The 144,179-nt window shown below is 43.7% G+C and overlaps 2 protein-coding genes across 5 annotated transcripts in view; one reads left to right on the top strand and one right to left on the bottom strand.

The window, feature by feature from the left end:
- The window catches only part of LOC139268084 (AP-1 complex subunit mu-1-like), a 65,431-nt gene extending 21,485 nt beyond the window's left edge, over positions 1-43,946 (top strand). The window contains exons 5-12 of the mRNA XM_070886098.1: positions 2,358-2,505; positions 11,027-11,153; positions 12,550-12,692; positions 22,716-22,787; positions 27,069-27,227; positions 32,186-32,311; positions 38,156-38,231; positions 43,927-43,946. Of these exons, the coding sequence (XP_070742199.1) occupies positions 2,358-2,505; positions 11,027-11,153; positions 12,550-12,692; positions 22,716-22,787; positions 27,069-27,227; positions 32,186-32,311; positions 38,156-38,231; positions 43,927-43,946 (871 nt within the window). The remainder of the gene's footprint in view (positions 1-2,357; positions 2,506-11,026; positions 11,154-12,549; positions 12,693-22,715; positions 22,788-27,068; positions 27,228-32,185; positions 32,312-38,155; positions 38,232-43,926) is intronic.
- An 11,239-nt stretch (positions 43,947-55,185) lies between these two features.
- LOC139268083 (fizzy-related protein homolog) lies at positions 55,186-125,121 on the bottom strand. Of its 4 annotated transcripts, none has more exons than XM_070886095.1 (15): positions 124,973-125,121; positions 122,673-122,761; positions 113,902-114,127; positions 97,220-97,342; positions 94,359-94,422; positions 82,199-82,326; positions 80,436-80,518; positions 77,877-78,060; positions 74,939-75,004; positions 73,304-73,406; positions 70,857-71,041; positions 69,773-70,006; positions 64,803-64,907; positions 61,941-62,033; positions 55,186-55,817 (listed from the first exon to the last, which is right to left on the bottom strand). In XM_070886095.1, exons 3-15 carry the CDS (start codon positions 113,974-113,976, stop codon positions 55,776-55,778), a joined length of 1,485 nt encoding a protein of 494 aa, XP_070742196.1. In that variant the 5' UTR covers positions 113,977-114,127; positions 122,673-122,761; positions 124,973-125,121; the 3' UTR covers positions 55,186-55,775. The 4 variants fall into 4 exon arrangements, with proteins under 4 accessions (XP_070742196.1, XP_070742197.1, XP_070742195.1 ...); XM_070886096.1 differs by lacking the exon at positions 124,973-125,121 and adding an exon at positions 124,090-124,134; XM_070886094.1 differs by lacking the exon at positions 122,673-122,761.
- Positions 125,122-144,179: the final 19,058 nt, after the last annotated feature.

Genomic DNA, 144,179 nt, shown 5'->3' with positions numbered 1-144,179 from the left:
GCATAGAATCATAGAAAAATTACGACACAGAAGGAGGCCATTCGGCCCATCACGTCCGTGCCGGTTGAAAAAGAGCTACCGAGCCTAATCTCACCTTCCAGCACTAGGTCCGTAGCCCTGTCGGTTACGGCTCTTTAAGTGTACATCCAAATACTTTTTAAATGTGTTGAGAGTTTCTGCCTCTACCACCCTTTCAAGCAGTGAGTTCCAGAATCCCCCCCACCCTCTGGGTCAAGAAATGTTTCCTCATCTCCCCTCTAATCCTTCGACCAACTACTTTAAATCTATGCCCGCTGGTTATTGACCCCTCTGCTAAAGGAAATAGGTCCTTCCTATCCACTCTATCTAGGCCCCTCATAATTTTATACATCTCAATAAGGTCTCCCCTCAACCTCCTCTGTTCTAAGGAGAACAACCCCAGCCTATCCAATCTTTCCTCATCGCTAAAGTTTTCCAGTCCTGGCAACATCCCCGTAAATCTCCTCTGCACCCTCTCTTGTGCAATCACATCTTTCCTGTAATGTGGTGACCAGAACTGCACGCAATACTCCAGCTGTGTTCTAACTAGCATTGTGTACAGTTGTAGCATAATTTCCCGGCTCTTGCATTCTATGCCTCGACTAATAAAGGAAAGCATTCTGAATGCCTTTTTAACCACCTTATCGACCTGTCTCGCTACCTTTAAGGATCTGTGGACATATACTCCAAGGTCCTTCTGTTCCTCCACACCTCTCAGTATCCTCCCATTTAATGTGTGTTCCCTTGCCTTGTTGCCCCTCCCCAAATGCATTAGCTCACACTTTTCCGGATTGAGTTCCATTTGCCACTTTTCTGCCCAACTGACCAATTGATCGATATCTTCCCGCAGTCTAGAACTTTCCTCCTCACTATCAACCACAGGGCCAATTTGTATGTCATCTGAAAATGTCTTCTTGCCCCTTACATTTAAGTCTAAATCATTAATATATACTACAAAAAGTAAGGGACCGAGTACTGAGTCCTGTGGAACCCCACGCAAAACAGCCTTCCAGTCACACAAACTCCCCTCAACCATTACCCTTTGCTTCCTGCCACTGAGCCAATTTTGGATCCAATTTTCCACTCTCCTTTGGATCCCTTGGGTTTTTATTTTTTGGATCAACCTACCTTGTGTGACCTTGTCAAAAACCTTGCAAAAATCCATGTAAACTACATCAAACGCACTACCCTCGTCGTCCCTCCTTGTTACCTCCTCAACGAACTCAATCAAGTTAGTCAGACACAACCTTCCCTTAACAAATCCATGCTGACTGTCCTTGATTAATCTGTGTCTTTCTAACTAAATGAAGGTTTATACTGTCCCTCAGAATTGATTCCAGTAATTCCCCTTCACCCCCCCCCACCCCCCCCCCCCCCGCTCCCTTTTGCTTCACAGAGCTTTCTGCTTCCTCGGTCCTAATCCCTGGAACTTCCTAACTAAGTATCTCTGTCTCTCCTCTTTTCACTCCACCCTTAAAAACCTTGTCGAACCCCATCTTTTCTATCGAGCTTTCACCCTAACCATCCTAATATGTCCATCTATGACTCAGCGTCATTTCATTTATCTAATCCTTTTTTCTTCCTTTCCCGCCCTCCTTATGTAAAGTGTCTTGAGGCATTTTTACATTAAGGGGTAGACTTTTGCTTCATTTTCGGCAGTTTTCTCGGAGGTACAGCTGTTTTTTGACGAGAAACCGTCCGGTTAAAGACTTCCGCCCACATTTCGAAAAGTCTGCCAGGGAGCAAACCGCCCACGTGCATCTGCGCACACTGCCGAGAAGACCACCACGATCTAAGTTTGGCCTCAACGGGGGCCCATACATACCGCCGAGGAAACTGCCTACGAGAAGCTGCCTGACACAGGCCGGTAGGTGAGTACTGTGCAAAGAAAGGTAAGTTAAAGCTTTTTTATTATTATTTTTAAAATTCTAAAACAGCAATTACCTTAAAAACTGTATTGAGAATGTTTTATAAATTTTTTTAAGTGAAAAAATATTTTTTGAGTTTTCCCCCCTTCCTAAGCCCAACCATAGCCTCGGACTAAATTTTAAATACTTACCGTCCTTTCCGGTAAGAACTGCTCGTTTTCCCTAGTTTCAGTTTTAACTGCCGAGAATCTTGGTGCAAGATCCATTTTCTTGTCGGGCGGTATTTCTTAGGTTTATTATAGAAATTTTCGCCAGCGACAGTTGCAGAACCTTAGCGGTGTTTCTGGGCGGCAATCGAGCGGTGAGGGGCTTTACGGAAAGCTTAGCCCTAAAAGTCTTATAAATGCAAGTGTTTGTTTGAAAATTTACAAAACATTCCGTCTTTTCAACCTTTTACATAATATGACACAGATACATTACACAGGAAGGCTACAAATTGAAGCAGGGAGCACCAAGACCTCCAGCTGCTGTAACCAACGCTGTATCCTGGAGATCTGAAGGAATCAAGTATCGGAAGAATGAACTTTTCATGGACATCATTGAGTCTATTAACTTCCTGGTTAGTGCACACTTTAGAAGGTACTCTTAGGTGTACAAGTAAATTAGTTGAATTATATGTACTGAACATCATCAGGTTAAAAACTGTTTGCTGGATTTCAATACTACGCAACAAAGCAAATTGTATGTGCAGAAAAGCTAAAGCCATAATTAGTGCATCCCAATCTTGGTCATGGGCAGTTTTAAACCCTTTCTCCCATCTATGATCTGAAAGATTGAGTAGTTGCACAAGAAGAGGCTGAAATCAATTGGCATTTTCACTTCGAGGGAAATTATTTATATTTCATATTCACTTCCAACCAGTGTGGCTGATTTGTAGTTTTGATCCAATATGTAAGTATTGCTAGTATTTGAAATTTGTGACGTGATCTGAAACAGCCCAGAAGAACATTCTCCTCTTCTAATCAGATGAAAGTATGTTTAAGATGAATGGTTACAAAGTATTTATATAAGAACATAAGAAATAGGAGCAGGAGTAGGCCATATGGTCGCTCGAGCCTGGTCCGCCATTCAACACGATCATGGCTGATCAGATCATGGACTCAGCTCCACTTCCCTGCCCGCTCTCCTTAACCCCTTATTCATTATCGTTTAAGAAACTGTCTATTTCTGTCTTAAAATTATTCAATGTCCCAGCTTCCACAGCTCTCTGAGGCAGCGAATTCCACAGATCCACAATCCTCAGAGAAGAAATTTCTCCTCATCTCAGTTTTAAATGGACGGCCCCTTATTCTAAGATCATGCCCTCTAGTTCTAGTCTCTCCTATCAGCGGAAACATCCTCTCTGTATCCACCTTGTCAAGTCCCCTCATAATCTTATACGTTTCGATAAGATCACCTCTCATTCTTCTGAATTCCAATGAGTGGAGGCCCAACCTACTCAACCTTTCCTCATAAGTCAACCCCCTCATCTCCGGAATCAACCTTGTGAACGTTCTCTGAACTGCCTCCAAAGCAAGTATCTCCTTTCTTAAATATGGAAACCAAAACGTCATACAGTAATCCAGGTGTAGCCTCACCAATACCCTGTATAACTGTAGCAAGACTTCTCTGCTTTTATATTTCATCCTCTTTGCAATAAAGGCCAAGATAACCTTGGCCTTCCTGATCACTTGCTGTACCTGCATACTAACCTTTTGTGTTTCATGCACCAGGACCCCCAGGTCTCGCTGTACTGCAGCACTTTGCAATCTTTCTCCATTTAAATAATAACTTGCTCTTTGATTTTTTTTCTGCCAAAGTGCATGACCTCACACTTTCCAACATTATACTCCATCTGCCAAATTTTTGCCCACTCACTTAGCCTGTCTATGTCCTTTTGCAAATATTTTGTGCCTTCCTCACACATTGTTTTTCCTCCCATCTTTGTATCGTCAACAAACTTGGTTACGTTACACTCAGTCCCTTCTTCCAAGTCGTTAATATAGATTGTAAATAGTTGGGGTCCCAGCACAGAAACAGGCCATTCTGCCTAACAGGTCCATTCTGGTGTTTATGCTTCACATGAGTCTTCCCCCACCCTCTTTCATCTAACCCTATCAACATAACATAGAATCATAGAAATTTACAGCATGGAAGGAGGCCATTTCAGTTCATTGTGTCCGCTCCAGCCAACCAAGAACTATCCAGCCTAATCCCACATTCCAGCTCGTGGTCCATAGCCCTGTAGGTTACAGCACTTTAAGTGCACATCCAAGTATCTTTTAAATGTGGTGAGGGTTTCTGCCGTGTGTTTCAGGCAATGAATTCCAGACCCCCACCACCCTCTGGATGAAGACATTTCCCCTCATCTCCTCTAACCCTCCCCCCCGATTACTTCAAATCTATGCCCCCTGGGCATTGACCCCCCTGCAGGTCAGGAAACAGGTCTTTCCTATCCACTCTATCCAGGCCCCTCGTAATTTTGTACACCTCAATCAGGTCTCCCCTCAGTCTCCTCTGTTCCAAAGAAAACAGACCCAGCATCTCTAATCTTTCCTCATAGCCAAAATTCTCCAGTCTAGGCAACATTCTAGTAAATCTCCTCTACACCCTTTCCAGTGCACTCACATTTTTCCAGTAATGTGGTGACCAGAACTGCACACAGTACTCCAGCTGTGGCCTTACCAGTGTTTTATACAGTTCAGGCATAACCTCTTTGCTCTCATATTCCATGCCTCGACTAATAAAGGCAAGTATTCCAAATGCTGCCTTAACCACCTTATCTACCTGGCTGCTACCTTCAGGGATCTGTGGACCTGTACTCTAAGGTCCACTGCACTTTTCAGTATCGTACCTTTTAATGTATATTCCCGTGCCTTGTTAGACCTCCCCAAATGCATTATCTTACACTTATCTGGATTAAATTCCATTTGCCACTGTTCTGCCCACCTGAACAGTATATTAATATCTTCCTGCAGTCCGCAGCTTTATTCTTCATTATCAACCACACCTATTTTAGTTTCATCTGCAAACTTCTTAATCATACCCCCAACATTCAAATCCAAGTCATTGATATATACCACAAAAAGCAAGGGACCCAGTACTGAGCCCTGCGGAACCCCACGGGATACAGCCTTCCAGTCACAAAAACACCCATCAACTATTACCCTTTGCTTCCTGCCTCTGAGCCAATTTTGGATCCAACTTGCCACTTTGCCCTGGATCCCCTGGGCTTTTACTTTCGTGACCAGTCTGCCATGTGGAATCTTATCAAAAGCTTTGCTAACATCCATAAACACTACAATATATGCACTGCCCTCATCGACATTCCTGCTTATCTCCTTGAAAAATTCAATCAAGTTAGTCAGACACGACCTTCCCTTGACAAATCCATGCTGACTGTCCTTAATTAATCCATGTCTTTCCAAATGAAGATTTATCCTGTCCCTCAGGATTTTTTCCAATAATTTTCCCACCACTGAGGTTAGGCTGACTGGCCTGTAATTACTCTGTCTATCCCTTTCTCCCTTTTTAAACAAAGGTAGAACATTAGCAGTCCTCCAGTCCTCTGGCACAGCACCTGCAGCCAGAGAGGACTGGAAAATGATAGTCAGAGCCTTTGCTATTTCCTCTTTTGCTTCTCTTAACAGCCTGGGATACATTTCATCTGGGCCTGGGGATTTATCCACTTTCAAAGCTGCCAAACCTTTTAACACTTCCTCTCTCACTCTGTTAATCTCGTCTAATATTTCACACACCTCCTCCCTCATTGCAAAGTCTATCCTTCTATTCCTTTCTCTCTCATATGCCGATCTAGCCTCTCCTGAAATACGTCTATGCTAGTCGTCTTGACTACTCATTGCGGTAGCGAGTTCCACAACCTCACCACTCTCTGGGTAAAGAGGTTTCTCCTGAATTCCTTATTGGATTTATTAGTGACTATCTTTATATTTATGGCCCCTAGTTCTGGTCTCGCAAGTGTAAACATCTTCTCTATGTCTACCCTATAAAAACCCTTTCATAATCTTAAAGACCTCTATCAGGTCACCCCTCAGTCTTCTCTTTTCTAGAGTAACGAGCCCTAGACTGTTCAATCTTTCCTGATAGGTATAACCTCTCAGTTCTAGTATCATTCTAGTAAACCTTTTTTGCACCTTCTCCAATGCCTCTATATCCTTTTTATAATATGGAGTTCAGAACTGTTCACAGAACTCCAAGTGTGGTCCTATACAAGTTTAACATAACTTCCCAGCTTTTCAGTTCTATCCCTCTAGAAATGGACCCCATTTTGCATTTTTATGGCCTTATTAACTTGTGTTGCTACTTTTAGTGATTTATGTATCTGTACCCCCAGATCTCTCTCTTCCTCTACCCCATTTAGACACTTAGGCGATGAAATTCCCTACCTTATCGCCAGCCGTTAGCGTGGCGTAATATGGAGAAAGTGATAGCTGCCGCTCTTCCGCCAGCTGGTGGTGTAGCCCTTAATGTCACCACGGCAAACTTTGACCCTAGCACTGAACGTTGGCATAAAACTAATGTGCAAGCAGGCTGACAGTGCTGCTGTCAGCACCTTTGTCAGTTACCACAATTTTAAAAAGACACACACATCTTTCAGGTAAGTTTGCATTTAAGCTTTTGGACTTTTAAAAACATTTTATTGACGTAGTGGCTTTCTGCAATACTTGTTAAAAGTTTTTTAAGTGTGTAGGGAGTGCTGCTGGATGCCTGCAAGGCCTTTGATGATAAAGGAAAGCCTCTGAGAAGACAGAAAATGCTGCAAATACTCAGCAGGTCAGGCAACATCCGTGGAGAGAAGAGCAGAGTTCATGTCTCGGGTCGAGATGTAGTCTGATGATCTGAGTATTTCTAGCATTTTATGCTGTCATTTCAGATTTACAGCATTCACTCGCAGAGGGAGGAAGAAAACACAGAAGAGGAAGATGCGGAAGAGGAGGAAGCCAAAGAGGAGGAAGCAGAAGGAAGGATGCAACCCAGACAGCCCCTTTCTGGCCAGAATGGAATCATTCGCCTGCGGTACAAGTGACCACAACCCCAATTCCCCTTTCATTATTAGCCCCATACCTTGCCTTCCCTCTGTTACTGACCATCACAGCGTCCTCTTTGTCACGATGCTGAAAAGAAAGCCACCACAAAGCAAACTTTCCAATCCAACTTTAACCATATATGCATCCAATATGACAGTAAGAAATCAAATCACCACCCTTTACATTCCCTTAGTGACTGCCTTTGTGCATCCTACTGATGTCACACAGTGCTACCCCAGTGGTTGCAGCATGGCCGGTGGAAGGCTGCTGACTTTCAGGGGGGCACACTGCAAATGGCCTTGCTGGTCGACCTTGAGGAGCTAGTGGCTGGGAGTGTCAAATCGAGTGAAGGTGTTTCTTCTTCATTTTCTTCTTCACTTTCCTCTCCCTCTTCTTGGCCAACCACTGGGTGGGAACGCTGCATTTCTCGGCTATGTGAAATGAGGAAGGCACAAGGGTGGAATTGTGGTGAGGAGAGGCCGGGAAAGCAAGAGGTGCACGCCAGAAGGAGGATAACGTATGAGGATACTGGCATCTTGTATGCTTTCTGCCCTACTGCTAGCCAAGGGGTTAGCTATCTCCCTGCCAAGAATGGCCTGCACTGTCTTCTCCAAGGAGGTGAGATGAGGTAGGAATGGGAGATGTGCCTCGTGATTGGTATAGATTGTTGGTAGGTGAGTGATTTGGGGTGAGGAGTTGTGCATTGAGCAGTGTCTGAGGCTAGTGATTCAGTTGGTAGGAGAAGGCTTTTGAAGATGCATTGACTGATCTTGACCAGTGGTCTGAGGTCATGAAGCTTCTTTGGGCACTGGAGCCAGGTGGTGGGATGACATTGCTGGCAGTGACGGCCTTGGTGATATGGTCCCACGTCGTTCTTTCTGGAGGGCCGCTCTTGCAGTGTTGACTACCTGCATAAAGTGCTGCATGGGGGACTCTTGGTGCTCCTTCCCTGCCTTGCTGAGCCATCTAGGTTACTGCTGAAGCACTTTTCCCATTTTTTAGGGTTTGGAAGGGAATTCAGCTTTAGGTGCTGAAGAATCCTATTGAGGACTTTTTAAAGTTGATGTTTTTTTTGAAAGGCACTAAGGGCTGAAAAATGCATTTTTTTTTCACTTGATTTTAACTTTTATTAGCTCTGAACGCATTGTCCCTTTAAATCATAGCCTTTTTAATTGCCCATAATTCATTGCGAACTCCACAGCCTTGTTCCCAAAATCTATAAGAAGCTGCCATTCTGCTCCTGGACGAGAACTTCGGGTCGGAAGCCTCTACTAACACCACCAAGTGGGCGTCACACTGCAAGTTAGTGCTGTGCTAAAAATCTTTAGCACCCAATGCGAATTTTTGCCTGGTAGCACTGCAGCTATTTTCAGTGGCTGTAAACCCGAGGCTGTGGTGACATCGGCAGGTTTCTGTCGTTGTCCAATTTCTTTTTTCCAAAGAGTATGTGGCCTCCTTATTCTTCCTACCAAAATGTACTACATTACACTTATCTATATTGAAGTTCATTTGCCAATAACACGCCTATTAATGTCTCAATGCATTTTGTCGCAGTGCTCCTCTGTATTAACTATACCCCCAATTTGGTGTCATCCGCAAATTTTGAAATTATATTTCCAATTCCCAAGTCCAAATTGTTTATGTAAATGGTGAACAATGGTGGTCCCAGCACTGATCCTTGTGGAACACCACTTTCTACCTTTTGCCAATCTGAGTAACTACCTTTAACTCCTCCTCTCTGCTTTCTATTTTGTAGCTAGCTTGCTATCATTCTGATACTTGTCCTCTGACTTCACATGTTCTAACCTTAGTCATGAGTCTACCTTAGCGAAGGCTTTTTGAAATCCAAATATATTACATTGATTACATTTTCTTATCTACGCTTTCTGTTACTTCTTCAAAGAATTCAGTAGGGTTGATCAAGCATGACCTCGCCTTTTGGAATACATACTCTTTATTATATTTTCAGTTTCTAGATGTTTTTCTATTACATCTTTGAGTACTCAATTATCTTTCCTACCCACCGATATTACGCTAATTGGTCTATAGTTCCCTGGACTTGTTCTAGCACCCTTTTTATATAGTAGAATCACATTAACTGTCCACCAATGCTCTAGTTGATTGCTATAATTTAAGATTAGGTTTATCAAAAGAACCATTTATAGCCAGGAAGGGACAACGATCAGCAGTTCCTGCAGGCTATAGGAGCTTCCAACAGCAAATGCTAACTTGGACAAATATATCTGTAGGAAATGTCTTCAACTGAGATTAACTAAACTCAAGATCTCAAAGTTGGACACAATCCAACACATCATGAAGAAAGAAAGATTTCTGGAGCAAGAGTTTCAGAGGGTAGTCTACAAAGAGATAACGAACTGTCAGCGATAGAAGAAGGAGTAGTAACTATTCACAGGTTAGGGAAACAAGAAAGGACAGGCTAAAGCAAGAACTTCCAGAGCAGTTAAGTTAGGAATGCAGTAGTAACAGGAAACTTGATAGAGGAATGGACACTATATTTTGCAATCCCAACAAAGAGTCCCAGATGCTTTGTTGCCTCCCAGGAGCTCCAGTAAAGAACATTTTTGGAAGACTGGAAAAGATTATGGAAGGGAAGAGAGAACATCCAAGATTTTGTGGTCCACGCGGAAGCCAATATAAGAAACGGAAAGCCGCAAGTCCCACAAAAGGTGTTTAGGAGATTAGGAAGCAGGTTTAGGGTCAGGAACTCGAGGGTGATTGTCTCTGAATTATTATTTAGCTACATGCTCGAATATGGAATGATAGGGAGATTATGGACCTCAATGTGTAGTTAAAGGGGTGATGTCAGGAAGACTGTTGCCATTTTGTGGGACATTAGCATCTGTTCTGGGGAAGATAGGAGCTATTCCACAAGGATGGGCTAAATCTGCACAGGCAAGGAGCCAATTAACTGGCAAAATGGATAACTAGGGAAGTGATGAGTCATTTAAACTAGGCAAGAAGGAGGAGCGGAAAATAAATGCAACCTGAAAGAACAAGTAGAGAAGGTAAAGCTAGATGAGATAAATATACAAATTAGAAGAATTTAGCAAAATGAATAGTATGCCAAAGGGAATAAGGGGGGTAGAAGAATCAAATCAAATCAACCCCAGTTATAAGCAGGGAAAAGATTGAGATAAAGGAACAAGGTGTTAACTATGACAAAAAAATTAAAGTTAAAGAAATTTGTATAAATACAAAAAATATGCATGTATTGCAATAAGAAAAATAAACTGGGGGAATGTTTTTTTGTTCATGGGACGTGGGCGTCGTTGGCAAGGCCAGCGTTTATTGCCCATCCCTGAGAAGCAATTATATCACTTGAAAACGTGACCTCAAACTGGGCAGATTGAAAATAAACATACCTGGTTATAATATTTTGGGAGGGACAGAATAGTTAAAAAAGGAGTGGCAATATTGGTGAAGGACGGGATACATGTTGACTGACGTACACAAAAATGGTTAGAGATCAAAGATTAAAAATGTATTTTTACGCTAGTGGAATTTTATTATAAACCCACTGATTGTGGGAGGAAAACAGAAGAGGAAATCTGTACACAAGGTATCACACATGAGAATATTGGAGAAGATTAAAGGGTATAGAATTAGGGGGAGGGTATCAAGTTAGATTTAAAACTAGCTAGAGGGGTGAAACAGAGAGTAGGAGTTAACTGGTAATTTCTCAGACTGGTTGTCCCACAGAGTTCTGTCCTGGGATCATTTTCTGTTCACAGTGTGTATCTATGATTTGGATTTAGAGCTCGAGGGGTTGATATTCAAATTTGCAGATGGTACTAAAATAGGAGGCATAATAAATAATTCCAAATGGTCTGTTTCTGTGTTAGAACTTCCATGTAATTCTACATAATGAACTAGTAAAGATTTGTGCCTTCCTGACATATTCTACAGCATAGTTGGAGCTATAGAAACAGTTTCATCTTGCGTGACGGCAAAATCCGAGCTATAAATTAAATAGTAAGATTGATGAACATGCTAAAGAACTCCAGGATGTCTCAAAGGTGTGAATTTTTGTAGGTAAATGCTCGTGGCTCTGTGGTTCACAGTGAGATTCTGGGGCAGATTCTGATGAACAGCTACCTGAGTGGGATGCCTGAAATCAGTTTGTGTTTCAACGACAATGCTCTTTTCAACCAGAATCAAAGTAAGTAAACAATCTTTGAATGAAGGAAAATGGTCAGCTAGAAAGCTGAGAGTGTCCTATGGAGCAGCCTTATTTCTTATGACCTGATTTACATTATCTTGATTTCTTTGTTGACAAGTAGAAAAAGTCACTTTAACAATGTGTTGTCACTATAAATACAAGCATTTATTGCCAACCAATCTAAACATTGAATCATACAGCACAGTTGGACCATCCTACCTGTGCCGGTTTCTTGAAAGAGCAATCCAATTAGTCCTATTGTCCCACCCTTTTCCCCACAGCCCTGCAATTTTGTCCTTTTCAAGTATATATTTAATTAGCTTTTGAAAGTTCCTATTGAATCTGCTTCATCCACCCTTTCAGGTAGTGCAGACCAGATTGTAACAAATCTGGTCAGATGAGGACGAGCACTAGAGGAAGTCGTTTGAGTAAAGTACCTTTTTAAAAATGCATAAGCCGAGAAATTACTGTTGACTGTGTTGGTAAATGAACACTTACCGTGTTCGAAGGACATTACTTTGCATACTACTTCAACAGATCCATTATTTTATTTAAAATAAATGGGTTAACATTGGAGTTGAAAGCAATGGATGAAGAATATCATACAAATATTTTAAGCATTCAGCTGCTAATATCACCAGCATTAATTTCTACATTATAGTTTTTAAATATCTTTTATTTGTGAAGAGAAATGTACAGCTTAAGTCCAGTTTCATGGAGACCTGACATTTTAAAATAGATCATGATTTATGGTTTTGATGGAAAATTGATGAAATCTGATCCCCACATGTTAAATACACAATGTAATATTCAGCCATTATAAATCATGGTCGTGACACTATTTATATCTCAGCTGACAACATTGAGTTGGGTCAGTAAGTGGCTGCGTTGAACGTGGAGTGATTGACATTCTTTTTCTTCTTAGATGATGATGCAGAGGAGAGATGTGTTCACTAACCCAATTCTCGCCAATCATTCTCTGCTCTGGATCAGCAGCTGGGAATAAACACGATGGTGACCTCCTGGTTTTTCAGAGCAGCTCCTTGCCAACAACAACCCCACCTTAAGCAAAATGTCAGTTCCATAGGAGTATAGTATCAGACCCAAATTAAAATTTTCTCTTATAGCCAGATTTTATTTTTTTTAATCTATAAATGTTGAAGTCAATAGACTGAGGTGCTGTGCTTCAAAGCACTTCCTGCCCCAGTACTTGAACCCAGATAAATATATACTGAGGATCAAAGTCAAAGAAGACATTTCTGCCAGAAAACTTGAATATCTTGTCATACAAATTTGTTTTATTAAAAAAAATTAAACTAACTTACAACATTCAATTTATAGATAAAATGAGTCGAGAGTGTCAGTCCTCATTAATAATAACTTTCTTGTCCCAAAGCAGAAAATATTAATGTAGTGGATTTTGAAGACATCAAATTCCATTCATGCGTCCGGCTGTCTCGTTTTGAAAATGAACGTGTCATCTCCTTCATCCCACCAGACAAGGACTTTGAACTGATGTCCTATCGCGTCACCAGTCGAGTGAGATATTAATGTATTATCCTGTATTGTAATATCACAACACTTGATGAAAGAGTTCTCAAGGAGACGCAGCTGAGAGAGGAAGTAGGCATGTGACGGATCACTTGAGTGAACTCATGGTGTACCATGTTGCTGCATGTTAAATCACCTTTATTTTAACAAGACAAGTACACACATATCTGACATAATTCAAAACAGTGGGCCATTGCAGATAAAGAAAAAACATGTATTTAATTATAGTACTACAACAAAGTCAAAACATTATTTTGAATCACAGCAACAGAACCTGGCTTTCATGCTACTGTCAATTGACTAGCACATCCCTTGACACCTCCAAGGTCATCATTTTGAAATCCAGGGGGGAGTTTTAACCCTAAAAACAGGTGGGTTGGGGTCAGGTGGTAAATTATAGTGTTAAAAATCCGAATCCCAACTAGAACCTGCCTCCAACCCGCACTTCTGATTTTAACAGAGGCAGGACGGGGCGGGCAGCCAAACCCGCTCCCCGGAGGTTGATCGCTCATTTAAATATTATAATGAGGCTGGTAGGCCTCAGATTTAGCCACCATTTTAAATTTAACAGTGGCTGGTCAGGTTTTCGCAGGTCTCGTGAATCTCGCCAGCTAATGGAAGATGAGGACTGCTGGACCAGGAAGGCCCTAGATCCAAGGGACAATCCCTAGTGTGTGTTGAGTTAGCTGATTGCAGCCAGGAATAAAAGTATTAATAGGGGCACCTCACTTGATTTAATGCCTGAGTTAGGAAGACAAAAATCAGTCAGGGTTCCAATCCTGATCGCTATTATCAACCTCTGCTGGAAGTGTGGATTTTCAAGTGAGGACAGGATCTGGCTTGACTGTGATGCTCTTCATAATTGAATAGCTCACCAGTACTCACTGTTCAGATAGGTAGCCAGATTGCAGAGCTGTTAAAGGAACATCAACTTCATGCACCAGTCTCTATTTTTTGTGTTTGGGATTTCCTGGACAACTTTTCTTCCTCAATTAGCACCACCAGCAACACTTCACTGGTCACTTACATCATTTTCTGTTTGTGGAAACTCACTTATTAAACTTGTTCTACCATCTTTGCCTACATAATAGCGAAAGTGCTTTAAAAACAATTCACTGGCTGTAAAGCATCCTGTGAACATTATATAAACACAAGTTGCTTCCTTTTGTCATGATAATGTGACACGGTGACTCTGATATGTTACAGCAGCTTATTTCAATATGACACTACGTATTTGGAGGTCTTTAAATTAATGTGGGTGTTTTGGGCTGTTGAGAACATTCAGGACTGATGTGGATTGTGTGCTTATATACCTTGTTCTAAATTCATAATGGTGGGACTTACCACTGGATTGGTCTATTGAGAATTTATAACAAAATGGTGAGGAGCCATTCAGCTCCCTACCCTGCCAACTATTTTCTTTACTGTTACTCTGCAAGCAGTGTTGAGGACTGTCTGTGTTTCCCCTGGGAATGCATGGAGCTGAGCAGGGACTGTGATGGAGCATCTGAAGTTTATAGATACATATACATGTAAACGCTTGTTTCAACCTAGTGGTGAGGCACTCAGAAGGCTGTTAACCTGTGGGACACACCTTCCATTGTTTTGACAATCTATGTTTCTAGGTCTTAGTCTGGTGATAGTTAAAGGTAATCCAGAAACAACATTGACTGTTGACTGAGAAGCTGTTTTGAGCCCAAAACTGCAGAGCCTTAGGTCTAGAAATTGGATAAAGTCTATTATAATGATTGGCTTAGCACTGAACAGGAGCACCAATATCGAGTGCAGTCTACTGGCCAATAAAGTTTGGCCTAGGCTCTTTGCACTACTTAAAGGGAAAGTGCTTTGTTTCAGAAGAACCTCATAGAAACATAGAAACATAGAAAATAGGTGCAGGAGCAGGCCATTCAGCCCTTCTAGCCTGGAACGCCATTCAACGAGTTCATGGCTGAACATGAAACTTCAGTACCCACTTCCTGATATCACGCCATACCCCTTGATCCCCCGAGTACTAAGGACTTCATCTAACTCCCTTTTGAATATATTTAGTGAATTGGCCTCAACTACTTCCTGTGGTAGAGAATTCCACAGGTTCACCACTCTCTGGGTGAAGAAGTTTCTCCTTATCTCGGTCCTAAATGGCTTACCCCTTATCCTTAGACTGTGACCCCTGGTTCTGGAATTCCCCAACATTGGGAACATTCTTCCTGCATCCATTGTGGATAAAGCCATGACCCAACAGCTAAGAGAGAGGGCGAGGAGATTTTCTGATGTGTCACTGGAGGTCTTGTCTTGGAGGTTCAAAGATGCCATTAGGTCCTCTACCCGCAGGGAGGCAAGAAACCTTCAAGGCAGAACAGCAGAAGGCTGTGGGAGGAGATCGCTGAAGCCGTCAATGCGACGAGTGTTGTCCCCTGGACCCGGAACCAGTGCCACAAAAAGTTTAATGACCTAACACGAGTGGTCAAGGTGAGTGAATGCATCTTCAAATACCATATCCCAATATCTGCACCACAAGCCTCACACATTGCTCAATGCACCACACCCCCATCACTCACCTACCAACAATCTCTAGCAATCCTCAGAATCATAGCTTCACTTCACCCTCACACACTTACCACTGCTGCAAGACTCACACTCATGTATCCCATCTTGAGCACACTTCCAACTATTCAACCGTGGCAGGCACATCACATTGCGCCACACTCACTGACACACTTCCCTTTCTCTTGCAGTCAAAGGTGGCTCATAATCACTGGGAACAGCAGCAGATGGGTGGAGGGGAAGCCAGGGCCCTTGCTGCTGCCTGTCATTCAGTCAGCCCAGACTGCTGCTGCCCATGTAGAGGTGGTGCAGTCTACAGCTGGGCCTTCTAGGCCCAGAGCTACTCGAGGTCGTCCTGCAAGGCCATCTGCAGTCTCTGCCAACAAAAGTCAGCAGTCTTCCACAAGCCATGCTATAGCCACTGGGGGAGCACTTCATAGGAGCACTAGAGTAGGAAAAGGAACATGAAAGGCAGACACTAAGGGAATGCACAAGCCTGATTATTGGACTAATGTTAATTTGGATTTGATATATTTATAAATTATGTTTGGCATGTGTGTTTTGTGGTAGCTCTCAATTCAGCTGTGTGCCCAGGAGCAGGCTGTGGTGTCTGTGACAGAGGGATGGTAAGATAGGGAAGTGGTGAGCAACGGGGATCTGGGATTTCATTCATTGGAGAGTCGCTCAGGGACAGCCCATCCGGAATGGGGACCTGCTGCCTGCTTCCTTCCTTCCTCCTCGCCCTCCTCCTCCTTCTGAGGTGGTCCCAGAATTCGTGGTGGCAAGGGCTATGCCCTCATGATGGCCAAGTGCTGAAAGATGCAGCAGACCACCAGGAAATGGGACACCGCCCCGGCGAGTACCGGAGGGCTCCTCACGAGTGGTCAAGCCAGTGGAACCGATGTTTGAGTACCCCAATCAAGAAAGAAATTGTTATGTATGTAAACTTTACTAGTGTGCAAGACTTGCCACCAGGGGGTGCACCTTTGGCGACTCATGGGTCACCTTGCACACCCTGGGCAAACAGGTATAAAAGACAGTCTACCATGCTGCTTCCTCACTCTGGAGTTACATTAAAGGTCACAACAGTTTCAGCTTACAGTATACAGTCTTGTGGAGTTATTCTGAACAGAACAGTTGGCGACGAGTAACAGATCACGAACTTTCACGCCATTATAGCTGCCGTTGGTATTATTGACAGATTTGTTGAGGGTTATGATTGGGAAGCCTTCGTTGAGCGTCTTGACCAGTACTTCGTGGCCAACGAGCTGGATGCGGAAGAGACCGTGGTCAAGCGCAGGGCGATTCTCCTCACCGTTTGTGGCTCCACAATATATGGCCTCATCAAAAATCTGCTAGCACCGACAAAACCAATGGAGAAGAGTTGTGCACGCTGGTTCGGGAACACCTCAAGCCGAAGGAGAGCATCTTAATGGTCAGGTATCGCTTTTACATGCACCATCGCTCCGAGGGCCAGGGCGAGCTATGTCGCCTTGCGGGACCGTGTGTATTTGCTGGATTTTTGAGGGAAATGTTGCGGGACATTTTCGTGCTTGGAATCGACCACGTGGTCATTCTTTGCAAACTGTTGTCTACCGAATCCCTAGATCTGAGCAAGGCCATCACGATAGCATAGGCCTTCATGTCCACGAACGATAACACTAAACAGATATCTTTGAAGCATCGGAATTCACCGGCATGTACTGTGCATAAAATAACGCCTTCAGCAGGCAGAACTGTACATGGCTGGGCCTACATGCCTGCAGAGGCCAGACCTAGGATGACTCAGAGTCTGCTGTGGGGCGTGAATGCGAATCCATTAACACCATGTTGGCACTGTGGGGGTAATCATCGGGCCCATCAATGTCGATTCAAGCACTACGTGTGCAAGGGAGTGGAACAATGGGGCACCTCCAGCGAGTGTGCAAATGTACTGCGACTCACCACGTGGCAGAGTCGGCAGAAGATGATCGATCTGGAGCGGATTACGCTGAATGAGTAAGAGAGGCAACTCAACCCAAGGCTGAAGCGGAAGTGTATGGGGTACACACCTTCACCACCAAAAGCCCTCCGATAATGTTGAAAGTCAAATTAAATGGCATTCCAGTTTCTATGGAATTGGACACGGGGGCGATGTCAATTATGAATCAAAGGATTTTGAGAAATTGTGGGGCAACAAGGCACAAAGGCCAAAACTAAGCCCGATTCACACCAAGCTGCGCACTTACACCAAAGAGCTCATACCAGTCATTGGCAGTGCGGCAGTGAAGGTATCATACGATGGAACGGTGCATGATTTATCACTGGATTGTACCAGGCGATGGCCCAACACTGTTCGGCAGAAGCTGGCTAGGAAAGATCCGATGGAACTGGGACGACATCAAAGCACTGTCTTCGATGAATGACATCTCGTGCACCCAAGTGCTAAACAAATTCCCGTCGTTATTTGAGCCAGGCATCGGCAACTTCACAGGCGGCAAAGTGCAGATCCATCTAGTCCCTGATGCATGGCCCGTTCATCACAAGACCCGAGCGGTTCCATATATGATGCGAGAGAAAGTCGAGATCGAGCTGGACAGACTTCAACGAGAGGGGATCATATCGCCAATCAAGTTCAACGAGTGGTCCAGTCCAATTTTTCAGGTGTTGAAAAGCGATGGGACGGTCAGAATCTGCGGGGACTACAAGGTAGCGATCAACCGAGTCTCGTTACAGGACCAATACCTATTACCCAAAGCGGATGACCTGTTCGCAACGCTAGCAGGGGGGGAAGTCGTTCACCAAGCTGGACCTAACCTCTGCTTACATGACACACGAGCTGAACCTTCGAAAAAATTGACGTGTATCAACACGCACAAAGGACTGTTCATATACCACAGATGCCCTTTTGGGATTCGCTCGGCTGCGGCCATCTTCCAGAGGAACGTGGAGAGTCTGCTGAAATTGGTTCCGCGCAACGTGGTGTTTCAAGTCGACATCCTGATCACTGGTCGCAACACCACCGAACACTTGCACAACCTGGAAGAGGTTCTAAAGCAACTGGACAGAGTGGGACTCAGGCTGAAACGCTCCGTGTGTTTTCCTGGCGCCAGAGGTCGAATTTCTGGCAGATGGCATCAGACCCACTGACTCCAAGACCGAGGCCATCAAGAATACACCCAGACCACAGAATGTGACGTAGCTGCGTTCGTTCCTGGGACTCCTCAACTATTTTGGTAACTTTCTACCGGGGTTGAGCACTTTGCTGGAACTATTGCATTTATTGCTACGCAAGGGTGATGACTGGGTTTGGGGTAAATCTCGAGACAACCTTTAATAAGGCCAGAAACCTGCTACTTGTATTGTATGACCCGTGTAAACGTTTAGTACTAGCTTGTGATGCATCTTCGTACGGGGTCGGTTGTGTGTTACAGCAAGCCAATGTGTCAGGCAAACTGCAACCGGTTACATATGCTTCCAGAAGCTTATCTAAGGCTGAAAGAGCCTACAGTATGGTTGAGAAAGAAGCATTAACATGCGTATGCGGGCTTAAGAAAATGCATCAATACATATTTGGACTCCGGTTCAAGCTCGAAACCGACTACAATCCGCTCATTTCGCTGTTTTCAGAAAGCAAAGGTATTAACACCAATGCTTCGTTCCGCATCCAAAGATGGGCACTAACATTATCTGTGTATGACTACGTAATCCGCCACAGACCAGGCACTGAGAACTGTGCTGATGCCCTCAGTTGGCTACTATTGCCCACCACCGGGGTGGAAATGGCGCAGCCCGCAGACTTGCTTCTTGTAATGGATGCTTTTGAGAGCGAGGGGTCACCCGTCACGGCTCACCAGATCAGGATCTGGACTAGCCAGGACCCTGTGCTATTACTAGTAAAAAGCTGTGTCCTTAATGGGAGCTGGTCGGCTGTTCCCGGGGAAATCCAAGACGAAATTAAGCCGTTTTACCGACGCAAGGATGAAATGTCCATCCATTCAGATTGTCTCCTATGGGGGAATCACGTAGTTTTGCCAAAAAAAGGCAGGGAAACGTTTATATGTAACCTACACAGTACCTACCCAGGAATAGTCATGATGAAGGCTATCGCCAGGTGGCACGGCATTGACTCGGAATTGGAGTCAGGCGTACACCAATGTAACACTTGCTCACAGTTGAGCAATGCACTAAGGGAGGCCCCACTGAGTCTGTGGTTCCTAGAAGCAGTGGACGCTTACTCTAAATGGACTGAATGTGTAATAATGTCATCATGTACGTCCACTGACACCATTGAAAGCTTCCAGGCCATGTTCGCCACTCATGGTTTGCCTGACGTCCTTGTTAGTGACAATGGACCATGTTTTACCAGCTCGGAATTCAACGAGTTCATGACCCGCAATGGCATTAAAATGTCAGGTCTGCCCCGTTTAAGCCCACATCCAATGGTCAAGCAGAACGGGTAGTCCAAACTATCAAGCAGAGCTTGAAATGCGTGACGGACGGTTCCCTGCAGACCCGGTTATCTCGGGTTCTGCTCAGCTACCGGATGTGACCCCACTCGCTTACTGGTGTTCCCCCTGCAGAATTGTTAATTAAGAGAGCACTCAAAACCAGGCTCTCCTTAGTCCACCCAGATCTCAATGATTATGCAGGAACCAGGCGCCACCGGCATAACGTGTACCACGATCGCGCAGCTGTATCGCGTGACATTGAGGTTAATGATCCTATGTTTGTTCTTAATTACGGTCATGGTCCCACATGGGTTACTGGCACTGTTTTAGCCAAGGAGGGGAATACAGTATTTGTTGTCAAACTTTTGAATGGACAAACGTGCAGAAAGCATTTGGATCAGACCAAACAGCGATTCACTGACAACCAAGAACAGTTTGAAGAGGACATTACCATCATTGATCCACCAACACACAATCGACCAGCAATTGACCTTGCAGTCAACCACGAGGATGAACCCACCATGCCTGACAGCCCGATCAGACCAGCCGCGTTGCAGTGCAGCAATGATCTGACCAACTCACCCTTGCCAGAACTTCAACTCAGGCGATCAACCCGGGAACGTAAAGTCCCGGATCGCCTCAACTTGTAAATAACTTGTATCTAAGACTTTGCAGGGGGAGTGATGTTATGTATGTAAACTTTACTATTGTGTAAGACTTGCCACCAGGAGGCGCACCTGTTGGAGACCCTAGGGTCACCTGCACACCCCGGGCAAGCAGGTATAAAAGGCTGTTTACCATGCTGCTTCCTCACTCTAGAGTTACATTAAAGAGACCAAGGTCACAACAGTTTGAGCTTACAGTATACAGTCTTGTGGAGTTATTCTGAACGTAACAGAAATAAAGACTGGCATTTATATAGCCCCTTTCATGACCACTGGATATCCCAAAGCGCTTTACAGCCAATGAAGTACTTTTTGAAGTGTAGTCACTGTTGTTATGTAGGAAATGCGGCAGCCAATTTGCACACAGCAAGCTCCCAGAAACAACAATGTGAAAATGACCAGATAATCTGTGTTAGTGATGTTGATTGAGATATGAGCATTCGCCAGGATGCCGGGGATAACTCCCCTACTTTTCAAAATAGTGCCACGGGATCTTTTACGTCCACCTGGTTTAATGTCTCATCTGAAAGATGACATCTCCGACAGTGCAGCACTCCCTCAGTACTGCACTGCAATGTCAGCCTCGATTTTTGTGCTCAAGTCTCTGGAGTGGGACTTGAACCCAGAACCTTTTAACTAAGGGGTGAGGCGCTTCCAACTGAGCCACGGCTGGCACATTCTCGATGGCCTGCTTGATGAAGTTCCACGTGGCCGCATGGCTGTCATTATATGATTGCTGGCCACGAGTGGTGGAGTTGCAAAAGGGAGTAATCAGTCAGGTGCAGAGCAGATATCTCTTGTCTCTGAGCAGCCACCCTCTGGTTTGATATGGTGGCTGGAAGATTGACAACACATTAGACTGGTGCAGGATTAACAGCATCATGACTGCTGCCAGGACAGTGGGCATTCACCATCATCATGTGTTGGGCATGGTCGCACAACTGCACATTAAGTGAGTGGTAGCCTTTGCAGTTAGAGAACATCTCGGGATTGGTGTGCAGCTCCCACAAAGCACCATAGGGAAGCCCAATGTCCTGCTAAAGCCACATACACACTCCTCCTGCCTCTCTTTGTTCAGAGAGAACACAACATAATCCCTTCTCCTGGTGTAGAGAGCCTCTGTGACCAGATGCAGCGATGGCGGCAAACTGGGAGATGTTAGCTATGTCTCCTGCTGCAGCCTGGAAGGATCCAATGGCAGAAAACTGAAGGCCATGGTGACCTTGAGAGTCACTGGCAGTGCCATTTTCACCCTGCTCTGAAGCTGCAGGTCTGGTTGTAGGAGATGGCAGAGCTCTGACCACCTCCTTGGTGAAGCGGAGCCTGGCTTAAGTGCAGGAAGAATAAGTGCTCCCTGAAAACGCTAGATGGGTAAGGCCTCCTGCTGACAACCCTCCCGCCCCTCCTCCTCCCTCTGTGAGCATCTTATCCTCTTCTTCGTTGCCTCTGGTTCATCTCCCTGTCATTCTCGAGTGTGAGGGGGACTGCAAGTAGAGCCTCCATGACTGGGAGCAAGTGATGTGAGTAGAACCCTTTAATTGAGAAGCAAGTCGTTCTCCACCTGCAGCAACACTCCCTGTAACCTCAGCAACTTTAAATAACTGTAGAAAGCTTCAAACAGTTGCACAAACTTACTCCGAGCCAGTAGAAATGAAAAAGCGAGTCTGTTGCAAGTGGTTGATTCTTTAAGAAGCGCTGGTGGGGTGTCCTCTCTGCATGTGTTCAGCTGGGCGTAATTTGGAGAGGGTGTTAAAAGGAGCGACGAGGTCCAAAATGGCAAGTCGTGCATCAAATCGGCATTGCATGCTAATTGACATCACGATTGTGATATATTCTTAAGACAGCACACACACTCACACAAGATGGCTCATAAACAGAAACTTGTCATCATGTGACCTTGCCACGTGATCCTTTACTATTTACATCAGTAGTCACATTACCACAGTAGTCCACTAGGTGGTGCGCTATTACAACGATCTGCCTCATCTAAATATCTGCAGCAGCGAGCGCAGGCAACGGCAGCGTTGCCAGCCTGCCCAGAAGGCAGCTGCCGCGGTCCTTGTCATAAGTGGGCGGAAGCGAAGTGGCTGCCATTTTTTCTTCCAAACCGGCCTTAAAGTCAGCGCAAACGAGTCCAATTTCTCAACCTTAGTCTTTCAGTAAATTACAGGGGTTATTATAAGAGCATTTACTTTGTTGATGCAAAGTTGAATTGGAAGGAATGAAAACTTTGTGTATATAATAAATGTTGTAGATCTTAGTATACATAATGAAGGAATAAGTGATTGAAGAGATTTATTTCTCTGAATAAACTGCTTAAGTTGTAAAAGAATTGTTGTACGAATGATCCTGTGGTACATATGTCTGTTCAGGTCAAACCATTTCTAATGGTTGAAGCAGCTGTGCAGAGATACACGCACAGCAGAATGGAGATCACAGCAAAGGTAAGGAAAGGAATAGGAAGACTAGGAATGCTTTGTGTATGAAATACACCAGATGCTTTAGTTGGTCTTTTTTGCAGTGTATAAGAACAATGTGAGAGACCCTGCTTTTATAAGATACCTCATCATCAAACATCCTTTCGACAATTTTTCAAAAATATTTCTGTTCCCCTTTCTTCTCTCCTTAACCTCCTCTCCATTATTCTTTGGATAAGTGAGTTGACACGTGACCTACTTTCAGTTCTCTGCGAACCTCATTCATGGACCAGGACAATGGGAAGGGTATGGAATTTGTGCTCTATCCATTTGCTATATTTCACAAGATATGATTAGGTTTCCTTACTGTTACTGCATCCTGCAGTGTTAGTTTCAGTGAGGTATTCACCAATAACCCAGATCTTTCAGCTGGTATTGTGCCCTATAATGAAGAGCCATTTAACTAATTTCTCATTGTTTATATTGCTCCTCCCTAGGCCCTCTACCCTTCATTTGACCATTTAAATGCTGTAGCAAAACTTCCCTGCTTTTATACTCCATCCCCTTTGCAATAAAGGCCAAGAGTCCATTGGCCTTCCTGATCACTTGCTGTACCTGCATACTAACCTTTTGTGTTTCATGCACAAGTACCCTCAGGTCCCGCTGTACTGCAGCACTTTGCAATTTTTCTCCATTTAAATAATAACTTGCTCTTTGATTTTTTTTCTGCCAAAGTGCATGACCTCACACTTTCCAACATTATACTCCATCTGCCAAATTTTTGCCCACTCTCTTAGTCTGTTTATGTCGTTTTGCAGATTTTTTGTGTCCGCCTCACACATTTCTTTTCTTCCCATCTTTGTATTGTCAGCAAACTTGGCTACGTTACACTCAGTCCCTTCCTCCAAGTCATTAATATAGATTGTAATTAGTTGGGGTCCCAGCATTGATCCCTGCAGCAGCCCACTAGTTACTGATTGCCAACTCGAGAATGAACCATTTATCCCGACTCTCTGATCTCTGTTAGTTAGCCAATCCTCTATCCATGCTAATATATTACCCAACCCCGTGAACTTTTATCTTGTGCAGTAACCTTTTATGTGGCACCTTATCGAATGCCTTCTGGAAGTCCAAATACACCACATCCACTGGTTCCCCTTTATCCACCCTGTTGTTACATCCTCAGAGTTCCAGCAAATTTGTCAAACGTGATTTCCCTTCATAAATCCATGCTGACTCTGCCTGACTGAATTATGCTTTTCCAAATGTCCTGCTACTGCTTCTTTAATAATGGACTCCAACATTTTCCCAACCACAGATGTTAGGTTAACTGGTCTATAGTTTCCTGCTTTTTGTCTGCCTCCTTTTTTAAATAGTGGCGTTACATTTGCAGTTTTCCAATCTGCTGGGACCTCCCCAGAATCCAGGGAATTTTAGTAAATTACAACCAATGCATCCACCATCCCTGCCGCTACTTCTCTTAAGACCCAAGGATGCAAGTCAACAGGTCCAGGGGATTTAGACGCCTTTAGTCCCATTATCTTACTGAGTACCACCTCCTTAGTGATTGTAATTGTGTTAAATTCTTCCCCCCACCCCTGACTCCATAGCCGCTTGACTATCCACTGTTGGGATATTTTTAGTGTCCTCTACGGTAAAGACTTATACAAAATATTTGTTCAGAGTTTCTGCCATCTCCATGTTCCCCATCACTAATTCCCCGGTCTTGTCCTCTAAGGGACCAACATTTACTTTAGCAAGTCTTTTCCTTTTTATATACCTGTAGAAACTCTTGCTATCTGTTTTTATATTTCGTGCTAGTTTACTTTCATTGTCTATCTTCCCTTTCTTAATCATTTTTTTAGTCATTCTTTGCTGGCTTTTAAAAGCTTCCCAATCTTCTGTCCTCCCACTAGTTTTGGCCACTTTGTATGTCCTTGTTTTTAATTGGATACCATCCTTTATTTCTTTAGTTTCTCTTACACCCTTTCCTCCTCACTGGAATATATTTTTCTTGAGTGTTATGAAATATCTCCTTAAATATATGCCACTGTTCATCAACTGTCCTACACTTTAATCTATTTTCCCAGTCCACTTTAACCAACACTGCCCTCATACTTTTGTAGTCTCCTTTATTTAAGCTTAGTACGCTGGTTTGAGATCCAACTTTCTCGCCCTCCATCTGAATTTGAAATCCAACCATGCTATGATCACTCGTTCCAAAGGGATCCTTTACTAGGAGATTGTTTATTAATCCTGTCTCATTGCACAGGACCAGATCTAAGATAGCCTGGCCACTGGTTGGTTCCGTTACATATTGCTCAAGGAACCCATCCCTTATGTACTCTATGAACTCTTCCTCTAGGCTACCCTGACCAACTTGATTTGTCCAATCAATCTGGAGGTTAAAATCACCCATGATTATTGCTGTTCCCTTTTTACAAGCCTCCACTATTTCTTAGTAGCAACTCTGTTGGTCGGAGTATAAACAGTTAGGGGGCCTGTAGACTACACCTACCAGTGACTTTTTTCCCTTATTATTCCTAATCTTTACCCAAACTGTTTCAACATCCTGATCATTTGAACCAATATTGTTTCTCACTATTGCAGTGATTTCATCCTTTATCAACAGAGCTACCCCACCTCCTTTTCCTTTCTGTCTGTCCTTCCAAATTGACAAGTACCCCTGAATGTACCCACAAGATAAAAGTTCACTGGGTTGGGGGTAATATATTAGCATGGATAGAGGATTGGCTAACTAACAGAGTCGGAATAAATGGTTCATTCTTTGGTTGGCAACCAGTAACTAATGGTGTGCCACAGGGATCAGTGCTGGGACCCCAACTATTTACAATCTATAACGACTTGGAAGAAAGGACCGAGTGTAACGTAGCCAAGTTTGCTGACGATACAAAGATGGGAGGAAAAGCAACGTGTGAGGAGGACACAAAATCTGCCAAGGGACATAGACAGGCTGAGTGAGTGGGCAAAAATTTGGCAGATGGAGTATAATGTTGGAAAGTGTGAGGTCATGCACTTTGGCAGAAAAAAATCAAAGAGCAAGTTATTATTTAAATTGTAATTTTTCTCTAAGTGCCGCAGTACAGCGGAACCTGGGGGTACTTGTGCATGAAACGCAAAAGGATAGTATGCAGGTACAGCAAGTGATCAGGAAGGCCAATGGTATCTTGGCCTTTATTGCAAAGGGGATGCAGTATAAAAGCAGGGAAGTCTTGCTGCAGCTATACAAGGTATTGGTGAGGCCACACCTGGAATACTGCATGCAGTTTTGGTTTCCATATTTACGAAAGGATATACTTGCTTTGGAGGCAGTTCAGAGAAGATTCACTAGGTTGATTCCGGGGATGAGGGGGTTGACTTATGAGGAAAGGTTGAGTAGGTGGGCCTCTACTCATTGGAATTCAGAAGAATGAGAGGCGATCTTATCGAAATGTATTAAGCTTATGAGAGGGCTTGACAAGCTAGATGCAGAGAGGATGTTTCCACTTATGGGGGAGACTAGAACTAGAGGGCATGATCTTACAATAAGGGGCCGCCCATTTAAAACAGAGATGAGGAGAAATTTCCTCTCAGAGGGTTGTAGATCTGTGAAATTCACTGCCTTAGAGAGCTGTGGAAGCTGGGACATTGAATAAATTTAAGACAGAAATAGACAGTTTCTTAAACGATAAGGGGAGAAGGGGTTATGGGGTACGGGCGGGGAAGTGGACCTTAAGTCCATGATCAGATCAGCCATGATCTGATTGAATGGCGGAGCAGGCTTGAGGGGCCATATGGCCTACTCCTGTTCCTATTTCTTATATTCTTATGTTCTTATGTTTAGTTCCCAGTCTTGGTCACCTTGCAACCACGTCTCTGTTACGGCTATCAGTTCATACCCATCTGTAACTATTTGTGCCGACAGCTCATCTAATTTGTTACAAATGCTGCGTGCATTCAGTTAAAAGCTTTTAAATGTGTTATCTTACTATTTTCTCCTGCTATGACCGCAGTTTCTGATACACTCATGTTTATAAATTCTGTCCCTACCTGTCATGCTCTGGTTTTCGTGTCCCCCAATGCTACCCTGCTCTATTGCCTTCACCTTGTTCTTTGAGCTTTTAGATTTCTGCTCACCTGGATTACACATGCAGTCCAGCAATTAACTCCATACAGACCAGGGCTTCTGGATTGTGTGGGTCAGGATCATGTCCACTGAGCCATCAAAGCCGGTCCACATGTAAATGTAACAGTTAGAATCCAGATAAGAAAGATCCTCTCAAGTTGACTATGTCTGTGATGTTGCAGGTTAAAGGACAGTTCAAAGAGCGCCTGACTGCTACAGATGTTGCCATCATCATCCCTGTCCCCAGCGATGCTTCATCTCCCAAATTCAGCACAGCTAAAGGTTGTGTAGAATGGGCGCCTGAGGATAGTGCTATTATCTGGTTTATAAATTCAATGAAAGTAAGTCCAGGTAAACATATTATCTATCAGTTATGTGTATATATTGGGGGCAATTGGATAGCTGGCGACAGATGGTTGCCATTACAGCAGGAAAGTTTTACACTAATATGTGTGTGCTTCTATTTCTCAGAATTCTGGCAGAATTCAAGTATTAAAGAAATCCAAAATTATTGAGTTTGGTTCACTTCAGACCTTAACTCCTGGTGAAAGAGTGCAATAGGATTATATGTGAAGAATTTATACAGAATTGCCTAACACACCACTCCGTCAGTGGCAGATGGGAGATCTGTGAGAATAGTCTGAGCTGAATCTTCCTTCGATTTCCTTTCTCTTTTGGGGAAGCATGTGGTCTCTGTTCTGCACCTCCCCCTGATGGCAAAGCTGAGATTGAGACCTTAGCATGCGAGGACTGATGGGCGTAAGCTCTTGCCTTACAACTCCCACACACTATCCTGCCCCACTATCCTTAATCTGCATTTTTTTTTTAGTATTAGGGATCTAATTTTAAATTTGAATATGTTGACATTTGTAAGCCAACTAAATATTGATTCACAGTATTCAATACTCCAAAAACTTCCAAACAACTTTCAGTTGTGCTGCCACTTTTGTAGTACAGACTCTGCTTCTTGCTATGAAACATTGCTCGGCTGGAGTTTTGCATCCAGAAAATCTTTATACTGCCATTTCCCTGTTGGTCCCTACTGGCCGGTGAGAAATGTATAAGCTAGAATAAACCATGACCGAAGTACTTCCTTAGCCATTGACTTTCACCACAAATACTTGGTTTCGTTAACTGACGTTGCTGAGTCGAAAGAAAAAAAGTCACAGCCTTATTATAAAAAATGTTTCTTTAACAATTATAGCTGATTATTTGAAATAGGACCAATATGCTTCTGAGTGCATTTAATGAAAAATTCCTCACCATTTCTACAGCAGTCAATGGTGTGTGTTCGTGGAATCAGTCATTCCCTGTTATCTGTGCTTTACTATGTACATGAAACAATAAACCAACAGACACCATAAAACATCTGTTTAGTGTATATTTCCCCAACATTTTCTGAGGACACGAAGTCCTTCTATTTTCTTCATTGTACCCGGTATCACTGGACTATACCAAATAGCACAGACAGTAGATCAGATCTCCACCAATGTCTGGCACTCTGCGTTGGCTATTAATAGTTCACAAAATCAGAGAATTATTTCCTCTTTTCCTGCAACCAATGGGGAAGCCCACAGCATCACATTTTAGATTGGAAACCCAGTAACACTGCAGGGGGAAGGGGCGAATCTGCATCCTTACTACACCTGTATGCCAATGTACTGCGCCACCACACAGCCTCCATCATTAAAGCTAGTTTGAGGATTTAATATCTATAATTGGGAACATCGAAGCCATCGTCTTTGGTCCTCACCACAAACTCTCTTCCCTGATCACCGTTTCCATCCCTGCCAAATGTCTGAAGCTGAGCCAGACCATTCGCAACCTTGGTGTTGTGTATGACCCCAAGATGAGCTTCCGACCATACATCCGCTCCATCACCGAGGCTGCCTACTTTTATCTCTGTAACATCACTGATTCTGACCCCTGCCTCAGCTCATCTGCTGCTGAAACCTTCAACCACGCCATTGTTACCTCTAGACTTGACTATTACAATGCTCTCCTTGCCGGCCTCCTATCTTCCGCCCTACATATACTTCTGCTCATCCAAAACTCTGCTGTCCATATCTTAACTCGCGCCAAGTCCCATTCATCCATCACCCCAAATCCCGTTCACTCATCATCTCTGTGCTTGCTGATGTACACTGGCCCCCGGTCCAACAACACCTCAATTTTAAAATCTTCATCCTTGTTTTCAAATCTCTCCATGGCCTCGTCCCTCCCTATTTCGGTGACCACCACCAGCCCTGCAAGCCATCGAGATCTCTGCACTCTTCCATTTCTGGCCTCTTGCACATCTCCGGTTTTAGACGCTCCACCATTGGCAGCTATGCTTTGCTGCATTGGCCCTGAAATGGAATTCCCTCCCGAAACCTCTCCGCCTCTCTACCTGTCTCTCCTCCTTTAAGAGGCTCCTTAAAACCTCTCTCTTTGACTAAGCTTTTGGTCATATGTCCTGATATCTCCTCCTGTGGGTTGGTGTCAATTTTTTTTTATTGATAACGAAGGGCGGCAAGAGAAGTGATAACCAGCCGTGGATAACCAAGGAAATAAAGGAGAGTATCAAATTAAAAACCAATGCGTATAAGGTGGCCAAGGTTAGTGGGAAACTAGAAGATTGGGAAAATTTTAAACGACAGCAAAGAATGACTAAGAAAGCAATAAAGAAAGGAAAGATAGATTACGAAAGTAAACTGGCGCAAAACATAAAAACAGATAGTAAAAGCTTTTACCGATATATAAAACGGAAGAGAGTGACTAAAGTAAATGTTGGTCCCTTAGAAGATGAGAAGGGAGATTTAATAATGGGAAATGTGGAAATGGCTGAGACCTTAAACAATTATTTTGCTTCCGTCTTCACAGTGGAAGACACAAAAACAATGCCAAAATTTGCAGGCCACAGGAATGTGGGAAGGGAGGACCTTGAGACAATCACTATCACTAGGGGAGTAGTGCTGGACAGGCTAATGGGACTGAAGGTAGACAAGTCCCCTGGTCCTGATGAAATACATCCCAGGGTATTAAAAGAGATGGCTGAAGTTATAGCAGATGCATTCGTTATAATCTACCAAAATTCTCTGGACTCTGGGGAGGTACCAGCGGATTGGAGAGCAGCTAATGTAACGCCTCTGTTTAAAAAAGGGGGCAGGCAAAAGGCAGGTAACTATAGGCCGGTTAGTTTAACATCTGTAGTGGGGAAAATGCTTGAAACTATCATTAAGGAAGAAATAGCGGGACATCTGGATAGGAATAGTGCAATCAAGCAGACGCAGCATGGATTCATGAAAGGGAAATCATGTTTAACTAATTTACTGGAATTCTTTGAGGATATAACGAGCATGGTGGATAGAGGTGTACCGATGGATGGTGGTGTATTTAGATTTCCAAAAGGCATTCGATAAGGTGCCACACAAAAGGTTACTACAGAAGATAAAGGTACGCGGAGTCAGAGGAAATGTATTAGCATGGATAGAGAATTGGCTGGCGAACAGAAAGCAGAGAGTCGGGATAAATGGGTCCTTTTCCGGTTGGAAATCAGTGGTTAGTGGTGTGCCACAGGGATCAGTGCTGGGACCACAACTGTTTGCAATATACATAAATGACCTAGAAGAGGGGACAGAGTGTAGTGCAACAATATTTGCAGATGACACTAAGATTAGTGGAAAAGCGGGTTGTGTAGAGGACTCAGAGAGACTGCAAGAAGATTTGGATAGGTTAAGCGAATGGGCTAAGGTTTGGCAGATGGAATACAATGTCGGAAAGTGTGAGGTCATCCACCTTGGGGAAAAAAACAGTAAAAGGGAATATTATTTGAATAGGGAGAAATTACAACATGCTGTGGTGCAAAGGGACCTGGGGGTCCTTGTGCATGAATCCCAAAAGGTTAGTTTGCAGGTGCAGCAGGTAATCAGGAAGGCAAATGGAATATTGGCCTTCATTGCGAAAGGGATGGAGTACAAAAGCAAGGAGGTCTTGCTGCAACTGTATAAGGTATTGGTAAGGCCGCACCTGGAGTACTGCGTGCAGTTTTGGTCACCTTACTTAAGGAAGGATATACTAGCTTTGGAAGGGGTACAGAGACGATTCACTCGGCTGATTCCAGAAATGAGGGGGTTACCTTATGATGATAGATTGAGTCGACTAGGTCTTTACTCCTTGGAGTTCAGAAGGATGAGGGGTGATCTTATAGAAACATTTAAAATCATGAAAGGGATAGACAAGATAGAGGCAGAGAGGTTGTTTCCATTGGTGGGGGAGACTAGAACTAGGGGGCACAGCCTCAAAATACGGAGGAGCCAATTTAAAACCGAGTTGAGAAAACATTTCTTCTCCCAGAGGGTTGTGAATCTGTGGAATTCTCTGCCCAAGGAAGCAGTTGAGGCTAGCTCATTGAATGTTTTCAAGTCAAAGATAGATAAATTTTTAAGCAATAAGGGAATTAAGGGTTACGGGGAGAGGGCGGGTAAGTGGAGCTGAGTCCACGACCAGATCAGCCATGGTCTTATTGAATGGCGGGGCAGGCTCGAGGGGCTAGATGGCCTACTCCTGTTCCTAATTCTTATGTTCTTATGTTCTTATAACACTCTTGTGAAGCGCCTTGGAATGTTTTGCATTAAAGGCGCTATATAAATGCCAGTGGTTGTTAATTTTCCACTAATGAAAGCAGCAATTACAGCTTTGGAGAGATCATCCAGCAAAAGTTATTTATTATCTTATGGTGGGTGGCCTGCAGCTTGCTTGAAACACTGGAAAATATAAACAAGGGACAGATTTTTTTATTACTAAATTTTATAATGTTAGGTTTTTATTAATGATTAAACAGAATAGCTTTGTCTTTGTCAATAATTATCCTGGACACTAATTAACATGAACTCAACACAGAGATTGGTCCCAGATCTCCATGTACTGCAAATAGGTCACACTAAAGTCAAACCACACTGAGTGGAAAAGCATTTTTGTATCGTTGCATAAGTCATAACCGCAGGTTTGTAGCTGATTTTTTAAAAATCTACATGTGCATTGGATATCAGCTAAACAGCAAGCAGTGTGACACCATAAGGTCTTATGACAGGCAGCTGGAGATCTCTCCATGGGTGGGGTCAATAGCTGCCCTCACTGAGTGAAAAGCACACACTGCTTTTTCCTCTATATAAGAAACAATAAGTAGGAATTATTGTGGGGGAATAGCTGTCCAATTTAAAAAATACCTTTGGATTCTGGAGTTTCTCTTTAATGAAAAACCTTTCTAGAATTTAGTGGTCAGTAATGCATTAACATTAACATTGCACAATTGCTTAAGGGAGGGAAAGAATTTACAATGAAGGCCCATCTGGGACTGCCAAGTGTGGAGGCGGAGGAACCTGAAGGAAAACCTCCAATCAGAGTGAAGTTCAAAATCCAATACATTGCAGCATCGGGATTGCAGGTACAATTTGTTCTTTCCTAACCTCAGACAAGACCGAGATTTTTGAATTCCACCTCTCCCCCCGCCCCCCCCCCCCACACAGTGTATTGAATAGGTGGCATAGATTTACTTAATTACTTTAAAAAAGAGCTTGATGAATATCTGGGTACAAATGGTACGATGAAATTTACAGATAGAGATGATCAAATGTTGTGTGGAAAGTAATGAGTCCTAGGCTGATGGGACCAGGAAAATACTACAAGAAGAAAGCACACTAACCTGGGATATATAATGCAAGATGTAACATTAGTAAAGTGGTCTGGAATCCTGAATAATTTATCTTCTGGGGGGCAGGGAGGGGGCAAGATGTTGCAGAACCTTTCCATAATTTTGTTGGGTAGTGTCCATGATAGAGCAATTTAGGACATTGGAAGGTGAAAGCTTGATGGACTGAGTAACCTCGCCCCCTCACCTGCCCCACCGCCCCCCCCCCATTTTCTTAGGTTTTACAACAATAACAGAAACTTGAAATAATACATATATTTTATATATATTATTTATATATATAATCACCTCAGTAATCTATATGTGAGGTTTGGCAGGATTTGAAAATGTGACTGAGGATCTTAAAGTTGAGCATCTGAGGTGCTAGAGCACAGAGAGCCAGTGGATCTGCATAGGGATGAGGGTAGTGGGTATGTGAGACGATGAGCATTAGAGGACTCAGTAGAGAGCTGCAGAGCAATGGATTAGTTGGCAACCGTGTAGGGTAGAGATGAAAAGGCCGGCAAAAAATTGATCCTTGAGGTAATGAAACTGTGGATGAGGTTTTATGCAATGAAGGGGAAGAGGGGTGATGATGGACCAGATAAGGAATAGAAAGCTTATCTTACAGAGCACACCTGCCTTTCTGTTACATTTTATACTCTTATAGGTATGGAGAGACCATTGTCTTATTTCAGATTGTGTGAAATATTCTGTAGGGTCTCTGGCTCTCAATGTTTGAAGCCAAATTATTTCAGGTTTCTCATGAACTGAACACTGGCTTCAAAAAGATGACCCAAAAATGATAAAACTTGAAGTTTGTCTTAAAATTCAGACCACCTGCATCCTTTTTAAAGTCAATGTAGGCAGTCAAAGGTTAATCTAAATTCTGTGTTGAATCCATTGTTCTTTTAGCTTTGGGATCTGGGTTGGAATCCAGTCCAGATCAATAAGATGAAAACATTCTTTCACTTACTTTTTTTTTTTCTCTTTCACTCTTTTTCTTTTTCTGTTTTTTTGCGCTCTCTTTCTGTTATGTATTGATGCTTGGGGGTCACCAGACACCAGAAGGCGCTGCGGTCGGAGGTCATCGGGCTGTACGAATATGGCATGTGTGCTTGGCCACCTGTATATAAGCTGGGTGTCTTTGTCACGCAGGCAGCCTTGGGCTGGAATAAAGATGGATCAGGTTGCACCTGAGTGAGTTTACAGTAACCAGACTCTTGAGTCATTGAGGCACGGTTGGAATCCTGGAGAGATTTGTGGAGGGCGAAGATTGGGCAGTTTGTCAACTGCCTGGATCTGTACTTTGTGACCAACAGTATGGAGGCAGAGGCCGCGCAGTTAAGCGCAGGGCAGTTCTCCTCATTGTTTGAGGTCCGAAAATTTACGGCCTCATGAAGAATCTTCTCTCGCCTGTAGGTCCGGCGGAAAAAGGTACGAGATGCTGCGTGATGTCTTCGTGATAGGCATCAGCCATGATGCGATCCTCAGGAAGCTATTGGCTGCAGAGACGCTGGATTTGAAAAAGACCATCACGACTGCCCAGGCATGTATAACAACGGATGATAATTTGAGGCAGATATCATCGACAAGTCGGAGTTCCACGGCAAGTACTGTAAACAAGATGGTGTCGTTTTCGGGCAGAGCTGCTTACGCGAAACCTGCCACTGCTCAGAGCCCGCCAACTGGTTCGAACTAGATTTCACCCTGTTGGCGTTGTGGGGGCAATCATCGGTCTCATCAGTGTTGGTTTAGACAATACTCATGCAATGGATATTCGAAAGTAGAGCATCTTCACAGGATGTGTCCACAACGGAGTAAGCCTGGTGTGGCTCGCCATGTGGTTGATGAGGATCAGTTCAGTGCTGGCCCGGATACGCAACCCAAGGAGGAAGTGAATGGACTGTATTCGTTCCTGAGCAAGAGCCAGCCGATAGTCATTAATGTGAAGCTGAATGGCGTGTCTGTATCAATGGAGCTGGACACGGTTGCGAGCCAGTCAATAATGAGCCAAAGGACATTCGACAAGCTGTGGGACACTAAGGCTGCGAAACTGAAGCTGTCTAGTCAATGCCAGGTTGCTTACTTACACTAAGGAACTCATACCGGTGCTCGGCAGTGCAGCAATCGAGGTGTCATATGACGGTGTGGTTCACGAGCTACCATTACAGATCATCTCAGGTAATGGTCCAATGCTCTTCGGCAGGAATTGGCTCGCGAAAATCAAGCTGACCTGGAATGATGTCAAGATGTTGTCCTCGGTGGATGATACTTCATGTGCTCAAGTATTGAAAAAGTTTCCTTTTTTGTTTGAACCGGGCATTAGTAATTTTACGGGAGCTAAGGTGCAGATTCACCTGGACTCCAATGCAAGGCCTGTCTATCACAAAGCGTACATGCACATCCGCACATGATGAGGGAGAAGGTTGAAATTGAGCTTGACAGACTCCAGCGTGAAGGGATCATATCAACGGTCGAGTTTAACAAGTGGGCTAGTCCCATTTTTCCATGTTGAAGAGTGATGGCACTGTCAGAATTTGGGGAGACTACAAGGTTATGATTAACAGATTTTTGAAACAGGATCAGTATCCGTTACAGAGGGCTGATGACCTGTTCACCATGCTAGCTGGTGGAAAGTCGTTCACGAAACTAGATCTGATGTCGGCCTATATGACCCAGGAGCTTGTCGACACTTTGAAGAAACTCACCTGCATTAACACCCATAAAGGACTTTTCGTCTACAACAGGTGTCCTTTTGGGATTCATTCGGCTGCAGCCATATTTTAGAGCAATATGGAGAGTTTACTGAAGTTGGTTCCTAGAACTGTCGTGTTTCAAGATGACATTTTGGTCACAGGTTGCTGAACATCTGAACAATCTTTAAGAATTCCTACAGCGTCTGGACAAAGGGGACTCAGGCTGAAATGCTCGAAGTGTGTATTTATGGCACCTGACGTTGAATTCCTCGGGAGGAAGATTGCTGCTGATGGCATCAGGCCAACTGATTCGAAAACCAAGGTCATCAAAAATGCACCCAGGCCTTAGAATGTGATGGAGCTGCATTCATTCCTTGGGCTACTCAACTACTTTGGCAATTTCTTACCCAGATTGAACACTTTACTCGAGCCACTGCATGTGTTACTAAGAAAAGGCGACAACTGGGTCTGGGATGCGTCTCAAGATAGAGCCTTTGAGAAAGCCAAGAATCTGTTCTGTTCAAACAAGTTGCTTGTTCATTATGATCCGTGTAAGCATCTTGTATTGGCCTGTGATTCTTCATCATATAGGGTTGGCTGTCTACTCCAACAAGCAAATGAATCGGGCAAGCTACAACCTGTTGTGTATGCTTCGAGAAGTCTGTCTAAAGCGGAAAGAGCTTACAGTATGGTAGAGAAAGAAGCTTTGCCTTGTGTGTATGGGGTAAAAAAATGCACCAGTACCTGTTTGGTCTTCGTTTTGAACTAGAAACGGATCACAAACCACTCATTTCATTGTTTGCGGAAAACAAAGATATTAATACCAATGCATCATCCCGCATTCAAAGGTGGGCGCTGATATTGTCTGCCTATGATTACATCATCCATCATACAGCTGGTACTGAGAATTGTACCGATGCACTGAGTCATCTTCCCTTAACCACAACTGAGATGGAGACACCTCAACCTGCAGATCTACTGTTAGTAATGGATGCTTTTGAGAGTGAAGGAACCCCTGTCACTGTTCAACAAGTTAGGATCTGGATCAGCCATGACCCTATTTTATCGGTTGTAAAACGGTGTGTACTCAGTGGTGATTGGTCTGCCATACCTGTGGAGGTGCGTGAGGAGACCAAACCTTACAACCATCACAAGGTTGAGCTGTCCATTTAGTCAGACTGTTTACTGTGGGGTAATCATGTAATCATGCCTAAGAAAGGTCGAGAAAAAATTGTATGTGACCTTCATAGCACTCATCCTGGTATTGTCATGATGAAGTCCATTGCTAGGTCTCATGTATGGTGGCCTGGAATTGACTCTGATCTGGAATCATGCGTGTATCAGTGCAATACTTGCATGGCAGCTAAGTAAAGTATCTCCGCTGAGTCTTTGGTCATGGCCATCCAAACTATGGTCGAGGATCCACATTGATTTTGTGGGTCTGTTCCTAGGAAAGATGTTTTTTTTTCATTGTAGATGCATACTCTAAGTGGATAGAGTGTGTTATTGTGTCATCCAGCACGTTCACAGCTACCATTGAGAGCCTTCGTATCATGTTTGCTACTCATGGTTTGCCTGACTTTGTTGTGAGTGACAACAGATCTTGCTTCACAAGTCTTGAGTTCCAAGAGTTCATGAAACTCAATGGCATCAGACGCAAGATCAGCTCCATTCAAGCCTGTTTCTAATGGTCAAGCAGAGCGTGCTATTCAAACGATCAAGAAAAGTATGAAACGTGTAACTCAGGGCTTACTGCAGAGAATGTTGTCATGTATATTGCTCAGTTACAGCTCAAGACCTCATACGCTTACTGGGGTTCCTCCTGCTGAACTACAGATGAAGAGAAATCTCAAGACCAGGCTTTCTCTTGTTTGTGATTTGAATGATTGTGTTGAAAACAGACATCAAAGTCAGCAATGGTGTCATGATTGTGTTGCCGTGTCACGTGACATCTCGGTCAACAATCCAGTTTATGTACTGAACTATGGTCAAGGTCCAAAATGGATCGTTGGCACTATTACAACCAAGGAGGGTAACAGAGTGTTTATTGTCATGCTCAAGAATGGGCAAACATGCAGGAAACACCTTGACCAGATTAAACTGCGGCACACAGATGAACTGGAACCAAATGAGGAAGATGCAGTCAGTGACCAACCAACCATTGTTCACTCATCAGAGGACTCTGCTGACATTACTGACTCTGAACCTTCAGTCTCTGATGTGGTCATGACCACTCCCATCAGATCGGCTACTCAGCCCTCAGTCTCAACGGACTCAGAACGCTCGCCCAGAGCCAAAGTTGAACTGAGACGATCAGCTCGTGAGAGGAAAGCCACAGACCGTCTTAATTTGTAAAAAGTCTGTTGTTAAGATTTTAAAAGGGGGATGTTGTTATGTATTAATGCTTGGGGGTCACCAGACACCAGAGGGCGCTGCGGTCAGAGGTCATCAGGCTGTACGCCTGTGGCATGTGTGCTTGGTTACCTGTATATAAGCTGGGTGTCTTTGTCTCGCAGGCACTCTTGGCCTGGAATAAAGATGGATCAGGTTGCACCTGAGTGAGTTTACAGTAACCAGTCTTTTGAGTCATTGCACTTTCCAGCTCTCTTTCTTTCTCTTCCTCCCTCTTGACTATAAGGATCCTAAGTGAGTCTCACCCCAGCAGAACAAATGTATCCATGAATTAACAATCTCCCCTAGTAGGTCATAAGAATGGTTGATGTAAGGGGTGTAGTTTGAAAGTTGTGACTGTTTTTTATTGGATTTATATTATAGGAAACTGTTTATATAACCAGGTGATTATTCTTTATAGCTACTGCCCAACACTGAAGAGAATTTTAACATCTGTCAAATATTACATATACCAAACGCAGGCCCAAATAACACATTTTCATTTTTATAGATCAAATACGTACGAGTAATTGAAAAATGCGTCTATGAGGCAACATCCTGGGTTAGATGCCTAACAAAAAGTGGAGGTAATACTTTATTAAAAAATTGCAAGTATGATCTTTTCAAAGGGTTTTGTGGCAAGGTTGGAGCTCGATGCTGCATGACTTGCAATGATGGATACAAATTTGATGGACGTGGTGAATTCCCATTTATAATTGTGCCACTGTAGGGGACACCAAGTTAAGACCACATATCCCCACAGGAAGGGTGGATAAATCAAAGGCAAGAGATCTTGACTCACTCTTACCTCGTCAAGTAGATGGCTATACAGACTGTATGATCTTTCACTGTATTGGTCCCCAACCCATCCTCTCAGTCAAATGAGATACATAGGGACTGAAATTGATGGTCCTACCGCTGGATGCCGCCGAGTTTTCTCAGCGGTTTCCCCATTTTTTTTGGCACTCTCCCCTCTGTGGGAGATTGGTGAGGCCCTCACGCCGACGGTTTGGAAGGACCGCTGGGAAGCGTGTGCCAGCGCACGCTCCCACCCGAGATTCATCCGAGCGGTCCTCCGCTCCTGCTGGAGAAAAGACCGCCCCGTGGAAGCAGGTCTTACCTGGACAGTGGGTATGAAGATCTGCAAGAAAAGATGAGATTTTTTAAAAACTTTTTTTGCAGCGATTTTGTGTTAAAGGGTCCTCTGAAGGCTTTGTGATTTTTTGTTTTTTATTTTTTGAACATTTCTTATCAATCTCCCGACTTGGTCCTTATTAGAACAAAGAATCTTGTTTCATGCTTCGCTCAAGGAACAACTCCAACCTCGGCGTAACTTTCTCCAGGATTCCATTTGTCGCCCAGAGTCCCACCTATCGCCCTCTACCTCCCAGAATCGGCGTGTAACGCCAATTTTTGCTGCCGGGTGCTTTTTTTCCTCCTTTTTTGACCAAAGTTCCGCCCAAAGTACCGTCAGGATCTTAGCGGTCTTTTGAGGATCTTAGCGGTCTTTTCAATGGTAAATGGGCGGAACTTGCCTTTGATCAATTTCGACCCCATAGTCTATTAGGCATGTGGACAGAAACTGCAACAGAGATAACAGATGAGTTGAAAGTTGCTGCTCCGAATAATTCAAGACATGGGCCCGTAATTTGTGGTCAGCAGCGAAGCAAAGGCGCTCGCCACTGGCCCCGAAGAAAGCTGCCCACAGAGATCTCACGATCAGAAAATTGTGTGTGTGTGTTTTTTTGGCAGAAGAGCCTCTTAAACCTCACACTATTATCATAGAATCATAGAATGATACAGCACAGAAGGTAGCCAGTTGGCCCATCATGCCTACATGGTATCATAATATGGTAGAATTCTTTATTAAGATGGAGAGTGACATAGTTAATTCTGAGACTAGGGTCCTGAACTTAAGGAAAGGTAACTTCAATAGTATGAGACGTGAATTGGCTCAGTTCCTATGGACTGGAGGGTAGCTAAGGTAACACCACTTTTTAAAAAGGGAGGGAGAGAGAAAGCGGGTAATTATAGCTAGCCTGACATCAGTTGTGGGGAAAATGTTGGAATCAATGATTAAAGATGAAATAGCAGCGCATTTGGGAAGCAGTGACAGGATCGGTCCACGTCAACATGGATTTATGAAAGGGAAATCATGCTTGTCAAATCTAGAATTTTTTGAGGATGTAACTAGTAGAGTGGACAAGGGAGAACCAGTGGATGTGGTGTATTTGGACTTTCAAAAAGCTTTTGACAAGAGATTGTGAAAATTAAAATTGGGGGTAATGTATTGACATGAATAGAGAACTGGTTGGCAGACAGGAAACAGAGAGTCGGGATAAACGGGTCCTTTTCAGAATGGCAGGCAGTGACTCGTGGGGTACCGCTATACATCAATGATTTAGATGAAGGAATTAAGCATAATATCTCCAAGTTTGCAGATGACACCAAGCTGGGTGGCGGTATGAGCTGTGAGGAGGATGCTAAGAGGCTGCAGGGTGACTTGGACAGGTTAGGAGAGTGGGCAAATGTATGGCAGATGCAGTATAGTATGGATAAATGTGAGGTTATCCACTTTGGGGGCAAAAACGTGAAGGCAGAATATTATCTGAATGGCGGCAGGTTAGGAAAAGGGGAGGTGCAAGGAGACCTGGTGCCATGGTACTCAGTCATTGAAAGTTGGCATGCAGGTACAGCATGCGGTGAAGAAGGCAAATGGCATGTTGGCCTTCATAGCTAGGGGATTTGAGTATAGGAGCAGGGAGGTCTTACTGCAGTTGTACAGGGCCTTGGTGAGGCCTCACCTGGAATATTTTGTTCAGTTTTGGTCTCCTAATCTGAGGAAGGACGTTCTTGCTATTGAGGGAGTGCAGCGAAGGTTCACCAGACTGATTCCCGGGATAGCAGGACTGACATATGAGGAGCGACTGGATCGACTGGGCCTGTATTCACTGGAGTTTAGAAGAATGAGAGGGGATCTCATAGAAACACACACAATTCTGAAGGGACTGGATAGGTTAGATGCAGGAAGAATGTTCCCAATGTTGGGAAAATCCAGAACCAGGGGTCATAGTCTAAGGATAAGGGGTAAGCCACTTGGGACCAAGATGAGGAGAAACTTCTTCACTCAGAGTTGTGAACCTGTGGAATTCTCTACTGCAGAGAGTTGTTGATGCCAGTTTGTTAGATATATTCAAGAAGGAGTTAGATATGTCCCTTATGGCTAAAGGGATCAATGGGTATGGAGAGAAAGCAGGAAAGGGGTACTGAGGTGAATGATCAACCATGATCTTATTGAATGGTGGTGCAGGCTTGTAGGGCCGAATGGCCTACTCCTGCACCTATTTTCTATGTTTCTATGTCTCTATGCCTGTGATAGCTCTTTGGTAGAGTTATCCAATTAATCTCACTCTCCTGCTCTTCCCCATTGTACTGCAAAAACACTTCCCATCAAGTATTTATCCAATTCTGTTTTGAATGTTACAATTGAATTTTTCCTGCTCCACCCTTTCAGGCAGTGCATTCCAGATCACAACAATTCGCTTTGTAAAAAATGAAGCAAATTGAATGAAAAAAAAAACAAATATGTTAAGAGTTTTTTGATGTTGTAACTAGCAGAATAGCAAAATAGATAAGGCGGAACCAGTAGATGTGGTGTAATTGGATTTTCAGAAGGCATTCGATAAGGTTCCACACGAGGTTATTAAAAAAAAATTAGGGCTCATGACATTGGGTGGGAATATACTAGCATAGATTGAGGATTGGTTAACGGACAGAAAACAGAGAGTAGGAATAAATGGGACATTTTCAGGTTGGCAGACTGTAACTAGTGGGGTACCACAAGGATCAGTGCTTGGGCCTCAGCTATTTATAATATATATCAATGATTTGGATGAGGGGACCAAATGTAATATATCCAAGTTTGCTGCTGATACATTCTCACCTAGCCTTGTAAGTTGTGAAAAGGATGCAAAGAGGCTTCAAGGGAATATAGGCAGGCTAAGTGAGTGGGCAAGAACATGACAAATGAAATATAATGTGGAGAAATGTGAAGTTATCCACTTTAGTAGGAAAAATAGAAAAGCAGAGTACTTTTTGAATAGAGTTTGGCAAATGTTGGTGTTTAGAGGGACCTAAGTGTTCTTGTACATGAATCACTGAAAATTAACATGCAGGTACAACAAGCAATTAAGAAAGGAAATGGTATGTTGCCCTTTATTACAAGAAGATTTGAATATAAGAGTAAAGATGTCTTACTGCAATTATATAGGGCCCTGGTGAGACTGCACCTGGAGTATTGTGCACAGTTTTGGTCTCCTTACCGAAGAAAGGATATACTTACCGTAGATGGAGTGCAACAAAGGTTACCAGACTGATTCCTGGGATGGGGGATTGTCCTATGAGGAGAAATTGAGTAGACTAGGCCTATATTCTCTAGAGTTTAGAAGAATGAGAGGTGATCTCATTGAAACATCCAAAACTCTTACATGGCTTGACAGGATAGATGCAGGGAGGATGCTTCCTCTGGCTGGGGAGTCTAGAACTAAAGGTCACTGTCTCAGAATAAGGGGTCGGCCATTTAGGACTGAGATGAGGAGACATTTCTTCACTCAGAGGGTGGTGAATCTTTGGAATTCTTTACCCCAGAGGGCTATGGATGCTCAGTCGCTGAATATATTAAAGACAGAGATCGATAGATTTTTGGATGTTAAGGGAATCAAGGGATTATGGGGATAGTGCAGGAGTTGAGGTTGAAGATCAGCCATGATCTCATTGAATGGAGGAGCAGGCTCGAGGGGCTGAATAGCCTACTTCTGCTCCTATTTTTTATGTTGTTATGATATAGGTAAAACTTCAAGTAAGATAGCAAGCTACCTTTTATTGGTAATTTTTTAAATATTGGATTCAGTTGGGGTGCAGTGGGCTAGGGTAAAGATATTAGTGCATTTTAGATATTTCTGTGCAAGAATGCATTTTATTTATTTAAACAATTGACTATCGATTAAGGTGTTATTTTTTGATGGAGATTGAAAAGTGGGAGAATAATTTCCCCTGATTAGCAGCTGTGACTTTTGCGTTTGGTGTTTTACAATAATATTAAAAGACGTAATTAGATAGTTAATTATATGACGGTTTCTTCCCAGGCAGTAAAGTGCATTAGAATTATACACAAGTCTGAATATAAAAATGTTAGCACTCAGTGACTGTTATCTGATGCAAACATCAAATTTGCATTCATGTTTCAAATGGATGAATTAGTGTTAAATACAGGTTGTAAGATTGAGTCAGTCACCTCAGATTTTATATGTTTGTTGCCATATGATGGATTTTAATATAATTTCTTAAGAAAGCCAGAAACGATCATTTTGTTCAGAAGGTTGTGATTTCAAGCCTCCATTCCAGGACTTGAGCACATAATCTGAACTGATACTTCATGCCGTACCAAGGAGGATGACATGCTAAACTGAGGCCCCGGCCTCTACCTGTTCAGATACACATGAAAGATTTCATAGCACTATTTGAAGAAGAGCAGAGGAGTTCTCCAATGACCAGGACAACATTTATACCAACCAATGCCAGCACAACAGATTAACTGGTCATTTATCTCATTGTTATTTGTGGGCCATAAAAGGAGCGGCGAGCAGCGGCCATGGGCAGTGTGGAGGCATGCCACTACAGGGTACAGCACGAGCTGGTGCAGGAGGGCAACGGCAGCGAAGAGTGACATCAGCAAGGTCCAGGTCAGTGATTGGAGCGTGGGCTGATGCAACAGGAGCTGTGAGAGACTGTGGACGGATGTGATCAGGGCCCAGGAGAGGCGTGAGTTCTGGGCCAGGGGCCCAGGGGCAGCACGGGTCAGCCCACACTGCGATATGTGTGCGCACTAGGTCCGTGCAGCAGAGCAGGTCTCCAGTTGTCTTGGGTAATCCTTGCCATTGGACCAAGACCTAGCTCTGTCAAGCCCGTGTGGTGGCTGGTGTGCAACGGCCACCACACGTTAAAAAAATCCAAGCACAGGCATCTTCCGCCCTCGAGGATGTAGTTCGGGTTCTTCATTTGAAACACCTATGAACTCATCCCTTTTTTGGCGTGGAAGCAAGTCATCCTCGCTTCGAGGGACCGCCTATGATGATGATAATTTGTGGGACCTTGCTGTGTGCAAATTGATTATGTTTGCCTAATAACAGTGACTGCACTTCAAAAGTTGGTTGTGAAGCACTTTGGGACAACCTGCGGATGTGAATGGAGCTATACAAATACAAATTTGTTCTTTCTCCCTAGATTTCCAAATTCGGATTTGAAGTGCATTATTGCCAAGTTCCACTTTATGCAGAAGATTGAGAGGATTTTAACTCTCTGAACATCAGTCACCAGAATGCAGTGAAAAATGAAATCGGCTGTTGTCTCAAACTGTGTGAAATGAAACGTAGAGACCTCAGTATATGGTTCACTCAGGACTCAAGTGCGCAGTGTGTTCAGAGTTTCAACTGAACATGTTTTTGAATTGTAGGCTAAAACTGTAAGGATAGTCATTTATTTAAAAAGTCAGAATTGTTAACTTGAATCCAATTTTGTTTATTTCTTGTGATTTTGTTTAGAGTGAGGAATGTGGAGAATAATTAAAATTAGCCAGTTGATGCAACTAGTTCTAAAATCAGATGCTGTTCTCCTCTGTACAGTGTTTAACCCTTTAAGCCACCAGGTACATTATTACATGGTTCAACATTGAGCCTCAGAGAAATGTTATTCTAGCAGATTGTTCATTAAACACACACATCCTACACGGTGGTCTTTTTGGTGTTGGCTGCTTTGGCGCTCTACCATTTTTCTGTATTTCTAATTGTTCCATTAGTCTATGTGGTATGCTGACTTGGCAAGTGTCCCCCACCCACCCCCCAGGCAGCACTGGGCAAAGAAGCAGGGCCCTCCTGTTTTGAGGAGGGCTTTGTCGAGGTCTTACTGCAGTAAGTGCAGCACAGGAGAACAGTTTTATTTCCCTAACACAATGTCTTCGAAAGTGTGGGCAAACCACTTGGCAGGAGGCAGATGCTGCCAATGCCAGCAGACCTGCACAGAGGCTGTAGGTGGGTGCATTGTCCCCTCTTTTTACTCTGCTCCAAATAGTATTGCCAACTCCTGACAATTCAAAGCTGTTGCCTCACTAAAAAGTTTGAATTACCAGAAAACTAGAATTAAGAGGAGACTGTGTAAGCATGATATCTCAATCTTCCATCACTTTCTCCCCCATGGATGTTCATGACCCTCTATTGTGCACTCCTTGCCCAGCCTCAGGTCCACCTGCACAAAGATGCCTGGGATAACATGCTGACAACCCTTCCATGGTCTGCCGCTGCATCTTTCAGAAGGAATTGTCGAAGCCATGGCCTCAGCTCAGAGATAGAATATTCATTGGTGTACTATCACACTCCATATATAGGAACAGGAGTAGCCCAGTCATCCCCTCCAATCTGTTCTGCCATTCAATTAGATCATGGCTGATCTGTACTTCAGCTCCATTTACCCGCCTTTGATCCATACCCCTTGATCCCCTCACTTAATAAATATCTGTTCAAATCAGTGTTGAAAATTTTGCTTAGTGAGATACATATTTCCACTATCCTTTGTGTGACCTGTGTCATGCTCTTCCTGTGCTATGTGGGAAGTCAGGGACGCTCCCAGTGTCCCTGACTGCTATGTGTACAGGAAGTGCATCCAGCTGCAGCTCCTAACAGATCGCATTGCGGCTCTGGAGCTGCGCATGGATTCACTCTGGAGCATCTGCGATGCTGAGGATGTCGTGAATAGCATGTGTAGTGAGTTGGTCACACCGCAGGTAAAGGTTACTCAGGCAGATAGGGAATGGGTGACCATCAGGCAGAGCAGCGGAAGGAAGGTAGTGCAGGGGACCCCTGTGGTAATCCCCCTCCAAAACAGATATACCACCTTGGGTACTGTTGGGGGGGGGATGACTCATCAGGGGAGGGCAGCAACAGCCAAGTTCATGGCATCATGGGTGGTTCTGCTGCACAGGAGGGCAGGAAAAAGAGTGGGAGAGCTATAGTGGTAGGGGATTCTATTGTAAGGGGAACAGATAGGCGTTTCTGCGGTCGCAATTGAGACTCCAGGATAGTATGTTGCATCCCTTGTGCAAGGGTCAAGGATGTCTCGGAGCGGCTGCAGGGCATTTTGGAGGGGGAGGGTGAACAGCCAGTTGTCGTGGTGCATATAGGTACCAACGATATAGGTAAAAAAATGGGATGAGTTCCTACAAGCTGAATTTAGGGAACTAGGAGTTAAATTAGAAAGTAGGATCTCAAAGGTAGTAATCTCAGGATTGCTACCAGTGCCACGAGCTAGTCAGAGTAGAAATAGCAGGATAGTTAAGATGAATACGTGGCTTGAGGAATGGTGCAAGAGGGAGGGATTTCAATTCCTGGGACATTGGAACCGGTTCTGGGAAAGATGGAACCAGTACAAACTGGAACGTCTGCACCTGGGCAGGACCAGAACCAATGTCCTGGAGGGAATGTTTGCTCGTGCTGTTGGGGAGGGTTTAAACTAATACGGGAATCTATGCAGTGAGACAGATGGAAGTAAAATGGGGGCAGAAGCAAAAGGTAGAAAGGAGATAAGGAAAGGTGGAAAGCAGAGAAATCAAAGGCAAAAATCAAAAAGGGCCACATTACATCATAATACTATAAAGACAAAGAATGTTAAAAAAACAAGCCTGAAGGTTCTGTGTCTCAATGCGAGGAGCATTCGTAATAAGGTGAATGAATTAACTGCGCAGATAGCTGTTAACGGATATGATGTAATTGGGATTACAGAGACATGGCTCCAGGGTGACCAAGGCTGGGAACTAAACATCCAGGGGTATTCAATATTCAGGAAGGATAAACAGAAAGGAAAAGGAGGTGGGGTAGCGTTGTTGGTTAAAGGGGGGATTAACGCAATAGTAAGGAAGGACATTAGCTTGGATGATGTGGAATCAGTATGGGTGGAGCTGTGGAATACCAAAGGGCAGAAAACGCTAGTGGGAGTTGCGTACAGACCATCAAACAGTAGTAGTGAGGTTGGGGACAGCATCAAACAAGAAATAAGGGATGTGTGCAATAAAGGTACAGCAGTTATCATGGGCGACTTTCATTTACATATAGATTGGGCTAACCAAACTGGTAGCAATACGATGGAGGAGGATTTCCTGGAGTGTATAAGGGATGGTTTTCTAGACCAATATATCGAGGAACCAACTAGAGAGCAGGCCATCCTAGACTGGGTCTTGTGTAATGAGAGAGGATTAATTGGCAATCTTGTTGTGTGAGGCCACTTGGGGAAGAGTGACCATAATATGGTAGAATTCATTAAGATGGAGAGTGACGCAGTTAATTCAGAGACTAGGGTCCTGAACTTAAGGAAAGGTAACTTCATTGGTATGAGACGTAAATTGGCTAGAATAGACTGGCAAATTATACTAAAAGGGTTGATAGTGGATAGGCAATGGTAGACATTTAAGGATCACATGGATGAACTTCAACAATTGTACATCCCTGTCTGGCGTAAAAATAAAATGGGGAAGATGGCTCAACCGTGGCTAACAAGGGAAATTAGGGATAGTGTTAAATCCAAGGAAGATGCATATAAATTGGCCAGAAAAAGCAACAAACCTGAGGACTGGGAGAAATTTAGAATTCAGCAGAGGAGGCCAATGGGTTTAATTAAGGGGGAAAATAGAGTATGAGAGGAAGCTTGCAGGGAACATAAAAACTGACTGCAAAAGCTTCTATAGGTACGTGAAGAGAAAACGATTAGTGAAGACAAATGTAGGTCCCTTGCAGTCAGAATCAGGCAAATTCATAATGGGGAACAAGGAAATGGCAGACCAATTGAACAAATATTTTGGTTCTGTCTTCACTGAGGAAGACACAAATAACCTTCCGGAAATACTAGGGGACGGAGGATCTAGCGAGAAGGAGGAACTGAAAGAAATCCTTATTAGTCGGGAAATTGATGGGATTGAAGGCTGATAAATCCCCAGGGCCTGATAATCTGCATCCCAAAGTACTTAAGGAAGTGGCCCAAGAAATAGTGGATGCATTGGTGATCATTTTCCAACAGTCTATCGACTCTGGATCAGTTCCTATGGATTGGAGGGTAGCTAATGTAACCCCACTTTTTAAAAAAGGGAGAGAGAAAACACGGAATTATAGACCGGTTAGCCTGACGTCGGTAGTGGGGAAAATGTTGGAATCAATTATTAAAGACGTAATAGCAGCGCATTTGGAAAGCAGTGACCGGATCGGTCCAAGTCAGCATGGATTTATGAAGGGGAAATCATGCTTGACAAATCTTCTAGAATTTTTTGAGGATGTAACGAGTAGAGTGGACAAGGGAGATCCAGTGGATGTGGTGTATTTGGACTTTCAAAAGGCTTTTGACAAGGTCCCACACAAGAGATTAGTGTGCAAAATTAAAGCACATGGTATTGGGGGTAATGTATTGACGTGGATAGAGAACCGGTTGGCAGCCAGGAAGCAATGAGTAGGAATAAACGGGTCCTTTTCAGAATGACAGGCAGTGACTAGTGGGGTACCGCAAGGTTCAGTGCTGGGCCCCAGCTATTTACAATGTACATTAATGATTTAGACGAACGAATTGAATGTAATATCTCCAAGTTTGCAGATGACAGTAAACTGGGTGGCAGTGTGAGCTGTGAGGAGGATGCTAAGAGGCTGTTAGGTGATTGGGCAATTGCATGGCAGATGCAGTATAATGTAGATAAATGAGAGGTTATCCATTTTGGTGGCAAAAACAGGGAGGTAGAATATTATCTGAATGGTGATAGATTAGGAAAAGGGGAGGTGCAACGAGACCTGGGTGTCATAGTACATCAGTCATTGAAAGTTGGCATGCAGGTACAGCAGGCAGTGAAAAAGGCAAATGGCATGTTGGCTTTCATAGCGAGAGGAATTGAGTATCGGAGCAGGGAGGTCTTACTGCAGTTATACAGAGCCTTGGTGAGGCCACACCTTGAATATTGTGTACAGTTTTGGTCCCCTAATCTGAGGAACGACATTCTTGCTATTGAGGGAATGCAGCGAACGTTCACCAGACTGATTCCCAGGATGGCAGGACTGACATATGAAGAAAGATTAGATCGACTAGGCTTATATTCACTGGAATTTAGAAGAATGAGAGGGGATCTCATAGAAACGTATAAAATTCTGACAGGATTGGACAGGTTAAATGCAGGAAGAATGTTCCCGTTGTTGGGGAAGTCCAGAACTAGGGGTCACAGTCTATGTAAAGGGGTAAGCCATTTCGGACCGAGATGAGGAGAAACTTCTTCACTCAGAATTGTGAACCTGTGGAATTCACTACCACAGAAAGTTGTTGAGGCCAGTTCATTATATATATTCAAAAGGGAGTTAGATGTAGTCCTTACTACTAGGGGGATCAAAGGATATGGAGAGAAAGCAGGAATGGGGTACTGAAGTTGCATGATCAGCCATGATCATATTGAATGGCGGTGCAGGCTCGAAGGGCCGAATGGCCTATTCCTGCACCTATTTTCTATGTTTCTATGTAAAGTACTTCCAGATTTCACTCCTCAATAGCTCTAATTTTAAGATTGTGCCTCGTTTTGGATTTTCCTACCAGAGATAATTTCTCTCTATCTACCCAATCATTTTGAACACCTCAATTAGATCACCCCTCAAACTTCTAAACTCTAGGGAATACAAACTAAGTTTATGGAACCTGTTCCTATAATGTAGCTCTTTAAGCCCGACATCATCCTACTGAATGAGCTCTATATCCCCTCCAAGCGCAATAGATCTTTATTGAGGTGTGATGCCCAAGACTGAACGGTACTCCAGATGGAGTCTAGCTAAGGCTTTGTACACCTGAAGCATCACTTCCTCACTTTTGTATTCCAACCCCCTTAAGATAAAGAGCCAACATTCCACAAGCTTTTTTATACCTGTGCACTAGCTTTTAGTAATTTGTGCCGAAACACCCAAATCCCTTTGCTCCTGCAAAGTTCCTAGTCTTTATCATCCTAAATACTTCCACAAGCACTCACACACAAGTGGCCACATATCAACAGCAAGTCCAGCTACTGCTCAAAGGTAGCTCTCCAAAAAGTTGGAAAATTCTCTAAGTTTCCTTTCTATTTCTGAAGAGCTATTGCCAGGCTAACACAGCCGAAACAACCCGGCACTTTGTAATTTCATCTTACTCTGGCAACCAGCAAATCTATCCATCATGAGAGATTTAGATAATGGGAGAGAGCAGATCTTGGGCTACAATCATAGCTCTCCATTGGGCAAGATAGCTGATGAGCTGTGCCTAAAAGGGTGAGAGATGGGTACGGATTTCCACAATGTCATTAGGTCAATAGGGTCTGCTGTCTCTCAGATCAGTGGGCACGCTGACATGGAGCAAGGGCTGCTTGGTGCTGGTAATGAATTCTTTCCTGATAGCAACACATCCACACACCAGTCTCTCTTCTTGGGCAGTCCCTCGGAGTCAAGGATGACTTACTTCCACACTAATAAGAGTTCTCGGGTGACGAGACCAATGCAGGATCTACAGTTTCTGTCACAGGTGAGGCAAGTGGTGGTTGAAGGGACAGGTGGGTGGGGTGTTTGGGTTGTCATGCGTTCCTTCCGCTGTTTGCACTTGGCTTCCACGTGTTCCCGGCGAATAGACTTGAGGTGTTCGGCGTCTTTCTGGATGCTTCTCCTCCACTTTGAGCGGTCTTGGGCCAGGGATTCCCAGATGTCTGTGGGGTGTTGCACTTTTTCAAGGAGGCTTTGAGGGTGTCCTTGAAGCATTTCCCTCTGCCCACCTGGGACTTGTTTGCCGTGTTGGAGCTTGGAGTACAGTGCTTGTTTCAGGAGTTATTATCGGGCATGTGGACGATATGGCCCATCCATTAGAGTTGATCCCAGTGTGGTCAATGCCTCGATGCTGGGGATATTGGCCTGTGGGAGAACACTGACATTGGTGTGCCTATCCTGCCAATGGATTTGCAGGATCTTGTGGAGGCAGCATTGGTGATACTTCTCCAGTGCTTTGAGTTGCCTGCTGTACAGAGTACATGTCTCTGAAGCATATAGGAGGCAGGTATCACTACTGCCTTGAGCTTGCTGCTGGGTTTGAGATCCTGGTCTTCAAACACACTCTTCCTTAGGCAACTGAAGGCTGCACTGGCACACTGAAGGCAGCATTGGACTTCGTCATCATCATCATCATCATCATCTGCCCTTGTTGACAGTAGTCTTCTCAGGTATGGAAAGTGGTGCACATTGTCCAAGGCCTCGTCATGGATCTTGATAATCGGGTGGTTGGGGGGGTGGGTGCAGTACTGTGTGATGGGGGCAGGTTGGTAGAAAACCTTTGTCTAACGGATGTTTAATGTAATGCTCATTCTCTCGCATGCTGCGGTAAAGGTGTTGACTGGTTTGGCGTACGACCTCCGAGTGTGTGCAAACCAAGCATCGTCTGCATACTGTAATTCGATGACCTTGGATCTGGACTGGAGGCAATGGAGTTTGAACAATTTCCTGTTTGTTCTGTACATTAGCTCCACTCCAGCAGGGAGCTTATTGAGGGCGAGATGGAGCATTGCAGCAAGGAAAACAGAATAGAGCGTTGGTGCAATAAGCCTTGCTTGACCCCTTGTATTGGGTCTGTGGTGGATCCATTGGTCAGGATCACGGCTTGTATGTCATCGTGAAGCAGGCAGAGGATGGTGACAAACTTTTAGAGGGCAACCGAATTTGAGAAGGACACTCTGACACTGTCAACCATGAGTGTTTATAAAGGCCTTTGTGAGGTCAAAGAAGGCAATGTACAGACCTCGTGCCGCTCCTTCCACCTGCAAAGACTTCACAGGAGCCAGATAGCAGGGAGGGCCAAATTGGCCCCATCACATCAGAACTGGAACAGCCTGAAACAGGTTCCTATAGAGTGTCATGCAGACTGAGAGCCAATCCAATCCCAGGGGTCTCTCCCACCCACTGCCAGGTTCCAGTCACAGGCATTGTTGCACTGTGAAGAATCACTTGAATAGCTGGTCCAGCACAGCACAGCACAACCCAACTGATGGCAAGAGTAAGCACCATGGTAGCCAGAATGAGATACGGTCACTTGACACGCTGGAAATGAAATGATTTTGTGCACAGCTGTTATGGTATGTGGACAGTTACATTGGATGGGGTCAGAAAACTGCAGCAAAGAATGGTGATTCTGGGAGAAAAGTAGGAATACTTTGATTCATGATAATTGACTTTTACTGAAGGGGAAGATGTAAGGAGTGGTGAGCGTTCTTGGTTTGTTCATGTAAAAGGTATTTTGAATCAAGATCTGTATTTGTCTGCCAGCTGCTATGGGGCCTTGCTCCATCCCTAGAACCCTCTAAGAACTCAGCATTCCTCCTACCTACCTGCTCCATAGTGCATCAGCCAGTGGCTCAGTTGTAGCACTCTTGTCTCTTGAATCAGAATCAAAATCTAGGCTGACACTCCAGTGCTGTACTGAGAATACTGCACTATCGGAGGTGTCAGCTTTCGGATGAAACGTTAAACCAAGGCCCTGTGTACTCTCTCAGGTGGACATAAAAGATCACATAGCACTATTTTGAAGACGAGCAAAGGAGTTATCCCTCAATCAACATAACAAAAACAGATTATCTGTTCGTTATCACATCACTGTTTCTGGGAGCTTGCTGGGTACAAATTGGCTGCCGTGTTTCCTACATTACAACATTGATTACACTTCAAAAAGTACTTCATTGGCTGTAAAGCACTTTGGGCTATCCGGTGGTCGTGAAAGACGCCTACATAAATGCAAGTCTTTCTTTCAAACAGTTCCTCTCTAGCTGTAGCTCCTCTTTCAATGGCTATATTGTGCAATATGCAGCAAACGACAACAATTTGCACAACTTTGGCCCCCTTCTGCTGGGGGCCATTCCCTGTACTGTCGAGATACTGGAAGTGCTGTTGGAGGTATGATTTTAATTATATCTCCACCCTTGTTTGGATGGTACAGAGGCATAATCAGCTAAAGCAGCAGTTGGTAGCTTTGATCCCCAAGGAGCCAACCCTTCACTCATGTGTGCTACCAGTTGGATTAGTAGCCCTGCTGATTCAGGTCAGGTCATCCTGCCATCAGCATGTAGGGCTACATGTATCCCACATTGAGGAGTCCTGCCATCCAAAAGAAGCCTAGTGCTTAGGACTGTAGTTCCCTGGGGAAACTTGATGTAGGTAATCACTCTCCTGACCAAGGTATCTATCATTTGGTGAATAAAGCAATGCATAGTAGACTGAAAATGTTGTAGATACTATCATTGGCCCCCTGGCTTGACCCTGAAGGGGAAATGCTTAAGCAGTTACCTTAACTGTGATGGGGACCAAGTGCTGTACTTACCTGGAGTGCAGCTAAATATCTTCTTGCAACAGAATGCAAAACGGTCAGACAACCTCCCTCCTGAACTTCAAAGGCACTACCTTTCGCTATGGTTGATAGATGTCCTACAGGGGCAATAAGTAATATGGGGTGGGGCTCTCTTGCAGGCAGCAGTGCTTGTAGGTTGTTGTCTTATTTATCCAGTGGAAATGGTGGTGTCCAACAGATCTCTTGCTCTCTTTGAAAATTGAGCCACCCATTAAGCACTTACTGCAAACAGCAAAGTTCAAAAATTCCAGATACAAGTGTACAAACGTGCAACTAGTTACTGGAGGTCAGTGCAGCAACAGCATACTGGATTCATGGAGACTGCGCTTACCACAGCCAGAGGCAATGGAGGAAAGCTAGTTGCAGCCAATAATGACATAATTTGGCATCTTTCAATATTTAACTAGGAACACCTCTGAGGCACTAAGAAATACTTGAGCTCAAAGAGGAGATTGCCGCTCAGGACAGCTACCTGGTTGTAACACATGGAGTGGTTGAGGCGAACAGCATAGATGCATTTAAAGGGAAGCTTGATAAGTGCATAAGGGAGAAAGGAATGGGATATGTTGATAGGATTAGATGAAGTAAATAGAGGGGTAGGAGGCTTGTGTGGAGAATTTACAGCATCGAAATCGACCAATGTAAAGTGTAGAGGGACGGTAGCCCCAGATCCCAGTGTGGATATATTAAGTTTTCACTATGTTGATATTTGTTCAAGTGATTTAAAAAAAAAAAAATAGGACACTTTCCCCAAAGGACGAATGAGGCCTTACATGAGCTGTATTACAGGGCAAACAGAATGCTGCTAAGAGCTTGAGGAAGGATCAGTAACGAGCTGCAACACTAAAACTTGTATTCTCCCCATCAACCGTAATTGACTGAGTTTAACATTTCCAGTTTATTGCTGTAGGATCTTATCCGTGTTAACTGAAGTAAGCACTAACTATACTTTTTTTTCCCCCCTATTCAATGGCATTTTATCAGTTGCTTGTCAAAAGTTGGAACCCCCAATAATAATGCATTTATTTTGCAGCTACATCTCTGAAAGATTTTTTTTAAACATGATTTGGCTTTTCTTTAATGATTAGGAATGTTTGGTTAGTCAACTTGGTCCAATGAAAAGGGAAAGGACAAGATTTGTATCTGCGTCAATTTATAGCAGGATAAGTTAAGCAAGGATCATCACCCAGAATGCGCACGTGGGTTAGAGTGGCATTTTTTAATACGACACATTAACCTAACTACCTAAGCATTATATGCAAGTTTAGTCCTGGAGCCCAAAAGAACCAGTCCCATATGATGAGGATTGCAGTGAACTTCACTAGTAACAGAGAGTGGGTGATGCTATATATATATATATAAATATATATAGAGTTTGCACACAGCTGAGTCGCTGGACAAATACCACCAGCGGTGTCTCCGCAAGATCCTGCAAATCCCCTGGGAGGACAGATGCACAAACATTAACGTCCTCGTCCAGGCCAACATTCCCAGCATTGAAGCACTGACCACACTTGATCAGCTCCGGTGGGCAGGCCACACTGTCCGCACGCCAGACAGGAGACTCCCAAAGCAAGTGCTCTACTCGGAACTCGTCCACAGCAAACAAGCCAAAGACGGGCAGAGGAAACATTACAAGGACATCCTCAAAGCCTCCCTGATAAAGTGCGACATCCCCACTGACACCTGGGAATCCTTGGCCATAGACCGCCTTAAGTGGAGGAAGTGCATTCGGGAGGGCGCTGAACTCGAGTATCGTCGCCAATAGTATGCAGAAATCAAGCGCAGGCAGCGGAAGGAGCGTACGGCAAACCAGGCTCCCTGCCCACCCTTTCCCTCAACGACTATCTGTCCCAACTGTGACAGAGACTGTGGTTCTCGTATTGGACTGTACAGCCACCTAAGAACTTATTGTAAGAGTGGAAGCAAGTCTTCCTCGATTCCAAGGGACTGCCTATGATGATGATCACAGAGTGTGAGTTGGTCTTAATTGAGGCCAAATATAAATTTCAGATTGTACTCAGCAAAGAATCATCAGTGGGCATTTTATGAATTAACAAAATTAAACTTCCATGTTAAATATTTTTAATTATGGATCCCATTTGTAATGACTTTACTTCAACTGAACAAGTTTCATAAGTGCAATGTAAATGACAGAAAATTAAATTCCTCAGCTCTAGAAATAGATACTGCTAAATGATTACATAGAATGGGGGTGGTTAACTTAAAAAAAAAATGTACCTTCCTTTTCAGATCTCCAAGACACACTATATGTAAATATTTTTCATGTTTTTTTTATACAAAAGATTAGAAGGCATCCTGGATCCAGTCCCACACTCCCGTTTCCATGCAATAATTAAGACAGCATCAAAGTGTCATCCTCAGTCCAATAAATAGCTTCTGTACACATTGTACAATAGATACATATAAAGTGAACTCTCTCCCTTAACTCCATATTCCTTTCACATTTCTTTCATCCATCTTGGTGCTGAGATGAGTTAATAAAGGTCCCAACATTCTCCTGTCCAATCAGCCTCAAAACTTAGTGCGTTGACCACAAACAAAAACAGTGAAGAGGAGGTTATGTTAGCTCTGATGAACTTTACTGCTGTTTGTGTTTGGGTTGAGGGAAATCCGTTTTAAAGGAGTGCCGGTTCTTCAGGACAGTTTTATCGTATCCTTGTAAAAAGATTAAGGACAGATTTGGATTCCTAAAAATTAGAAATTAAACAATTTAGTAACAATGGTATCAAGAGGCACTGCAAATATATAAATTACAGACAAGCATGTTAGATTTATAACATGTTGAAACATTTTATATTATATAAATGTGTTAGTTATAAAGGCAGCAATTCAAATAAGCAATTCTGAGGAAATCAAACTGTATAAAAAGTTATTTTATTCCATTGTTTTAACTTTACTTATTAAGTTGCTCTTCACAGTACCAACGGCAACATGGATTTATATAGGGCGTTTAGCGTCATAAAATGTCACAAGGTACTTCATGGAAACGTAATCAGACAAAAATCAGTGCTACGCAAAGGAGATCAATAGGGGTAACTAAACGCTTGGTCAAATGGTTTAGGAAGGGATTTGTGAAAGGTAGGTCTTGCCTGGAAAACCTGATTTCTTTTTGAAGAGGTGACTAAAATAATGGACACGGGAATGTCAATGGGTGTTATATATATGGACTTCCAGAAGGCATTTGATAAGTCCTACAGAAGAGATAAAGTCCTTCATCGTGGGCTGCCCCGACCTGTGTGAGACCACCACCGCAGGTCGGGGCTATAAATAGAGCTGGTGTGCTGGGCCGTGGAACATCATGGTGAAGGTGCAACAAATGAGGGTACGGGGCCTAGAAGAGCAGAGGACCCAGGGGCAGCACGGACTGCCCACACTGCGATATGTGTGCGCACTAGGTCCGTGCAGCAAAGCAGGTCTCCAGTCATCCTGGTTCAACCCTTGCCACTGCATAAAGGCCTAGCCTAGCTCAGCCAAGCCCATGTGGCGGCTGATGAGCAATGGTCACCGCACGTTAAAACAATTCACGCACAGGCATCTTCCCCCCTTCAACTGGAGTTCAGGACTGGAACATCGGGTCTTTTATTGAAACATCTGGGAACTCTCGTGGAAGCAAGTCATCCTCGTTCGAGGGACCGCCTATGATGATATGATGACATGATGACATAAGAGACTGTTAATGAAGGTTGAAGCCATGGAATTGAAGGCAAATTATTGACCTGGTGAGGAAATTGGCTGAGCAGCAGGAGACAGAGTAGGGATAATAATGGGCAGGTACTCTAATTGGCAGGATTTGATTAATGATTTCGCGCAGGGCTTTGTGTTGTTTGCAACTATTCACAGTATGTATTAATGACTTGGATGATGGCATAGAAAGCCACATATCCAAATTTGCTGATGACACAAAAATAGGCGGCATTGTAGGTAGTATAAATGGAAGCATAAAATTACAAAGGGATATTGATAAGATTAAATTAATGGGTAAAACTGCAGCAAATGGATTTCAATGTAGGCAAATGTGAGGTAATCCACTTTGGACCTATAAAGCGTAGAGCGGGGTACTTTCTAAATGGTTAAAAGCTAAAAACAGTTTAGGTAGAGAGATTATTAAAATGTCATGAACAGGTACAGAAAATAAATCAAAGAGGCTAACGGAATGCTGGCCTTCATATCTAGAAGTTATGCTGCAGCTATGCAAAAGCCTGGTTAGACCACTGAGCAGTTCTGGGCACCACACTTAGGACGACGTTGGAGGGAGTGTAAATTTACCAGAATGATACCCAAACTCCAAGAGTTAAATTATGAGGAGAGATTACACAAATTAAGGTTGTATTCCCTAGAATTTAGAAGGTTATGGGGTGATTTGAGCGAAGTTTTAAAGATATTAAGGAGAATCGATGGGATAGATGGACAGAAACTATTTCCACAAGTTGAGGAGTCTGGACTAGGGGAGGCATAGTCTAACAATTTGAGACAGACCTTTCAGGAGTGAAATTAGGAAACACACAAAAGGTGAAAGATGTTTGAAACACTCTTCTGCAAATGGCAATTAATGCTAGATCAATTATTAATTTTAAGTCTGAGATTGATAGATTTTTGTTAACCAAAAAGGTATTAAGGGATATGGAGTTGGTGGCAGATCAGCCATGCTCGAGAGGCTGAATTGCCTACTCCTGTTCCTAATTCTCGTGCTTAGGGCCTATATAGCTGAAAGCCCCACTATTGGCAACCGTGCTAAGGGATGCACAAGAGTCCAGAGTTGGAGGAATGCTGAGTTCTCAGAGTTCTAGGGATGGAGCAAGCTAGAGAGATAGGAAGTTAGTTTTGTTAGTTTGCAACAATAGAGGGGTCAGGGGGTGGTGATAGTGGTTTTGAAGTGGAGGGGACAGTAGGAGAAGGAACCACTTACAATGTCTGCCAGCACAATGGTGAGGAAAGGAAGTTGGGTGGTCAGTAGTTTAGTGGGAATGGGGACAAGGGAGCAGGAGGTGCATCTCATGGAGCAGGTGTGAGAGGAGACAAGAGAGAAATTAGAGGAAGACACAGATTTAGGGTTAGTCGGGGATGACGTGGCTTGGTGGGGAAGGGGGAGTGTGACAGGCAGCTGAACAGATGGCCTCAATCTTAGTGACAAAGAAGTCCATGACTTCCTCGTACTTGTAGGTGAGTGTGGAAGGTGGAAGGTGAGGTGTGAGGTGGGGGGTGGGGGGGCGGCAGGGAGAGGGAAAAGAAGGGTTTAAAGAGACAGTGGTAGTGGATAAAAGAAGCTTAGGCTCATCTTTACTTCCAGGATGATCCTAGAGTAATGAGAAATTTTGTCAGAAGATTGCTTCATGTGAGCTGACCAGATCTGAGTGCTAGACAGCTACATCAGTTGTGTTCAGAGTTCAGGTACAGATCAGCCATAATTTAAATCGAATAGTGGAACAAGCTCAAGGGGTTGAATGGCCTATGTTGCTCTGTTGCTACGAGTGTTGCATTGTCTAATGTGCTGTCTTTCACAGGCGATATTAAACCAAAGCCCTGTCTGATTTTTCAGGTGGATGGAAAAGATCCCATGGCACTATACGGAGTATAAATCAAGAAATAATTGTAAGAAAGGTACGGCAATAATCATGGGCGATTTTAATCTTCATATTGATTGGACAAATCAAATTGGCCAAGGTAGCCTTGAGGAAGAGTTCATAGAATGTATCCGGGATGGTTTCCTTGAGCAGTACATTGCGGAACCAACCTGGGAGCAAGCTAATCTGGATCTGGTACTGTGTAATGAGGCAGTATTAATAAGCAATTTCTTAGTAAAGGATCGTCTAAGAAAGAGTGATCATAGCATGGTTGAATTTCAAATTCTGTTGGAGGGTGAGAAAGCTGGATCTCAAACCAGTGTCCCGATCTTGAATAAAGGCGATTACAAAGATCTGAGGGCAGAGTTGGCTAAAGTGGACAGGAAAAATAGATTAAAATGCAGTGGCAGACATTTAAGGAGATATTTCATAACTCTCAACAAAAATATATCCCAATGAGAAGGAAAGACTAAGAGAAAGGAGAACCATTGTGGCTAACTAAGGAAGTAAAGGATGTTATCAAATTGAAAACAATGGCATACAAAGTGGCCAAGATTAGTGGGAAGCCAGTGGATTGGGAAATTTTAAAAAACCAACAAAGGACGACTAAAAAAATAATAAAAAGAGGGAAGATAGAGTACGAGAGTAAAGTAACAAGAAATATAAAAACAGATAGTAAGAACTTCTACAGGTATATAAAAAGGAAAAAAAAGAGTGGCTAAAGTAAATGTTGATCCCTTAGAGGACGAGACTGGGGAATTCAAAACGGGGAACATGGAGATGGCAGAAACTCTGAACAAATATTTTGTTAGTCTTTGCGGAAGAGGACACTAAAAATATCCCAACAGTAGATAATCAAGGGGTTATAGTGGGGGGGGGGGGGGGGTAGGAACTTAATACAATCACAATCACTAAGGAGGTGGTACTCAGTAAGATAATGGGACTAAAAGGCAGATAAATCCCCTGGACCTGATGGCTTGCATCCTAGGGTCTTAAGAGAAGTAGCGGCAGGGATAGTGGATGCATTGGTTGTAATTTACCAAAATTCCCTGGATTCTGGGGAGGTCCCAACAGATTGGAAAACTACAAATGTAACACCCCTATTTAAAAAATGAAGCAGACAGAAAGCAGGAAACTATAGACCAGTTACCCTAACATTTGTGGTTGGGAAAATGTTGGAGTCCACTATTAAAGAAGCAGTAGCAAGACATTTGGAAAAGCATAATTCAGTCAGGCAGAGTCAGCATGGATTTATGAAGGAGAAAGTCACGTTTGACAAATTTGCTGGAATTCTTTGAGGATGTAACAAACAGGGTGGATAAAGGGGAACCAGTGGATGTGGTGTATTTAGACTTCCAGAAGGCATTCGATAAGGTGCCACAGAAAAGGTTACTACACAAGCTCACGGGGCTGGGGGTAATATTAGCATGGATAGCAAGTTAGCTAACTAACAGAAAACAAAGAGTCAGGATAAATGGGTAATTTTCTGGTTGGCAAACGGCAACTAGTGGGGTGCCACCGGGATTGGTGCTGGGGCCTCAACTATTTACACTCTGGCCTCAACTATTTACACTTGGCTACATTACACTTTGTCCCTTCATCCAAGTCATTAATAACTTGGATGAAGGGACAGAGTGTAATGTAGCCAAGTTTGCTGATGATACAATGATGGGTGGAAAGCAAATTTTGAAGATGACACAAAAAATCTGCAAAGGGATATAGACAGACTAAGTGAGTGGGCAAACATTTGGCAGATGGAGTATAATGCGGGAAAGTGTGAAGTTATTCACTTTGGCAGAACAAATAAAAAAGGTAATTATTTAAATGGGAGAAATTACAAAATGCTACAGTACAGAGGGACCTGGAGGTCCTTGTGCATGAAACACAAAAAGTTAGTATGCAGGTACAGCAAGTAATATGGAAGGCAAATGGAATGTTGGCCTTTATTGCAAGGCGGGTGGAGTATAAAAGCATGGACGACTTGGTACAACTGTACAGGGTACTGGTGAGGCCACAGCTGGAGTACTGTGTACAGTTTTGATCGTCTTATTTAGGAGGGATATACTTGCATTGGAGGCAGTTCAGAGAAGGTTCACCCCTGAGATGAAGGGGTTGACTTATGAAGAAAGGTTGAGCCTATAATCATTGGAGTTTAAAAGAATGAGAGATAATCTTATTGAAATGTATAAGATTCTGAGGGGGCTCGACATGGTAGATGCAGAGAGGATGTTTCCCCTTCGGGGAAATCGGGAACTAGGGAGCAGTTTCAGAATAAGGAGTCAACCATTTAGAACCGAGATGAATGAGGAGGAATTTCTTCTCAGAGGGTCGTAAATCTGTGGCATTCTCTGCCCCAGAGAGTTGTGGAGGCTGGGGCATTGAATATATTTAAAAGCAGAGATAGACATATTATTGAGTGATAAGGGAATAAAGAGTTATGGGGAGCAGGCAGGGAAGTGGAGCTGAGCCCAAGATCAGATCAGCCATGATCTTATTAAATGGTGAAGCATGCTCGAGTAGCCAAATGGATTACTCCTGCTCCTATTTCTTATGTTCATAATTAAAGAGTAGGGGAGTTTTCCTGGCCAAAATTTACTCCACAACCAACATCATTAAAGCAGATTATCTAGTCATTCATTGCTGTGGGACCTTGTGTTTTCCTAATAAGTGACTACACTTCAAAACGTACTTCGTTGGTTGTGAAGCAATTTGGGACATGTCAAGGTCGTGAAAGGCACTATATAAATACAAGTCTTTCTCTCTCACTTTCCACTCAGATGGGATATCACCTATACAGAGGTAGAGCTTAAAAAGGGGAGCAGCTAATTCCTCACATAACTTTGCCAATGGGGCAATGAGTTTTCCAGGATTAAGATTTTGCCTTTAAAAGCTTAACTTTTCTTGGGCTTAATCTTGCTGCAGCCAATTAAACTGCTGTATTTTGTATCACCAGAATCTGGTGATACCCCTGCCTGTGGCAGTTTGTTACTCTTCTGCTGTACGCTACCACGTCAATAAATGTGCTTGTAACTCCAAGAGTAAAATCAATCTGACACAAAAACAAGTCAGACACAAGAACTGAAACTATTTTGACATCATGCAACAGGTACTAAAAATATTTTAGCAGCATATGATTGCTAAAAAATTATACACTTTTCCATAGGAAATGTATTTACACATTACTCACTCAATCAACCACAAAGTTTACAACACAATTCTGCCAGCAAATAGCATTAAAGAACTCAGTACCTTAGTAGAACGGGTTTTACTGAAAACATTCCAAAACCGTAAAGTTTCATCTCCTGCCCCGGTCACAATAGCCTCTCCATCAGGTGATATGGCCTAAAGAGCATGAGAGGAAAAAACATTGCAACCTATTAATGGAAAGGATTTTGAATGTGTGTGTGTGTGTGTGTGATATACAGTGGCACTGAAATTCCATTGGGGTTCTACAATGTCCCACCATAATTCCGGCCGGAGAATGTCTATACCCTCCTATATGCTTCAGAGACATGGACTATGTAAAGTAGGCACCTCAAAGCACTGGAGAAGTACCACCAACGCTGCCTCCGCAAAATCCTGCAAATTCACCAACGTCAAGTGTTCCCTCTCAGGGCAACATCCCCAGCATCGAGGTATTGACCACGCTTGATTAGCTCCAATAGACGGGCCACATTGTCCACATGCCAGATACTAGACTCCCGAGCTACGTCACAGCAAGCGAGTCCCAGGAGGGCAGAGAAAATGCTTCAAGGACACCCTCAAAGCCTCCTTGAAAAAATTGCAATATCCCTGGGAATCCCTGGTTCAAGATCGCTCAAAGTGGAGGAGAAGCATCTGAGAAGGCGCTGAACACGTCGAGTCCCTTCGCCGAGAGCATGCGGAAGCCAAGCGCAACAGCGGAAGGAGCGTACGACAAATCAAGCACCCCACCCACCCGTCCCTCCAACCACCATCTGCCCCACCTGCGACAGAGACTGTAGATCCTGCACTGGTCTCATCAGTCACCCGAGAGCTCATTTTAGTGTGGAAGCAAGTCATCCTCGACTCCGGGGGACTGCCTAAAAAGAGAAGATAGCCCCAGTGTAAAAGGCAAGAGACAAGTAGATCCCCTGCTGAATTTCAGGGCCATTATGTATTGGATATCTCAATCTGCTTAGTGTTGACTAAAGTCAAAAACCCATTGGTAAATACAGAACCACAGAAGGAGACCATTTTCTAGGGTAAAATAAAACTAAGCCTGCTGCTGTGTTCCTTCCCCACAGCTCTGTATCTTCCTCTGCTTAAACATTTATCCAAATTTTCTTTTAATGATCTCTGTCACTACCACTTCAGCATCCCTCTGCATAAAGACATTTCTCCTAATCCCTCACTATGACTATTTTAAAAGTGGTAACCCCCCCACCCCCGGTCACTGACTCCCCAACTATCAAAATCCTTCAGAATTAAAAAAAAAACCTCTTCATTCTCCTCCTAGCCTTCTCTGGTCCAGTGGAAATAGTGTTGTACAAATGTATTATCAGTTCTTTACTCTTATACTATGTCCCTATTTACAAAACCCAAATTGCGGTTGGCTTTTTTTTGTTTTACATGGCTTCTTCCATTTAAAATTTGAGGGAAGGCTTCAATAATAAAACTAAACTTGAACGAGATGAATGCAGTAATTGTATCAATTAGATATGTGATAAAAAAGAGATTAACGGAGATTAACATTTTTAATTGAGAGATTAATTGTGATTAAACTTTTTAATCATTTGTCAGCCCTAACAGATACATAGAGAACAAAAGTGGATGCAGCACTGATCCCTGAGGGTACACCACTTTCAATGCCTCTCCAATTCAAGCAACATTAATTTACTCTATATTCAGAAACTAAATCAGTTTGGCTCGGCTGGATAAAAAAGGTAGAAACTGGCATCAGATTAGGAACAAATTGGAAAAGTCGAATGTAGTTTTCTTTTCATTCCAAAAGAAAAATATTAACAGTTTGAGGTGGGATAGATGCCAAACTTGATAAATAAAATGAATTAACAGAAGTATTAACGTTGTGTGTGCCTAAATCAGTCGTCTGCTCCAGTCCTATCGCTCATTGATTGAGAGAGCCCCCTGCTGGCTGATGTCCAGAAATTCACATTTGGACTCTGCCCTGAAACTCATCAATCAGCATGTAACATAGCTTAGAATTTCCAAAGTGAGTTTTTAAAAAGAGAGTTTTGGGGAAGAACAGGCCCCAGTAAAAACAAAAGGGTAAAGCTTATATGCATTAAAATGTTACCGTAATCTGAAAAGTCCAATGTGAAGCTGATTGATTTCTTTATTTATCTTTTTTTAAACTTGCACTAACCTTTTCATGGGCTAGGCGATGTACATGCAAGCTCACTGCCTACTATTGCACGATTAACTAGTGTGCAAATAACCTTCCGGTAGAACTGCAAGTAAACGAAGCGGAAATGTTCTGTGCCTGCCAAAGATGTTCGAGCTCCCACGTGATGTTTCCATTAATATTGGCCTATGCCCCGATGTGAATAGGGTTTACTGTCAAAATCTGATGATGTTTGGGTTCAAAAAGTGAGAACAAAGACCAGCTTGTCCTTGTACATACAGAATACAGGTGCACACACACACACACACACACACACACACACACACACCATTGGGAATAGAGGAAAAATGGGCAGACTGAAGTATGAAATCAACACTTTATCTTCCTCTTTTGCTGGCATCTCTATTCAGGAGCAGGTTAACATTATTCAGTCAGTCCGTGTGAAATGTTGAAGTCAATACCCAAAGATGCTTTAAGGTTTTTCAGTTGAAAATAACCTCTACCACCTTGGGCAAATAATGCTGGGTGAAGCATAGTTAGTCTTCAAGGTTTCTCAATACGTTCAAAATGGGAGGTTACAGGATTCAGTCACAGAATATTGCATTTGCTTAAGAAATTAAACAAAAATGAGAAGCATTTTCTGAGCTATTCAGTCTTGTGTTAATTAATGTATCATATAAACATTGAAATTAAAAATGTATTCTTTGCAAAGTACAAAACGGTTACTAAAGAATTGTGTCTGTTGCAGGAAACTCTCATGCAACCACTCACAGCAACAAATCTCTTACCAGGTAGAGCACTCTATAGGAATGCCCTGTCAATTTGGCAACCTGTGTTAAGGATGGGTATTTCCACACTAAAATCTGATTCTGGGAATAGCCGTGTGTACTAACCTGGAAAGCAAAGCAAAAAAAGTGTCACAACAAAACACACACCTTAATGAATCAGATATGGCCTTGCTTCATCACATGAAACTGAACTGGTTCAAGTCCAGAACTTGGCCCAATATCTTGAAGCCTTTATTGGTAAGTAACACACATTGTTGTCATCTAACACATTTCAGTCGCAAGCTCCCACAGTAAGATCATGCACCTCAGCTCCAATATTCTATCCGAGATCAGCACCCACCCCTCTCCCCTCGTTTTATTTCCCCATGAATACCAGTGAACAATAAACTTTCCTAACCAATAATACTGCTGGAAAGTGGACACTGCATTTCCAGTATTCTGCCTTTAATGGGAGCTACGCACAAAAAAAAGCATAAAAAAAATTAGTATCTTTTTGCAAGGGTACTTGAGGTATCTTCTGAAGTATTGGAGAAGTCCAAATCTGGGGCTGTTATTTTTGTCTGATTACAGTCTGCAACTAAATTGGGGACAAGGTAAACTAGGATTCAGTACAGTTTGCTGCAGGACTACTTTTAATCTTCACTATATGGCACAATTGCACACACTCCTTCAGCTAGTGTCTCAGCCTCTCTATTGGAGTTATATCCCGGACTGGGCAGGTGTTTCCAGTAATGTTGACCTGTTACTGCTTTGAAGAATTTTCTAAACTGCACTGTCCCTTACACTACAAGAGAAAAATCCTTGTTGATATGTCCATCAATAAAATGAAGATCAACAAGTAACCCCAAAATACAAGGAACTGGTTCTGCCACTTCACGGTTAGACAAACACTAATCCATCATAAACCAGACTCCGCGCCTACCCTTCCCTTCAACCACTGTCTGTCCCACCTGTGACAGAGACGGTGGTTTTCGTATTGGACTGTACAGCCACCCAAGAACTCATGCTAAGAGTGGAAACAAGTCTTCCTCGATTCCGCGGGACTGCCTATGATTCACTCAGAGAATTACTTTGAGCACAAGATATTTCACCAAAAGTCTACAATCTGCCAGACTGATTTTTGTCAGAATTTTATGCCTCGTCTTTAGCCATGATGAGACTTTCTTGTGATAGATCAGTACATTGAATGTCAGCCTTCATTTTACCATCCAGCCAGTTTAATATAAAGCCAAATTTTATTTAATGAAAATTGTAACATGAACATTCAAGAATATTTTCGGCAACTGCTTAGTAAATCTGGGTGCCAGAGCGTATTATTCTTTTTTACTGTATGATACATCGACCATTCAAGAATTAAAAAAAACTATTCCTGGCCAAACATTGCCTTCATGCAGTGCTGGATCAGAATGGGTTACTTCAGTTCAAGATAGGAATCTGTTACATGATAGACCGTCACCACCATTATTCAGAATTGAGCAGGTTTCTTTTCATCTGATTTCAAAAGGAACTCAAAGATTCGTAAGGCGAGATTTCATGAGTCTCACCTTCACTATAGAAGAACCTATGATTTTACAAGTTAACTAATTGGACCCGAAGTGTTAGTAAGGGCACAGTATTTTAGGCAAACTGTTCCATCATCGTCAAAGTATGGCTGAATTTATTATGCACAGCATGGAATAATGTAAACACAACTGGATTTGTCACTGCCCTGAGACACTGTGGCTCACTGTACAGCTTGATATTCAACACCATCGAGGCCTGAAACACCCATTAACTGACAAACACATATGGCCAGTAAACTGGGAATTGATACAAGTCAACTGCTCTTGTGCATCTCCCATCAGTTGGCACATTGAAAACCTTCTCTTCAGGCCTCAACCAGTCAGCCCGGGCTCGGTTGGGGGATTCTCAATGGCACTCAGAGAGGAAACCTTTTAAAATTAAATTTTAAAAAGGGAGTATTGGAGGTCAGTGTAAATGTGGCCATCACTATGATCTCATAGTTGAGTGCACGGAGTTGGTCAACCTTCCTATTTCAGCACTTTTTCCTTCCCAAATTCCAGGGGAAAAATTCCGGTTGAATCCCTCGAAAGCAAATTGTGTTTTTTTTCCCCCAATCAAAAATCAAAAAGAGTTTAAAAAAATATTCCTGGGATGTGGGTGTCATTGGCAAGGCCAGCATTTATTGCCCATATCCCAAATTGCCCTTGAGAAGATGGTGTTGAGCCACCTTTTTGAATTGCTGCAGTCCTCGTCATGAAGGTACTCCCACAATGCTGTTAGGGAGAGTTCCAGGATTTTGACCCAGCGACGATGAAGGAATGATGATATACCTCCAAGTCAGGATGGTGTGTAACTTGGAAATGATGGTGTTCCTATGCACCTTCTGCCCTTGTCCTCAATAAGTGGTAGGTTGGAAGTTTGGGAGGTGCTGCCGTAAAAGCCTTGCCGAGTTGCTGCAGTGCATCTTGTAGATGGTAAACACTGCAGCTATGGTGCGCCGGTGGTGGAGGGAGTGAATGTTTAAGGTGTCCCCATCAAGCATGCTGCTTTGTCCTGGGATGGTGTCAAGCTTTTTGAGTGTTGTTGGAGCTGCACTCAGTCAAGTGGAGAGTATTCCATCACATTCCTGACTTATGCCTTGTAGATGGTGGAAAGGTTTTGGGGAGTCAGGAGGTGAGACACTCGTTGCAGAATACCCAGCCTCTGAAATGCTCTTGTAGCCACAGTATTTAGGTGGCTGGTCCAGTTAAGTTTCTGGTCAATGGTAACCCCGCAAAATGTTGATGGTGGGGGATTCGGCAATGGTAATACCGTTGAATGTCATGGGGTAGTGGTTAGACTCTCTCTTGTTGGAGATAATCATTGCCTGGCATCAATGTTATTTGTCACTGATCAGCCCAAACCTGAATGTCATCCAGGTCTTGCTGCACACGGGCATGGACTACTTAATTAATTGAGGAGCTGCGAATGGAACTGAACACTACAAACATCAGCGAACATCCCCACTTCTGACCTTATAATGGAGGGAAGGTCATTGATGAAGCAGCCGAAGATGGTTGGGCCTGGAACACTGCCCTGAGGAACTCCTGCAGTGATATCCTGGGACTGAGATGATTGGCCTCCAACCAGCATAACCATCTTCCTTTGTGCTAGGTATGATTTTAGCTGGTGGAGACTTTTCCCCATTTGCAAATCAGTAGTCAGCAAAATAAATTTGGAAGGAATAAAATACTTGAAAACAAACAAACACTTAGACAGCCTTCACAAAAGTATAACATAATTTAAAAAGTACAATTAACCCAGTAAACGTCGCAAGGTGCTTGACAGAGGAGAAATGGATGCTGAGTGGTAGTGGTAGAAATGACCAAATGAATGGTTGAAAATATAGATTTGGGGAGGTTTTTTTTTTACAGGAAGGAAGAGAAACAACAAGGTGGAGGAGCCTGGAGAGGGTGTTTCATAGAGTAGGGGCAAGTTGCTCAAGGTTCTGCTACCAGCTGTGGAGTGTGGGTGCGGGGGCTGGTGGTGGAGGGGAGACGTACTGAGAAATAGTTGGAGGGGCTAAATGGCAAGGGCTGTGACATAAAGCTGGATGAGGTTGCAGAGATAGGGTGGGGTGAGGCCATGGGAGGGTTCGTAAACAAAGATGAGGATTTTGAATTCAGGCACAGGGAGCATCGGTGACGGGCAAGCACGCGCGGAACTTAGTGCAGGACAGGATGCAGGTAGCACTTCTGGAGTTTGTGTAGGGTGAAGCTCGGGAGGCTGGCGAGAAGGACTTTGGGGAAATAAAATACAAAAAGGAAGTTAATGTGCATCATTATCTGCATTCTCAGTGTCTCCTCCCTCATGGAACTTATTCATCTGCATGTATGCTACATAAATGATTGAAGGTGTACTCTATTTAGAGTAAATGGAGTGCTCCCAATGTCAGGGCAAGTGTTTGTGTGCACCATACCAGAACTGCAGCAGCTTGAAATGTTGCTGGGTTTAACCCGAAGCTTCAAATTCATTTGTTGGATTTAACGATCAGGTCTAATCCCAAAATCAAACAGTTTATGAATTGGGTCAGAAAGGATCAGCATGAAAAAATGCCCAGACTTCCATCTAGGAAATGTAATTAAGTTGGACTTGGATGTTACATCAGATCAACCAGGCAACTGGCAGGAAGCCTGACGGTGCTTATACAATAATGCAGCTGACAGAAGGTGCACTGCTCTCCCTTCCAACAGCTGCCCTCCAAGTGTAAACCTCCACAAATAGCCGTTGCTGTCCCCCTCCCCATCCCCCCACCTCCCGTTACAACCAGGTAAGTGCGGGGAGCCAGTCCCATGCTCACAAAATGACAATTTATTTTTACAAACTGCATAGTTCTGTAGTGCTGCTCCCATCAGATGGGCTCCCTTTGATTCAAAGAGCAGAGCCTCAACCAGTCTTTTGTTTAGCATTTTTTTTTTTTTTAAATGGGAAGGAGGGAAAAAGGGAGAAAAAAAAATGTTTTCTGTTAAAAATCCAAGTCTGTGATCCAAAGACAAACTGCAAAATGTCCTAAGCTCTGCCAATAATAGTTAGGGTGCTTGGATAAGGTTCATAATCATCAGATCTAAATCAGGTCTCCATTGTGCAGCTGCAAATGTAAAGGGCACACAGAGGCTGCCCTCCCCAGGCAAGAATTAAACATAAGTTAGTATAAAAGTGCCTCATGACTCCTAGGTTACAACCAAAGTCCAGAACAGTGTAACCAAATCTTTGTTTAAAAGATTCAAAAGTCCCTTCAGATAACAGTTAATCGGCAGTATGGTGAGCGAACTTTGCAAAAGGCAGCATGTCGATGGATTATCATTATCCTTTATCCAGCCTGCTTCAATCTGGGCAAGGGCAGCAAAGATACACATCCATTACTTGATTATTAACACACTGAAAAGGGAAGATTCCCTTTTTCACATGGTTTGGTGTTAACGGCTCACCAGTTCATTTGCATGCTTAGACCAGGCCAGATTGCAGACTTGCGAGCCTGTGTCGACACATTGCAGGGGCTGGCAAGTCAGCGTGTTCCAGAAACGAATGCAGCGATCGGCAGTGCCCCCTCCCGATGCCAGAAGTCCGTGCTGATGAGGGGACCAGGCAATGGCTTTTACTGCTGCTAAATGTTCTGTGTACTGCTGGACTGGGCTCAAACTGGAATTATTCCACACAAATAGCTGAAAGAAAAATAAAATACTGTAAAATGAGTGAAAAATTAATCATCATCATAGGCAGTCCCTTGAAATAGAGGAAGAAACATAGTTGGTGCTCCATCTAACACTTAACAAGCTCCCCGCTGGAGTGGAACTAAACTATAGAACCAGTGGGAACCTGTTCAACCTTCGTCGTTTCCAGGCTAGATCCAAGACAGTCCCATACTCTGTCGTCTAACTACAGTACACGGAAGATGCTTGCGTCTGCGCACATTCAGAGGTTGAAGTCCAAGCCATCGTCAACATCTTCACCGAGGCATACAAAAGCATGGGCTTTACACTAAACAGCCTTTGGTCACCTGAGGAAGAGTGTGTTCGAGGATCAGGCCCTCAAATCTAGCACCAAGCTTATGGTTTACAGGGCTGTAGTGATACCCGCCTTCCTGTATGGCTCAGAGACATGGACCATATACAGCAGACACCTCACATCGCTGGAGAAATATCACCAATGTCTCCACAAGAGTGAAAAATAAACAAACATTCACTAATGATTGTGACCTCACAAAGGCTTCTTTATGACATCATAAAGCAGTTTGAACAAGTTCCAAAAGGAATTCAAAAAATCCCTGGAAGCAATTCCACCCCTCCCCCCAAACTTCTGTACATGTCTAACCGCTAAATCAAAAGTGATAGTGGCGGAAGTGTAGGCAAATAGGCTATTTCAGATTTCCAGTATTTGCAATGTATTTTGTTTTATTCCTGGGTGTACGAGTGTGCAAATTCTTGCTGCACCTGCCACGTGTTCAATTTAAAAGCGATTGGGGCTTGAACTACAGCGCACATTTTGGACATGCCCGGAACAGGTGTCAGGTACCTTGTTATCATTGCCCCCAGAAGCTAGGTGCTGGTGATCAGGCGACCACTTTAAACCACAAACTTCCTGCCGGTGGCCCTGCAATCTCCGCTCCATCTGAAGGGGGGGTGTTCGCACGTCCCTCTGTAGAATGAGACGATCCCGACTTCCTGACGAGAGTTGATCAGCATTCCAGGCCAAAGCCCCTGTACACCCAGCAACACAGTAACAGTACATTTAAAAACTTCGCTTTTATATTGGTGACTACTTCAGTCCCTTTACACTATTCTTTCATAACTGTTATGAAATATTTAAGCAACACTCGCTTTATCTATATAAAAGTTATATTACTATTCACCTCAAAGTCACCACCTTATAACTAGCAATGTAACATCTAAACCTCTGAAGTTTGTGGCAGGCAGGTTTAGCGAAGGTCAAAATATGTCAACACAGCAGTACGCCTGGGTAACATTGGTGGTAAATCTTTTAAAATTCCTGTTTACATTACATTGTATTCCTGAAACAAACGTAAATTTACATTTATCGATGATAACATTGTGTGAACACACTTTCTACTTTAACCACTGTTACTAACCCTGTGCTCTTGAAAACAAAGTTTCAGTGGGACACAATGGGTAGAACAATAATCAAAGTTCAACTGAGCAAACAATCCTGTTCCACCTAGATAATCCAAATTTTGTAGGATTCTGCCATAAAATTCCTGAATATGCATAACTGGAAAATACAATTTTTGGTCCATTTGGCTGCACTAACATTTAATAGCCCGGATTTTGCAGTGGTAATGACACATAGCGGGTCAGAGTTCACCGTCATTATCCCTCTGAAACTGATGGTAACTTCAGGATTTAGCACACACGCAGATAACACAGAAATCCTGAAGTTGCGGTCAGTTATTCCCTGCTCCACCACAGGCTGCGCTGTGGAACTCCCCAAAGCCGGCAATCAGTGAAATCACTTGAACTGACGAAAACTACTACTTTTACAATCGAATATCTGCTGGATAACCGTTCTGGCCCTGAAAAACTAATTTTATATTTGTGAAATGTCAAATTTTTCCTGTAATATGATTAAGAATTACAAGTTTTTAATATAATTTAAAAGTTTATGGTATTTCAGTTTCCACCTTAATCCTATGTGTACATCCCAATCTTTATTTCGCTCTTTGTAAAATGCATTAAAAGTAAATTACAATCTGTACATTTTACATCCTGGTTTGCTGACTGAGAATTCCAGTATGTGATCGGCTGTTTAGCCAGCTTGATGACATCACTTTTGCTGGATGCTGGGGATTTGCTTGATTTGGCCCCAGATTCAAACTAAGGTTAGGAGAACTGAAATTGACGCCACAGATCGCTAGATCTTTGTGGGCCGCTTTATCAGAGGTCGGCAGTGAGTGCCGTTCCTTCGCTGCTGACTGCAAATTCCAGGCCATTATCTTTTGTCCTCGATAATTCAGTTATGCCAAAATAAAAAAGTCGATACAACCAAAGCAGCAAGCAGTTCATTTCAGGCAGCATAGTCCTAGATCCTCCCTGTGTTAGGCACAGAATGCCCCACATGACGAAAGTTGGGGAAGGGAATGCAAATGTCTGAACCTGTACATTGTCTTTGCATATTTCCTCAGAGCCATCTAAATACTCCTAACTATTCTGACAGTACAAATAAGGAACTGGAATATACATGGACTGAACTATACTTTGAGATTCAGTAGGACCATCCTTTATTATTTAATAGGACCAGTAAAACTCACTTAAGCATCCTGAACTTTCAGAAAATGGTGCAAAATAAGCAGTTTTTACAATACGCTGCTAACCATCCTACGCTAGTGTGTTGCCTGCACTGACAGTTTGAGATTTATGCCCAATTGTTTTAGGAACATAGGAACAGGAGTAGGTCATTCAGCCCCTTGTGCCTGTTCCGCAATTCAACTAAATCATGGCTGATCTGTATATTAACCTCATCTACCCATCTTGGTTCTGTAACCCTTAATACTCTTACCCAACAAAAATCTATCAATCTCAGTTCTGAAATATTCAATTGATACCCCCCTCCCCTCCCCCAGCCTCAACAGCTTTTTGGGTGAAAGATCCAGATTTGCATTACCCCTTGTGTGAAGAAAAGCTTTGTGACATCACCCCTGAATGGCCTAATTCTAATTTAACCTCTCGTAAAACTGCATGGCTGAATTAGATGACATGCACCAACATCTCATAAAATCCATTCATAGATGTCTTCAAATCACACACCTTCAAAACAAGTTATAAAACTTAAAAAGTGGTTTCCACTTTGTGATGAATTTACCATCAGATTATAACTATTCTCATAGTTCCAGGCTTTCTTTAAAAAAAGATATATTTTTTTTTTAAAAAAAGCTCCTCTTTAAATCCCAACTGAAATTCAATTCTGAAACATAAATTACTTAATGTTGTTTTTTTTTTAGTACTTACCAACTCTAGCGGAATGTCCATCGAGAGAGGTCAGCTTCTTCCCAGCCGCCGCATCCCAGATCTGCACATATCCCTTGTGGGTGCCCACGGCAACAAAATTCCCCTGCACACATTAAAAGAATGCTTACATTAAGTTATTGAGGCTGTGACCTTGGAACCTCCTGCAGGTGAGACAACAGTGGATAGTTGAGGACCTGCTCCCATGCTTCATTCGCCCACGTGAGAAGCTCAAAACAGCAGCCAGGGATAAAACCTGCTTCAGAATTTCCCCTCTGTCCTAGCCTCCAATCAGTGCCTCCCCACAGTAATCAGGAATTCAGCCACATGAGAGGAAGGGAGGAAGAAAAGGAAGTAAGTTTGCACCCCTCCATTCCACAGAACCCCACTGCCCTACTGCCCCAGCCACAATTGCTGTAGATGAAGATAGTCGCAGATCAGAAATGTCTATATCACTTGGATGTCATACCCAAGGTATCCCTCTCAGACAACTTGAATACAAGGGAGAATAACAGTAATTCCACTAATTACAGCAGGCAGGGCAGGTACTGATAGTGAATTTTTCCATGAAAACATTAATCATCTTTCTCTTTCTTATGCTGACTGATAACAACAACCTGCTTTTTTATCGTGCCTTTAATGCAGTAAAATGTTCCAAGGCACTTCACAGAAGCATGAACAAAATTTGACACTGAGCCACATAAGGGGATATTAGGGAAGACAACAAAGAAATAGGTTTTAAGGAGCATCTTAAAGGACCGTCTTAAAGAAAGAATAAGAGGCAGAAAGGCGGAGAGATTTAGGGAGGGAATTCCAGAGCTTAGGCCAGAACTGGAGGAGTGACGAGATCTCGGGGGAGTTGTAAGACTGGAGGGGCGAGGCTATGAAGGGATTTGAAAGCAGGGATGTGAATTTTAAAATGGAGATGTTGCTTAACCGGGAGCATAGTGGTGATAGGTGAATGGGGCTTGGTGCAAGTTAGGATGTGGGCAGCTGAGTTTTGGATGAGCTTAAGTTTTTTGGAGAGCGGAAGTTGGGAGATGGGCCAGGAGTGCATTGGAATAGAAAAGTCTAGAAGTAACAAAGGCATGGATGAGGGTTTCAGCAGCAGATGAATTGAGGCAGGGATGGAGTCGGCTAATGTTGCGGAGATGGAAATAGGCAGTCTTCGTGATGGCACGGATATGTGGTCTGTTGTACCTTGCCACCATTTTCTATTTTTAAGATTTCAAGTTCCTAGAATTTGTGGTTTTGCTTTTTTTCTTTTAAAACTGAACTCTTGCACAGTAAGCTCCATTCAAATGAATGCCAGATTATTTAAACTGAAAATCTCAAACCATTTTTATCTATTCACTCACTTGGCTTACCCAGAGTCAGCAGTTAAAATGATTCAGTTAACAATTAACGTTTTGCACAGATTGTAGATTACCCATGTTACACCCAAGCTAAATGTGAACAATATTGAATTTAATAATATTCACAGAGATTAATAGCATTAATAACAGCATACATTTGAGAAAATAAATTAACATTTGAAAGTAACTGTACAAAATCTTATTAATTTCACTGATTTTTGATCAGTGAGCAAAATAGGAATTAAATGCATCAGATAATGACCATGCGCCCGATTACACTCACCCTCTCGTTCCAACAAACAGATGTAACAGAGTCGCCATCTATGGAGAGGTCACATAGTCTCGTTACCTAAGAAACAAAAACACAAAACACTGCAAAATAGGTTTCCATTTTACTTAGAGAAGGTCCTGCCTCTCAATAAATCAACACTCCCCCCCCCCCAATTTAATGCTGAGAGAAATGGTGATCTCACACATAGTTGAAACATAAAATCAAAATACGCCAGGATACAGCGGCAAATGAAGGGATACTGACTTCTAAGGACGAGGAATATTTGGTGTTCCTCTCACCCAGGTGTCTTTGCAGACTAATTGTCCCAAATGACCAGATTCCTTTCTTAGATGGAAGCCCATCCGATTCACTATAATGAAGGATGTATTCAGACTGAATGCAAGGTTCCTTCACAAGGCTTCCATCATGCCACAAGTACAACTGCAGTTCAGTGTTTCACCAGCATTTTATATTTAGAAATAATTAAAATGGCAATATGTTTATAAAACAACGTTTAATAATGAAATTGGGCAAGTTAGGATCTAGGTCTCCGTGCAGTCATTGGAAGTGCTTTCAAAGTAAGGAGTAACAGTTCAAAAGAAACTAAGTCATGGGGCTTAGAAGTAGATCCAAAGATTGAGCCAAAAGGAAGTGATTGAAACAGATCTTTGAAAGAAACTGTATAGCCAGTGCTAAATTTGTGTTATTTCCGGCCTTATTAAAAGATAGTTGGATCACCTCAAAGAAAAAACAGATAGGAACGAGCAAAGGCTGTTCAACTTATGTTCCCAAGTTCCTGCTGTAACGCGAGCCAATAAATTCGGAATATCAAACTTCAAAAAGAGAGACGACATAATTTACTTTATTCCTCCTTCCCGCAATTTCTCTCAGACTGCCCAGTTAAGATTGGGACCTCAATGAATGGGGAAAGCAAGGAAAAGTTGGAACATTACCCATCATCATCATAGGCAGTCCCTCGGAATCAAGGAAGACTTGCTTCCGCTCCTGAAGTGAGTTCTTTGGTGGCTGAACAGTCCAATACGACAGCCACAGATTGTGTCATAGGTGGGACAAATAGTCGTTGAGGGAAGGGGGTGGGTGGGACTGGTTTTCCGCACGCTCTTTCCGCTGCCTGCGCTTGATTTCTGCATGCTCTCGGCGTTGAGACTCGAGGTGCTCAGCGCCCTCTCAGATGCACTTCCTCCACTTAGGGCGGTCTTGGGCCAAGGACTCCCAGGTGTCAGTGGGGATGTCGCACTTGATCAGGGAGGCTTTGAGGGTGTCCTTGCAGCGTTTACGCTGCCCACCTTTGGCTCGTTTGCCGTGAGGGAGCTCTGAGTAGAGCGCTTGCTTTGGGAGTCTCGTGTCTGGCATGCGGACTATGTGGCCTGCCCAGCGGAGCTGATAAGAGTGTGGTCACTGCTTCAATGCTGGGGATGTTAGCCTGAATGAGGATGCTGATGTTGGTGCGCCTGTCCTCCCAGGAGATTTGTAGGATCTTGCGGAGACATCGTTGGTGATATTTCTCCAGCAACTTGAGGTGTCTACTGTACACAGTCCATGTCTCTGAGCCATACAGGAGGGCAGGTATTACTACAGCCCTGTAGACCATGAACTTGGTGGCAGTTTTGAGGGCCTCGTCTTCAAACACTCTTCCTCAGCGGCCGAAGGCTGCACTGGCGGCAGTGTTGGATCTCGTCGTCGATGCCTGCTCTTGTTGATAGGAGGCTATAGGAAGTGGTCCACGGTGTCCAGGGCCGCACCGTGGATGTTGGACATGGGGGGCAGTGCTGTGCAGTGAATACAGGCTGGTGGAGGACCTTTGTTTGAACATTACCACTTCATGGTACAACATGCTGACATACCAACAATATAGACCCACGAAGATTTTTTTTTGCATGAAGAGGCAAAATTCACTTTAAATCCTACATACTTGTAGAACATGAGTACAGGGTTTATCCATCCACATTTCCTCCCCCCCTTTCATGAACACAGAAACTGTTGCTAGGGTGTGGTTTCATAGGCACTGGTTGCCTCCCAATATCTTTTATGTGGCCATTCCTTACATGCAAGTCTAACCAATGAGTATTGGCAGGCTCAATCCTGTCCTCATCCAATGTTGACAAATACACATGATCGAGCAGGGATCAAGGCTTATTTTTCCCTCCCAATGCCATCTCCCAACAGCCCCAACTGAGATATGCTTACACAGCGCAGACGAGAGTCTGAACCTTGGAACTACTGTGGCTCAGTATCGCATCATTTGTTCACTTAACTAAGGAGGCTAATACATTTTAAAAATAGATAATGCTGCCCCAACCCCTTGCAAAAACAAAAATCAAGCCATCTGTGCTGGCCTAGATAGCCAATGCAACCCTGCATCCTCTGCAGCTGAATGAGTGTAGCTTCCAGAGAGGGCTGGGAGGGATTCCAGCTGAAATTCTCAGCCAGAGTGCGATATATGCATTATACATGAGGACAATGGTGGGTGGGGGGCGGGGAAGAAAATACATTTAAGAAAATAAATAAAAATTCAAATAGATTTATATTATGAAGTTGTAGTTAGTGTTCTGACAAAGAGCAAAAGGTACACAGATTCTACAGTCATACAAATCAAATGCTTGGAGCTGACGTCACAAGTCCGGCCTCACCACAAAACTATGCGTACTTAGACACACTGCGGCAGAGAAGAGCATCACATATGCAACAATCATTGCAAAATATAAACCAACAATCTTTCACCCATTACGTTCACTGCCCTTAGTATTTAAAAAAAAGTGACATCTTGTATAGCAGGACATGCTTTATTCGGTGATAAGGAACCGAATACATTGGATAGCAGAACAAAAACTGGGCCTCAAGTGAAAAGGAAAAAATCAACATATTAAATGTGCAACAGAAAATGTAGCCGTCTTTGTTGGGGTTATCTTGCTATCCAGCTACACCTTACCTGACTGGTACATGCACTCCACAAGTAAACACACGCACCGAGACCAACACTTAGAACATTTGCTGCTGACCAATCCACTAGATTGAGGTAAAAATCATCCTGCAATTCCGGAGCATCCAGAACCTTAAACGGAATCTTTGAAATCTTTCTTGTTGGTTTCCGTGGCGACCGCAACAACTTTTGACTGTTCAAATAGGAAGAAAGCAGACAGTTGGATCTATAGTTAGTTGAGGAGGTATAGTGTGCTAACTCTATACAATGCGGGCGTGACAAATATGGACATTCTGCCTTGGCTGCCTTTAAATCAGGCACAAAACATGAGATTTTAAACAGCCAGCTCTGCCTCAACCCATTTTGTAAAATGTTGCAAAGTTTGTTGCCATAGTCTCCTTAGTAACAAGGCTAAGGGAAAGTCCAACGCACTATTTCAATTATATATACACTGATTACAGGATTGCATTATTTGGGAATGGACAACATGTTATTTTTGAGTGAGCAACAAGTGTCATAAAAAGGAGCAAACAGACAGTAGTTCTCCAAGAGTAGCTGGATCAAGCCCGTTGCCTTTAACTCTCGCTTTTCCTTCAAATGGCTCCACAAATCAAAATGGCAGGTTCTTACTTTTGGCCACTACCCCTAATCCTTCTCCTTTCACTTCTGGACTCGAGTTACTTGAAGTGCTTCGAGGCATTGTAGAATCATAGATGTTTATAGCTCAGAAGACGACCAACTGCTTCTGGCGCCTATACTGGCTCATTGCTAGAGCTATCTAAAACCCATAGCCCTATATCATACAGGAAGGGGGTGGGAGGAAGTGCAAGGACTCAATTCCATTCTCCCACTTTCTCCATCTCCGTCGCATCTGCTCGGACGATGCCACATTTCATACCAGTGCTTCAGATATGTCTTTCTTTTTCCCCCAACCAAGGATTCCCCTTCACCGTGGTTGACAGGGCCCTCGACTGTGTCTGTCCTATTTCCCATACTTCTGATCTCACCCTTCCCCTCCCTAATGATAGGCTATGATAGGGTTCCTCTTGTCCTCACCTTTCACCCACCAGCCTTCACATTCATTGGATCATCCTCTGCCATTTCCGCCCCCAACAAACACTTCTTCCCCTCCAATCCCCTTTCAGCATTCCGAAGGGACCGCTCCCTGTGTCCACTCCTCAAACACCCCCAACACCCCCTCCCCTTCCCATGCAAGCACAGGAGATGCAACACCTGCCCTTCCCACTGTCCAGGGTCTCAAACACTCCTTCCAGGTGAAACAGCAATTTACTTGTACTTCTTTCAATTTAGTAAACTGTATTCACTGCTCACGATGCAGTCTCCTCTACATTGGGGAGACTAAACGCTGATTGGGTGACTGCTTTGCAGAACTGTTCAGTCCATAAGCGTGACCCCAAGTTTCCGGTCGCCTGTCACTTTAATTCTCTGCTCCACTCCCACTCTCACCTCTCTGTCCTTGGTCTCTTACACTGTTCCAATGAAACTCAACGCAAGCTCGAGGAACAGCACCTCATCTTTTGATTAGGCACTTTACAGCCTTCTGGACTCAACATCGAGTTCAACAATTTCAGACCATAACCTCTGCCCATATTTTTTTTTTTAAAAAACATGGCAGCTGATGATGATTCTGCCATTCCTATTTACACCTATTCTAGACTCTTTTTTTTTTTACTTGCCCCATTACAATCTCCTTTTGCTTTGTACTATCATACCTTGTGCCATTTAATCTCTCCTGCCTACCACCCTATCACAGACCTACCCTTTTGTGCTTTCCTCCCCTCTCCCTGCCCCTATACTTGCTTAAAATGTTACATCTCTAATTTTTTCCAGTTCTGATGAAAGGTCATTGAACAGGAACGTTAAACTGTGTTTCTCACTCCACAGATGCTGCCTGACCTGCTGAGTATTTCCAGCATTTACTGTTTCATTTCAGATTTCCAGCATCTGCAGTATTTTGCTTTTGCACTATATCTTATTCTGTTTTAAAAGTTTTTCCCAGTTTTCCCTTGAGATTTATTACTTTAGTGTTATACAAGTGAAAATGCAAAAAAAATCCATTTTAGCACCAGAATCCTTCACCTTATAATCATTAAACACAATGATGTTATTCATGCTGTAGTTCAGAGGGAGCTCTTGGACAAAAATTAACTCAAGTTGTCCAAATAAGCCCTGTGCTCATCTGAAAAAGATTTATCTTCTGCCATTAGTCATAAATGTTTGTTATAATGTTTCATGCTGGAAGCAACAGAAATGAGCTAAAAAATTAGATTCTCAGCAATTCAATGAAGAATTTCATTTTTCACCATTAAAGTGAACTTTGAGAGAAAAGAAGATCCACCAATAAATATAAATACATTTTTTTTTTAAAAAGCAGTCGAAGCTTCACACTAGTGGGAACTTGGAAGTAAAGAGCAGAGGCCAGTTGAGTGAGCACACATACTACTCCTTCCAAAAGTTAATCTATAACTTCTATACCGTTTTCTTTAAAAAAAAGATTATTGTACAAAGAGTCAATAATGGCCCTTAACCTGGCGAGTCACAAATTACCTTTTATTGCTGACGGGAGACAATGAATATGGAGAAATCTCATTCCCACTTTCAGTAGTAGACCTCTTTGTGCTCAAGGCATACTGCAAACAAGACAACACACAGGCTAGATTAAAACATGGAATTAAAGCTGCATTCTGCCACAATCAACAGCACCCAGCAAAGAGAAGTAAAGCACCACAGAACGAGATAGGCATATTACAATGGAATGTTTGCTCAATTTAGTCCAGCTGTTTTTAGTATTGTGCTATGTTCATGAAGAACCTATGTTAATTGGCCATCAATATGAAATGAACAATATTTGACCACTTTGTCTTTGGTCACACTAATCTTTAGCAGCCTGATGCAAATCAAGTTATTCAAAAAAAAAAGAAAGATTCATTACTTGTACCCAGTGTGTCCATCTTTCAGCTCAAGTAAACAGAAACCTCTTGAAAGCGTTTCAAATCTAAAACACCGAGAAATACAAGAACACAAGAATGTGTATAACACAGCCCAGCAAGCCTACTACTTTTACCAACCCATGTACCCGTCTCCCTTTCACACAATCAAGGCAATCACAGAATTGTATGGCACAGGAGGGAGGATGCCATTTGACCCATCATGTCTGTGGTAGCTGTAAAAGAGCTATCCAGCCTAATCCACTTTCCAGCTCTTGGTCCCTAACATTGTAGGTTACAGCACTTCAGGTGCATATCCAAGTACTTTTAAAATGTGATGAGAGTTTCTGCCTCTACCACCCTTTCAGACCCCCACCACACTCAGTGAAAAAAGTTCTCAACTCCCCCCTAATCATTCTACCAATTACTTTAAATCTATGCCCCCTTGGTTATTGACTTCTTTGCTAAGGGAAATAGGTCCTTCCTATCCATTCTATCTAAGCCTCTCATAATTTTATACACCTCAATCAAGTCTCCACTCGGCCTCCTCTGTTCCAAAGAAAACAATCCCAGTCTACCAAATCAATTCAGAAATGAAATAACCATAGGAGAAAAAAAAATCAAATAAAGAGAAAGATTTATGTAGGACCTCATGACATCACAAAAACATCCCAAGGCCACTGACATACAATGAACTACTTTGAAGTGCAATCAGTATTATGTTGGCAAATGAGACAGACATTTGTGCAAAGCAAATGAGATGAACGACCAGTTAATCTATTTTTGATGTCATTGATTGAGGGAAGAATGTTTCCCAGGGTACTGGGAAAAGTCCTGCCTCTTCTTCAGAGTGTCAGGGATCCTTAGCATCCACCTGAACTTCTGGAACATCTCATCTGAAGGAGGCAACCTTTGGCAATGCGGCACTTCCTCAGTACTGCATTAACATGCCAGCCTAGGTGGGGCTCGAATCCACAACCATCTGTCTCAGAAACAAAGGAAGAAGAAACATGCAGCAGAATGTAATTATTTGTAGGGGCTTCATATAACGTTATTGTAACTGAAGGGCTCCCAAATAGAAGAAAGCTTTAGAATAACTCTTTAGCTGCTTGAAAGCTAAACTTGTCACTTTCTTCTCAGAATACATCCTATATGCAACAGAACTGGTGGGGGAGGGGACAGAGAACTGAATTACATGGCGACTCCCGACAGCCCTCCTAACTCTACTCTCATTTTACTACCATTAAGTTAGTGATACAATTTGGGAAAGCATTTTCCAATTTTGCACAGTACAATCTGGATGTCGATAGACAAAGGAGCTAATTCAGCCAGTCCATTAAACACATTGCATTATTGGACAGTTCGTTCATACTGGGTACTTACTCTGAATAGATTCCGTCGCTCCTGCATTGGCATCTGGAATCTCCGATCTTCAGTCTGAGGATCACTCACTTTTTCAATGCCTGCTCCCAGTAGCTCATTCTTCAACAAGGCAGCATACGCTACACCATCTGTCATTGGACAGGACAGACTCCATTACTGCAACACAACTATTCCATTCCCACCATGAAGATCAGCAACAAATTCATTTCAGATCATCATTTTAACTCCTCACCACTTGACATCTACATCTGAACACAAAGGATCGCTCCTCCAACAGCTAAATGCTACAACTGAAAGGAGCTCTTCAAGATTAAAAGTTTTACTCCAGGCTGGAGATTCAATCTTCAATAGAGCTTCCAGGAAATTCCCTTCCCAACTACACACCAGAGTCAGAGTCAGTCATCAAAAACTATTGCAAGGCAGCGCTTCAAAAGTCATCTTGCTCTTTGAACCATTGCTGGGTCATTTAGACCGTTAAGAGGATAAAGAGTCAGCAAGAGGAAAATAGAGGTTACTATAGGCATCGACACAGAGGATGGCTCAGTGGATAAATGGCATCGTCACACTTGGTGTCAGTCATGGCTCAGTTGGTACCCTCGCCTCGGAGTCAGAAGGTTGTGGGTTCAAGTCCTACTCCGCAGACCAGAGCACAAAAATCTAGGCTGACACTCAGTACTGCACTGTCGGAGGTGCCGTCTTCTCGGTTGAGACATTAAACCGAGGTCCCGTCTGCTTTCTCAGGTGCACGTAAAAGATCCCATAGCACTATTTTGAAGAGCAGGGGAGTTATCCCCGGTCGGTGTCCAGGCCAATATTTATCCCTGAATCAACATCACAAACAGATTATCTGGTCATCATCACATTGTTGTTTATGGGAACGTGCTGTGCGCAATTGGGTGCCATGTTTCCTACATTACAACAGTGACTACACTTCAAAACAACTTCAGTGGCTGTAAAGCGCTTTGGGACATCCTCAGGTCGTGAAAGGCACTATGTAAATGCAAGTCTTTCTTTTTACAAGTCATGGAGATCAGGAAGGCCACAAATCTTAGTGGAGTTGAGTGATGTTAGTCAGGTAAGCCGGGTCAGCCAGGAGTGGGGGGGCTACCGTTGTTCTTGTGTCCCTAAGCTGGGGCTGGCCAAGAAATACAGCCATGGTTCACATTCCTGACCACTATTCAGGAACTCCTGTGTGGACTTTGGACAAGAAAAGGACCAGGCTTTTCCGTGATACTCCCACTTATTAAAGCAGCCCAATTAATAAATCAATCACTAAATGGTTTATGTTTTGTTGTTCCAGTACTCAGTGAAACAGGAAAATAAATTAGTTTTCAGCATCAGTTTAGAAAGTCTCAATGTAGCACACTGCTGCTTCAGATTCCAGCCATAATACTCTCTGTACTCTCATTGCTTAATGAAAAGTCTCAGGCAGACTCACTGTTGCAAATTCTGGGCCGGTCTTGGATATCTTTTTGGGTTCAGTGATTCTGCTCACTCAATGTCTTACAGTTAGGGGTGTACAATAACTGCCCAATATCCAAATCATATAATAGCATAAACCCGGGTGCAACTTTACTGATGAGGTCAGATAAGAACAGTTAAGTTACTTTAACTTCGACAGCAAGTGAACAGACAGAACACACAGTCCTAATCAAATCTCATCTTAGTACTGGGTGATCATTCATTCTCATTTTCCAGGGATAGACCCCGGATGAGGGTCTGTGTCCCCAGGCAAACATTATCCCTGAAAGAGTCCCCGGTTCAGCAAACTCATCCCCGAATACGCGAGTGTTCAAATCAGGAGCCACATGACCTTGAGCTGCCCTGTGGTCAGTCAATAAAGTGGGTGGGGCTATGTTGGGGGCAGGTTCTGATTGGTGGAAGGGATGTCAATCTCTTGTTTTCAACCAGTAGAATGGGTGGACTCTGAGGAACTTTAATTTCGGGAGAGATTGCACTCTGTGGCCGCAGTATGCCTGCTCCATCCCCCCACACCCCAACCGAATCCCCAGATAGTCCTGTGAAATTCTTCTGATCGACGGTGAATTCTAACTTCACGTCAGCTTCACCATCATCTTTCTGCACTGCAACCGATTCTCATTCCTACAGGAATAGCCCCCCCATCCTCCAATTCTCTGCCCTTCAAATAGCTTCTGGATCTCACTCGCCTGCTACACCTGGCTCCGAACTTGGACATCAGTTCGTCGATGCTCAGTCCTACCTACACGAACTTTATCCCTCCACGGGACCTCTCACTTAACTCTGGACTTCTTACTCTTGTCTCCAACCTATCCCGTTACTACCAGGAAATATGCATCCCAATAAATCGGTACATAACCACACCTACGTAACTTGAGTTTCTTCCCGTGTCCATTCGCGTGCGCATTTTGGCTGCTGCTCCGGACCCGAGCCAATCACTTCTATTTCCACTTTTTTTTCTCCCCCTTTTTCTTTTCTCTCTATCTCTCTATCTCTCTATCTCTCCCTGACCGCTCTCTTGTCGTCATGCCTCCTTTCATTTCTCCACTTTCGGGTACTCTGCCCTCCTAAATCCTGTGGAAATTTATTTTTATCTAAGCTGTATCACATACTATTTTTGTGCCCTTTTGATATAAAACAAAATGGAGTCCTGGTCCTTCCAGAAATTTCTGCAACAGAGTCGGTTTGCATAAACAGCTAAACCTGGCGTGAAACGGCTGATAACCAGACAGCTAGGAGACAAGTCCTGCTGAGACAAGTACCACCCATGGTGCTCTCCTATTGTCCATACAACACCAGTTCCACTCCGCCCCACCCTTTTCGAGACACTCAAACCACCAGCCAGTATCTCTTGTACAGACCTCATCCATTTCATGCAAAAAGATAACTGACCAGGAAACTGGACAATCCTGACACAATGCAATGCTAGTAATAGCTCATTACCACACTCATCGAGTAATGGCTGACTGGCCAACTAATAACCCTGACAAAAGGAAATATTTGGAAACCATGTCAGGACAAGGATGTAGTAATTAACTCTTTATCTGTATTCATTGACTGCAAGATGGAGCCAATACACAGGAAGAGGCCATAACTTGGGTTTTTACTGTATAAATACCTCATGAAATTGTACCATTTCGAAGGTGTTCACTTAGCCGTTGACTGAGTGAGACTTTCCTCTTGCTAGCAAGTAAAAATAAAGGAATATCTGCCGGGCTGAAGGTGTCCGAGTCGTATATTGTGAGCAGAGATTTCGACAATCCTTATCCCAAGCTTTCATTATTTCTAAAACATCCTACTCTCCTGCGGCCATCTCAGGCTTGATTCTCTCTTAGATAAACCTACAGCTTCTCTCGGTGCCTCTCTTGGCATCCTCCGAAGGGCCCACCATGGCACTGAGCCTGGGATGCCAGACACAACGGTATCAAACACATGTTGGCAGCACCATATCGAATGGTGCAGCTGAAAGGTCGGTCAGGATTGTCAAGGAGGCTTTGCGGAAACAAGTTCTACAGACTGGATCATCGGTGAGCATGAAGCACAGGTTAGCGAATTTTCTTTTCAAATACAGAATTACATCTCATTCTACAACAGGGTACACACCTGCTGAATTATTGATGAAACGTAGGCTAAGGACGTGTCTCAGTTTATTGCAACCGAACTTGTCGAATAAGGTAGAGAAGGCACAATCAGTGCAGAAATGTCTTTATCATTCCGGTACTAAAGAGTGGTGCTTTCAGAAGGGCGATCAGGTCAGAGTTCTCAGTCCATCGAAAAGGGCAAGTCCACGCAAATGGGACATTGGCACAATTATTCGGGTATGTGGCACCAAGCAGTACTTGGTCAAAATTGGTGAATACATCAGGAAGGTTCATGTGGATCAAATGTTTCTAGCGAGTGATGCACCTTCGATACCACGAGAAGATCATTATGAGCCTGACTTGGATGATGATCAGAGTGAGTTGGCAGGTCCAAGTAATTCAACGGACACAACATCCATATCCCCACCAACTCAGATGCAGCCGACTGAAGGTGCTTCTGCGGATATGGGTCAATCTCAGAGACTTTACCTTCCGGGGGTGGGGGGGGCGGTTGGGGTTCAGTTGAGAAGATCAATGAGGAAACGCAAACCAACTAGACAGGATATTGACAACGAGGAATATCAAGATTTTAGGAAGAAAGTTAACACCCGGATGGATGTAAGGATTCCAAGGAAACTCAAGAGGACACAGGAAGATAGAAGTCAAGAATCCTGGGTTACGCATCCTGAAAACAGAAATTCCCCAAGACGGTCTCTGGAGTCAAATATGAATATATAACATGGACATAGCCAGCCTACTGCAAAGAGATGGAGGTCAGAGCAGGAGGAAGCTAAAAGCTTATGACGAGATACTCAGGCTCAGTAAGTAATCATTTGAAATATTGTATAAATATCTTGCTTCTAGAAAAAGGGGAAGCAGTGTAATGTATGCACCTGTGAGTATGCTCACAGGTTTGTAGAGCTGTTGAGTTGTGAGTGGCTTAGCCAGTCATGTGACGTTCACAAGACTCAATAAAACCCCAGCCAGTTGGGTTCAGGGCATGCATGATGAGGCAGGTGATTGTGAGCCTGGTGGATGAACTGGTAATGTGTAGCGTTAAACCTTTGCTAATAAACTAAATAGTTCTTAATAGCAATGTGTTGCAATGAATTCTTAAGCAAAGAACCCATGAAGCAAATACATTACACCTCTCGACTTGACTATTTCAACACACTCCTGGCTGGCCTCCCACAGTCTACCCTAAGTAAAGTTGAGGTCATCCAAAACTTGGCTGTCTGTGTCTTAACGCGCACAAAGTCCCGCTCACCCATCACCCCTGCAATCACTACCGACGTTGGTTAAGCAACGCCTCGATTTTAAAATTCTCATCCTGGTTTGTAAATCCCTCCACGGCCTTGCCCCTCCCTATCTCTAAATCTCCTCCATCCCCACAGCCCACCTCTCTACCCCCTCCCCCCCACTCCCAATATATCTGCGCTCCTCTAATTCTGCTCTCTTGAGCATCCTTGATTTTAATCACAACTATTAGTGGCCGTGCTTTCGATTGCCTAGGTCCTAAGCTCTGGAATTTTGTCCCTAAACCTCTCTTTCCTCCTTTTAAGAGCCTTGGGCGTTTTACTACGTTAAAGGCGCTATATAAATACAAGTTGTTGCTGTAATTTGGTTGAAAAGAAATCTGTCCCGGAGCCAAAAAGTCCAAGTAACGGGAGCCGCTGGTAACAACACTAATGAGCGGCGGCTGGAACTGGGCCATGTGGATAGCCCAGGAGCCGGATCAGAGCGCGCTCTGGGGCCTCGGATGGTGGGGCGAGTGTCGGGCTGTGAGGAGGGGAGCTGGTGATTGGGAGCGGCAGATGCGGTGAACAGCGGCCGTGTTATTCAGGAGGAATGTTCTAGCATTGCTTTTTGCAGATTTAGTTTGCATCAAAATAACAAATTTTATGCTGCACAACCTAGTTTTCATCCTGGCTACTTTGCTGTATTCTCACCCAGTGTGTTCCCAGATTCAGTTTAGAAAATATCTTCACCCTAGCTTAATACAACTGACTTCAGATCTGTCCTCATGAAAAAGAAAAATAACATAGGCCACCGTATCCCAATAGTGGACCCAGCTATTCCTGATCAACCTTCTAATTCTGACCAGCATCGGGTTGAAGGTGAGCCAGGCCAGGCTCTCTTTCCAGACCTAAGTGGACTAACTGACCTCACATGCTCCCCGTCTCCCCACCCTCACCACCCCACCTCATGTTCACAGGAAGTGAGTGTCCCCCCCTCAAAACTACTTCCTCATTCACCTGTCGGCCTCTCAATGAATCGGATCACCATTCTTCTTCGCCCCCTTTCCCCTTGGGGTGTGACCATCCTGACTTAATGGCCCTGATTTGTCTGGGATCACCTATTTCAACTCTAACATCACCCCTCTCCATCCTTGTCTCAGCTCATTTGCTGCTGAAACCCTCATCCATGCCTTTGGTATCTTTAGACTTGACTATTCCAATGCACTCCTGGCTGGCTTCTCTCGTTCTGCCCTACATAAACTTGAGGTCATCCAAAACGCGGCTGCCCATGTCCTAACTCGCACAAGTCCCATTCAAGCATCACCCCTGTGCTCGCTGACCTAGTTTGGCTCTCGGTTAAGTAATGCTTCGATTTTAAAATTCTCATCCTGGTTTTCAAATCCCTCCATGGCCTCGCCCCTCCCTATCTCTAATCTCCTCCAGCCACAATCCCCCCACCCCCGTGATATCTGCGCTCCTCTAATTCTGCCCTCATGAACATCCCTGATTTTAATTGCTCAACCATCAGTGGCCATGCCTTCAGCTGCTTAGGCCCCAAACTTTGGAATTCCCTCCCTAAACTTCTCCGCCTCTCTTTCCTCCTTCAAGAAGCTCCACTTTGACTAAGCTTTTGGTCTGCCCTAATTTCTCCTTATGTGGTTCAGTGTCAAAATTTGTGTCTTATAACACTCCTGTGAAGCACCTTGAGATGTTTTACTATGTTAAAGGTGCTATATAAATACAAGTTATTGTTGTGGGAGTCATAGGAACATAAGAAATAGGAACAGGAGTAGGCCATACGGCCCCTCGAGCCTACTCCGCCATTCAATAAGATCATGGACTCCGGTCCACTTCCCTGCCTGCTCCCAATAATCCCTTATCGATTAAGAAACCATCTATTTCTGTCTTAAATTTATTCAATGTCCCAGTTTCCACAGCTCTCTGAGGCAGATTCATAACCCTCAGAAGAAATTTCTCCTCATCTCGGTTTTAAATGGGCAGCACCTTATTCTAAGACCATGCCCTCTAGTTCTAGTCTCCCCATCAGTGGAAACATCCTCTCTGCATCCACCCGGTCAAGCCCCTTCATAATCTTATGCGTTTCGATAAGATCACCTCTCGTTCTTCTGAATTCCAATGAGTAGAGACCCAACCTACTCAACCTTTCCTCATAGGTCAACCCCCCTCATCCCTGGAATCAACCTAGTGAACCTTCTCTGAACTGCTTCCAAAGCAAGTATATCCTATGAGCACCACGTTCCACAAACTAGTCTGTCTAGTTTTAATACACATTTTCAATACCTGCCTCATTAACAAATGAACTCTGTGGCTGCAAGAAGAAATTTCTAACTGTGTGAATCCACTTTGACTTAAAACACAGCACTTAAATGTAGCCAATTTCCAAATCCTTTTTAAGGCAAAATGGTCAAACAATTCTGACATGACACCCATCAATGTCTCAATAATTTTCAATGAGATTCAGAGGATGGGGAGCTCTCATATAACCTTGGATGTGTTCTGACCAATTGCTCTTTGTGCAAAAAAAAAGGTGCCCAGAAAGATGCTTGGAGAAGCAGGTAGCGAGGTGCAATTCAGGTATATATTTGAATTTGAAGATCACTATTTGCCAATATATTTGCATAATGATATAGTATGAGGATTTATAAATGGTCCGTAACTGTCAATGTTCGACCTCATTTTGAGAGTACAAGTTAGATGCATTTCCTAATGTTAATATTTGATTTGGGGCCCAAATGGTTTGAGGTTACTGTAATAGACAAAGAGGGGAATAGGGTCATAGTGGTTAAACTTAACAATGGGCAGATATGCCAGAAGCATCTGGACCAAGTAAAAAAAAAAAGGTTCAGCATGGACACTGAGGAACCTGAGGAAGATCATGAGATGGTACTCACACCACTGCCAGTGAACGAGCAACAAGAACATTCAGCAGCATGCACAGTCCCTGCGGTCAGCCCGGACAGGCCGGAATCACCACAGGTGACAGACACGCATACCAAGGCTCAACAACCAGAGCCCCAACTGCGGCGCTCCACGAGAGAGCACAGACCACCCGAGAGACTTAACCTATGATCCCAATAAGATGTTGAGGGGAGATGATGTCATGTATGTAACCTTTATGTAACAACACTGCAATACTGTATATACATAAGAAATGCACACCTTGACCACAGGGGGTGAACTTGTGGGAGACACTCCTCACCTGGCCATCCAGGTATATAAAGGGAGGTCCCACGCAGGGTCATCACTTCTTGGTCCCGTGAATAAAGGTTCAGATCATGGAGTGACCTTGTCCATAGAATGTGCCTCGTATGGATTTGTGGTATTGTGTAAGGACTTTACACTACCAATTAACTAATTTGATTTATTCAGCCTTCTGTAGCCAGAGAACACTGAAGATTGGTGCTGAAAGCTAGTGTGCAACATTTTTTAAACATTAGTAAAGTTATTCCTTTTTATTCAGTCTTGAATTACAAAGAAACCTGAAATCACAGCACAGAAGGAGGCTGTTCGGCCCATCGAGTCTGCACCGGCTCTTTCGAAGAGCAATCCAGTTAGTCCCACTCTCCCGCACAGTTCCCCATATCCCTGCAATTTGTTTTCCTTCAAGTATTTATCGAATTCCCTTTTGAAGGTTACTATTGACTCTGTATTCAATGCCCTCAGGCAGTGCAGTCCAAATCCTAACCACTCGTTGCGTAAAAAGTTTTTCCTCACGTCACCTCTGGTTCTTTCACCTTAAACCTGTGCCCTCTGGTTATCGACCCTTCAGCCATTGGAAACAAAATCCATGATCATTTTAAACAATTCTATCAAATTTCCTCTTCGCCTTCTCTGCTCTATGGAATTTCAATTTCAAAAGTTTTTTAAAAACCCTTACACGACTTTCTGGCTGATATAGAGAAAAGACACCAAGAGTAAATATTCATAGTAAGTAAAACAAAAGCAAAACCTCATGCAGCAAAGGTAAGAGTGTAACCGAGGAGGTTGCAATCTGCAGCCCACTAAAGTCTTGCAAAAACTGGCAAAAAAAGTGTTGAAAATTGTTTTGTTTGTAGCATCTATTGGAGCAGATGTGAAAGGCGAAAAGACGGAAGCTTTCATTTTTCTAAGTTATTGGAGAAGACGCACTAGATGTTTCAAATAATTTCAATTTTGAGGAAGGAAAAAACAATACAATCACAGAATGATACAGCACAGGAGGCCGCCATTCGGTCCATCGTGCTTGTGACAGCTCTTTGAAAGAGCTATCCAATTAATCCCACTCCCCCGCTCTTTCTCTATAGCTCTTCAAAAATGTCCTTTTCTTCAAGTATATATCCAATTCCATTTTGAAAGTTGTTATTGCATCTGCTTCCACCACTCTTTCAGGCAGCACATTCTAGATCATAACTCGCTACATAAAAAAGTTGCCTCTGGTTCTTTTGCCAATCGCCTTAATTGTGTCCCCTCTGGTTACTGACCCTTCTGCCACTGGAAACAGTTTCTCCTTATTTATTCTATCAAACCTCTTCAATATTTTGAACACCTATCAAATCTTCCCTTAAACTTCTCTGCTCCAAGGAAAACAACCCCAGTTTCTCTAGTCTCTCCACATAACTGAAGTCCCACATCCCTGGTAACATTCTCATAAGTCTCTTCTGCAGCCTTTCCAAGGTCTTGACATCCTTCCTAAAGTGTGATGCCCAAATTACACCAGCGATCTAACAGTGTTTTATAAAGATTCATCATAACTTCCTTGCTTTTATACTCTCTTCCTCTATTTAGAAAGCCAAGGATCCCACATGTCTTTTCAACAACTTTTTTTAGCTTGTTCTGCCACCTTCCAAGACTTGTGTATTTACACCCCCAGGTCTCTCTGTTGCTCCACCCACTTTAAAATTGAACCATTTAGCTTATATGGTCTCTACTCATTCTTCCTACCAAAATGAATCTCTTCGCACTTCTCTGCGTTAAAGTTCATCTGCCATGTGTCTGCCCATTTCACCAGTCTGTCTGTATCCCCCTGAAATCCGTTTCTATCAATTGACTACTTTTCAGAGTTTCATGTCATCTGTAAACTTTGAAATTGTTCCCCGTATAACCGAGTCCAGATCATTAATATAGATCAAAAAGAGCAGTGGTCCCAACATCAACCCCTGGGAGACACCACTTACTTACGATGGATAACTCTGTGATCCTGTACTCCCAACACGGGGCCACGCTCATCAGGAATGCAGGCCAGAAACAAGGCTACAACACGGTCATCTTGATTCTCAGCCCACCCTTCGAACAAGCTCAGCTCCCCTTTGGTGGAAGCATGCACCAAATTGTACTTCTCCTCAGATCTTGTTTTTGGATGTCATCAACCACGCCTGCAGTGCATATTCCTGGGCCCCAATCAGCCATCCCTGCAACCTTTGTGGCCCTTAAAATAACGTTGGCACACTGACTACTGTAGGATGAAGGAGTCATGGGAGCTGCCAGGGTAATTGACATTCAAGTGCACAATTCTGTTGCTATGGTCACAGACCAGCTGCACATTCATGCAATGGTAACCCCTTTCAGCTCAAACAGAATAGCATTGTGCCAGATGGCAGTCTGGAGAAAAAAAATCCAAGCTATACAATTTAAAAATAGTTAAAGGGGAAGTTAGAAAAATGTGTTTACACAGAGGGTGGGTAGAATCTGTAATTTTCTGCTACAAATCGTTACTGGAAGGAAAGTCCATTAATTCCTTTTAAATAAAACATTAGACAGTTGTTTGAAAAATTGAACATTAAAGAGTATAGAAACCAAGCCGGACAGTGGGGATTAGAATGGGTGGTTCATGTGGAGGCCTTGCTGCAGCCAATAGCTCGTTTCTGTGCTGCAACAGTCGATGATTCTCTAATCAGTTTAAGCGTGAATATTTGAGACATTCCTTTATCAGTATGTCAATTAGCTAACTGACAGAGGCAGATTTCTTCAAACAGAAAGCAGCGAAGATGGATTTCTTTTAATATTGGCCAAATTGCAGAGTTGCTGTACATAATGTTGGTTTTAAACCTAACTTTATTTATTTTTTATTCAATCTTAGACTAATATGAACTCTGAAAAAAGTTCATAATACGAATATTACTACAGGGTATTTGGAAAAACAGAACCAGTGATGGAAGTTGAGAAGAATGTAATGGAAATGCAAATTCCCTTCGGAATTCATTGTCCTGGTAGCAAATGTCAATGTCCAATGTACAATGACTGCATATTGAACTACATGACACCTTGCCAGACAGTTCAATTAGCTCTTTCTAAATACTCTATCTATATACTGTTCATTGAGTTACAACACCCAAGGGCTCAAGAATAAACAAAACACAAATTTATTTTAGGATTAATTTTGCTCTTGTACAGGCCAGCTGCCACACCATATCCAATGCACATTGGCAAATCTGAGTGATGGATTTCTGCAAAATGTCACTGTGATTAGCATCAGTGTAAAAATTGGGCAAGGTTTGCTATGACATTTCCCAAGATGTAAAAGCACAATACAATATAGATGGACAAAACACACCCAACTGAGCCAGGAACATTCTAGGGACTGAATATTGTAACCAACTGGGTTTGGCTCAAGATTGCTACAACAGGGTCACCCAAATGCATTAATGGGACAAGATTGAAATCGTTCTCCGTCTGAAAAGTTTAGACCACGAGGCGGAATCTCTCTATGCACTACACATAACCCATTCATAAAGAGCAGGTTTAGGATTTTGTTAGAACTAGCACAGAGAGAAAAATCTTGGCCTTAGTATTACATTACAAACAAAACTATGCTGTTAATAGTACAGTATAATACAACTGCAACAAGTGAAATATTTGTGTCTATGGTGGTTTAATTATTGGATTTTATTCTTGCTGATCACAGCATACATGGGCTAAAAGTCAATCACTGCTAGTTGCCTCCCCCAAGTTGCAGAGAATATACACTGCAGTCGGTTTTGTCAAAAATATTAATATGCATCTGTGGTGTATTCTTATTAAACAAAACAAAAGGGGTCTCAATATGCCAATATCTGCTGAATGCAGGATCAATGGGGTCATGGGTCATTCTATTCAGAATTGTCAACAATAGCTAGCTGGACAAATCATTCATTTCCAACATTCACAGATTGTCCTTCCATCTTCCAAAGTTGAGGAGGTCATGTTATGGTACATGATATCTTTCAGATATATTACAGTGCAGCAGCAAGATCCCTGGGTTTTGATACAGTTTCCAAGATATTGGGCAGGTAACAATGCACTCTGGGTCATAGGGGCAAGTGACACTGAACCCAAAGAAATATCCAGTGTAAAAACTCAAAAACACAAGATTGACATGTACCATACCTTTCCCATTATCAGAATTTGCTTCCTTTGTTTTTCGATTCTGGTTGGGAGACTTTCCATTTTCCTGATAGAAAACAAAAATTTAGCAAAGTCTTTATTGAATGAACATTCTCTCTCACCATACATTGCACAAATTAGTCAAAAATGTTAACAGTATATTTAACGCTAGACCATTACTACTAATAGACTAATGGGTAGCTTGGAGTGTTTGTTACAAGGTTGTAATTCAATTTAAGAAATCAAATGTGTTGTTGAACAGTGATAAAGGTGTGCCTCCTATCATGAATGCTTGTTCCCCATTCATTGATATTTTTGGAGTGAGTGACAGGACTGACTTGTTCCCCCTTCCTTCCTGCCATCATCACACTGATAGATTGTGGCACAATGGACTGGCACACCAATTTGCTGCCTTCCCAGATACATGTTCTCTCTCACTGACCACATCCAAACCAATGTTCCCCGTAAGCTGTGTGGACACGCAGCAATCCAAAGATCCCACGCAGATCACTCACAAGCTGGAACCGATTCTGCACATGTGTGGCTACTAAAGTGACCGTGCACAGAAAAACAACTTATAGGGAACATTGATCCAAACAGGTGTGATAAATGCAAACAATTGATACAGAAGAATTAGTGAAAACTATAAATGATTCTTCGAGCAGGTAACACTTTCCAACATTATTTGAAACTAAATTACGTCTGTTTTAAATAGTAGTGCAGATATATTATTAAATAGTAGTGCAGATATATTATTGCATTAATCAACAAGGCTTAAGGTGCTTGGTCACAATGCATGAATGTTTAGCAATACAAATTAACTGCGATGAATCAGAGTCCGCAACAGCTTTTGCAATGCAATTTGTGAAAAGTTTCAAAGAAGTGATGATACTTGAATTCTGAGGCAATAATCAGAATTTCTCAAGAGTTCATTAAAGGTTCTCACAAAACTAAAAGTCACTAAAAAATCGTCCGTTTTGGGGGGATTTTCAGAGGCCCCGTTTTATCGATGGGTCATCACAAGTAGCATGCGGCTAATTGGAAAATCATGGATGAGCTGACAGCAATTTTCCATCCATTAAAATTAATAGATGGAAAATTGCCTGTGAATGTTCCACCCCACTGTCCCAGCCAAGCACTCCCAGGTCATGTGTGATACTGCTAGATTTACTAACTTTGCCCCAACAAAGTACCTTAAACCAGTGGTTCTTAAATGTTTTTGGTTGAAGTACCTCTTTTCAAAATCGATTAATAATCACAAACCCCCCCCCGCCCCAAAATATATTACTCATGAAAGTGTGGTCGCCCCTCCAGGTTATAAAAATTCGACAGATCCTCTAACACAACAGAAATACTTTTGTGTGTAAAAGTTAGTTATGCAATTAAACATATATATATTTATAATTATTTCTGTTTTACTTGTATCCTGAACCATTCCCTGTATTATGACCTGGTTCAGTACATTCCCTGGAATTTATATTGTGGACCATCCTCTGTATTATGACCTAGTTCAGTACATTCCCTAGGACTTATATCCCGGTCCACCCCCTGTATTGTGACCCGGTTCAGTAATTCACCCCTTGGGATCAAGATGCTGGCAGTAATCTGCCCTCCATGATCCGGTCACTCCCAGTTTAATAAACTAGGCCTCCCATGAAATTGAAAGTAAATGATTGTAGAGCCTGGAACAGGAGCACAGATGGTAAAATAGGGCTGATGAGTGAACATTAAATGGACAGACGGCTCCAATCTCCGCCCTGCAGATCCCGCTGAATTACAAACCGTTACACTTTAAAATAACTCCGTGTTATATAAAATATTAGAGCCAATCATCTGCACTCAGAGCCGTGTCCTAAATAGAGCAGAGTTCACTCAGTAACAGAGTGTGACCCTGAAACCAGAGGAACGATCCTGCTTTTTACAGTCACTCGCAGATTGGCCTGCTTCGCCCGTCACATGAGACAAACTGACTCGCCACTGGGAATCCCCAGATTAACGCCAAGGAGCAACACTGCTCTGCCTGCTATTTTGGCGGACTCCTTAAAATCTTCTCGCAGAGCCTAGAGAACCCCTGATTGAGAGGAACCCGAACAGGAACACTCTGGTCCCGCCTCCTTCACAATCCTCACTGTGTTCATTTTTTTTTAAAAAACAGTGTGCAATTTTTAAAGAGACCTTTTCGAACTAATGATTAGTCAATGTTTTGTGAACCCCCTGAAACGTCTCCGTGGACCCCAATATAAGAATTAAGAACCACTGCCTTAAACCTCTAACTGCACTGGTGTGAATTTTTCCATTTCCCATATTTGTTTTAGCATGCATTTCCCTGACAATTTGTGCCAATTGCAGCCACTTGACACAATCCTATCAAGTGCACATTGCTAGATGGCAGATCGGAGACTTGGACTTCTGCAAAATGGCACAACTCAAAAACTGACAAAGACATAGTGACATTTCCCAAACTCTCCAAAACAGAAAGCTTCACTAAAGCACAGTTGGCACAAGATTGACAAAGAGGTTATTAGCCTTGTGACCGGAGCGAGATTTCCAATTTACTGTCACTTTTTGCTGAATTATGGGAGATTTTGTGCCCAGTTGGAACAGGTTCACCAACTTGCTTCACCAACAATCGTTACAGCCAATAGAGACCAGAAACTCTGATCCAACTAGTCCAGCCTGGATTCAAGACCAATTCCCTCAGGTCAAAGTTTTGTTTTTAAAAAATCATTACAAATGTCAATATTTATAAACTGTATCCCTCATCATCAGTTTACATAGGCTTTGCTAGACTGATTTACATCACTTATGATACTGTTTCAATTATTGCAACTTTTTTCAATATAAGAATAGTATCATTCTCTTACATTTATGGTATGAAAGTTGATGCTCCAATTGGAACTGGCCCTGGTTGGGATAAACCGGTCACCTGTCTTGCGAGGAAGGGTTGCTGGCGAGTTTGAGGTCACAGGTCGTGTGCTCAAGGCAGACTGTTTAAAACAAAATATGTTCACATCAGCAGCAGATTATTTTTTAAAAATCGAATTGATCTCAAAATGCATTAAATCCTGAGCATTAAAGATAGAAAGTATTTAAATTTAGAAGAACTGAATGAATCAGTGAACTATAATATACTGAGCATACAGACCAATCAATCGACAGGACAGTGCGACTATTGATTCCATTCACTGTTAAACAATAGCTGAAAGACACTTCTCAAAATCAAACTTCTTCCAATACCTATTCCAATTAACAATTTTTTTTAATCTACTTTAGTTAGTTTACAAGAAAACAGAGGTTAAAATATAGTCTTCAGTCTCTACTGTTGTGCAACTTTTGCTTCTGGGTCCAGTGTTCACTGAAATGTATTGGTCTAGACGCAAACGTTTTCAGTAAAAATAGTCACAAGAAGTTGGATATCTAATAAAGTTCAGGTTAAACTAAATACCCCTCACAGCCACTAATTACAATCAAAACGCTCATGAAAAGAGCCCCATTTTCTCCAGTCCCTCCTTGGTATCATCTTTGTGAACTTTATCTATAACCTCTCCATGACCTTCCTAAAATGGTGTACCAAAACAGTGCACATTGTTTGTAACTGTGGCCTCACTACTGAATTCTATAGGTTTAACATAACCTCTGCTTTTGAACTCAATTTAATTCTGTATGCCATTGAAATACTGTGCAAGTGGAGAAGACGACAACAGCCAATGCTACCTCTGTCCATTTCGCTGCAGCCATTGACCCAATTGCTCGCTTCTCCCTTCCTCTAATCAAACCCTCCCTTCTTCTGACATTTCCAGACCAGTTTCCTCCTCTTTTTTGGCTGCCCACCATCTCCTTTGCCTGCTGTTGGCTCTTCTGCCGACAGACATTTAAATAGCGCTCCCAGGCACAAGTACCCGGCCCACTAAATGCTCCGAGCCAATGACGGGTAGACCTCAGACAGGTGTCCACTAATCGATATTCAAATGAGCTGACTCCAGGACACAGCTCGGGGTCGGCAGAGCATACTTTAGGCAGATGGGATTGCCCACCCACTTATGATCTGTAGAAAGCCTGGCCACTCTACATAACAAGGGACCGTCAAACACAGGAAAAGAATGGTCAATGTTAAAAGTACCCATTTGATTCGAACCCAACAAAAGTTTTATTTGGTGTCCATAGGATATACAGAATTGCATCGGCCCAGATGAAAAGCAACAGCAATCATCTGCTAGGCCATGGAACCACTGAAATTTGACCTGGGCACAAGTTCAGGATATTTTTCCTTTGCTCCTTTGGTGGCACCTCCCTGCAGTCTATCCTTCAGATCCTTCCCCTGACATCACAGCAGATATCGGGAATTCGCAATGCTAATTACTACAAGCTTAAACGTCCTCTTCCCGCTCGCCAGCACTGCTCCATCCAAAGCAGGAACAGTGAACAATGCTCACAGAAATCCTACAAGTGGCGGGGGAAGGTGGTTCCAGAAATAATTCACAAGGCAAGTCCAAATGTGATGATGAAAATAGTGAACAAAAACATAATCCCTTGGGAACACAGGTTGGGGAGGCACTCTGGAGACCTGCAATAAAAGACTAAGGTCACACTTTATTTGAGCTCACGGTGCTCAGTCTAACTCTTTCTCTATACACAACAATTGGCGACGAGATACAGATAGCGAACGATGTCAACATTAAATTACAAACCTACTGTAAACTCTCCTGGATTGACACCGATTTTTGGGAGACTGACAGAAAAATATATAGCATCACAACAAAAAGATAAAAGCTGTAACTGGTAAATCTCATAACCCCTCTTCCACCCTTCCTAGCTCAGCAATACACAGGGATTAAACTCACTTAAAGGATAGTGCTCGTTATATTTGTGGACTCTGTACAGCCACCAGAGGGCTCATCCCCTGGAGTCCCAAGGGATCCCATAATCCCTTGGGAACACAGGTTGGGGAGGCACTCTGGAGACCTGCAATAAAAGACTAAGGTCACACTTTATTTGAGCTCACGGTGCTCAGTCTAACTCTTTCTCTATACACAACAATTGGCGACGAGATACAGATAGCGAACCCAATGAAGAGAACAGTGGGCATCCTGGAGAAATTCTCGGAGGGCGATGATTGGGAAACTTTTGTGGAGCAACTCGACCAATACTTCGTGGCCAACGAGCTAGATGGGGAAGAGAGCACTGCCAAACGAAGGGCGATCCTCCTCACTGTCTGTGGGGCACCAACGTATGGCCTCATGAAGAATCTGCTCTCTCCAGCAAAACCCACAGAGAAATCGTACAACGATTTGTGCACACTGGTCCGAGAGCATTTGAACCCGAAGGAAAGCGTTCTGATGGTGAGGTATCGGCTCTACACCAACAAAAGGTCTGAAGGCCAGGAAGTGGTGAGTTAGGTCGCCGAGCTAAGACGCCTTGCAGGACATTGCGAATTTGAAGGACATTTGGAGCACATGCTCAGAGACATTTTCGTTCTTGGCATTGGCCACGAAACCATACTTCGCAAACTTCTGACTGTAGAGACCCCAACCTTGAGTAAGGTCATAGCGATAACCCAGGCGTTCATTGCCACCAGTGACAATACGAAGCAAATCTCTCAGCACGCAAGTGCTGCTACAAGTACTGTGAACAAAGTGATATTGTTTTTGAATCGTAACGTACAGTGCAGGTCACACATACCTGCAGCTCCACCATCAAGGGTGATGAATGCAAGGCCATTAACACCTTGTTGGCGCTGCAGGGGTGATCATCGTTTCCATTCATGCCGATTCAAAGAGTACATTTGCAAGGGCTGTGGAACAATGGGACACCTCCGAGTGTGCAGGCAAGCTGCAAAGCCTGTTAAACCTGCAAACCACTATGTTGCAGAGGAGGACCGATCGAGGATCATGACAAACCAGAGCCTCAGACTGAGGAAGCAGAGGTACATGGGGTGCACACATTCACCACAAATTGTCCCCCGATAATGCTGAATGTTGAACTAAATGGACTCCTAGTGTCAATGGAGCTGGACACAGGCACGAGCCAGTCCATCATGGGCAAAAAGACTTTCCAAAGGCTGTGGTGCAACAAGGCCTCAAGGCCAGTCTTAACTCCAGTTCGCATGAAACTAAGAACTTACACGAAAGAACTGATTCCTGTAATCTGCAGTGCTACCGTATATGGTCTCCTACGATGGAGCGGTGCACAAGCTACCACTCAGCGATGGTCCCACACTGCTCGGCAGGAGCTGGCTGGGAAAGATATGCTGGAACTGGGACGACATCAGAGCGCCATCGCCTGCTGATGACACTTCGTGTGCCCAGGTCTTAAACAAATTTCCTTCGCTGTTCGAACCAGGCATCGGGAAATTCCAAGGAGCAAAAGTGCAGATCCACCTAATTCCGGGGGCATGACCCATCCATCACAAGGCGAGAGCAGGACCGTACATGATGAGAGAAAGGGTAAAGATTGAGCTAGACCGGCTGCAAAGAGAGGGCATCATTTCATCGATCGAGTTCAGCGAGTGGGCCAGTCCTATTGTCCCAGTCCTCAAGGGAGAAGGCACTATCAGAATCTGTGGCGATTATAAGTAACTGTCAATCGTTTCTCCCTGCAGGACCAATACCCACCACCAAAGGCAGACATCCTCTTTGCAACGCTGGCAGGAGGAAAGATGTTCACGAAGCTGGATCTGACTTCAGCCTACATGACGCAGGAACTGGAGGAATCATCGAAGGCCCTCACCTGCATCAACACGCACAAAGGTCTTTTTGTTTATAACAAATGCCCATTTGGAATCCGATCAGCGGTGGCAATATTCCAGAGAAACATGGAAAGTTTACTGAAGTCGGTCCCGCACACCGTGATCTTCCAGGACGACATCTTGGTCACAGGGCGGAACACAGTCGAGCATCTGCAGAACCTGGAGGAGATTCTTAGTCGACTCAACCGTGTGGGGCTCAGGTTAAAACGCTCAAAGTGCGTTTTCCTGGCGTCTGAAGTGGAGTTCTTGGGAAGGAGGATTGCGGCGGACGACATCAGGTCCACCAATGCGAAGACGGAGGCAATTGAGAACGCACCGAGGCCACAGAACGTGACGGAGCTGCGGTACTACTGAACTACTTTGGTAACTTCTTACCGGGTCTCAGTACACTGCTAGAACCTCATGATATCTTACTACGAAAAGGGGACGAATGGGTTTGGGGCAAAAGCCAAGACAATGCCTTTGTAAAAGCGAGAAAATTGTTATGCTCAAACAAATTGCTTGTGTTGTATGATCCATGGAAGCGTTTGGTACTAGCATGTGATGCGTCGTCATATGGCGTTGGGTGTGTATTGCAACAAGCTAATGATTTTGGGAAACTACAATCGGTTGCTTATGCATCCAGGAGTCTAAGGCTGAGAGCGCCTACAATATGATTGAAAAAGAAGTGTTAGCGTGTGTTTATGGGGGAAAAGAGAATGCATCAATACCTGTTTGGGCTAAAATTCGAATTGGAAACTGACCATAAGCCACTTATATCCCAGTTTTCCGAGAGTAAAGGGATCAATACCAAAGCATCGGCCCGCACCCAGTGATGGGCGGTCACGTTGTCCGCATACAACTACGCCATCCGTCACAGGCCAGGCACAGAAAACTGCGCCGATGCTCTCAGTAGGCCGCCATTGCCCACCATGGGGGTGGAAATGGTGCAGCCTGCAGTTCTAGCCATGGTTATGGAAGCATTTGAGAGTGAGCAATCACCCGTCACTGCCCGGCAGATCAAAACCTGGACAAGCCAGGACCCCTTATTATCCTTAGTCAAAAGCTGTGTGCTTCACAGGAGCTGGTCCAGTGTCCCAGTGGCACAAAGATGAAATGTCTATCCAGGCAGACTGCCTTCTGTGGGGCAATCGAGTAGTGGTGCCCAAGAAGGGCAGAGGCACCTTCATCAATGACCTCCACAGTACCCACCCAGACATCATAATGATGAAAGCGATAGCCAGATCCCACGTGTGATGGCCCGGTATCGATGCGGACTTAGAGTCCTGCATTCACAGATGTAATACATGCTCGCATTTAAGCAATGTACCCAGGGAGGCGCCACTAAGTTTATGGTCTTGGCCTTCCAAACCGTAGTCTAGGGTACATGTCGACTATACAGGCCCGTTCTTGGGTAAAATGATCCTTCTGGTTGTAGACGAGTTCTCCAAGTGGATTGAATGAGAGATAATGTCGGCTAGCACGTCCGCTGCCACTACTGAAAGCCTGCGGGCCATGTTTGCCACGCACAGCTTACCCGATGTCCTGGTGAGTGACAACGGGCCATGTTTTACCAGTGCTGAGTTCAAAGAATTCATGATCCGTAACGGGATCAAACATGTCACATCTGCCCCGTTTAAACCAGTGTCCAATCGTTAGGCAGAGAGAGCAGTGCAAACCATCAAGAAAGGCTTGAAGAGGGTAACTGAAGGCTCACTGCAGACTCGCCTATCCCGAGTACTGCTTAGCTACCGCACAAGACCCCACTCACTCACTGGAATCCCACCTGCTGAACTGCTCATGAAAAGAACACTTAAGACAAGGCTCTCGTTAGTTCACCCTGATCTACATGAACAGGTAGAGAGCAGGCGGCTTCAACAAAGTGCATACTATGATGGGTGACCCATTTGCACTAAGATTGAAATCATTGATTCTATATTTATATTAAGTTATGGACAAGGTCCCAAGTGACTTCCCGGCACTGTCGTGGCCAAAGAGGGGAGCAGGGTGTTTCGGGTCAAACATTCAAATGGACTCATTCACCGGAAACGCTTGGACCAAATCAAACTCAGATTCACGGACTATCCTGAGCAATCCACCTTGGACCCTACCTTTTTTGATCCTCCAACATACACACCAGTGGCAACCGGCACCACGGTTGACCACGAAGCAGAACCCATCATCCACAGCAGCCCTGCAGGGCCCAAAACACTAGGCAGCCCAGCAAGGCCAGCTGCACAGCAGCCCAGCGAGGGCCCAACAAATAATTCAACAACACCAGCTTTCACACCGAGACGATCAACCAGGGCAAGAAAGACCCCAGATCGACTCACATTGTAAATAGTTACACTATTGACTTTGGGGGGGAATATGGTTATATATGTGGACTTGTATTTACTCTGTACAGCCACCAGAGGGCTCATCCCCTGGAGTCCCAAGGTTATCCCATAATCCCTTTGGAGCACAGATATTTAAGAAGGCTTCACAGGTTGGAGAGGCATTCTGGAGTCCTGCAATAAAAGACTAAGGTCACACTTTACTTTGAGCTCACAGTGTTCAGTCTGACTTTTTCTCCATACACAACAGTGCCATCAGTAATTGCTCAGTGGGAGTTGGATATCCCCATTCACGGCATTTAGACAGCAGCAGATTGAGAAGATTACATGTCGTCAATGCCGCTGCTCAGAGCAGTCAATCAAATACCAAAGATGGCTGCAAGAAATGAGGTTTGTATTTATTTTAAATTGGATTGTTCACAAAAGCTTTAGAATGGATGGCACACTTTGGAAATGGAAACAAAATAAAACTGCTGGCACACTTGGATTTCCACCACCAGCCTCGATATTACCGTGGCACTCATAGAAACATAGAAAATAGGTGCAGGAGTAGGCCATTCGGCCCTTCTAGCCTGCACCGCCATTCAATGAGTTCATGGCTGAACATGAAACTTCAGTACCCCATTCCTGCTTTCTCACCATACCCCTTGATCCCCCTAGTAGTAAGGACCTCATCTAACTCCTTTTTTAATATATTTAGTGAATTGGCCTCAACAACTTTCTGTGGTAGAGAATTCCACAGGTTCACCACTCTCTGAGTGAAGAAGTTCCTCCGCATCTCGGTCCTAAATGGCTTACCCCTTATCCTTAGACTGTGACCTCTGGTTCTGGACTTCCCCAACATTGGGAACATTCTTCCTGCATCTAACCTGTCTAACCCCGTCAGAATTTTAAATGTTTCCATGAGGTCCCCTCTCATTCTTCTGAACTCCAGTGAATACAAGCCCAGTTGATCCAGTCTTTCTTGATAGGTCAGTCCCGCCATCCCGGGATTCAGTCTGGTGAACCTTCGCTGCACTCCCTCAATAGCAAGAATGTCCTTCCACAGGTTAGGAGACCAAAACTGTACACAATACTCCAGGTGTGGCCTCACCAATGCCCTGTACAACTGTAGCAACATCTCCCTGCCCCTGTACTCAAATCCCCTTGCTATGAAGGCCAACATGCCATTTGCTTTCTTAACCGCCTGCTGCACCTGCATGCCAACCTTCAATGACTGATGTACCATGACACCCAGGTCTCTTTGCACCTCCCCTTTTCCTAATCTGTCACCATTCAGATAATAGTCTGTCTCTCTGTTTTTACCACCAAAGTGGATAACCTCACATTTATCCACATTATACTTCATCTGCCATGCATTTGCCCACTCACCTAACCGATCCAAGTCGCTCTGCAGCCTCACAGCATCCTCCTCGCAGCTCACACTGCCACCCAACTTAGTGTCATCCGCAAATTTGGAGATACTACATTTAATCCCTTCATCTAAATCATTAATGTACAGTGTAAACAGCTGGGGCCCCAGCACAGAACCTTGCGGTACCCCACTAGTCACTACCTGCCATTCTGAAAAGTACCCATTTACTCCTACTCTTTGCTTCCTGTCTGACAACCAGTTCTCAATCCATGTCAGTACACTACCCCCAATCCCATGTGCTCTAACTTTGCACATAAATCTCTTGTGTGGGACCTTGTCGAACGCCTTCTGAAAGTCCAAATATACCACATCAACTGGTTCTCCCTTGTCCACTCTACTGGAAACATCCTCAAAAAATTCCAGAAGATTTGTCAAGCATGATTTCCCTTTCACAAATCCATGTTGACGTGGACCTATCATGTCACCTCTTTCCAAATGCACTGCTATGACATCCTTAATAATTGATTCCATCATTTTACCCACTACCGATGTCAGGCTGACCGGTCTATAATTCCTTGTTTTCTCTCACTTAAAAAGTGGGGTTACATTGGCTACCCTCCACTCTATAGGAACTGATCCAGAGAAAATGGAATGTTGGAAAATGACTGTCAACGCATCCACTATTTCCAAGGCCACCTCCTTAAGTACTCTGGGATGCAGTCCATCAGGCCCTGGGGATTTATCGGCCTTCAATCCCATCAATTTCCCCAACACAATTTCCCGGCTAATAAGGATTTCCCTCAGTTCCTCCTCCTTACTAGACCCCCCGACCCCTTTTATAACCGGAAGGTTGTTCGTGTCCTCCTTCGTGAATACCGAACCAAAGTACTTGTTCAATTGGTCCGCCATTTCTTTGTTCCCCGTTATGACTTTCCCTGATTCTGACTGCAGGTTTGATGCTGTGGTTAATGGGCATGGCGATTGTTTCCAAGGTAATAGCGTGAGGAGCACAGAGCTATCAAACATTTTGCCATTTCACCTGAAATGAAATACAGTTTCTGTTCTTTTCTGCAGCTAGTAGTTTTACGTAGCATTACATGACAGACACACAAATTACAATTCAAATGAATGTTATTCTGTAATAATCTGCACAAAATTGCAATTTCACCATTTTACTGATGAAAAGTAAAATTACCCTCAAAATTCCAAGCAAGCGTGTAGGTGAGAAGGTAGGCTGGAGAGAAAGTTGGAGTTAGAGGTTTCTAAGCACCATTATGAAATTCTAGCTCTACCTCGGTTTATCATTTCTAGAATCAGCTACTTTGACCAGTGACTTTTTGGATTTGCTCACTTGCTAAGGGTCGTCACTGACTGAAATCAAACAAGGTTTCACACTCAATCAAAACAGAGAGGAAGAAGTGGTGCTAAACACGCGACAGATGTAGTCTTGTACCAGAATCTGGTACAGGTGGTGCGACTGACTAATCGGGGGGGGGGAGGGGGCAGAGAATGTTGATGCGGGGGTAGGAAGAGGGGGGGGGGCAGAGAATGTTGATGCGGGGGTAGGAAGAGGGGGGGGGGGCAGAGAATGTTGATGCGGGGGTAGGAAGAGGAGGGGGAGGGGTCACAAGTGCAAAAGCAGCACTGAGGCAAGCAGCAAGAACAATCCTTTTAATAATGGAGTGGCAAGAACAATGATATCCTAGTTAATAGTTTGATATGTGAAGAACATATCTATAATTCATAAATATATTGAGTGTAGAATGTGTGTAAGCTCTCTTCCAAAGAAAATAAACAATTCAAGTATTATTTTTTTGTTGAAAAAAAAAACTGACATTACAAAATTATATTTCTAAATAAAAAACACATCTGTAATAAAATGTAATTGTTTAGTGTCTTAATTTGAAGGCTATGGAGCATAGCTGACGGCCTGGTACCATTAATATATTTTCCCATCGCTCTCTGCCGCCTTCTCAAATTTTCCCTCCTCATTCTCTCATCACAGCTCACCTGTGCTCGAGGTTCAGAAAGGTTTTCTCCTGCATTATCTTGCCGGTAAGCGACAGAAAGCAGGAGAGGACTATGAAGGCTGGGGTATCCCAACATTCATAGCAACAGTGAAACACTTCTATTAAATCTATTTCAAAAGTGGGCTTTCACCACTGTTTTGGACGATGGGCTAGTCCCACCCATTTCAGCAAGAGACATGCTACCAGCACTATGTATACATGCACAGGACTACAATCACATGCTCAAGACTCCCGTTACCAAGCTCATCATTGATTCAGAAGCTTTTTCCTCCAATGTCAAATTTTTTCTCCTCCTCTTCTGAAGCCGTTTGCACTCTGCTAATGTGCAAGGCACCTTGCCACTGGACTAAGACCTAGCTCTGTCAAGCCCGTATGGTGGCTGATGTGCAACGGCCACCGCACTTTAAAAAAAATCCACGCACAGGTATCTTCCATCCTTCAGGATGTAGTTTAGATTCTTCATTCGAAACACCTGTGAACTCATCCTTTTTTTTGGCGTGGAAGCAAGTCATCCTCGTTTCGGGGGACTCCTATCAATGAATGAAAGCTAAATTCCTAAATACTCTCTCGGCTATCTGACTCAAGTAGCCAATAATCGTGTGAGATTTTACAGTGATCATCTACCGGGCATTTGACCTCAAGCTGAACCCAATATATCACATGTGTGCAATTCCAGCAGGAGTTGATGGAAAGCAATCAGGAACAGGAGCGCTAGCTGACTTTCTGCTTTGTAAGCCAAGAGCACTTAGGCCAACTGTAGCATCTCTACCACTACCCCGGTCTAGATCAACTATCATGGGAACATAGGACCAGGAATAGGCCATTCAGCCCCTCGAGCCTGTTCGCCATTCAAAGAGTTCATGGCTGATCTGTATCCCAACTCCATCCATCCCCCTTGGCTCAATATCTCTCAGTACCCTTGGCTAGCAAAAATCTATCCACGTCAGATGTAAAATTATTAATGGAGCTAGCATCTACTCCTTTTTGTGGGAGAGAGCTCCGCACTTCTGCCAAACTTTGCGTGAAGAAGTGTTTCCTAAATTCTCTCCTGAATGGACCGGCTCTGATTTTAAACTTATGTCCCCTTGTCCTAGACTCCCCCATAGAAACATAGAAAATAGGTGCAGGAGTAGGCCATCCAGCCCTTCAAGCCTGCACCACCATTCAATAAGATCATGGCTGATCATTCCTTCAGTACCCCGTTCCTGCTTTCTCTCCATACCCCTTGATCCCTTTAGCTGCAAGGGCCATATCTAACTCCCTCTTGAATATATCCAATGAACTAGCATCAACAACTCTCTGCGGTAGGGAATTCCACAGGTTAACAACTCTGAGTGAAGACGTGCCTCCTCATCTCAGTCCTAAATGGCTTACCCCTTATCCTTAGACTGCATCCCCTGGTTCTGGACTTCCCCAACATTGGGAACATTCTTCCTGCATCTAACCTGTCCAGTCCAGTCAGAATCTTACACATTTCTATGAGATCCCGTCTCATCCTTCTAAACTCCAGTGAATAAAGGCCCAGTTGATCCAGTCTCTCCTCATATGTCAGTCCTGCCATCCCGGGAATCAGTCTGGTGAACCTTCGCTGCACTCCCTCAATAGCAAGAACGTCCTTCCTCAGATTAAGAGACCAAAACTGAACACAATATTCCAGGTGGGGCCTCACCAAGGCCCTGTACAACTGCAGTAAGACTTCCCTGCTCCGATACTCAAATCCCCTTGCTATGAAGGCCAACATACCATTTGCCTTCTTCACCGCCTGCTGTAGCTGCATGCCAACATAGAAACATAGAAGGCCAATCTATCCTTTAGAAGGTGCAGTGCCCAGAACTGTACAGTACTCCAGATGTGGTCTAACATAAAAACTGACTGCAAAAGCTTCTATAAATATGTGAAGAGAAAAAGATTAGTGAAGACAAACGTAGGTCCCTTGCAGTCAGATTCAGGTGAATTTATAATGGGGAACAAAGAAATGGTAGACCAATTGAACAAATACTTCAGTTCTGTCTTCATGATAGAAGACACAAATAACCTTCCGAATGTACTTGAGGATAGTAGGTCTAGTGAGAAGGAGGAACTGAAGGATATCCTTATTAGGCAGGAAATTGTGTTTGGGAAATTGATGGGATTGAAGGCCTATAAATCCCCAGGGCCTGATAGTCTGCATCCCAGAGTACTTAAGGAAGTGGCCCTAGAAATAGTGGATGCATTGGTGATCATGTCCCAACAGTCTATTGACTCTGGATCAGTTCCTATGGACTGGAGGGTAGCTAATGTAACACCACTTTTTAAAAAAAGGAGGGAGGGAAAAACGGGTAATTATAGACCTGTTAGCCTGACATCAGAAGTGTGGAAAATGTTGGAATCAATCATTAAGGATGAAATAGCAGCGCATTTGGAAAGCAGTGACAGGATTGGACCAAGTCAGCATGGATTTATGAAAGGGAAATCATGCTTGACAAATCTTCTGGAATTGTTTGAGGATGTAACTAGCAGAGTGGACAAGGGAGAACGAGTGCATGTGGTGTATTTGGACTTTCAAAAGGCTTTTGACAAGGTCCCGCACAAGAGATTGGTGTGCAAAATCAAAGCGCATAGTATTGGGGGTAATGTACTGACGTGGATAGAGAACTGGTTGGCAGACAGGAAGCAGAGAGTCAGGAAAAACGGGTCCTTTTCAGAATGACAGGCAGTGACTAGTGCAGTGCCGCAGGGCTCAATGCTGGGACCTCAGCTATTTACAATATACATTAATGATTTAGATGAAGGAATTGAGTGCAATATCTCCAAGTTTGCAGATCACACTAAACTGGGTGGCGATGTGAGCTGTGAGGAGGACGCCAAGAGGCTGCAGGGTGATTTGGACAGGTTAGGTGAGTGGGCAAATGCATGGCAGATGCAGTATAATGTGAATAAATGTGAGGTTATCCATTTTGGGGGCAAAAACACGAAGGCAGAATATTATCTGGATGGCAGATTAGGAAAAGGGGAGGTACAACGAGACCTGGGTGTCATGGTTCATCAGTCACTGAAAGTGGGCATGCAGGTACAGCAGGCGGTGAAGACGGCAAATGGTATGTTGGTCTTCATAGCTAGGAGATTTGAATATAGAAACATAGAAAATAGGTGCAGGAGTAGGCCATTCGGCCCTTCTAGCCTGCACCGCCATTCAATGAGTTCATGGCTGAACATGAAACTTCAGTACCCCATTCCTGCTTTCTCGCCATACCCCTTGATCCCCCTAGTAGTAAGGACCTCATCTAACTCCTTTTTGAATATATTTAGTGAATTGGCCTCAACAACTTTCTGTGGTAGAGAATTCCACAGGTTCACCACTCTCTGGGTGAAGAAGTTCCTCCGCATCTCGGTCCTAAATGGCTTACCCCTTATCCTTAGGCTGTGACCTCTGGTTCTGGACTTCCCCAACATTGGGAACATTCTTCCTGCATCTAACCTGTCTAACCCCGTCAGAATTTTAAATGTTTCCATGAGGTCCCCTCTCATTCTTCTGAACTCCAGTGAATACAAGCCCAATTGATCCAGTCTTTCTTGATAGGTCAGTCCCGCCATCCCGGGAATCAGTCTGGTGAATCTTCGCTGCACTCCCTCAATAGCAAGAATGTCCTTCCTCAAGTTAGGAGACCAAAACTGTACACAATACTCCAGGTGTGGCCTCACCAAGGCCCTGTACAACTGTAGCAACACCTCCCTGCCCCTGTATTCAAATCCCCTCGCTATGAAGGCCAACATGCCATTTGCATTCTTAACCGCCTGCTGTACCTGTATGCTAACCTTCAATGACTGATGTACCATGACACCCAGGTCTCGTTGCACCTTCCCTTTTCCTAATCTGTCACCATTCAGATAATAGTCTGTCTCTCTGTTTTTACCACCAAAGTGGATAACCTCACATTTATCCACATTATACTTCATCTGCCATGCATTTGCCCACTCACCTAATCTATCCAAGTCACTCTGCAGCCTAATAGCATCCTCCTCGCAGCTCACACTGCCACCCAACTTAGTGTCATCCGCAAATTTGGAGATACTGCATTTAATCCCCGAGTCTAAATCATTAATGTACAATGTAAACAGCTGGGGCCCCAGCACAGAACCTTGCGGCACCCCACTAGTCACTGCCTGCCATTCTGAAAAGTACCCGTTTACTCCTACTCTTTGCTTCCTGTCTGACAACCAGTTCTCAATCCACGTCAGCACACTACCCCCAATCCCATGTGCTTTAACTTTGCACATTAATCTCTTGTGTGGGACTTTGTCGAAAGCCTTCTGAAAGTCCAAATATACCACATCAACTGGTTCTCCTTTGTCCACTTTACTGGAAACATCCTCAAAAAATTCCAGAAGATTTGTCAAGCATGATTTCCTTTTCACAAATCCATGCTGACTTGGACCCATCATGTCACCATTTTCCAGATGCACTGCTATGACATCCTTAATAATTGATTCCATCATTTTACCCACTACTGAGGTCAGGCTGACCGGTCTATAATTCCCTGTTTTCTCTCTACCTCCTTTTTTAAAAAGTGGGGTTACATTGGCTACCCTCCACTCCATAGGAACTGATCCAGAGTCAATGGAATGTTGGAAAATGACTGTCAATGCATCCGCTATTTCCAAGGCCACCTCCTTAAGTACTCTGGGATGCAGTCCATTAGGCCCTGGGGATTTATCGGCCTTCAATCCCATCAATTTCCCCAACACAATTTCCCGACTAAAAGATTTCCCTCAGTTCCCCCTCCTTACTAGACCATCTGACCCCTTTTATATCCGGAAGGTTGTTCGTGTCCTCCTTAGTGAATACCGAACCAAAGTACTTGTTCAATTGGTCTGCCATTTCTTTGTTCCCCGTTATGACTTTCCCTGATTCTGACTGCAGGGGACCTACGTTTGTCTTTACTAACCTTTTTCTCTTTACATACCTATAGAAACTTTTGCAATCCGCCTTAATGTTCCCTGCAAGCTTCTTCTCGTACTCCATTTTCCCTGCCCTAATCAAACCCTTTGTCCTCCTCTGCTGAGTTCTAAATTTCTCCCAGTCCTCAGGTTCGCTGCTATTTTTGGCCAATTTGTATGCCACTTCCTTGGCTTTAATACTGTCCCTGATTTCCCTTGATAGCCACAGTTGAGCCAACTTCCCTTTTTTATTTTTACGCCAGACAGGAATGTACAATTGTTGTAATTCATCCATGCGGTCTCTAAATGTCTGCCATTGCCCATCCACAGTCAACCCCCTAAGTATTCATTCGCCAATCTATCCTAGCCAATTCACGCCTCATACCTTCAAAGTTACCCTTCTTTAAGTTCTGGACCATGGTCTCTGAATTAACTGTTTCATTCTCCATCCTAATGCAGAATTCCACCATATTATGGTCACTCTTCCCCAAGGGGCCTCGCACAATGAGATTGCTAATTAATCCTCTCTCATTACACAACACCCAGTCTAAGATGGTCTCCCCCCTAGTTGGTTCCTCAACATATTGGTCTAGAAAACCATCCCTTATGCACTCCAGGAAATCCTCCTCCACCGTATTGCTTCCAGTTTGGCTAGCCCAATCTATATGCATATTAAAGTCACCCATTATAACTGCTACACCTTTATTGCATGCACCCCTAATTTCCTGTTTGATGCCCTCCCCAACATCCCTATTACTGTTTGGAGGTCTGTACACAACTCCTAACGTTTTTTGCCCTTTGGTGTTCTGCAGCTCTACCCATATAGATTCCACATCATCCAAGCTAATGTCTTTCCTAACTATTGCATTAATCTCCTCTTTAACCAGCAATGCTACCCCACCTTCTTTTCCTTTTATTCTATCCTTCCTGAATGTTGAATACCCCTGAATGTTGAGTTCCCAGCCCTGATCATCCTGGAGCCACGTCTCCGTAATCCCAAACACATCATATTTGTTAACATCTATTTGCACAATTAATTCATCCACCTTATTGCGGATACTCCTTGCATTAAGACACAAAGCCTTCAGGCTTGTTTTTTTAACACCCTTTGTCCTTTTAGAATTTTGCTGTACAGTGGCCCTTTTTGTTCTTTGCCTTGGGTTTCTCTGCCCTCCACTTTTCCTCATCTCCTTTGTCTTTTGCTTTTGCCTCCTTTTTGTTTCCCTCGGTCTCCCTGCATAGGATAAGGGGTAGGCCATTTAGGACTGAAATGAGGAGAAACTTCTTCACTCAGAGTTGTTAACCTATGGAATTCCCTGCCGCAGAGAGTTGTTGATGCCAGTTCATTGAATATATTCAAGAAGGAGTTAGATATGGCCCTTACGGTTAAGGGGATCAAGGGGTATGGAGAGAAAACAGGAAAGGGGTACTGAGGGAATGATCAGCTATGATCTTATTGAATGGCAGTGCAGGCCCGAAGAGCCAAATGGCCTACTCCTGCATCTATTTTCTATGTTTACCAGGGCAAACTAACTCAGCATAAACCAGAGCTCACAACTCTGTATGGTTCAACTACTCACTGGATAAATTGACCAAGGCACATAGAAATGCTTTCTTACAAAATACACAAAAGCTCACCAATATACAATAACTTTAAAAAAATCCTGGGAGAATACATTTCAGATCATCCCTAGAATATTATGGCCACACCCTCAGATAATGACATGGTTTAGGTGCCTGTGAGGATCCCATCCAGTCTTTGGGATTGTTTAATCGCAGAGAACCGTATGAAATGTTTTCTATCGGAAGGGGAGCTACAAGTGCGTATTCTACATTAGGGTTGTGGCATATCACAATATTTTAAGTGAGGAACCTGAACACTTAGGTTTTGCAAGATAAAACCACTTTACAAAAGCACAATTCAGAATATTAAATACCAAAAGAATGGCATTTCTGTGAGAATCCCAAGTACATGTCAACCTTGCTGGTTAATTTATCCTAGGTACCAAAATAACATAAATCTCTACTCCACTAATGATGTGCTGAAAACATAAATTAACTTTCAAGCTACAAGCACATGGCACAGTATCTCCCTAGCAGTGAAATATGAATCTCTCTTTTGTAAGGCTAACTATAACTTATCATAACCCACTGCTGAACAAGCTGATGTTCCATTTTCACTTACCGGGGAAAGCATATTTTCAGAGACATTTTGGAAATGTGTTTGTCGAAGAAGCCTCCGCTCATATTCTTGGTCCATAATTCTGTGGTATACTCGTGACAGTGTGAATAGAGTTGGGAGTCGGCAGAACCAGAGCAGATAACACTGTCAGTCACTAGAGGATACAAACTCCCAGTCACCAGAGGATACGAACTCCCAGTCACCCTGCAACCTTTCCTAATTTGCATTCCTGCAACAAGAAAACACAATTATGCATCTAAACTAATAAAGATACTCACTTTTTGGATAAATACACATTGGTTTTGTAACACAATTGCAACCCTACAAGATTTTTCACGTGCTGACGCTGTCCAGTTTACAACATGACCGAAATGAACATTGTATGTCTTCTGCATTTTGTACAAACACAGTCCAGCCTCTGATTCACTTGATCTACATGGGGGTGAAAAAACATTGATGTTATGGAGCAGTGTCTAAAGCTTCACCATTGATACTCTGTACAGATCTTTTGTTTTGGTGCAGAATGCCATGGTACTAGTCTCAAGTTTATTTGTGTGAAAATGGAGATTTAAATTAAATGCTGTTGCAGTATTGTAAAAAAAGACCGACAGCTTAAGAAAATCTCTTGTGATGTTGTACACGGTAGAGTTTAGCAGCGAATAGGTCAATAACTACCCTTAATATGCCTGAAAATGCTCCTCTTGCTCAGCAGGTTTTCTTAAGGTAATTTGCTTCACTAGGGAGCTGCACAGCCATAAGGGAGTCATTTGATATAACAATGATGGTAGGTAAAAGCATGTGCCTTCTTGATCTTGGCTCACTCATAAATCTGCCTGCTGGAGTGTAGTAATTCTTAGTAGCTGATTCTAGGAAATTGTGATGCTATCGGCAGCTGCACAGGGCTCCTAAAGGGGCCTTTGCCATAAAAATGGCTGCTACAATCAGTCCCGATGCCTGTACGCAGACTTCAGCTATGCTTGAGGCTCCCATTATAAATGCAAATAGGTGGGATGGATGTCCAAGAATTCAAAATATTAGCAGGAACATCATGTACCTGATCTGGAAATTATTACTTCAGCAGTGCCCCCAATGGAGCAGAGTTTGAATCTTTGGCAAAAAAACACTCTTTCTTTCCCTCCCCTGCTCCCCAAATGGGAATTGTTGTACAGATGCACCTTTAATTTTTTTTATTTCAAAAGGAAGAACAAACAAGCATTTATATAGCATCTTCCACATTCCCAGGACATTACAAAGCACTTCACAGCCAATGAATGACTTGCTAGTTTCCATATAGCAAGGTCCCACAAACAGCAAAGGAGATACAAAACCCGTTGATCTGTTTCAGTGATGTTGGTTGAGGGATAAATGTTTGCCAGGAAACTGGGAGACCTGCAGAACTTATTTGATTAATGCCATGGGATTTTTGACATCCACCAGAACAGGCAGATTGAATGAGATCTGAGGCCCAATGTCTCATCTGAAAGACAGCATCTCCAAAAACAGCACCTCCTCAGTGCTCCACTGAAGTGTTAGCCTAGATGAGGTGCTCAAGTTGTAGATTGGGGTTTGAACCCATAATCTGACTCAGCAGCAAGCTTGCTACCACTGAGTCAAGCTGACACTTTCAGGCAGAATCAGCCATCTCCTTCTGAATTAGTGCTCTAAGCTTCTGGACCCAATCTTTCACTGACTGGAAAGAAAGGTCCAACAAACTGTAAAAAACATGATTAGAGAGAGAAGCTTTTGGATGTACTTGGGGAACATCTGATATAGACAGAAGTGGTCACGTAGCAAGTTTCAGTGTGAAGACAGATGCACACAGCTTGTAATCACCAACATTTGTATTCTATTACAATAGTTGTGCATAAATAGACACTGTAGCAATTCATTGCAATACAAACTGCTCACTTGAGTCTTGCTGTAATGAGATATGCACATGTCATCTATTTCATATGCTAGAAAATACCAGTTTCGGAAGTAAGCAACTTAAACTAAGCCAGTGATACTCAGGCCAAGTTCAGTATAAAGTGATCCTCTTGGTGTATGTGCATTTCCACCTTCTACATAGAGATTACAGCACGGTAACAGGCTACTTGGCCCAACCAATCCATGTTGGTGATTATCCTCCATACAAGCAACAGTCATAATCTTATGTGCCTGCCTTGTTCCTGTATCCATTTATTCCCCCTTCCTTCAATAATATCTAACACATTCTTATATATTGACATGGGCCCCGAGATTCACGGTCCTGGGAAGGACCATTACGGCCCGTTTGCAGCGGCCATTTGTCAAAATCGAATGGGCGCTGCTTTGGGCTCAACTGGTCGCCCCAACGTAAATTAGGCCCAAGTGGTCTTGCAGCGTTATGGGCCACCGCGACGATCGACCGACTCTCGTGGCAATGTGGGGCTTGCGGCATTATTAACACGGTAAAAGAGCACACTGCTATCGCTCCGCCCCCGGACCCATTTTCAACGTTCAGAAGCCGGCCCTTCAACTGACGGTGCCCCCACCAGCTTTTAGGGCTGGTGCAGAGTGGCAGAGATTTCGGAGCCGGTTTAGCTAGACGATAGCAGCTGTGTCGGCAGCAGAGAAGTCCAGTAAGTGGGGGAGATCAGTGAGCTCCAGACGGGGCGAGATCCCGGAGCCAGTTCCGTATTGCTCAGCAACAAGTCCAGGAGATTTCCCGCATTTTCTGTTTTTATTCCAGGAGCCTCTTCAATGGATCAGAGGAGTTGAGCACAGAATCGCACTCAAGGGGAGAGAGAGAGAAGGCGAGGGAGGGGGCGAGAGCGAGAGCGAGAGAGCGAGAAGGAGGAGAGGGAGAGGGAAATCCCAAGATTCACAAAGAGAAAACTGAAATCTCAATCCAGGGGCTCAGACTGGAAACATCGCCCCAGCCCAGCATTCCACGCAGTAACAAATGGGAATCCGTTCCACCTCCGCCGCCTCCAGGCTAGATCCAATCCATCCTCTGTCATCGAACTAAAGTACACAGACGACACTTGCGTCTGCACACAGTCGGAGGCCAAACTCCAAGCCATCTTCAACACCTTCTCCAAGGCTTATGAAAGCATTGGCCTTACACTAAACATCTGTAAGACAAAGATCCTCTATCAACCTGACCCTGCCACACAGCACTGCCCCCACCCCCGCCGGTTATCAAAAGCCATGGTGAGGCCTTGGACAACGTGGACCATTTTCCATTCCTCAGGAGCCTACTGTCAGCAAGAGCAGACATCAATGACTAGGTCCAACACTGCCTCCAGTGTGCCAGCGCAGCCTTCGGTCACCTGAGGAAGAGAGTGTTTCAATTCTGGCACCAAGCTTATGGTCTACAGGGCTGTATGGCTCAGAGATGTGGACTATATACAGAGGACACATCAAAGCACTGGAGAAGTACCACCAACGCTGCCTCCCCTGTGGCTGACTCATGGGTGTGGAAAGGCCGCTGTCTTCCCCGTGTAGAAGCTGCCGATGTCCTTCTAGGACGTCCTTGAGTAGCTTTGGGCCTGAAAGGACTGGCTGGAGACTGGTCAATACTTTCCTGGGAGGTTCAGTCTGGCTTGGCACGGGCGAGGCCACGTGTGGAGGCACTGGCGGAGTGACAGGTCTGGGGCCAGGAATGCTGCAAGCCGGAGGGAGCGCATCATCCGTATCCTGGCCTGAGGAGCTGGAGTAACTCACCAGGGGCAGCACAGTAACACCACCACCAATCTGAGGGAGCTTGGGTCGGTGCAGTGGCACCACGCCAGAAGGTCCCCTGTGGCCCGTGGTGGACCCAGCCGCGAAAGCAACACTGAGGTCTCAGGGGGCATCCAGCTGAGACTGCATGCGAGCAGCCACAGTCTGAAAGCCACCAGATATAACAGCACTTAGATGCTCCGTCGATTCTTGCAGAGCTGCGGCCATCGCAGCACCAATACACTCGTTCCCTCGCGCCTGTGCTGCAATAGCAGCTGCCACATCACCCTAAGGGTGAATTTCCCGTGGGAATAACGCCCCAATTAAGACTGCAATTTTCAGGTTTGAAGGGCTAATAAGACTGGAACGCTTTTTTGTGGTCAAGAATTTGGATGCAATGGCCGACAATGATTGCGGCGTTAATCGGAGGAAAAAGCTCTTACTACCACCAGCTTTCTGGCGACACTGAATTTCGGGGACATGATCTCTACTTCAAATTACAGTCTCACCACCCTGTGTAAAAAAAAGTTTCTCCTGCCCTTTGTCCTAAATCTCTTGCATCTAATGCTGTACTCTACTGTACCTTCATTCTAGGCCCCTCAATTACTGGAAACAGTCAATTTCTATCTAATCTCTTCATAAAGTTAAGCAGCTCCATCAAATTACCCCTTATTCTTCTCTGTTCTAATGAAAACAACCCCAATTTTTCAAGCCTTTCTTTGCATCTATAAAACAAGTTTCTCGTTGGTCTAGGGGTACGATTCTCGCTTTGGGGTTATTACTTGAAATTTGCGAGAGGTCCCGGGTTCAAAAAAATCCCGAACGAGCACTCAGTTTACCCACGAATTTGGCATTGGAACCGGTTCTGGGGGAGGTGGGACCAGTACAAACCGGACGGTCTGCACCTGGGCAGGACCGGAACCAATGTCCTAGGGGGAGTGTTTGCTAGTGCTGTTGGGGAGGATTTAAACTGATATGGCAGGGGGATGGGAACCAATGCAGGGAGACAGAGGGAAACAAAAAGGAGGCAAAAGCAAAAGACAGAAAGGAGATGAGGAAAAGTGGAGGGCAGAGAAACCCAAGGCAAAGAACAAAAGGAGCCACTGTACAGCAAAATTCTAAAAGGAAAAAGGGTGTTAAAAGAACAAGCCTGAAGGCTTTGTGTCTTAATGCAAGGAGTATCCGCAATAAAGTGGATGAATTAACTGTGCAAATAGATGTTAACAAATATGATGTGATTGGGATTACGGAGACGTGGTTCCAGGATGATCAGGGCTGGGAACTCAACATCCAGGGGTATTCAACATTCAGGAAAGATAGAATAAAAGGAAAAGGAGGTGGGGTAGCATTGCTGGTTAAGGAGCAAATTAAGGCAATAGTTAGAAAGGACATTAGCTTGGATGATGTGGAATCTATATGGGTAGAGCTGCAGAATACCAAAGGACAAAAAACGTTAGTGGGAGTTGTGTACAGACCTCCAAACAGTAGTAGTGATGTTGGAGAGGGCATCAAACAGGAAATTAGGGGTGCGTGCAATAAAGGTGCAGCAGTTATAATGGGTGACTTTAATATGCACATAGATTGGGTTAACCAAACTGGAAGCAATACGGTAGAGGAGGATTTTCTGGAGTGCATAAGGGATGGTTTTTTAGACCAATATGTCGAGGAACCAACTAGGGGGGAGGCCATCTTAGACTGGGTATTGTGTAATGAGAGAGGATTAATTAGCAATCTCGTTGTGCGAGGCCCCTTGGGGAAGAGTGACCATAATATGGTGGAATTCTGCATTAGGATGGAGAATGAAACACTTAATTCAGAGACCATGGTCCAGAACTTAAAGAAGGGTAACTTTGAAGGTATGAGGCGTGAATTGGAGAGGATAGATTGGCGAATGATACTGAAGGGGTTGACTGTGGATGGGCAATGGCAGACATTTAGAGACCGCATGGATGAACTACAACAATTGTACATTCCTGTCTGTCGTAAAAATAAAAAAGGGAAGGTGGCTCAACCGTGGCTATCAAGGGAAATCAGGGATAGCATTAAAGCCAAGGAAGTGGCATACAAATTGGCCAGAAATAGCAGCGAACCCGGGGACTGGGAGAAATTTAGAACTCAGCAGAGGAGGACAAAGGGTTTGATTAGGGCAGGGAAAATGGAGTACGAGAAGAAGCTTGCAGGGAACATTAAGACGGATTGCAAAAGTTTCTATAGATATGTAAAGAGAAAAAGGTTAGTAAAGACAAACGTAGGTCCCCTGCAGTCAGAATCAGGGGAAATCATAACGGGGAACAAAGAAATGGCGGACCAATTGAACAAGTACTTTGGTTCGGTATTCACTGAGGAGGACACAAACAACCTTCCGGATATAAAAGGGGTCGGAGGGTCTAGTAAGGAGGAGGAACTGAGGGAAATCCTTATTAGTCGGGAAATTGTGTTGGGGAAATTGATGGGATTGAAGGCCGATAAATCCCCAGGGCCTGATGGACTGCATCCCAGAGTACTTAAGGAGGTGGCCTTGGAAATAGTGGATGCATTGACAGTCATTTTCCAACATTCCATTGACTCTGGATCAGTTCCTAGGGAGTGGAGGGTAGCCAATGTAACCCCACTTTTTAAAAAAGGAGGGAAGAGAGAAAACAGGGAATTACAGACCGGTCAGCCTGACATCGGTAGTGGGTAAAATGATGGAATCAATTATTAAGGATGTCATAGCAGTGCATTTGGAAAGAGGTAATATGATAGGTCCAAGTCAGCATGGATTTGTGAAAGGGAAATCATGCTTGACAAATCTTCTGGAATTTTTTGAGGATGTTTCCAGTAGAGTGGACAAGGGAGAACCAGTTGATGTGGTATATTTGGACTTTCAAAAGGCTTTCGACAAGGTCCCACACAAGAGATTAATGTGCAAAGTTAAAGCACATGGGATTGGGGGTAGTGTGCTGACATGGATTGAAAACTGGTTGTCAGACAGGAAGCAAAGAGTAGGAGTAAATGGGGACTTTTCAGAATGGCAGACAGTGACTAGTGGGGTACCGCAAGGTTCTGTGCTGGGGCCCCAGCTGTTTACACTGTACATTAATGATTTAGATGAAGGGATTAAATGTAGTATCTCCAAATTTGCGGATGACACTAAGTTGGGTGGCAGTGTGAGCTGCAAGGAGGATTCTATGAGGCTGCAGAGCGACTTGGATAGGTTAGGTGAGTGGGCAAAAGCATGGCAGATGAAGTATAATGTGGATAAATGTGAGGTTATCCACTTTGGTGGTAAAAACAGAGAGACAGACGATTATCTGAATGGTGACAGATTAGGAAAAGGGGAGGTGCAAAGAGACCTGGGTGTCATGGTACATCAGTCATTGAAGGGTGGCATGCAGGTACAGCAGGCGGTTAAGAAAGCAAATGGCATGTTGGCCTTCATAGCGAGGGGATTTGAGTACAAGGGCAGGGAGGTGTTGCTACAATTGTACAGGGCCTTGGTGAGGCCACACCTGGAGTATTGTGTACAGTTTTGGTCTCCTAACCTGAGGAAGGACATTCTTGCTATTGAGGGAGTGCAGCGAAGGTTCACCAGACTGATTCCCGGGATGGCGGGACTGACCTATCAAGAAAGACTGGATCAACTGGGCTTGTATTCACTGGAGTTCAGAAGAATGAGAGGGGACCTCATAGAAACATTTAAAATCTGACGGGGTTAGACAGGTTAGATGCAGGAAGAATGTTCCCAATGTTGGGGAAGTCCAGAACCAGGGGACACAGTCTAAGGATAAGAGGGAAGCCATTTGGGACCGAGATGAGGAGGAATTTCTTCACCCAGAGAGTGGTGAACCTGTGGAATCCTCTACCACAGAAAGTTGTTGAGGCCAATTCACTAAATATATTCAAAAAGGAGTTAGATGAAGTCCTTACTACTAGGGGAATCAAGGGGTATGGTGAGAAAGCAGGAATGGGGTACTGAAGTTGCATGTTCAGCCATGAACTCATTGAATGGCGGTGCAGGCTAGAAGGGCCAAATGGCCTACTCCTGCACCTATTTTCTATGTTTCTATAGTGAATCTGCGCTATACCCACTCTATTGCCTGAACATCCTTCTTATAGTCTGGAACCCAAAAATGGACTCAGTACTCCAAGTAATGTTTTACATAGATTTGCCTTTTCTATTTTCTTCACAAACTCTAGTATAAAGCTCAGCAGTACAATCATTGGTATGCTTAATCTATGGTTGCTACTGGTTCAGGAATGCAGTACTTTATAAAGTGTTTAATTCACTCTTGCAAATAATTAGTAATTATTATAGCAACATTTACTAGTTTAGAATTAATTCTCATCCTCCTCTCTCCTTTCACCACTTCCTTCTTGAAAAAGCTGTGCTCAGTCAGTCGGCAGTCCAGACTAGTTTGGGCAGCAGTCTATTCTAGAATTATCGCTGCTGGTCCCATCATTGCTCATCAGAATTACTCAAAAGTGGGAAAAGCCTCCTTGACAACTCTTTCCATCGCTTTCCCTCCCCTACCCCCAGCAAGATAGAGCAATTTTGTGGAAAGGAAAATCGACTAAAAATAGTTTATAAAAGAAAGACAAATCTGGATGCCACGAAGTTGGGAGTGCAAACTCTGGTCCTTTAAACCGTTTTCTCACAGCTCTGCTCCTAGAGTTACCAGGATGTTCACAGCCTATAATCATGAAGTATTTAAGACTGCATCCTGACAGCTTACTGTTACTGAAAGCCTGTTATAATGCATACCCCCTTAATAATGAAAAGTTTCACAAGCCCCAGTGTAATTAGTCAGACTATTCTATATAAAATTTACCTCAAAATAACATTTTAAAGTGCTCAGCATTATAAAATCCCAGCATTATCAAATCAAATTCTATTGCATCACAAAATAATTTAATCTTCTACTGGGCCTGGTTGTTTGAGTGAATTGACTCTGGACATGCGTAGAATCCTACCTCACTTAGTGTAGGATTTATCCATATTACCATAATGGGAGTTAATTTTAAGTTGAAAGAATTCTGAAAATATTATGCAATTTAAACCCTTTATTTTGACTACAGGATAGTAAGTTAAAAAGAAAACACTACATAACCTGTGCTAGGCACTGAGGCATCACTCTCGACCATCTGTCCTGCAGCACGTGAATGATGAGAAAATGGTACAGTAGTTCAAATCAGGAGGCTAGATACATATAAAAAAAATGATACAATGAATCAGGGAAATTAAATCTTATGGAATCTAACTGACATTGTACAGATGGTCTTCCTGGATCATTCCTTTAACTGGGACATGATCTTGCACAAAATTCAAATAGCTGAATCCAAAGAAAGGCCAAAAAGAATGTATTGAATTCAAATGAAAAGAGCACACACACACTATTCCAAGAACTGATGTCCTGGACTTCTGTGATAAAATAATCAACTTAAATGGAGGGGGAAAACACATTCACGATGAACATTATATAAATCATGGTTAACTCAATTTAAGTACAAAGAAACATAAAATTCAATTCCATTTTCAACACTAGTATTAATTTGTATAGAAAGAATGACTCTTGCCCAGATTGTGCACTTCACCGTGCTTATCCCTAAAGTGCACAAGTTCACCTTGTGACATCATTTAGATCAATTCTGTAAAGCACAGGCATTTACAGTGAAATGCACTTTTTGGATATTGCCTCCACATAGCATGCAGTCCCTCTTCCATTCTCATCTCAGTTTAGTTTTCCTGCTTCTCATTCCACCCCATTCCATTTTTATTTTACTGAATTCCCTGCTATGAACAGTGAGAGTTATAATGAAATAAATGTTTGCAATGACATGGGACAAACCACATCCAACTATCTCTCCTCCACATAACATAGCACACTTTAAAATTGAAAACTTTTTAGATTAGGATTTTTCCACACATATAATGCATGAAAAATCTTACATCTGCATGCACATCTGGACTACCTTTTCCATTTTAAATTCCTACATCTACGTTTATAATGGAAACTATCACTGTAAACTTGTCATGCTGTAAATACACCCTTCTGCTAGTGGTGACACTTCAGCACCACAACTGGTGAGAGGTTGTAATTACATGTGACAAGTTTACATAGGCAGTTGCCATTATAAATGCAGACATAGGAATATAGAAGAGATAAAACAAAATCCGTTTGACTTTAAAATGGGGTCTGAATTAGAGATGCACACTCTGGTCCAATTATCCCCTGGCCCTTGGGCACACTTCACATGAAGACGCCCTTAGGCCCACTTCAAATGAAGACTATACTTGATTTTGACACCATATGTACGAGAGACCAGCTGGTAAATAATAAAACTGAGACATCACTGTCTGTGGAGCCCAACTGAGAGATTTTCTTTATGCTTAGACCAAGTTAAAATATCTCATAAGTACACAATTCCTGCTGCAAATGAAGCTGGATTTACTAATTAGCATATATTATAAATAATGAATAATTAATACTTTATTCAGTAGTATCGTTTATACAATGGTATCGTTACCTTAAAAAGGCTGATAGGAAATCTTAAAACGTCCTTTGCCAATATCTTAAAATTCGATTAAATACCACCTAAATAAAGAAAAGTGGCGAAATATAAAATGACAGCGTCAAAGGCCAAACTGTACTGGAAATCCGGTCACAAATGGAATTGAAAAGATCAGTAAGTGGTAGCCAATGTCCAGAATTCGAGATGTAACCAGCTTACTTTCCACACTCCATAAAAACATTTTTAAAAATCCAAACGCTCGCACGAAACACGAGTAATTCCTTCCCAGTGTCCACTTAACCAAACATGGGCTGGTAAGCGACTTTCGTAATTAACTCAACGCTCACAAATATACTTCTCTCAGTCTGCAACTAGCCGCTCCAAACCCTTCGAAAAAGTTCCCAGCACTCAAGAAAGGAGTTGTGCTTCGACTACTAAATATATACACACACATCAAATTTTTACAATTGCAAACACACACACACAAATTCTAAAGCAGATCCGGAAGACAAGTCTACCTTGTCAGAGAATAAAACGATTACAAGTCAAATATGTTGCGAGGTTTTAATTAAAGTTGCTGGAAAAATCACAAGAAAGTGCAATTGCCGACTACATGGTGGGACAAGGCCAGGCTAATAGCAACAAACCTGGTTACCAGGCAGTTGTGTCAATTTCACACCACAACAAAATCCTAAACATTCCAAAATGGAACACGTCGCCTCAAAATGACCAATACGGGATCTCCGGGAACACAATGGAAACATTGTATCGAAATGTATCAACATTCGGCAGTAAAATGCCTCTCGATCACGTCTTTCGACTTCTGTTGCCAATAACGCCGACTACTATTAAAGCAGAGTAGTCAGGACAGAGTTTCCTAATATTTAGGTTTTATTACCTTATCATCGTGCTGGTAAAATAATATGCTCCTTCGACATGGAATGCCTAAATTGATCAATCGCCGACAACCTCATTTGAAGATGACAAAATAAAAAAAAACCTCCGGTTCCCATTCAGCCTGTTTATAAAGAATCCATACTCAATATGGCTCCGTGGCAAGAAAGTGCACAGCACTATGGGAATGGTTACCATAAAAGGGAGGGTTACATTTCATCACAGATTGGTACTCTGTGAGTGAGAAATATTTTACGGGGGTGTGTATTTGCAATCACTTGTATTCATTTAGAAGAAACATTGCCGTCTTAAATATACATCTTGTTTGAACGGGTGTTTTCAATGTCCCTGCTGGTAATGACGAGTAGTGGTTATTCCTGAATTAGGAGGCAAGTACAGCTAACCAAAGGCTCCAGAAATCCTGTAACGTCACTGAAATCCTGACGCTTGCGAATTTCCAACAAATAAAATTGTGGGAAAACATGAATGCACTTAGCTAAACTTTCTGTGTGACCGTCATCATTGTGGTGCAATTGCGTGTTTTGGGGGCGGGGAGGAGGTCGAAGAGCTATTGCCTTGTTATAATGTCACACACAAGCTGTGATCTGTTTTGAAACATTAGGCAAAACAAACGAATCAGGATTTGCAAAAATATTTTTTTCTTGAAGATAATATCCCTCCAAATAGTATGAATCCTAGTCAAGTAATAAACTTTTATTTCAAGATAAAATAAATAATTGCAGCTCACCTGTTGAATTATTTCTGTTTATGTTTTTGATGACTAAAGTAAATGCTATGGCATCAATATTATCATTAGTACAACATTCCTGGAATAGGGCAGGGCCGGTTCATACGATTATAGATCTGACAATTGCCACTATCTGTTATGTATGTAAACTTTGTAATAGTGTAAGACTTGCCACCAGGGGGCGCACCGGTTGGAGACCCAAGGGTCACCTGCACACCTCGTGCAAGCAAGTATAAAAGGTTGTCTGCCATGCTGCTTCTTCACTCTGTAGTTTGATTAAAGAGACTAGGGTCACATCAGTTTGAGCTTACAGCTTACAGTCTTGTGGAGTTATTCTGAACATAATAATTGGCGAACTTTCACGCGGTTATGGCTACTGTTGGTATTCTTGAGAGATTTGTTGAGGGTGATGATTGGGAAGCCTTCGTTGAGTGTCTTGACCAGTACTTCGTGGCCAACGAGCTGGATACGGAGAGTAACGTGGTCAAGCGCAGGGCGATTCTCCTCAACATTTATGGGTCCACGATATATGGCCTCATCAAAAATCTGCTAGCACCGATGAAACCAACGGACAAGACATATGCAGAGTTGTGTACGCTGATTCGGGAACACCTCAAGTCGAAGGAGAGCATCTTGATGGCCAGGTATCGCTTTTATAAGCACCATCGCTCCGAGGATCAGGATGTGGTGAGCTATGTCGCCAACCTAAGATGCCTTGTGGGACCGTGCGAATTTGCCAGATTTTTTGGGAAATGTTGTAGGACTTTATCGTGCTTGGAATCGGCCACGAGGTCATTCTTCACAAACTGCTGTCTGCCGAATTCCTAGATCTGAGGCAGGCCATCACGATAGCCCAAGCTTTCATGTCCACGAACGATAACACTAAGCAGATATCTTCACAGCATCGAAGCTCACTGGCAAGTACTGTGCATAAAATAATGCCTTCAGCAGGCAGAACTGTACATGGCAAAGCTACACGCCTGCAGAGGCCAGACCTAGGATGACTCAGGGTCCGCCGTGGAGTGTGAATGCGAATCCATTAACACCATGTTGACGCTGCGGGGGAATCATAGAGCCCATCAATGTCGATTCAAGCACTATGTGTGCAAAGGCTGCGGAACAATGGGGCACCTCCAACGAATCTGTAAACGTGCTGCGACTCACCACGTGACAAAGTCAACAGAAGATGACCAATCCGGCACGGATCATGCTGAACAAGTAAGAGAGGCAACTCAACCTGAGGCTGAAGCGGAAGTGTATGGGGTACACACCTTCACCACCAAAAGCCTTCCGATAATGTTGAAAGCAAATTGAATGGCATTCCAGTTTCCATGGAATTGGACACGGGGGTGAGTCAGTCAATTATGAGCAAGAAGGCTTTTGAGAAACTGTGGGGCAACAAGGCACAAAGGCCAAAACTATGCCCGATTCATACAAAGCTGTGCACTTACACCAAAGAGTTCATACCAGTCATTGGCAGTGTGGCAGTGAAGGTATCGTACGATGGAGTTGTGCATGATTTATCACTATGGATTGTACCAGGCGATGGCCCAAAACTGTTCAGCAGATGCTGGCTAGGAAAGATCCGATGGAACTGGGACGGCATCAAAGCACTGTCTTTGGTGGATGACGCCTCGTGTGCTCAAGTGCTAAACAAATTTCCGTCACTATTTGAGCCAGGCATCGGCAACTTCACAGGCTCCAATGTGCAGATCCATCTAGTCCCTGATCCACGGTCCGTTCTTCACAAGGCCCGAGCGGTTCCATATATGATGCGGGAGAAAGTCGAGATCGAACTGGACAGACTTCAACGAGAGGGAATCATATCGCCAGTCGAGTTCAACAAGTGGGCCAGTCCAATTGATCCAGTGTTGCAAACCGATGGCACGGTCAGAATCTGTGGAGACTACAAAGTAACGATCAACCGAGTCTCGTTACAGGACCAGTACCCACTACCCAAAGTGGAGGATCTGTTCGCAATGTTAGCGGGGAGAAGTCGTTCACCAAGCTGGATCTAACCTCTGCTTACATGACACAGGAGCTGGCTGAATCTTCGAAAAGATTGACGTGCATCAACACGTACAAAGGACTGTTCATACACCACAGATGCCCTTTCGGGATTCGCTCAGCTGCTGCCATCTTCCAGAGGAACATGGAGAGTCTGCTGAAATTGGTTCCGCGCACCGTTGTGTTCCATGACGACATCTTGATCACTGGTCATGACACCACCGCACACTTACACAACCTGGAAGAGATTCTAAAGCGACTGGACAGAGTGGGACTCAGGCTGAAACGCTCCAAGTGTGTTTTCCTGGCGCCAGAGGTCAAATTTTTGGGGAGAAAGATTGCGGCAGATGGCAGCAGACCCACGGACTCTAAGGCGGACGCCATAAAGAATGCACCCAGACCACAGAATGTGACGGAGCTGCGTTCATTCCTGGGACTCTTCAACTATTTTGGTAACTTTCTACCCGGGTTGAGCACTTTGCTGGAATCTTTGCATTTATTGCTACGTAAGGGTGATGACTGGGTTTGGGGTAAATCTCAAGATACAGCCTTTGAGAAGGCCAGAAACCTACTATGTTCTAACAAATTACTTGTATTGTATGACCCGTGTAAACATTTAGTACTAGCTGGTGACGCATCTTTGTATGGGGTCGGTTGTGTGTTACAGCAAGCCAATGTGTCAGGCAAACTGCAACCGGTTACATATGCATCCAGAAGTCTAAGGCTGAAAGAGCCTACAGTATGGTTGAGAAAGAAGCATTGGCATGCATTTACGTTAAGAAAATGCACCAATACATATTTGGACTCCGGTTCGAGCTCGAAACGACCACAAATCGCTCACTTCACTGTTTTCAGAAAGCAAAGGTATTAACACCAATGCTTCGTCCCGCATCCAAAGATGGGCACTAACATTATCTGCGTATGGCTGACTATGTAATCCGCCACAGACCAGGCACTGAGAACTGTGCTGATGCCCTCAGTCGACTACCATTGCCCACCACCGGGGTGGAAATGGTGCAACCCATAGACCTGCTTCTTGTAATGGATGCTTTTGAGAGCGAGGGGTCACCCGTCACGGCTTGCCAGATCAGGACCTGGACTAGCCAGGACCCTGTGCTATCACTAGTAAAAAACTGCGTTCTTAATGGGAGCTGGTCGGCTGTTCCCAGGGAAATGCTAGACGAAATTAAGCCGTTTTACCGACGCAAGAATGAAATGTCCATCCAATTGGATTGTCTCCTATGGGGGAATCACGTGGTTTTGCCAAAAAAAGGCGGGGAAACGTTTATATGCGAACTACACAGTACCCACCCAGGCTTAGTCATGATGAAGGCTATTGCCAGGTCGTACGTTTGGTGGCCCGGCATTGACTCAGAATTGGAGTCATGCGTACACCAATGTAACACTTGCTCACAGTTGAGCAATGCACCAAGGAAGGCCCCACTGCGTCTGTGGTCACGGCCCTCCAGGGTCCACATAGATTTCGCTGGTCCATTTCTTGGAAAGATGTTCCTAGTAGCAGTGGACGCTTACTCTAAATGGATTGAATGTGTAATAATGTCATCATGTACGTCCACTGCCACCATTGAAAGTCTCCGGGCCATGTTCATCACTCATGGTTTGCCCGACATCCTTGTTAGTGACAATGGACCATGTTTCACTAGCTCAAAATTCAACGAGTTCACGACCCGCAATGGCAGCAAACATGTCAAGTCTGCCCCATTTAAGCCCGCATCCAACGGTCAAGCAGAACGGGCAGTCCAAACTATCAAACAGAGAAACGTGTGACGGACGGTTCCCTGCAGACCCGGTTATCTCAGGTTCTGCTCAGCTACCGCACGCGACCCCACTCGCTTACCGGGGTTCCCCTGGCAGAATTGTTGATGAAGAGACCACTCAAAACCAGGCTCTCCTTAGTCCATCTGGATCTCATTGATCATGTAGAAACCCGGCGTCACCGGCATAACGTGTACCACGATCACGCGGCTGTACCGTGTGACATTGAGGTTAATGACCTGTATTTGTTCTTAATTACGGTCATGGTCCCAAATGGGTTGCTGGCACTGTTTTAGCCAAGGAGGGGAATAGAGTGTTTATTGTCAAACTTCTGAATGGACAAATGTGTAGAAAGCATTTGGATCAGACCAAACTGCGACTCAATGACAACCAAGAACAGTTTGAAGAGGACATTACCATCATTGATCCACCAACACACACCCAACCAGCAATCGACCTCACTGTCAACCACGAGGATGAACCCACCATGCCCGACAGTCCGATTAGACCAGCCGCGCTGCAGTCCAGCAATGATCCGACCAACTCACCCATACCAGGACTTCAACTCAGACGATCAACCCGGGAACGTAGAGCCCCGGATCGCCTCAACTTGTAAATAACTTGTATCTAAGACTTGGGGTGGGGTGGGGGGGGGGCGGGGAGCGGGGGAGTGATGTTATGTATGTAAACTTTGTAATAGTATAAGACTTGCCATCAGGGGACGCACTGGTTGGAGACCCAAGGGTCACCTGCACACCTTGTGCAAGCAAGTATAAAAGGTTGTCTGCCATGCTGCTTCTTCACTCTGGAGTTTGATTAAAGAGACTAAGGTCACATCAGTTTGAGCTTACAGCATGCAGTCTTGTGGAGTTATTCTGAACATAATACTTTCCACTTACAACTACAACAACACTCAAGAACATTAGGAACATTAGGAACAGGAGTAGGCCATCTAGCCCCTCGAGCCTGCTCCGCCATTCAACAAGATCATGGCTGATCTGGTCGTGGACTCAGCTCCACTTACCCGCCCGCTCCCCATAACCCTTAATTCCCTTATTAGTTAAAAATCTATCTATCTGTGACTTGAATACATTCAATGAGCTAGCCTCAACTGCTTCCTTGGGCAGAGAATTCCACAGATTCACAACCCTCTGGGAGAAGAAATTCCTTCTCAACTCGGTTTTAAATTGGCTCTCCCGTATTTTGAAGCTGTGCTCCCTAGTTCTAGTCTCCCCGACCAGTGGAAACAACCTCTCTGCCTCTATCTTGTCTATCCCTTTCATTATTTTAAATGTTTCTATAAGATCACCCCTCATCCTTCTGAACTCCAACGAGTAAAGACCCAGTCTACTCAATCTATCATCATAAGGTAACCCCCTTCTCTCCGGAATCAACCTAGTGAATCGTCTCTGTGCCCCCTCCAAAGCCAGTATATCCTTCCTTAAGTAAGGCGACCAAAACTGCACGCAGTACTCCAGGTGGGGCCTCACCAATACCCTATACAGTTGCAGAAGGACCTTCCTGCTTTTGTACTCCATCCCTCTCGCAATGAAGGCCAACATTCCATTCGCCTTCCTGATTACCTGCTGCACCTGCAAACTAACTTTTTGGGATTCATGCACAAGGACCCCCAGGTCCCTCTGCACCGCAACATGTTGTAATTTCTCCCTATTCAAATAGTATTCCCTTTTTTTGTTTTTTTTCCCAAGGTGGATGACCTCACACTTTCCGACATTGTATTCCATCTGCCAAACCTTAGCCCATTCGCTTAACCTATCTAAATCTCTTTGCAGCCTCTCTGTGTCCTCTACACAACCCGCTTTCCCACTAATCTTTGTGCCATCTGCAAATTTTGTTACACTACACTCTGTCCCCTCTTCCAGGTCATCTATGTATATTGTAAACAGTTGTGGTCCCAGCACCGATCTCTGTGGCACACCACTAACCACCGATTTCCAACCCGAAAAGGACCCATTTATCCCAACTCTCTGCTTTCTGTTAGCCAGCCAATTCTCTATCCATGCCAATACATTTCCTCTGACTCCGCGTACCTCTATCTTCTGCAGTAACCTTTTGTGTGGCACCTTATCGAATGCCTTTTGAAAATCTAAATACACCACATCCATCGGTACACCTCTATCCACCATGCTCGTTATATCCTTAAAGAATTCCAGTAAATTAGTTAAACATGATTTCCCCTTCATGAATCCATGCGTCTGCTTGATTGCACTATTCCTATCTAGATGTCCCGCTATTTCTTCCTTAATGATAGTTTCAAGCATTTTCCCCACTACAGATGTTAAACTAACTGGCCTATAGTTACCTGCCTTTTGTCTGCCCTCTTTTTAAAACAGAGGCGTTACATTAGCTGCTTTCCAATCCGCTGGTACCTCCCCAGAATCCAGAGAATTTTGCTAGATTATAACGAATGCATCTGCTATAACTTCCGCCATCTCTTTTAATACCCTGGGATGCATTTCATCAGGACCAGGGGACTTGTCTACCTTGAGTCCCATTAGCCTGTCCAGCACTACCACCCTAGTGATAGTGATTGTCTCCTCCTTTCCCACATTCCTGTGACCAGCAATTTCTGGCATGGTTTCTGTGTCTTCCACTGTGAAGACCGAAGCAAAATAATTGTTTAAGGTCTCAGCCATTTCCACATTTCCCATTATTAAATCTCCCTTCTCATCTTCTAAGGGACCAACATTTACTTTAGTCACTCTCTTCCGTTTTATATATCGGTAAAAGCTTTTACTATCCGTTTTTATGTTTTGCTCGACACCATCCAGAACAAAGCAGCCCGCTTGATTGGCACCCCATCCACTACCTTAAACATTAATTTCCTCCATCAATGATGTACCGTGGCTGCAGTGTGTACCGTCTACAAGATGCACTGCAGCAACTCGCCAAGGTTTCTTTGACAGCTCCTCCCAAACCCACTTTCCTCCACCACCCAGAAGGACAAGGGCAGCAGGCACCTCCACGTTCCCCTCCACGTTTCCCTCACACACCACCCTGACTTGGAAGAATATCGCTGTTCCTTCATTGTCGTTGGGTCAAAATCCTGGAACCCTCTCCCTAATAGCACTGTGGGAGTACGTTCACCACACGGACTGCAGCGGTTCAAGAAGGCGGCTCACCACCATCTTCTCAAGAGCAATTAGGGATGGGCAATAAATGCTAGCCTTGCATGGCCCACATTCCATTAACACATCTTTAAAAAATGGCATAATGGGGACTGCCACCTTGTGGTGGGGTAAAGAGGGGGAGAGGATGGGGGACGAGAGAGAGGGGGAATAGGATGGGGGACGAGAGAGAGGGGGAATAGGATGGGGGACGAGAGAGAGGGGGAGAGAATGGGGAGGGAGAGAAAGGGGGCGAGGATGGGGGACGTGAGGGGGAGAGGATGGGGAGGGAGAGAAAGGGGGAGAGGATGAGGAGGGAGAGAAAGGGGGAGAGGAAGGGGAGGGAGAGGGGGAGAGGATGGGGTGGGGTAGAGAGGGGCGAGGGGGAGAAGAGGTGGTGGAGGGGAGAGGAGAGGTGGAGGAGAGAGGGAGTGGGGATGGGGGAGAGAGAGGGGTGAGGAGGTAGTGGAGGAAAGGATGGGGTGGGAGAGAGAGGGGCAGGGAGAGGATGGGGTGGGAGAGAGAGGGGAGGCGATGGGGAGGGAGAGAGAGGGAGAGAGGATGGGGGGGTGAGGATGGAGGGAGAGGAGAGGATGGGGGAGGAAGGGGAGAGGAGGGGTTGGGAGAGAGAGGAGGGGATGGGGAGAGATGAGCGATAGGAAGAGAGGGGGTGAGGAGGGGAGGGGAGGGGGAGAGAACGGGAAAGGGAGAGGAGAGAGGACGGGGAGGGTGTCGGGAGAGGAGGGCGTTGGTGATGGGGGGCATGATGGGAAAAGGAAGGGGTGAGGGAGAGGAGGGGTTGGGTTGGGGGAGTGGAGGAGGGAGGGGAGAGGATGGGAGGGGGTGGAAGAGGGGATGGGAGGGAGTGGAGGAGAGAAAGGAAGGAAATGGGGAAGAGGAGGGGAGGGGGTGAGTAGGGGAGAAAATCAGGGTGTTGGGTAGGAGAGAGAACAGGGTTGGGTAGGCCCAGTTACTGGAAAAGCTAGAAACAGCTTGTTCCAGAATTGCAATACCTGTAATTCTTTACCATTTCAGTTATCTCTTACTCTCACCCTGTCTTTTTTCTTTCAGTCTCCATTTATCTCTGCCGTTTCCTGAATTTATGTCTGATAATGTAGGAATCTGCAGATTTGATCTTGGTTCTACTGTTTGCCCACCCGATCATGGTGCCATGAATGCTTTGTAGCGAAGCAGTGCTTTCTGCATACTGTGTCATTTGTCTCATTTACTATGAGTTGGGCATTTTGTGCACAAATTGGCTGCTGCATTTTGCCTATGTAACAGTGACAACACTTCAAAATACTTTTACTAAAGCAAAATACTGTGGATGCTAGAAATCTGAAATAAAAACATGAAATGCTGGAAATACTCAGAATTGATGAAAGGTCATTGACTTGAAACGTTAACTCTGTTTCTCTCTCCACAGAAGCTGCCTGACCTGCTGAGTAATTCCGTCATTTCTGCAGATGACACTAAGTTGGGTGGTGGTGTGAGCTGTGAGGAGGACGCTAAGAGGCTGCAGGGTGACTTGGATAGGTTAGGTGAGTGGGCAAATGCATCGCAGATGCAGTATAATGTGGATAAATGTGAAGTTATCCACTTTGGGGGCAAAAACACAAAGGCAGAATATTATCTGAATAGTGGCAGATTAGGAAAAGGGGAGGTGCAACGAGACCTGGGTGTCATGGTACATCAGTCATTGAAGGTTGGCATGCAGCTACAGCAGGCGGTGAAGAAGGCAAATGGTATGTTGGCCTTTATAGCTAGGGAATTTGAGTATAGGAGCAGGGAGGTCTTACTGCAGTTGTACAGGGCCTTGGTGAGGCCTCACCTGGAATATTGTGTTCAGTTTTGGTCTCCTAATCTGAGGAAGGACATTCTTGCTATTGAGGGATTGCAGCTAAGGTTCACCAGACTGATTCCCGGGATGGCAGGACTGACATATGAGGAGAGACTGGATCGACTGGGCCTTTATTCACTGGAGTTTAGAATGATGAGAAGGGATCTCATAGAAACGTATGAGATTCTGACGGGATTGAACAAGTTAGATGCAGGAAGAATGTTCCTGATGTTGGGGAAGTCCAGAACCAGAGGACACAGTCTAAGGATCGGGGTAAGCCATTTAGGACTGAGATGAGGAGAAACTTCTTCACTCAGAGAGTTGTTAACCTGTGGAATTCCCTACCGCAGAGAGTTGTTGATGCCAGTTCGTTGGATATATTCAAGAGGGAGTTGGATATGACCCTTACGGCTAAAGGGATCAAGGGGTATGGAGAGAAAACAGGAGAGGGGTACTGAGGTGAATGATCAGCCATGATCTTATTGACTGGTGGTGCAGGCTCGAAGGGCCGAATGGCCTACTCCTGCACCTATTTTCTATGTTTCTGTTTTTACTTCAAAATACTTTGTTGGCAGTGAAGCACTTTGGGTCATTTTGAGGATATGAAAGACATTATATTAATGCAAGTTCTTTTTTGCGAAGTGCAGCACAAGTTTGGGAGTAACTGCTGCCATTTTGATTTTTGTTTTCCTTGCCATTCTTCTTTTTCTTTCTTGGACACCCACAGCACCTGCACACTCTGCATCCTATAAGAGTAATAGCTGCACAGCTAACTCTTTTTACAATGCACTCTCCTGAAAGGGGCCACTAACTTGGGATCCAATATAGCTACTCCATCTCCTGTAAGAACAATTACTTTGATGCGCAACCTTAAAATATCTTCCTGCATTCTGGCAGGGTGATACTATCACATCTCTTACTTTAGCTCTTCCATAACACTTGGCACACGCTCCTCAATGGCTCATCCTCACCCCAGCTACACAATCTTGTTGCTAGGCAATGATTCATCCCTTTTAAGATCCTGATGACCACTCTTGTGTCCCCTTTGTAGTGCTCCTCTACTGCTCTTTGGCCAAATTTAGTTGGGTCATTATCCATGGGAATAGGAAGTAAGATTTGTCATCCACAAGCCATCTGCTGACATGATTTTCTTCCTTGTTTTTCCAATGATTCCTCTCTATATTATCAACTTCCTTCTGATGACTTTCTCTCATACATACAACCTCCATCTTCACAGGAAAAAGATTGATTCATTATCTTTATTTCCTTGGTTCTCTTCATTGAATTCTGAATACATCTGCTGCAATTGAACAGGTGACACTGATCTTTTGAAGTTTATAATCTCATTTGAAGTAGAACTGAACAGAAAGGACTATTTTTGTTTCTGGCAGCTGTTACATGGACATTTGCCTGCTCTTTATAACTGCAAAATGTGCTCATGTAGTCAAAAATGGAAAATCTGGCCCACAAATGCTAGAAATCTTGCTCTGCACAAAATTTATCACCAGTTCAAGTACTTGAAACTGATGCTTACAACATAGTGTAGGTACGATTCTAACATACTCTCTCTCTCTATACTTTTTAGTGTATGAAATGTCTTGTATATAGCACACAATTCCTCTAAGTGTAACACTGCTTCCTTTAACACACTTCCGTGATTACTTTCTGACATACTAAAACTTGCCATTTTTAGCCCCAGTTCTTCTGTTTACCATTGATTGGCTCATTCTTCCCACGTCACTCAACAGCAACTCCATGCATTTATATATTTCCTTTAACAAAGGAAAAACACCCCAAGGTGTTTCAGAGGAATAATCAGACAAAAATGAATGCTGAGACACAGAAGGAGATATTAGGGGTGACAAAAGGCTTGGTCAAATAGATGGTTTTTAATGGGGACCTTAAAGGAGGAGAGGGAGGCAGAGGGAGAGAATTCCAGAATGCGGGGCCTCGAAGACTGACGACATGGCTGCCACTAACGCCCAACGTGGTTTTCCTAGCTCCATGTCCCATTCTGTTCTCCAGCTGCTCTCTCCCTGCCTGCTCAACCACCATTCTCTCTCTCCGGCAGCATTTAACAGCTTTGCCGCCATTCTGTCTCTACCTTCCACCCGTCTTCTGCCATCATTCGGTCAACCCTATCATGCTTCCGTTCTTCCCTGAAACAAAAACATTCTTTACCCTTTCACATCTTCCCACTATCTGGCCTCCCAGTCCCACTTTATTTAAAGTGCTTTAGGGCCTCAGGTCTTCTGCTGGCCACTATCAGCTACCCCACAAAATGTGCCCTTGCCCGTTCCTGCTAAATTTCTGACACTGAGTCAAAATCTTGACAATTTTACGGTGCCACAGGGTTAGGAGACCAGATATGGGGTGTCTGAATTTAAAAGTTGGTTTCCCAGCATTGAGTGTGATGTACCATTTAAAATTTATTACTAGCAGATCTCCTATGGCATTGCTCATGGTAAGGTTGTTCTCTTGTCGCACTTAAAGCACTTTTGTCGGATAAAGTAGAGGGAGCTTTACCCTGAGCTTACCTGTGCTGTATCTGGCCTAACCCCGTGAAGAAGCTGGGTCAAAAATGTGGACTTTTTTTTACTTTCCCAGCATTCACATCCCTTATTTTGACAAGCAAATAGTCATGGTCTTCTTTAAAGATACCAGTTCTATGAGTAGGTAACTGGACAAATCCAGAACAATCTCCTCCCATTCCTTTAAATGGAGCACTCAGAACGTGATAACATTTTCCCAATAAGAACAGGCACATTCGGAAGAAAGACATCAGTAGGAATTGGATTTGGGATGCTTGTTGGAAGCTAAAACGAGTGAACTGTCCTATTGCTAATAATGATTTTTAATTTATGGTATTTAAGCACATTTTACAGCACCTCTAAAAAGAAATACAACAGCTAAATGAAGAAATTAAGGTAACAATGCATGTGAACTATATTGCCTGATCAGCAGAAGCAAAACATAGTTAATGTGCAAGGAGCTCATTAAGTGTTGGCTACCTAGTAACGAGTATAAAGCTGTAACATTCTGTGAATGCAAATTAGGTAAAATCTCTGGAAATCTCAGCGGGTCAGGCAGCATCTGTGGAGAAAAAGCAGAGTTAATGTTTCAGGTCGATGACCCTTTGTTGTCATCAGGTCATGGACCTGAAACGTTAACTCTGCTTTCTCTCCACAGATGCTGGCGGACCCGCTGAGATTTCCAGCATTTTCTGCTTTTATTCCAATTCCAGCATCTGCAGTATTTTGCTTTTGTAGGTAAAATCTCTCTTCAGTTGAATGCAAGGTTCAGTAAACTGATATTGGCCTGGGGACAAGCAGCAGGAATATAAGCATCTAGCACCAGGATTTGGAAAACCATATTTGAGAAAAAAACATTAAAAAATGATTTGGAAGTGATGGAAAAATGTTCATTTCTGTTTGTGTGCTAAAATCTTGGCAGTTTTAAAGCAGAATTAAGACAGCAATTAAAATTCAAGTTTACATCCTTTGCCAAATGTTCTGGGCATGTTCCAGCATAATTCAGGGGCATTAATATTGCACTGATGGCACACCCTTGCTTCTTTATTCAGTGTGTTTTGGGTTATGACCACAATCACTATCTATCAATGAAAAATTAGTTTTTTTTCTTCCCGTGGATAATGCCACATTGGCCTGCTGATAAACTATTTACATTACCCGGATACTAAACGGACTATATACAATTATGCTGTCTGGAAACTAAAGGAGCAGAACAAAATCTGCTGCAATGTGGTCAACATATGCAGTACTTAAAAAAATGGTGCACTCCAGCACTCATCACCTTCTGTCAATCATTATGGAAAATTACAGGACTAGAAAAGACTGTGCAGTCTATCTCGCTGGTCCTAAAAACAATTAACTTTCAAGGCCCCACTCCTTCAAATATCTATCCAATTCTCCATTTAAATTTCCACATTCTGTCTCCATTTCTCACATTCATCACCGTCTGCAAAAATGTAATCTAAACTTGTTGGTGCCCCTTCTCCCTTCCAAGCTTGATATTGTGCCTCCTGGTTCTAGAGCTGTGGCAATTTAAAACATATCAGGGTTCAATTTATCTCGGCCATTAAGAATCTTGAGTAATATCTCCCTGAGCCTTCTTCCACAATAAACAATCGCAGTAAACAATCGCAGGCATTTCAACCTCTCCTCATTGCTAAATACCATAAACTAGGAATTGATTGCGCTTTTCTGCATTGCCTTCCATGCCTGGATATCCTTGCTGTTGTACAACAAGTAGAAATGTGCACCGTGTTTGGTAGTACCTATGCCTGGTACATACTCAGTATCATCTCCTGGGATTTATGCTGTAGCCATCTGGTTATATCTTCCAACTGGAAGCTTTCCTTCCTGTTGCCATATCTTAGATTTTTAGTGAGCTATCCACCAATACTCCCAGATCCCTCTCTGCTAACCTATAGCTAACTTACTTTAGATTCCCTACTCTAATCTCATTACCATGCATTTGACCACATTAAATGCAATGTCACTAATTAGCTCTTCTTCACAAGAATCCCGATCCTTTTTATTGAGTTTACTTGTTCCCTACTTTTTGACCCCCAGTAAATTGGTATTTAGAGTTCTACAAATGCAGAGCTTTTTTCTGTCCCCAGCTGTAAATCAATCTTAACAGCAGTGGCCCCAGCACTGCTCATTGTCCCTTTGGTGACCTCTTGTCACGTTGATGCAGCTCTTTTCACAGGCATATTTTGTCAGGCACGACTTCCCTCCTTCCCATATCCTGTTTCCCGTACCATACCTGATCATTATATTTATTGCAAAACTCTTGTGCAGAATATGCTGGTGGTTGTGATGTCCTAGTCAGGCTTATTTCAGACAGTTAATAAATGAAAGCCAGCATGGATTAGTTAAAGGCAAATCGTGTTTGACTAACTTGTTTGAGTTCTTTGATGAAGTAACAGAGAGTGTTAATGAGGGTACTGCGTCTAATTTTTTTTATTCGTTCCTGGGATTTGGGCATCGCTGGCAAGGCCAGCATTTATTGCCCATTCCTAATTGCCCTTGAGACGGTGGTGGTAAGCTTCCATTTCAGAGGGCAATTAAGAATCAACCACATTGTGGGTTTGGACTCACATATAGGCTAGATGGGTAAAGATGGCAGATTTCCTTGCCTAAAAGGCATTAGTGAACCAGATAGGTTTCTACAACATGGATACTAGCTTTTTTATTCCAGATTTATTTAATTAACTGAATTTATATTCCCCAGCTGTCATGGTGGGATTGAACTCATATCTCCAGATCATTAGTCCAGGCCTCTGGATTACTAGTCCAGTAGCATAACCACTATGCTACTGTACCCCTTGTGTTGTGTCTATGGACTTTCAAAAGGCATTTGATAAAGTATCACATGTGGGGTTAAAGGGGCAGTGCTAGTATGGATACAAAACTGGTTAAGAGACAGAAAGCAGAGAGTTGTGGTGACAGTGGTTTTTCAGACTGGAGTAAAGTATACAGTGGTAATCAGTGTGGAGGATAGTAACAGACTTCAGGAGGACATAGGCAGGCACACGACAGATCAATTTAACTCAGAGAAGTGTGAAATGATGCATTTTAGTAGAAAGAATGAGGAGAGGCAATATAAACTAAATGGCACAATTTTAAAGGGCATGCTGGAACAGAGACTTTGGAGTGTACACACGCAAGTCTTTGAAGGGGGCAGGACAAGTTGAGAAGGCTGTCTTGGCTTTATAAACAGACGGAGAGAGTACAAAAGCAGCGAAGTTATGCTAAACCTTGATAAATCACTGGTTAGGCTCCAGCTGGAGTATTGTGTCCAATTCTGGACACCACATTTAAGGAAGGATGTCAAGGTCTTAGAGAGGTTGCAGAGATTTACTAGGGTAGCATCAGAGGAGTGGGACTTCAGTTACGTGAGAGACTAGAGAATCTAGGATTGTTCTCTTCAGAACAGAGTTGGTTAAGGGGTGATTTAATAGAGGTATTCAAAATTATGAAGGGTTTTGATAGAGTAAATAAGGAGAAACAGTTTCCAGTGGCAGAAGGATTGATAATCAAAGTACACAGATTTAAGATAATTGGCAAAAGAACCACAGGTGAGATGAGAATTTTTTTAACACAGCGAGTTATGATCTGGAATGCACTGCATGAAATGGTGGTGGAAGCAAATTCAATAACTTTCAAAAGGGAATTGGATAAATATTTGAAGCGTAGTCGATGTATTTACTGAGGCGTACGAAAGCATGGGCCTAACGCTAAACATCTGTATGACAAAGGTCCTCCACCGCCTGTCAAAGCCTGTCCTCGCCGCACAGCACTGCCCCCCAGTCATCAAGATCCACGGCACGGCCCTGGACAACATGGACCATTTCCCATACCTCGGGAGCCTCTTATCAACAAGAGCTGACATTGACGATGAGATTCAACACTGCCTCCAGTGCGCCAGTGCAGCCTTCGGCCGCCTGAGGAAAAGAGCGTTCGAAGACCAGGCCCTCAAATCTGTCACCAAGCTCATGGTCTACAGGGCTGTAGTAATACCCGCTCTCCTGTATGGCTTAGAGACATGGACCATGTACAGTAGACACCTCAAGTCGCTGGAGAAATATCACCAACAATGTCTCCACAAGATCCTACAAATCCCTGGGAGAACAGATGCACCAACATCCCCAGCATTGATCAGCTCCGCTGGGCAGGCCACATTGTCCGCATGTCAGACACGAGACTCCCAAAGCAAGTGCTCTACTCGGAACTCCTTCACGGCAAACGAGCCAAAGGTGGGCAGAGGAAACGTTACAAGGACACCCTCAAAGCCTCCATGATAAAGTGCAACATCCCCACTGACACCTGGGAGTCCCTGGCCAAAGACTGCCCTAAGTGGAGGAAGTGCATTCGGGAGGGCACTGAGCACCTCGAGTCTCATCGCCGAGAGCATGCAGAAATCAAGCGCAGGCAGCGGAAAGAGTGTGCAGCAAACCTGTCCCACCCACCCCTTCCCTCAACGATTATCTGTCCCACCTGTGACAGGGACTGTGGTTCTCGTATTGGACTGTACAGCCACCTAAGGACTCATTTTAAGAGGAAGCAAGTCTTCCTTGATTCCAGGGGACTGCCTATGATGATGATGATGATGAAGTGGAAACATTTGCAGAGCTATGGGGAAAGGACAGCGGAGTGGGACTAACTGGATAACTCTTTCAAAGAGCTGGCACAGGCACGATAGACCGAATGGCCAGTCTCTGTGCTGCATCATTCTATGAAATAGTTATGTGCATGAATTAAAGCAGGTTTATTGACAATCTGGGGCAGTAAAAGTGGGAAAGGGGATTCTGATTGAGTAGAACTGGGGGAAGGAGGCTGGTAAGGAAAGGTAAACCTTTCCCTAGAGTCACGTCACAAAAGGCAAAGGTCATCTGACAGTAATCTGCAAACAAGTCCCCTTAACCTATTTCATTCAATGCTCACAGCCAACAGGTTTGGGGAAGTAATTTAAAGCTTTAAGACATTGAAAATGATGGAGTCTCTGTTACAGCAGGTACAAAATGTATTACAGCACATCAATTCAGAGTATGCAAGTACACTTAGCTGAACAAGTGCCTGAACAGTTAATCTGTTGACCACACATGTCTGATACTAGTCTCCTTCTTTTGTGAAACTCGCAGATGTTGCAAAACAAACCTTTTCTGGAGTCCTTTGACAGTAGTTAGTGGTTGATCCTGTGTTTTTTCATGTGATTCTAAATTATATATCTTCTACTGTTTAAGAGTATTATTGCAGTGTGATTTTTTTTCCATGTGGCACACACGAGCCACATTCATGCCTTTCTGACCATGCTTTGTTTCTGCAGCCACTAGTAATTAGAGGGAAGACTTCACCTTCCTTTAGGACCATTATTATAAGAACACAAGAACATAAGAAATGAGCAGGAGTAGGTTATCCGCCCCCTTGATCTTCTACCTCAACTCCATTTTACTGCACTATCCCTTTGCGTCTGTTTTCACGAAAGAGAGGGGCGATGCAGACACTTATATCGAGGCGGAGAAGTGTGAATTAGATGAAATAAGCATAATGAGAAAGGGAGGTATTAAGGGGTTTAGCAGCTTCGTTAGTGGATAAGTCCCCAGGCCCGGATGAAATGTATCCCAGGCTGTTAAGCGAAGCGAAAGAGGAAATAGCAAAGGCTTTGACCATCATTTTCCAATCCTCTTTGGCTTCAGGTGTGGTGCCAGAGGACTGCTAATCTGGTACCTTTATTTAAAAAGGGAGAAAGGGATAGTCTGTGTAATTACAGACCAGTCAGCCTAACCTCAGAGGTGGGAAAATTATTGGAAAAATCCTGAAGGACAGGATAAATCTTTATTTAGAAAGACATGGATTAATCAAGGACAGCCAGCATTGATTTGTTAAAGGAAGGTCGTGTCTGGCTAACTAATTAGGGAAATTAAGGATAGTGTTAAATCCAAAGGAAGAGGGCTATAAATTGGCCAGAAAAAGCAGCAAACCCAAGGACTGGGAGAAATTTAGAATTCAGCAACGGAGGACAAAGGGTTTAATTAGGAGGGGGAAAATAGAGCATGAGAGGAAGCTTGCTGGGAACATAAAAACTGACTGCAAAAGCTTCTATAGATATGTGAAGGGAAAAAGATTAGTGAAGACAAACATAGGTCCCTTGCAGTCAGAATCGGGTGAATTTATAATGGGGAACAAAGAAATGGCAGACCAACTGAACAAATACTTTGGTTCTGTCTTTACGAAGGAAGGCACAAATAACGTTCCGGAAATACTAGGGGACCGAGGGACTAGTAAGGAGGAACTGAAGAAAATCCTTATTAGTCGGGAAATTGTGTTAGGGAAATTGATGGGATTGAAGGCCGATAAATCCCCAAGGCCTGATAGTCTGCATCCCAAAGTACTTAAGGAAGTGGCCCTAGAAATAGTGGATTCATTGGTGATCATTTTCCAACAGTCGAGCGACTCTGGATCAGTTCCTATGGACTGGAGGGTAGCTAATGTAACACCAATTTTTAAAAAAGGAGGGAGAGAGAAAACAGGGAATTATAGACCGGTTAGCCTGACATCAGTCGTGGGAAAATGTTGGAATCAATTATTAAGGATGAAATAGCAGCGCATTTGGAAAGCAGTGACAGGATCGGTCCAAGTCAGCATGGATTTATGAAAGGGAAATCATGCTTGACAAATCTTTTAGAATTTTTTGAGGATGTAACTAGTAGAGTGGACAAGGGAGAACCAGTGGATGTGGTATATTTGGACTTTCAAAAAGCTTTTGACAAGGTCCCACACAAGAGATTGGTGTGCAAAATTAAAGCAAATGGTATTGGGAGTAATGTACTGACATGGATAGAGAACTGGTTGGCAGACAGGAAGCAGAGAGTCGGGATAAACGGGTCCTTTTCAGAATGGCAGGCAATGACTAGTGGGGTGCCGCAGGGCTCAGTGCTGGGACCCCAGCTTATTACAATATACATTAATGATTTAGATGAAGGAATTGTGTGTAATATCTCCAAGTTTGCAGATGACACTAAGCTGGGTGGCGATGTGAGCTGTGAGAAGGATGCTAAGAGGCTGCAGGGTGACTTGGACAGGTTAGGTGAGTGGGCAAATGCATGGCAGATGCAGTATAATGTGGATAAATGTGAGGTTATCTACTTTGGTGGCAAAAACACGAAGGCAGAATATTATCTGAA

Source organism: Pristiophorus japonicus, chromosome 8 (assembly GCF_044704955.1).
Source record: "Pristiophorus japonicus isolate sPriJap1 chromosome 8, sPriJap1.hap1, whole genome shotgun sequence".
NCBI classification, from domain to species: domain Eukaryota; kingdom Metazoa; phylum Chordata; class Chondrichthyes; family Pristiophoridae; genus Pristiophorus; species Pristiophorus japonicus.
This window is presented reverse-complemented; position numbering and strand designations above follow the sequence as displayed.

Coding starts and splice junctions, on each gene's coding strand:
- LOC139268083 (XM_070886095.1), bottom strand. CDS start 113,976: ATGGACCAAGAATATGAGCGGAGGCTTCTTCGACAAACACATTTCCAA. Junction 82,327..94,358: donor AAATTCTGATAATGGGAAAG/GTATGGTACATG, acceptor GTCCAATGACAG/ATGGTGTAGCGTATGCTGCC. Junction 64,908..69,772: donor CTAAGCATGCAAATGAACTG/GTGAGCCGTTAA, acceptor TTTGCTTTCCAG/GTTAGTACACACGGCTATTC.